Source organism: Oncorhynchus clarkii, chromosome 16, assembly GCF_045791955.1.
Source record: "Oncorhynchus clarkii lewisi isolate Uvic-CL-2024 chromosome 16, UVic_Ocla_1.0, whole genome shotgun sequence".
In the NCBI taxonomy this organism is placed as follows: Eukaryota; Metazoa; Chordata; class Actinopteri; order Salmoniformes; family Salmonidae; genus Oncorhynchus; species Oncorhynchus clarkii.
Window position 1 is genome coordinate 12,593,000 of NC_092162.1, and position 144,179 is coordinate 12,737,178.

At 43.0% G+C, this 144,179-nt stretch overlaps 6 protein-coding genes across 9 annotated transcripts; 2 read left to right on the top strand and 4 right to left on the bottom strand.

Annotated features, from left to right (window-relative positions):
- Window positions 1-24,577: 24,577 nt before the first annotated feature.
- Window positions 24,578-64,934, bottom strand: LOC139367976 (renalase, FAD-dependent amine oxidase). 2 transcript variants are annotated; one of them, XM_071106424.1, is made up of 7 exons: window positions 64,692-64,934; window positions 62,424-62,529; window positions 61,998-62,143; window positions 60,488-60,646; window positions 37,961-38,134; window positions 29,962-30,137; window positions 24,578-26,505 (listed from the first exon to the last, which is right to left on the bottom strand). In XM_071106424.1, the coding sequence occupies exons 1-7, from the start codon at window positions 64,804-64,806 to the stop codon at window positions 26,353-26,355; spliced, it is 1,029 nt and encodes a 342-aa protein (XP_070962525.1). In that variant the 5' UTR covers window positions 64,807-64,934; the 3' UTR covers window positions 24,578-26,352. The 2 variants fall into 2 exon arrangements, with proteins under 2 accessions (XP_070962525.1, XP_070962524.1); XM_071106423.1 differs by having other exon boundaries at window positions 60,488-60,649.
- Window positions 64,935-65,281: 347 nt separating this feature from the next.
- On the top strand, window positions 65,282-82,974 carry LOC139367977 (lipase, gastric). Its single transcript, XM_071106425.1, has 10 exons — window positions 65,282-65,391; window positions 66,554-66,671; window positions 73,319-73,430; window positions 75,937-76,135; window positions 76,853-76,962; window positions 77,112-77,248; window positions 77,429-77,575; window positions 77,745-77,816; window positions 81,492-81,560; window positions 81,757-82,974. Exons 2-10 carry the CDS (start codon window positions 66,561-66,563, stop codon window positions 81,994-81,996), a joined length of 1,197 nt encoding a protein of 398 aa, XP_070962526.1. The 5' UTR covers window positions 65,282-65,391; window positions 66,554-66,560; the 3' UTR covers window positions 81,997-82,974.
- On the bottom strand, window positions 82,969-89,794 carry LOC139367978 (ankyrin repeat domain 22). The gene is made up of 6 exons (XM_071106426.1): window positions 89,603-89,794; window positions 84,525-84,716; window positions 84,078-84,185; window positions 83,841-83,918; window positions 83,642-83,740; window positions 82,969-83,488 (listed from the first exon to the last, which is right to left on the bottom strand). Exons 1-6 carry the CDS (start codon window positions 89,621-89,623, stop codon window positions 83,411-83,413), a joined length of 576 nt encoding a protein of 191 aa, XP_070962527.1. The 5' UTR covers window positions 89,624-89,794; the 3' UTR covers window positions 82,969-83,410.
- A 2,954-nt stretch (window positions 89,795-92,748) lies between these two features.
- On the top strand, window positions 92,749-103,973 carry LOC139367979 (AMSH-like protease). Of its 3 annotated transcripts, XM_071106428.1 has the most exons (12): window positions 92,749-92,842; window positions 92,981-93,041; window positions 96,523-96,630; window positions 98,601-98,818; window positions 99,358-99,433; window positions 100,881-100,976; window positions 101,220-101,529; window positions 101,812-101,936; window positions 102,404-102,541; window positions 103,237-103,349; window positions 103,624-103,723; window positions 103,868-103,973. In XM_071106428.1, the coding sequence occupies exons 3-12, from the start codon at window positions 96,601-96,603 to the stop codon at window positions 103,922-103,924; spliced, it is 1,263 nt and encodes a 420-aa protein (XP_070962529.1). In that variant the 5' UTR covers window positions 92,749-92,842; window positions 92,981-93,041; window positions 96,523-96,600; the 3' UTR covers window positions 103,925-103,973. The 3 variants fall into 3 exon arrangements, with proteins under 3 accessions (XP_070962529.1, XP_070962528.1, XP_070962531.1); XM_071106427.1 differs by lacking the exon at window positions 92,749-92,842 and having other exon boundaries at window positions 92,850-93,041; XM_071106430.1 differs by lacking the exons at window positions 92,749-92,842; window positions 100,881-100,976 and having other exon boundaries at window positions 92,850-93,041.
- A 3,028-nt stretch (window positions 103,974-107,001) lies between these two features.
- On the bottom strand, window positions 107,002-115,034 carry LOC139367980 (actin, aortic smooth muscle-like). The gene is made up of 9 exons (XM_071106431.1): window positions 114,772-115,034; window positions 112,391-112,565; window positions 111,998-112,126; window positions 111,283-111,393; window positions 109,352-109,436; window positions 109,021-109,182; window positions 108,669-108,860; window positions 108,357-108,538; window positions 107,002-107,641 (listed from the first exon to the last, which is right to left on the bottom strand). Exons 2-9 carry the CDS (start codon window positions 112,517-112,519, stop codon window positions 107,498-107,500), a joined length of 1,134 nt encoding a protein of 377 aa, XP_070962532.1. The 5' UTR covers window positions 112,520-112,565; window positions 114,772-115,034; the 3' UTR covers window positions 107,002-107,497.
- A 26,317-nt stretch (window positions 115,035-141,351) lies between these two features.
- Window positions 141,352-142,680, bottom strand: LOC139367451 (cholesterol 25-hydroxylase). The gene has a single exon (XM_071105664.1). The coding sequence runs from the start codon at window positions 142,644-142,646 to the stop codon at window positions 141,888-141,890; it is 759 nt and encodes a 252-aa protein (XP_070961765.1). The 5' UTR covers window positions 142,647-142,680; the 3' UTR covers window positions 141,352-141,887.
- Window positions 142,681-144,179: the final 1,499 nt, after the last annotated feature.

Consider the following 144,179-nt stretch of genomic DNA (forward strand, 5'->3'; position numbering starts at 1 on the left):
CTAGAGGCTGTGAACGAGTGATTTGGTGGCATTCTCTCTGAGCCTCTACTATGTCACCACCATGCTTGATGTGAGGTACAAGGACCGCTACTTCGATGCAGACAAGAAACGGTTTACGTGAAATGTTACAGACACAGCTGGGCAAGATGGAAATGGACACAGTGACATTGCGCACAGAGGAAGAGAGGCCACAGATAGACTGAGCTGAAACTTCACTGCTTGACATGTATGATGAAATTCTGGTTGAGACTAGAGGTCGACCGATTAATCGGAATGGCCGATTAATTACGGCTGATTTCAAGTTTTCATAACAATCTGAAATCGGTATTTTTGGACACCCATTTTGCCACATTTTTTTAAATATATATTTTTAAAACTTTTATTTAATCTTTATTTAACTAGGCAAGTCAGTTAAGGACACATTCTTATTTTCAATGACGGCCTAGGAACGGTGGGTTAACTGCCTCGTTCAGGGGCAGAATGACAGATTTTCACCTTGTCAGCTCGGGGGATCCAATCTTGCAACCTTACAGTTAACTTGTCCTTGTGCACTCCACAAGGAGACTGCCTGTTACGCGAATGCAGTAAGCCGCGAATGCAGTAAGCCAAGGTAAGTTGTTAGCTAGCATTAAACTTATCTTATAAAAACAATCAATCAATCATAATCACTAGTTAACTACACATGGTTGATGATATTACTAGATATTATCTAGCGTGTCCTGCGTTGCATATAATCTGACTGAGCATACAAGCATACAAGTATCTAAGTATCTGACTGAGCGGTGGTAGGCAGAAGCAGGTGCATAAACATTCATTAAAACAGCACTTTCGTGCGTTTTGCCAGCAGCTCTTCGTTGTGCGTTAAGCATTGCACTGTTTATGACTTCAAGCCTATCAACTCCCGGGATGAGGCTGGTGTAACCGAAGTGGCTAGCTAGTTAGCGCGCGCTAATTGCGTTTCAAACATCACTCGCTCTGAGCCTGTGGTTGTTTCCCTTGCTCTGCATTGGTAACGCGGCTTCGAGGGTGGCTGTTGTTGTTGTGTTCCTGGTTCGAGCCCAGGGAGGAGCGAGGAGAGGGATGGAAGCTATACTTTTACACTGGCAGTACTAAAGTGCCTATAAGAACATCCAATAGTCAAAGGTTAATGAAATACAAACGGTATAGAGAGAAATAGTCCTATAATTCCTATAATAACTACAACCTAAAACTTCTTACCTGGGAATATTGAAGACTCATGTTAAAAGGAACCACCAGCTTTCATATGTTGTCATGTTCTGAGCAAGGAACTGAAAAGTTATCTTTCTTACATGGCACTTTTACTTTCTTCTCCAACACTGTGTTTTTGCATTATTTAAACCAAATTGAACATGTTTCATTATTTATTTGAGGCTAAATTGATTTTATTGATGTAATATATTAAGTTAAAATAAGTGTTCATTCAGTATTGTTGTAATTGTCATTATTACAAATAAATAAATAAAATCGGCCGATTAATCGCTATCGGCTTTTTTGGTCCTCCAATAATAAGTATCGGTATCGGCGCTGAAAAATCATAATCGGTCGACCTCTAGTTGAGACTGAACAAATGAAAAACGAAACAGCTCAGCAAGTAACTTACCTGCTACGACCTGAAGATCAATGATTCAACTTTCTTTTTTTTTTTTTTTAGTTCCCAGTTATTTTGAAATCACCATGAATCCAGAGAATGCCAGACTTGGATTACAAAATTTGAAGGAACGCCGCGCCACCTTCCTGTTCAAGTGAGCACAGCACAACAACGTCCAAAAATGTATTGTATGCTGCTGCATAAATTATGTAATATGCCAGGGAGATACAGTATGTATGCTGTAGCTAAGAAAATAATGTTAAGTGTATGTTGTGTAATAAGATGTTAGTAGCCCATGCGCCTCACCCTAATAATTTGGTATATTTAGCCCTCTTAATTTTGCCTACTGTTCTGACTTGGTGGTGCACATGTAGCCTATAACCTGTTTTCGAGAAATGTAATCATCTAATATTGTAAGAGCTTTCATTGTCTGCTCATATGCCCACTTTATTTATCCTATGGTTCTGACTTGGTGTACAGGGAGAACACTAAGAACGGCCCATGTTCTGAATTCTGTTGCTTTACATTTCAAAAGGGCTTAACAAATAGTTATATTGACTAAGTACGTCCTAGCTCGCTCATTGTCTTAATCAAAATTACGGATTGCCTCTTATCCACTTGTCGTCCCCTTATGCCATAGTTTGTACATCTCAATTGTTATTACAAACCACATTTATTTAAGCAAGTCAGCCATATCAGCTATATGTTTTTTTTAAAGGCAGTAAATTAGGCTGAATGAACTGTTTCACTGCCAGACAAGGCTCCGTTGATAGCCAGGTATAGTAGTGGTAAGATGTTGGAACTGCTGTTTGGACAGCTTTATATAGGCCCTAACAGTTTGTGGGCACCGTTTGTCACCGTTACATGATGACAACAAAATAAATGTAAACATACATGTTATTCAATTATTGCACGCACACTGCTCGCGCGCGTTGCCAAGCGCTAAAATAGAAGTCAGTTCTATTTGTGACGCTGAACGACGTGCAAGTCCTGCCTCTCCCATCTCCTCTTTGGTTATACCCACGTGGGTGATTGAAAGATGAACTGAGGTCGGTCAGTCATCGTGGTAACTATGAAAGTTAGTTGCCAATCACCTTATAAAGTCCAAAGAAGAAAAATGAGCCTGGAAGGAGGAGAGATGAGTAGAAACAATTCGGTTGACCATTTTTTGTGTGGATTAATTGTCAGAGTAGAGGACCTTCTGCATTTCAGGTCAATGTCTATGTTCCAGGACAAATTAGCTACCAATAGCAAGCTACCTAGCTAAATAGGACATATTAGCTAGCAACTACAAGCTAGCTAGCTAAATTGCCATAAATGCTTAATGCTTTTTGACCTGTCCCCAAATTAATATAATTAGTTCAGAGTTTGTTTCAATATTTCAACCTGCATGTCGTGATTGCGTTTGGTGTAGGGGGACAAAATCAATTGGGCATGGTGTTAGACTGCTTTGCCACTCGGGAGCCCACAATACCATATGTTGTCTCAGAAGAAGATGGGCCCTTTATACAATGAACATATGTCTGTGTGTGAGGCCAAGCAAGAATCATCGCTATCTGCCTAGTGTCTAGGACAAAGTAAAGACTCCCTTCTCACCGATTCACCCCTCCTCTCCCCCCTATTCCTTAAGTCCCCCATTCCATCAATACTGGCTGTCTGGCTGGCTGACCTCCCCTCATTATTCTGGAGCCATTATCTCGTCACAAGGTCACAGCCATGCTACAGGGTCTGCTATATTTCGGCCCCGATTCTCTTTTGACAGACCCATATATGTTACAGCGGGGCCAGCGCTTTCATTCTGCCACCGAATCCCCTTTCACTCTGTCCTGATTGGCTGTCTGACATACCACAACTGAATGCATGGTATTACATATCTGGCCTGATCACTCTCGACCCTGGCCATGACCACGGGGGGTTAGTGCAAAAAACACATTTCCATTTCACATATTCATTTAATACACACTTGCGCATGTGTGAAATAGGACAAATATAAGCACCCACCAAATCATTATTATTATTATTATTATTATATAAATATGTACAGTATGTCCTGGGTTATATTAATTCCAGTAATATGTAAAGAAGATAACATAAATACTGTAAACATTCAAAAAATGTATCTTGTGTACATGTGCGATACAAACACATGCAATCGCACACATGCAGCCACACACACACACACACACACACACACACACACACACACACACACACACACACACACACACACACACACACACACACACACACACACACACTAATAAATAAAATCACACGGATGCTGGAATTCCAGCCCTTATGGGAAAAATCCACTCAACCTATCTTTTGGTATTTTTTTCAGTAGTCCACTGTTGATACAGTCCCAAAATGTCTTGCATGTCAGTAGTCAAGTTTTCAAGATATTGGACTTCCAAGAAGCAAAGTGTCACTTGCCACATCATCATAAAAAATATACCACAAGATAGTTAGTGGGTGGATTATTCCTTTAAATCACATTAGAAAGTCTGGATGGTAAATGAGAGAGCTGGTCGGGCCTCAGTGAGAACAAAAAGAGTTAAAAGGCTTTCATCAGACAAGCCAAACCCGGCTTAACTGCCTTTAGTACAATAAACCGGATTGACATCAGATAACCCACATTAACAGCGGCGGAGATAGAGAGTTTTAGTCCAACAACAGAGTAATAAGTATCTTTACAACCAGCCTATTATTAAATGCCATCTGGTCTTCCTGCGTGAGTTGACCACGGTTGCCTGCCCTGGCTGAAGGGACCATGTCGTTTCAGACTGGCCTGTTTTTCCTATGTGTTCCAGTTCCACACTGGTCAGCTGTTCCATAAAACAACGACGCACAGCGCTCTGGGCATGTGTTCAGAGGATATGTTAAAGTATACCACTGATAATGGAGTCACTGGGGGAAAAGGATGTCTTTATATGGTCACAAAGAGGAGTCCCAGTCACTAGTCCATTACTACAGGTCTGAGAACAGACGGCTCTCTCAGGCCGGGGACAAGAGGGGAACAATGTATGCATTTAGCCCTCTGCCCCCTCATGTGTCCTCTCTCTCCTCTCTGCTGTTGAGTGGATAGAGGAGGCTACACACTGCTAGTAGTACCAGTGATGTTTTGGGGACAACACAGACACTAACCCTCCCTCTACAGGAGAAAGGGTAAGGGAAAGAGGGAGCATGGGGGCTGGGATGCGTGGAGTCACGTGACCTGTGCTCCAAATCCAGGAGTCCTGAGGGAAGGACTCCTCCCTACTGTTCAGGGACAGAGAGTCTTAAAAAAGAGTCACAATCGCCTCTTTCTACTGTCATCTCGTACAAACACCAAGTAAGTGGAGCTGATTATTATCATTTTTAAAAATCATTGTAATTGTCTAAATGACAACAAAAAAATCACTGTATAAGGGTTTCAGAGTAAGCAAAGAAATGTTGGTGTGTGTGTGTCCCTGTGTGGCATGCACATGTGTGTATGTGTGTATGTATCTGTGTGTATGCGCGCCCATGTGTGTGTGTGTGTGTGTGTGTACTTATGCGTAGGGGGATGGAGTCTCCTCGTGCTGCCTGGCTGGCTGCAGCTGGGGGTTAACCCAATTTTCCAGGCACCCCATGGCTACCTCTTCTCTCTTTACACCCCCCCCCCCTTCCCCCATCACACTCCACCCCCCACACTGGCAGTTTAGCATCCATAATCCCTGTCTGCATCACTCCAACTGCAGCCGCCGACCCCCTCCTCCACCCGTCCCCAAAAAACAACTCTCGCCTTCAGGTAGCTCTCACTCCTCCATCAGACGTTGTGGATACTATGAGGATTCTGTGTTATGCACTATAGCCCGTTACCATATATATGATTGAATATTATCAACTCTAACAATATCGGAGAGGAAACTTGGACGAACTGCTGGGGGTGGAGGGGAGGGATAGCATTTGGTTGCAGTGAGGATGAATATCTGTGGAACATCTGTGGAACAGCTAAAGGAGATGCTTTGCTCGTTTTCTCATGAGCCCTGGGCAGAACAAGGCTAAGCACAGTTCCTCTCCCCATCTCAGCTCTCTCTCCTAAATGGCTGGTGTTTGTCTAAATTCTTAAGGGTCTTCGGACCAGCCCTGACACACAGGACAAGAGCAGGAAGTCAGCCCGGAGGTTTCATGTGTGATCAAAGCAAGCCCTGATAAGCCTCATATTTGTACCAAACCCCAGCTATTTTCAAATGGCTTTCATTCCAGCTAGGTAAATAATGTCTCAGTGTTCCGCCAGAACTCCCAACCCGTCCATCCCCCCTCACACTTTCCCCTATTACATCAATAGAGGGAAAGGGAAAGTTGAGAATCTAGATTTCTCCACAGGATAATTAATTTGCTGGGTATTAATGCTGATTTCAAAGGAGTGTGTGTTATAATATTAATGCTCTCAGGGGGCCTTACATCAAAACCTCAAATACTTCATTCATGATGACAAGAAAGTCAGCCACATGGAGGGAGTGAGGGAGCTTCGCTCTTTGATTCTCCCTCTTTCCATGTTACAGTCCAGTAACAACATTGTTATTCTGGACTTGTCTCATTGTAAATGAGATTTCCAGTCTACTAAAAGCCATGTTCTTCTTGTCATGTCTTATGAAACACCTTTTCCCTTTTCCATAAGAAGGCTGTGAGATTAAGTGGCCAAGAGTCCCTCTTTATCCCAAGTGGCGCAGCAGCCAAAAGCACTGCATCTCAGTGCAAGAGGCGTCACTACAGTCCCTGGTTCGAATCCAGGCTGCATCACCTCTGGCCGAGATTGGCAGTCCCATAGGGCGTCGCACAATTGGCCCAGCATTGCCGGGGAAGGCCGTCATTGTAAATACACATTTGTTCTTAACTGACTTGACTAGTTAAATACAGGTTAAATAAAATAAATAAAAATCCCATTATTACGACATGCCCACACTATGAGAAGGAAACCGTACAGGCTTTTCTCATATAAAATATACTGAACAAAAATATAAGCGCAAAATGTAAAGTGTTGATCCCATGTTTCATGAGCTGAAATAAAAGATACCAGAAATGTTCCATACGCACAAAAAGCTTATTTCTGTCAAATATTGTGCACAAATGTGTTTACATCCCTGTTAGTTGAATTTCTCCTTTGCTAAGATAATCCATCCACCTGACAGGTTTGGCAAATCAAGAAGCTGATTAAACAGCATGATCATTGCACAGGTGTGCCACTCTAAAATGTACAGTTTTGTCACACAACACAATGCCACAGATGTCTCAAGTTTTGAGGGAGCGTGCAATTGGCATACTGACTGCAGGAATGTCCAGATCCTTTTATGTTAATTTGTCTACCATAAGCCACCTACAAAGTCATTTTAGAGAATTTAGCAGTAAATCCAACCGGTCTCACAACCGCAGGCCACGTGTAACCACGCCAGTCCAGGACCTCCAGATCAGGCTATTTTACCTGCAGGATTGTCTGAAACAAGCCACCCGGAATGCTGATGAAACTGAGGAGTATTTCTTTCTGTAATAAAGCCCTTTTGTGGGGGCAGACTCATTCTGATTGGCTGGGCCTGGCTCCCCAATGGGTGTCCTCTGGTCTGATTAAACAAAAATAGAACTCTTTGGCCATAATGACCATTGTTATGTTTGGAGGAAAAAGGGGGAGGCTTGCAAGCCGAAGAACACCATCCCAACTGTGACGCATGGCAGCATGGCAGCATCATGTTGTGGGGGTGATTTGCTGCAGAAGGAACTGGTGCACTTCCCAAAATAGATAGCATCGTGAGGAAGGGAAATTATGTGGATATATTGAAGCAACATCTCAAGATATCAAGTCAGGAAGTTAAAGCTTGGTCGCAAATGGGTCTTCCAAATGGACAATGACCCCAAGCATACTTCCAAAGTTGTGACAAAATGGCTTAAGGACAACAAAGTCAAGGTATTGGAGTTGCCATCAAAAAGTCCTGACCTCAATCCTATAGAACATTTGTGGAGAGAACTGAAAAAGCGTGTGAGAGCAAGGAGGCCTACAAACCTGACTCAGTTACACCAGCTCTGTCAGGAGGAATGGGCCAAAATTCACCCAACTTATTGTGGGAAGCTTGTGGAAGGCTACCTGAAACATTTGACCCAAGTTAACAATTTAAAGGCAATGCTACCAAATACTAATTGAGTGTATGTAAACTTCTGACCCACTGGGAATATGATGAAAGAAATATAAGCTGAAATAAATCCTTCGCTCTACTATTATTCTAACATTTCACATTCTTAAAATAAAGTGTTGATCCTAACTGATCTATGACAGGGGATATTTACCCCGGATTAAATGTCAGGAATTGTGAAAAACTGAGTTTAAGAGTACTTGGCTAAGGTGTATGTAAACTTCTGACTTCAACTGTAAGTCTACACACATCCAGCTCTCCTCCAGTTCTGACAGAAATGTTTGGGAGATAATGGAGATTGCATATTCTCCCCGGACCGCCGAGGACCTACACAGTGGGAGGACGATAACAGTAAACAAGGCGAGGCTGAAAAAATAATATGCTGAAATCTGTTAGAGAAAAACTGGTCGGTCTGACGCAATTCGGTGACCTCTGTGCCTTTCCCACAGCCGTAAAACCCCCAGAGTCTAAAGGCCGGAGAAGGCCACTGTGGTGGGCAGACAGAATGCTCTCGCGCTCTCTCTCCATCACTAGTTTATACTTTCACTCTCTGTCTCTGTCTATATCTTTGTCTCTCGCTCTTTCTCTCTCTCTCTCTATCTCTGTGTCACTTCCTCAATCTCTTTCCCTCTGTATCTCTGTCTTGCTCTCTCCATCAATTGATTGTTCTGTTTTGTTCTCTCTTTCTATCACTCTTTCTTCCTTTAGCTAGTTCCACAACTGCAAAACCAAAACTGACACTTCACGGCAAGGAATATGACCCAACAAACCCTGAAGCATAACTGATGCCTTTACGCATGGTGACCAATCAATCTCATTCAGGCTTCGATAGTAATGTACCAAAGTGTCTGATTGGTCTAGTGAGTAATAATGATTAATAATAATAATAATAATGTATTACATTTGTAAAGCATTACCATTATACAGAATAATCTCAAAGTGCCTAAAATAAAAAACAAGGGACAAGGACACCAAGAATCCCAGCTATCAACAGAAAGTCTTCCTAAAGAGAAAGATCTTTAGGCCTATTTTAAAAGAGCCCAGAGTCTGTAGTGCCTTCAGAGGGTCCGGGAGGGTATTCTAGAGGCTGTTGGCAGACGAGCTGAAAGCTGAAAGTTTAGTCCTGGGTGCGTAGAGGAGCAGGCTATCGCTTGACTTGAGGGTGCGGGTGGGTGGGTGTCGAGATGAGATGTGTCTCTCACCAGGTGCTGGGAGCACCAGGGGGGGGGGGGGGGGAGGGGGGTAATTCATATAGTTTGCATGCTAGACTGAGCGTTTCGGATGGTTTCAGACAGTTTCAGACATCATATCGAGCTAGACCAGCCCACGCCGTACTGCAGCTTACCACAAAACACTCGTGATCAGCAAGGGATAGGCCTACTACAGAGAGCAAAAAGAGAAGATCTTGTTCTGACATTTGTAGCGAAGAGAAATGGAAAGAAACAGACAAGAGGCAGAAGGGAGGCAGGAACTAAGGGAGAGAAGAGAGAGAGAGTTTATTGTATCAACAGCAGTGTATCAAACTATTTGCATTAGCAAAGCTCTTGAAATGTTATTTTCCGTTTGTGACTCGCTAGCTTGTCTACGCAAACATTCTACCTATAAAGTAGTTTTACACCCTAAGTGCATGTATACTTTATGTCCCAGATATGGACCAAAAATATAGCAATTAATGTGTATATATGAAATGTGTATATATATATAGATATATATATATTGTTATAGATGAGAATTCTTCAGTGATCTTTACGATATCCCAAGCTGTTTCACATGCTTCCTTTAAGGGTTAACCTCGTCACAGGTTTGACCTTTCACTTTCTCACCTCAGAATAGAGATTGTGGCCGAACATGAACACATGCCAGATGACACAGAAAGAGTTTCCTGTCTTTGTGGGAAGATGACAAGTGAGTGTGTTTGTATGTGCACGTCTTAATGTGGGTGTGTGCAAAAGAGAAGGAGAGGGGAAAACTGTGAAGTCAGTGGACTAAATCATTCTTCATAGCTGTGAAACATGCTTATTCTCATGGACTCACAAACATGCTTGTTAGAGTTGCTGTAAAATCAGTTTGAAACAGTCTGGCACTCAAACCACATTTGAACGATCACATATCCCCATTTTTCATTGGAGTCACAAACCATGTGATAAAATGGAAGGTTGAGAATTTCCTGTCAGCTTTATAGGAAGTATAGCTTGCATTGTCTGTGTTGAGATGAACTAGTGAACAAAATGTTCCCGTACACATTCAGTTTGTGTATCAACAACTATAATTATTTGCAAAGATTAGATTCAGAGTCCTTGACCCATCGTTGTCACTTTTCCACCACAAAGGCCAGATTGTAAATTGATGTGCTGATGCCAACTTGAGCAACCAGAGCTGCCAAAAGTGCATAATAACAAACTCAAAGAAACACGCTGAATTTACAAGTCTGTAAACTTCCTCTGATGGTGTTCTTCTCAATAGAATAGTAGCAAAGTACCTACAGTTGAAGTTGGAAGTTTACATACACTTAGGTTGGAGTCAATAAAATTTGTTTTCAACCACCACACAAATTTCTTGCTAACAAACTGTAGTTTTGGCAAGTCGGGTAGGACATCTACTTTGTGCATGACACAAGTCATTTTTCCAACAATTGTTAACAGACAGATTATTTAACTTAGAATTCACTTGATCACAATTCCAGTGGGTCAGAAGTTTACATACACGAAGTTGACTGTGCCTTTAAACAGCTTGGAAAATTCCAGAAAATGATGTCATGGCTTTAGAAGCTTCTGCTAGGCTAATTGACATCATTTGAGTCAATTGGAGGTGTACCTGTGGATGTATTTCAAGGCCTACCTTCAAACTCAGTGCCTCTTTGCTTGACATCATGGGAAAATCAAAAGAAATCAGCCAAGACCTCAGAATTTTTGTTGTAGACCTCCACAAGTCTGGTTCATCCTTGGGAGCAATTTCCAAATGCCTGAAGGTACCACGTTCATCTGTACAAACAAAAGTACGCAAGTATAAACACCATGGGACCACGCAGCCGTCATACCGCTCAGAAAGTCTCCTAGAGATGAACGTACTTTGGTGCAAAAGCGCAACTCAATCCCAGAACAACAGCAAAGGACCTTGTGAAGATGTTGGAGGAAACAGGTACAAAAGTATCTATATCCACAGTAAAACGAGTCCTATATCGACATAACCTGAAAGGCCGCTCAGCTAGGAAGAACCCACTGCTCCAAAACCACCATAAAAAAGCCAGACTATGGTTTACAACTGCACATGGGGACAAAGATCGTACTTTTTGGAGAAATGTCCTCCGGTCTGATGAAACGAAAATAGAACTGTTTGGCCATAATGACCATCGTTATGTTTGGAGGAAAAAGGGGGAGGCTTGCAAGCCGAAGAACACCATCCCAACCGTGAAGCACTGGGGTGGTAGCATCATGTTGTGGGGATCTTACTGGTGCGCCCAACATATGGAGTCTTAATGAGTTAAGATTAGATGAAACAGGGATAAATTATTAAGGTATTAAATATATTATTAATGAAGTAGGAATATTAATGCTGCAATTAAAAAAGTCACAATAATTCCAAAAAGTGTCGCAGTCAGAAGTAATGAGTGACTAGACTGGACTGAGTAGCTAGCAGCTCTATGTACTTTCCCCTCCCCCACTCCTCTGTAATCAAATGTCAATGCAGGACAGTTTTCACAGATTTTGTCCTCTTTCTCCCAAAGTCTGAAGTTCAAAGCTGTTACAGATGCATAACCGGGGAAGGCTGTTGTGGGTGTAGTATTTGCCGTGCAAGTTTAATCTGTGCTGAAAGGCTTAGCATCACAACAGACTACCCTGGCCTGCGAGCCCTGTCAGTGGCTGGGCCAGGCCAGTGTGTATGTGTGTGTGACTGTGTGTGTGTATAGGGCGCTGTCAGGTCAGGGGACGCTTTTATCAAGCCCCCTGATTAATTATCTGACCCACTCTATTGGCACAGCTGAGGGAGATCCAATAACAATGTAGGGCTAAGAGCATTTAATCTACAAGCAGCTAGGATGAGAGGGAATACTGATACAGTGCACTTTAATACTACAGTACACAATAATACTACAGTACATTATAATGCTAGAGTACACTATACTATTATACTACAGTACGCTATAATTTCTAAAATGCACTAATACTACCAGAGTACACTAAAATAATATTCTACAGTACACTATAATACAATTCTACAGTTCACAATAATACTACAGTACACTATAATACAAGAGTACACTATAATATTTTACTACAGTACAATATAATACTATGCCACAGTTAACCATAATACTACAGTACACTATAATACTACAGTACACTATGCTAGTATACTATGGTACACTATAATACCAGAGTACACTATACTACCAAAGTACACTATAATACTATACCACAGTATACTATAATACTAGAGTACACTTGAATACACAGTACACTAAATAATATACATTCATATTATAGTACACTAGAATACTACAGTACAATAGAACACTATCCTACAGAACACTATACTACTATAGCACACACACTATACTGCTAGAGTACACTATACAACTACAGTACACTATAATACTACAGTACACTGTACTACGATACTACAGTACACTATAATACTACAGCACAATATACTACAATATTACAGTACATTACAATACTACAGTACACTATAATAGCACAGTTTACTATAATACTACAGCACACTTTAAAACTACAGCCCATTATAATAATACAGTGCACTATAATACCAGAGTATTCTATACTACTACAGTACACTATAATAGTAGAGTATACTATAATACTACATTACACTATAATACCACAGTCCAATATAATACTACAGTGTACTATAATACTACAATATACTATAATACTACAGTCCAATGTACTACTACAGTACATTATACTAATACAGTGCACTATAATACTATGGTCCACTATAAAACTACTGTATACTACAACACTACAGTAAATCATATTACTGCAGTACACAATACTATTGTACTATGGTACGCTATACGCTATAATACTGGAGTATACTATACTACCAAAGTACACTATAATACCACAGTACACTGCAATGCCACAGTACAATTGAATACTTCAGTACACCAGTAATACTATTCTACAGTACACTATAATACTATAGTACACTACACTACTAGAGTTCACTATAATACCACAGTATATTATAATACTACAGTACACTATAATACTAAAGTATACTGTGTGTATCTGAGACTGGGCAAAAAGAAAACCGGCAGTCACAGAGATATGCCACAAAAAGACAAAATTATATAAAAGAGTGAAATACATCAGCCTCAACTATATTTTTTTAAATGATTTTTATTTGACCTTTATTTAACTAGCCAAGTCAGTTAAGACTGTAATAGTCAGTATAACTTTGTAATATCAACAGTGCAGTTCAAGAAGAGTTAAGAAAATAAACTAAAGTAAACATTAAATATTAAACATAATACATTAAAATAACAATAAAGAGGCTATATACAGGGGGTACCGGTACCGAGTCAGTGTGCGGGGGTACATGTAGGTAGGGGTGAAGTGACTATGCATAGATAATAAACAGAGAGTAGAAGCAGTGTACAAAACAAATGGGGGGGTATCAATGTAAATAGTCCGGTGGCCATTTGATTAATTGTTCAGCAGTCTTATGGCTTGGAGGTAGAAGCTGTTAGCGGAGCCTTTTGGTCCTAGACTTGGCGCTCTGGTACCGCTTGCGTGCGGAAGCAGAGAAAACAGTCTATGACTTAGGTGACTGAAGTCGCTGAACATTTTTGGGGCTTTCCTCTGACACCGCCTAGATGGCAGGAAGCTTGGCCCCAGTGATATACTGGGCCGTATGCACTACCCTCTGTAGCGCCTTACGGTCAGATGCCGAGCAGTTGCCATACCAGGTGGTGATGCAACTGGTCAGGATGCTCTCGAAGGTGCAACTGTAGAACTTTTTGAGAATTCGGGGACCCATTACAAATCTTTTCAGTCTCCGGTGGGGGAAAAGGTGTTGTCATGCTGTCTTCACGACTGTCTTGGTGTGTTTGCACCATGATAGTTTGAAACTTGAAACTCTTGACCCGCTCCACTACAGCCCCGTCGATGTTAATGGGGGCCTGTTCGGCCCAACGTTTCCTGTAGTCCACGATCAGCTCCTTTGTCTTGCACACATTGAGGGAGAGGTTGTTGTCCTGGCACCACACTGCCAGTTCTCTGACCTCATCCCTATACGCTGTCTCATCGTTGTCGGTGATCAGGCCTACCACTGTTGTGTTGTCAGCAACTTAATGATGGTGTTGGAGTCGTGTTTGGCAACGCTGTCGTGGATGAACAGGGAGTACAGGAGGGAACTAGTACACACCCCTGAGGGGCCCCAGTGTTGAGGATCAGCGTGGCAGACTTGTTGTCGCCTACCCTTACCACCTGGGGGCGGCCCGTCAGGAAGAGGGAGGTGTTTAGTCCCAGGGACCTTAGCTTAGTGATGAGCTTCGTGGGCACTATGGTGTTGAACGCTGAGCTGTAGTCAATGAACAGCATTCCCACATAGGTGTTTCTTTTGTCCAGGTGGGAAAGGGCAGTGTGGAGTGCGACTGAGATTGCATCATCTGTGGATCTGTTGGGGCATTATGCGAATTAGAGTGGGTCTAAGGTATCCGGGAGGATGCAAAGTATAACTTTGTAATAATTAAGGACTATTGGTTTGTGTGTGTGTGTGTTGTGTTAATGGAGGTCTGTAAGTACAATATGGCTATAAATGGGAGTAGGTAGAGGTGGTCCCTAACCACTGATCTAGGATCAAATAGGTTTCACCCCTTTAATGGATAACCACGATCTGCCTCTAGTTAACTTCTAAAAGGAAAGTGTTACAACAGTACATTCAACATTTCCTTCTGGTTTGGGAACCTCTTACTCAAGAGCAGATATGTTTTGGTGATATTCTACTCTCGTGTGTTTCGTGTCTTGTGTTTTGTGTTTTTATAAACAATAATGAACAACTTAGGTTATAGTGAAGGACAATCTGATAGATATAATGCATTTTATTTTCAATAACAAGCACATGTAAAGAAATAAATGCAACAGCATGCAATGGAAGGTAGTTGAAATCAGTAGTTTTGCAGTTGAGCTGATGCTGATCAGGCCCTCTGTCTCTTCTGATCGGTTCCCTGAGGCTCTGAACTTCGTGGGCAAAGGGCTGATTCCCGTGTCGTCTTCTGGGTGACCCTGGTCACACTTGAGGCAAGGACACAGTCACTGTCCTTGTCTGACCAAATCTTTTATTTTATTTTATTTTATTTATTTATTACCTTTATTTAAAAATATAAATAATGCACTTAATTTCAAGCACTTTATTAAAGTCACCCAAGTACACTTGTACATAGGAGAGAGTACACAAAAGCAAGAAAATGACAACTTAAAAAATAGAGCAAAACAGAATATATACAGAATAGTTTCTTCCAGAATGTGCTTGAAGGTGGCACTGCCTCGTTCTCTTCCAGGGGACCTATGGTGGCACCATAGGGATGAGAAAACTGATTCTGTGGTTCTCTGCTGAGAGAACCTTGGAACAATAGAGGTGTTCTCTGGTGAGTCTTCTGGCTGGGGACTGCATGGTCAGAATACTGCTGTGGCTGACTCCCCGTTCATTGGCACCACCACAGGGACAATAAGGACACAGTCAGGCCCTCTGGTCAGACACAAAGGCACATTTGTAGTCAGACTCGTAAATCAGACTAATTTTCAAAGTGATAGTAGCCACCTCTCGGGACTCTTTTGGCTGGTCTTCTGACTCAGAGGTGGACACGTAGCCATAGTTATAGTGACGATCCAAATTTGTTCAAGGTGTCTCAAAACAATGTGTCTTCTCAGAAGGTGTGGTTATTTTTGAGGAGAATATTGAACCTCTGGAATGTTGGGACGTAGAATCCTATTGATGGTTTCCATGGCAAACCAAGTTGATTTATTTGTGATCAACTAGATACATGCAGGTGATGGCATAATTAGTGGTTACGTTACGCTCAAATTCAAACAACTATGGTATTTGTTCCCGTGAGGGAACTTCATAAAGAAGTACAGGGAACAGAGGACATTTTTTTTTAAAGCAGTCAGTGTGTGTGTGTGTGTATGTGTGTGTGTACGTTTACAGTATATGCTGCTCTTTCTCTTTCTCCTGAGAGCTTGACTGTGCACACTTCCCTCAGAGTGGCTGTGATACGGCCGTAATAACCTATGGTCAGTTAGGGAGTATTAAATATCCTCTTCATAAAATCCCATTCTTTCAGGTTGGATTTCTTTAACCGTCATGTCTTTGGCATCGCTACTAAACCGATCAGTTTAGCCCCTCCCTCCCTCCCCTTGTCCTGGCCCCGGATTTAATCTCCCCCTGTCCTGGCCCCGGATTTAATCTCCCCCTGTCCTGGCCCCGGATTTAATCTCCCCCTGTCCTGGCCCCGGATTTAATCTCCCCTGTCCTGGCCCCGGATTTAATCTCCCCTGTCCTGGCCCCGGATTTAATCTCCCCCTGTCCTGGCCCCGGATTTAATCTCCCCCTGTCCTGGCCCCGGATTTAACAGCAATGATTGTAGGAGGCCCCTCCTCTCCTCTTGTCTGAAGCTGAACCACTCTCTTATCAGTTCCTGAGGGCCCCGGGGCCTCTAATCACAATCCTCACATCACTGACCACTTGCACACAGCTCAATGACAACCCTTCTCCCCCCCTCACATTGCAGCGGAGTTTGGGTGTCTACACACACACGTAACCAATTCAACTGAATGAGAACTGATCTACGATGTTGCAATCAAAAGCTGCATGTTATGCAAAAAAACACATTCTTCAGTATTATTCATGTGCAGCACGACACGTTTTAGGAGGATTGTTGTCTTTCGGCCAATTGGGGGAGAGAGAGAGAGAGCAGTAAGAAGACAGGAAGTGCTGTGTGACTCGGTGTCGGGCCTGACAGGAAGCAGTGTGTAGTTTGTGGCGTGGCGTCAGTTCACCATTCCCGCTGCGGATGGCATGGCCCAGAGCCTGATAACGTCACACACGGCAGGAGACAGACAGGGCTGTCCTTCACTGTCTGTCTACTCTCAAAAAACAATTCCTGCAAAGCGGGAGGCCCACACTGGTCAGACGAGTTAGGCTTGACTCACCTTGGCAGCCCTGCAGATTCCAGGTATTGAGTAGCTTGCTCGGCTGGCTGTGGCGCAGCACAGTAATGACAGCCAGCAGTAGCTCTACAATCACTGGAACTGGCTGAGGAATCGACACACCATTAGGCCATGTAATTTTCTTGCTGCTGTAGACAGTACACCACCTCCTGGGCTTTACTGCAGTGTTAAAACCTCTGGGCTTTACTGCAGTGTTAATACCTCTGGGCTTTACTGCAGTGTTAATACCTCTGGGCTTTACTGTAGTGTTAATACCTCTGGGCTTTACTGCAGTGTTAATACCTCTGGGCTTTACTGTAGTGTTAATACCTCTGGGCTTTACTGCAGTGTTAATACCTCTGGGCTTTACTGCAGTGTTAATACCTCTGGGCTTTACTGTAGTGTTAATACCTCTGGGCTTTACTGTAGTGTTAATACCTCTGGGCTTTACTGCAGTGTTAATACCTCTGGGCTTTACTGTAGTGTTAATACCTCTGGGCTTTACTGTAGTGTTAATACCTCTGGGCTTTACTGCAGTGTTAATACCTCTGGACTTTACTGCAGTGTTAATACCTCTGGGCTTTACTGCAGTGTTAATACCTCTGGGCTTTACTGTAGTGTCAATACCTCTGGGCTTTACTGTAGTGTTAATACCTCTGGGCTTTACTGCAGTGTTAATACCTCTGGACTTTACTGTAGTGTTAATACCTCTGGGCTTTACTGCAGTGTTAATACCTCTGGGCTTTACTGTAGTGTTAATACCTCTGGGCTTTACTGCAGTGTTAATACCTCTGGACTTCACTGCAGTGTTAATACCTCTGGGCTTTACTGTAGTGTTAATACCTCTGGGCTTTACTGTAGTGTTAATACCTCTGGGCTTTACTGTAGTGTTAATACCTCTGGACTTTACTGCAGTGTTAATACCTCTGGGCTTTACTGCAGTGTTAATACCTCTGGGCTTTACTGTAGTGTTAATACCTCTGGGCTTTACTGTAGTGTTAATACCTCTGGGCTTTACTGTAGTGTTAATACCTCTGGGCTTTACTGTAGTGTTAATACCTCTGGGCTTTACTGTAGTGTTAATACCCCTGGGCTTTACTGTAGTGTTAATACCTCTGGGCTTTACTGCAGTGTTAATACCTCTGGGCTTTACTGCAGTGTTAATACCTCTGGGCTTTACTGTAGTGTTAATACCTCTGGGCTTTACTGTAGTGTAATACCCCTGGGCTTTACTGTAGTGTTAATACCTCTGGGCTTTACTGCAGTGTTAAAACCTCTGGGCTTTACTGCAGTGTTAATACCTCTGGGCTTTACTGTAGTGTTAATACCTCTGGGCTTTACTGTAGTGTTAATACCTCTGGGCTTTACTGCAGTGTTAATACCTCTGGGCTTTACTGTAGTGTTAATACCTCTGGGCTTTACTGTAGTGTTAATACCTCTGGGCTTTACTGTAGTGTTAATACCTCTGGACTTTACTGCAGTGTTAATACCTCTGGGCTTTACTGTAGTGTTAATACCTCTGGGCTTTACTGTAGTGTTAATACCTCTGTGCTTTACTGTAGTGTTAATACCTCTGGGATTTAGTTTTAGTACCTCTGGGATTTAGTGTTAATACCTCTGGGATTTAGTGTTAATACCTCTGGGATGTAGTGTTAATACCTCTGGGATTTAGTGTTAATACCTCTGGGATTTAGTGTTAATACCTCTGGGATGTAGTGTTAATACCTCTGGGATGTAGTGTTAATACCTCTGGGATTTAGTGTTAATACCTCTGGGATGTAGTGTTAATACCTCTGGGATGTAGTGTTAATACCTCTGGGATTTAGTGTTAATACCTCTGGGATTTAGTGTTAATACCTCTGGGATGTAGTGTTAATACCTCTGGGATGTAGTGTTAATACCTCTGGGATTTAGTGTTAATACCTCTGGGATGTAGTGTTAATACCTCTGGGATTTAGTGTTAATACCTCTGGGATTTAGTGTTAATACCTCTGGGATTTAGTGTTAATACCTCTGGGATTTAGTGTTAATACCTCTGGGATTTAGTGTTAATACCTCTGGGATTTAGTGTTAATACCTCTGGGATTTAGTGTTAATAGCTCTGGGATTTAGTGTTAATAGCTCTGGGATTTAGTGTTAATACCTCTGGGATTTAGTGTTAATAGCTCTGTGTGTTGTCAATTTGCAGTGGCATGATGCATTATATTATAGCAGTGATGTAATAGTCACTGCTTACTCTTGCGACACAGGATTTGAACGGCACCCCCAGAAAGCAGTAATGATGAAGGGTTGGGCATGGGAATAGTAACCCCAATCGTAAAATCCTTGTGCTCATGAAACATCAACAAATAGAGGTGATGCTACTGATGTGGCTGTATAGTGGGGGTGCTGAGGTAATGTGTTGGAGCTCTTTAGTAGAACAAGTCTGTCTGTATGTTTCTGACTGACTGTCCCTCCCTCCCGGATCAATAGTGAGCTCTTAGGCGATCCACTGACTGTGCTCAGAGGGCTGTGCCTGCCTGCCTGTTTCTCAGCTCTGCCACAGAGAGAGAGAGAGAGAGAAAGAAAGAGAGAGACGGCTGCTATGGTGACGTCACCTCCCACTGGGAAGCGCACCGCCTCTCTCCTTATCCAAGCCTGGGCGCTCTGGCGTGTTGAGGAGGAGTCTTAACATCCTAATCTACTGTCTGGCACACACACACGATTGTATACGCGTGCACATGCACACATATCCATGCATGCACACACATACATTGTCGTATGCCTGTGCACATGCACGTATGCACACACAAACTTTTATGAATGTGCACTCACACAAGGGGCCACAGAGTGGACTCACTTTTCCTAAAAACCCAAACCCATTTTCCCTCATGTCCTCCCTGAAGACATATTTTCCCCTGGGCAGATAGCCTTCCACCAGCAGAGTAATCTTATTAAGAAATGCTCTTGGATCCGAACAACCCCTCCCCCTCCATCCCCAGTGGGAACAGAGTAGAGTGATCGCTCTGAGACTTTTCATCCCAAACCGGGGGAGTCACATGACAAGCCATGACCTGAATCCTGCCCTTGTTGCCCCAGACGGAGGGCTAGGGGGGTGGAGGTAGAGGAGGGTGGAGCTCAGGAAGTTGGTGGCATCTTAATTGGGGAGGACGGGCTCGTGGTAACATGGGGGGGTGGAGGTAGAGTGGGGAGTGTCTGTAGGGGGGATGGAGGTGGGGAGGGGGGTGGAGGTAGAGGGGGTGGAGGTAGGGGGGTAGCTACTACCTCCTCTACCTCTGGTGCCATCTGCCAGTGACTTTGCAAAAATGCAAATCGGCTACCCACAGTGCACAGCAGACGCGCAGCACGCTCCATCGGAATAGCCTACAAAAATAGGTCAGATCCACCATGAGCCTAGTGTCTTGGGCAGCATGCTTTAATGCTTTGTGTAACGGGGGGGGGGGGGGGGGGGGAACTCTTCACAGAGAGAGACAGAGACAGAGACGGACAGAGAGAAAGACAGAGAGAGAGAGAGAGAAAGAGAGAAGGGGTGGATAAAAGTGAAAAGGAGTCGGGGGAACATTTTAAATGAGTGCTGGCAGTGAAACAAAGGCTTCGCTTGACTTTGTCATTTACCAAGCACTCTGCCAGCCAGCCAGTGAGAGTGGCACAGTGCCTGCAGCTCTTCTCACTGCTCCAAACGCAACGCTGCTCTGTTCTGTCTCTCGTCCTGCCGAACAATCACACAGCAGTAACCATCCAACCAGCCACACACAAGCCCACCGGCAGACCCAGGTTTACTCTAACAACACCGTCCTCCACAACCCAAATCCCCAGCATTCTTCTCCCCTCCGCCGCCTAACTCTTCATCCATAACCAATTCTTTATCGGATGCTAAAAAAAGATCAAAGACCCCCAGCTGGGGATGGGTGTGTTAATGAGAGTCGGACAGGCAAGCAGGAAGAGAGGCTGGCAGGCAGAGCAGAGGCAGGCAGGCAGAGAGGCAGGCAGGCAGAGAGGCATGCAGAGGCAGGCAGACAGAACCGAGGCAGGCAGAGCAGAGGCAGGCAGAGAGGCAGGCAGCTGATGCAACGTTGTGGCAAGGCTAGTGCAATCCAGGCAGCTGACTTATTTTTCTTGCAGGATGACTCTGATGAATTATGCATCCCTTTGGAGCAAAAAGCTTCCCTCTCGCCCCCCCCCCACCCCCTCTTGACTGCTGCAGTTCTGCTCTGTTCCACCCAGTCTCTGGACGAGCATTAGCATGTCATCTGAGCAGCTTCCATCTCTCTCCTCCTGCCCCTCACGTGAAGCTTGATGTGGCACGAGGGGTACAGTGACTGATGTACTCTGTGTGCTTAGTCAATGTCTTGCGTTGTGCGACTTGCTGAGTAAAAATGTTACAGGAGATCACACACACACACACATGCAGTTGAAGTCGGAAGTTTACATACACTTAGGTTGGAGTCATTAAAACTCGTTTTTCAACCACTCCACAACTTTCTTGTTAATTTTTTAGTTTTGGCAAGTCAGTTAGGACATCTACTTTGTGCATGACACAAGTCATTTTTCAACAATTGTTTACAGACAGATGATTTCACTTAATTCACAGTATCACAATTCCAGTGGGTCAGAAGTTTACATACATTAAGTTGACTGTGCCTTTAAACAGCTTGGAAAATTCCAGAAAATTATGTCATGGCTTTAGAAGCTTCTCATAGGCTAATTGACATCATTTGAGTCAATTGGAGGTACACCTGTGGATGTATTTCAAGGCCTACCTTCAAACTCAGTGCCTCTTTGCTTGGCATCATGGGGGAAAAAAAGAAAAAAAATTGTAGACCTCCACAAGTCTGGTTCATCCTTGGGAGCAATTTGCAAACGCCTGAAGGTACCACGTTCATCTGCACAAACAATACTATGCAAGTATAAACACCATGGGACAACACAGCCATCATACCGCTCAGGGAGGAGACGCTTTCGGTCTCCTAGAGATTAACGTACTTTGGTGCGAAAAGTGCAAATCAATCCCAGAATAACAGCAAAGGACCTTGTGAAGATGCTGGAGGAAACAGGTACAAAAGTATCTATATCCACAGTAAAACGAGTCAAATATCGACATAACCTGAAAGGCCGCTCCGCAAGGAAGAAGCCACTGCTCCAAAAAAAAGCCAGACGACGGTTTGCAACTGCACATGGGGACAAAGATCGTACTTTTTGGAGACATGTCCTCTGGTCTGATGAAACAAAAATAGAACTGTTTGGCCATAATGACCATCGTTATGTTTGGAGGAAAAAGGGGGAGGCTTGCAAGCCAAAGAACAACATCCCAATCAAGAAGCACGGGGTGACATCATCATGTTATGGGGGTGCTTTGCTGCAGGAGGGACTGGTGCACTTCACAAAATAGATGGCATCATGAGGAAGGGAAATTATGTGGATATATTGAAGCAACATCTCAAGACCTCAGTCAGGAAGTTAAAGCTTGGTCGCAAATGGGTCTTCCAAATGGACAATGACCCAAAGCATACTTCCAAAGTTGTGGCAAAATGGCTTAAGGACAACAAAGTCAAGGTATTGGAGTGGCCATCACAAAGCCCTGACCTCAAATCTATAGAACATGTGTGGGCAGAACTGAAAAAGCGTGTGTGAGCAAGGAGGCCTACAAACCTGACTCAGTTACACCAGCTCTGTCAGGAGGAATGGGCCAAAATTCACTCAATTTATTGTGGGAAGGAAGCTTGATGAAGGCTACCCGAAACATTTGAACCAAGTTAAACAATTTAAAAGCAATGCTACCAATTAATAATTGAGTGTATGTAAACTTCTGAACCACTGGGAATGTGATGAAAGAAATAAAAGCTGAAATAAATTATTCTCTCTACTATTATTCTGACATTTCACATTCTTAAAATAAAGTGTTGATCCTAACTGTGGTGATCCTAATTTTTACGAGGATTAAATGTCAGGAATTGTGAAAAACTGAGTTTAAATGTATTTGGCTAAGGTGTATGTAAACTTCCGACTTCAACTGTAAATAGTATGCATGCACACACACCTTAGGGCCTTACAATTACACACTGGTGCCAGTTGTGGTAAGTTGGCTTCATATCACACTCCTATTAGAAAGCAGACCGTCCACACCGCAGTAAAACTGCAGTTACTGGAAAGGAAGTGCTTCCATTTTATTCTACCACTCTGTTTTTATATAGTCACATATCAGTTAAAACCCTGAGAGAAATGTGCTTGTATCTGACCCTGAATCCCATTATCTGGTTTTAATGTCCATCCAGAACTCCCTTCCAGCCAATCAGAACTGAGTATTCAACAATGCTGTGGTATAATTATGCAATAAGGCCAGAGGGGGTGTAGTATATGGCCAATTTACCACGGCAAAGGGCTGTTCTTACGCATGATGCAACGCAGAGTGCCTGGACACAACCCTTAGCTGTGGTATATCGGCAATATACCACAAACCCTGAGGTGCCTTATTGCTATTATAAACTGGTTACCAACGTAATTAGAGCAGTAAAAATAAATGTGTCAGAACCATGGTATACAGCTGTCTGCCAATCAGCATTCAGGGCTTGAACAACTTTAACGTATTGTTCAGTGACAAGTGTTAGATCAAGAAAAACCCTACAAAAACAGGGCAAACCCTTTGATAATAGCGAACCTCCCAAGCATGAAGAAAACTACCCAAACTCCACAAATACAGCGCATGGTGCTGCATCAGTATCCGAACCCCCCTCCCACCACTCTCAACCCCCTTTCCCGTCTCTCATTTCTTTGGATAGTTCTGGCCTCTTCAAGCCAGTGTGTGAAATCTGTTCAGTGGGCTGCTCATAATGTTTTATAATAATTATTTAAAAAAATAATACCACAAAATCAGTCAACTAGACCTTTATTACTCCTGTACGAGGGGAGAAACATACTCATCAGCACCCTAACCCAAAACATCTTCCTGCGGCCATGCGCTGGGTGTGTACACACACACTGTAAAAACACTAAGCACATATGTGTGTGCATGTGTATGTAGGCACGTGTGTGTGTTTTAACCCCGATCTGGGTGCTGCTTGGTGCTGCAGACTAAGTAGAGTGGAGAGGAGAGTGGAGAGTGCCTACTACTACCCCAGCTGCAGCAGCCCGGGGCCCCGGCCCAAAATGCTGTAATTATGTTGGATTGGGGGGGGGGGGGGGGTGGCTCTCCCTCTCTAGACCGGCTGCCAAACATTTTGTCCCAGATTACTGCCCTGCCACTAAGCAGCTGAACTCGGCCAGCGGCGGACGGCTGCCCCGGGTGGAATTACACTGCCACGGACGGGGGGTGGCAGGGTCACAGGGCCCTTACCCCAGATCTGCCCTGTGCCCATGGAGGCTAAGTCATATCAGGCAGTCATACCCAGAGTCCTCCCGCTGTACTAATGCCAGGGGTCACACAATGGTGGGTGAGATCTGGTATTACTCAAGCACTACATAGTGTGCCTACTTTGCCTAATGCATTTAGAAGTCATTAAGGGATCTTGATTGCTTTCTAATTGCTTTTTGACTGCCACATCCATTTTGTACGACTTTTCTCTGAGCTCTGCGCGGATTGGTTTCCATACCACCTGCCATCTTCCCTTGTATCAGTGCGAAACGCAAGTGGAGTTAAAGACACAAAGTGGGAGAAAGTTTGAAAACATTTTTATTCAAGCTGAACCAAAATAAGGTGTTTAGAGAGAAATCCTGAGTAACAACACAATTACTTGCAAGTACAGTTTTTCATTTTGCCTGAACAAGGCAATAGAACAGAATCATTGTACACCTTTTTAAATTAGCAGGTCAAGGGGTGTGTTAAAGACCCCTGTTTTACATCAAACTACACATGAACACAGCATATACTCCTGTTCATCCTCCAGCATATGAACACCAAATGTATTTGGACAGTGAAACATTTAAAACAACATTTATACTCATTTTGGATTTGAGATTAAATGTTTCATATGAGGTGATAAAAGTACAGTACATTTTGTACTGAGGGTAATTTCATAAATATCCATGTAACTATTTAGAAATGAAGGCACTATATGTATCGAGTCCCCCCATATGAAGAAGTCATAAGGGAAAGGGGAGAATACCTCATCAGTTGTACAACTTAATGCATTCAACTGAAATGTGTCTTCCGCATTTAACCCAACCCCTCTGAATCAGAGAGGTGCGGGTGGCTGCCATAATCAACATCCACGTCTTCGGCCGCTGGGGGAACAGTGGGTTAACTGCCTTGCTCAGGGGCAGAACAACAGATTTTGACCTTGTCAGCTCGGGGATTCGATCCAGCATCCTTACGGTTACTGGGTTACTGGCCCAACGCTCTAACCACTAGGCTACCTGCTTCCCCTTTAATTCACTTAGTGTATTAAAGTAGTATTTGGTCCCATATTCCTTGCACACATCAAGCTTGTAACGACAAACTCTGTGGTTGTATTTGCAGTTTGTTATGTTTTGCCCAATAGTAACTGAACGGTGAATGGTGACTGGAGTAATTTTCTAAGTGAGTAGATCACATGTTTCTGAACAGTTCTAAATGAATCCTGATAATGCAATGATTATTCATCATTCATTCAGGATTTTTAATAATGATGAGTGAGAAAGTTACAAAGGCTACAACAAAACATGCTAACATCTCACTATTACCAATAACAGGTGTTTTTTTTTGGGGGGGGGGGGGGGGGGGGGGGGGGGTGACCTTTGTGCCTCTAACTTTCTCACTCATCATTATTCACAATTAATTCACGATTATCCATTCATTATGGCATTCACGATTATCCATTCATTATGGCATTCACGATTATCCATTAATTATGGCATTCATCTACATTTATAATAAAAGTGACACGACACATTATTCACCATTCAGTTCCTGTTGGGCAAAACATTATCTGAAACAACCAAAACAAACTGCAAATGCATCCAACACGTTTGTAGTCACAAGCTTGATGTGGTCACTGTGTGCTAGGAATATGGGACCAAATACTAAACTTTTGACTACTTTAATAGACTGTTAGTGAATTTGTCCGAATACTTATGCCTTCTTCAAATGGGGGTACTAGATACATAAACCGTAAAAACAGATATATATGAACATTTCCTCAAAAAAAAGGTGACATTTTGTACTGTTGCTCAAATCCAAAAATACTGGAGTACATTTTAAATTGTAGCTTCACTGTCCAAATAATATGGTGTTGACTGTAGTATCACACAACATATCAAGTACCCCAGTGGATGAAACAAATCTGTTTTAACAGATTCCATCCATTCACAGAGATGGATCATTACTTCCCCCCCCATCTCTGTGAATGGATGGAATCTGTAAAACAGATCAGTTTCATGCCCCCCTCTCTGGGCTAACATGCTGAACACATAGAACCCCACCACACTATACTCCCAACTTCAGAAGGCGGCATCAGAGAGAGTGCTTCAGAACGTCAAACACCTTCAGGGCAGACTCGATACAGCCGTCGAAATTGGAATGCGTGAAGCCGTCGCCCCCACACACCAACAGAGGCTGGGACAGCAGTGTCATCTGCCCAGGGCAGTCGGCCACCGAGCTCCTCACCTAATTAGTCGAGAAGGGGGGGGGGGGGGGGGGGGGGGGGGGGGTGTAGAGAGTTAGGGGGGGTGGGGGAATTATTACCGATATTGAAATTCTCAGGAAAATATGAATCTCTACACTATTTGCCACATATCTATTCACATAGATATAGTAGAATGAGAATTGAGAGAATTATTTGTTTGTACTACAATTATCCTATTACCCTTTTACAGGGGCTGAGTCACTGTCTTACTGGTGCTCTTCCATGCTGTCCCTAGGAGGGGTGCGTCACTTGAGTGGGTTGAGTCACTGACGTGATCTTCCTGTCTGGGTTGGCGCCCCCCCTTGGGTTGTGCCGTGGGGGAGATCTTTGTGGGCTATACTCGGCCTGGTCTCAGGATGGTAAGTTGGTGGTTGAAGATATCCCTCTAGTGGTGTGGGGGCTGTGCTTTGGCAAAATGGGTGGGGTTATATCCTGCCTGTTTGGCCCTGTCCGGGGGGGTCTCATCAGATGAGGCCACAGTGTCTCCTGACCCTCCTGTCTCAGCATCCAGTATTTATGCTTCAGTAGTTTATGTGTCGGGGGGGTAGGGTCAGTCTGTTATATCTGGAGTACTTCTCCTGTCTTATCTGGTGTCCTGTGTGAATTTAAGTATGCTCTCTCTAATTCTCTCTTTCTCTCTCTCTCGGAGGACCTGAGCCCCAGGACCATGCCTCAGGACTACCTGGCATGATGACTCCTTGCTGTCCCCAGTTCACTTGGCCGTGCTGCTGCTCCAGTTTCAACTGTTCTGCCTGCGGCTATGGAACCCTGACCTGTACACCGGACGTGCTACCTGTCCCAGAACTGCTGTTTTCAACTCTCTAGAGACAACAGGAGCGGTATAGATACTGAATGATCGGCTATGAAAAGCCAACTGACATTTACTCCTGAGGTGCTGACTTGTTGCACCCTCAACAACTACTGTGATTATTGTTATTTGACCATGCTGGTCATTTATGAACATTTGAACATCTTGGCCATGTTCTGTTATAATCTCCACCCGGCACAGCCAGAAGAGGACTGGCCACCCCTCAGACTGGTTCCTCTCTAGGTTTCGGCAATTCTAGGGAGTTTTTTCTAGCCACCGTGCTTCTACACCTGTATTGCTTGCTGTTTGGGGCTTTTAGGCTGGGTTTCTGTACAGCACTGAGATATCAGCTGATGTAAGAAGGGCTATATAAATAAATCTGATTTGATCCTGAAATCCCCAGTCTTTTCTAATAGTCTGTTCAGGGTAGGTCTATACATGGTGGGATACAATGGAGACTGCTGGAGGGGAGGACAATTCATAATAAATGTTTGGAACGGAGCAAATGGCACCAAATGCATGGAAAACATGTGGTTGATTTATTTGATACCATTACACTAATTCCCCTCCAGTCATTACCATGAGCCCATCCTCCCCAATTAAGGTACCACCAACCACCTGTGGTGGGATAGTACAGCTCAAGCCAGAAAAATGCACTGTCTTTGGCTAGACGAGCAGATATGAAATCAGCCTCGCAGCCAACTGTCTTCCTCATGTTTCAAGCCTGAATGCCGAGAGTTCAGTGTGTTAATGATTTGGGAGTGTAAACACACAAGTCTGTGTACGTGTCATAGCAAGGGCCATTTTTAGAGGCTTCTGCTGGCCTGCACTGAGGTACACTGCCCCTCACCGCTAAGGGTAAGGAAATAGTATCCATTTCCTGCTGGGGCTTTTAATAGCCTACTACTGTGCGCTGATATCAACCCCCACTCTCCACCTCCCTCCCACCATCCCCACTCCTCTCCAAAAATTTAATATTGTGTTTGCCCATGCATTTCTGAATGGTAATCACCATGTAAATCAATTGATAAGCATTCTTGTTGAAATCTAGCAATGGACAAATTGTTTGGTTTACTCTAGTGGTAAGTTGATACAGCGGGCCTGAGCTCTGCTGTCTCCATATACAGTGTGAGGCTGATTTTCCAGAGCAAAGAGCACGGAGTGAAGGAGGAGGGAGGTTTTGGACATTAAGATAAAATGCCCCAATATAAACACGTTTTATAGCAAGGAAAGCATGAGATTCTAGCAGCTGAGAATATGTTTCATGGCCAGGTCGCAGTTGTAAATGAGAACTTGTCCTCAACTGGCCTACCTGGTTAAATAAAGGTGAAATAAATAACTTAAGTATCTAAAGAGAAAGCAACCTATAACCTACATCTAAGAAACAGTTAACTACTATGTGTGTTAGGATAAATCATTTCCTCAAGTTAATAAATATATATATTTTACACTTCTCATTTAGAAGTCGCTCTTATCCATTTTCGTACTGGTCCCCCGTGGGAATCGAACCCACAACCCTGGTGTTGCAAGCGCCATGCTCTACCAACTGAGTCACACATGTTCCTCGCTCTCACAATGGCCTTTGCTAGAATGTCTGCTTGTGTATTTGACAGGGAGCTGATGTGTGTATGGTATGAGTGTGTGTGTATGAGTGCGTGTGTATTTCAGTACAAATGTGCATGTGTTCTACCATGGCCCGTCCAGTTCCAGTGGGCCTTGGCCCATGCTCTGGCACTCCCAGTGATGTGCCTCCCACACAGATGTTCTGTGGCCTCTGACCCCCAGCCCAGTCCAGCCTCGCAGAGTGTGTGTGAGTGTGTTGGAGAGGGAGAGAGAAAGAGAGTGATAGAAAGAGCGAGATAAAAAGCATGAGAGAGAGAGCGAGCGAGAGAAAGCAAGCGAGAGAAAGAAAGAGCGAGAAAGAGAGCAAGACAAAGAGCAAGTGAGAGAAAGAGCAAGCGAGAATGATAGATCATGATAGAGTGAGAGAGAGAATGAAACCAAGAGAGAGGGAGAGAGAATGAGAGAAAGAGCAAGCGAAAGAGAGAAAGAGAGCACGAGAGAGACAAAGAAAGAGCGAGAGAGAGAGCGAGAGAAAGAGCGAGAGAAAGAGCGAGAGAAAGAGCGAGAGAGAAAAAGAAAGCGAGAGAAGAGTGAAAAAGAGCACGACAGAGAGAATGAAACCGAGAAAGAAAGTAGGAGAGAGAGAATGAGAGAGAAAGAGGGAGGGAGAGAGACATGTTCTTGTTCGACTTCAGTAATTAAAGCTATAGTGTCTGGTCCAAGAAGCTCAGAAATTCAGGGAAACATCACAGTAAGTAAACAGGACATTGGAGCTACTTGAAAAATTAACACCGTGTCCAACCAGTCTCCATTCACTATACTCATGTAGTTTATACACAAGCAGGGAAATGTAATGAATGCACTGAAGTTTAATAGGGTTTGATCGTGATAGATACAGCATGTCAATCCTCTACGTTGACTTTCTTTCCATGCATCGTGACAGGACTGAAGTAGAAACAGTTATTTTCTCTCAAAGGAGTAATGAAGACAAACCTCTTGACAGTCTACTTTCTCTTCTCTCAAAGAAGGAATGCGGTAAAACTCCTGACCGAGTAACCCCGCTCACCTGCGAGTATCTCCACTTCTGGCATTTGATGCTGTCGGGCTGTGGCAGGCCGGGCAGCAGCTTGTTCAGCTCCTCCAGGATGAGAGGCGCCACCTGCTCCTTTGCCTCCTCCAGGTGTTTGATACCAAAGGGAACACTGGTGTGAACCACCATGGAGGTACCGCACTCAGGGGATTCTGCACAGAAAGAAAGCACAGTTCAGAACCATACCACCATGGATGGACTAACTCTGCTGACTTTGAACAGCACCACACAGGTATAGCTAAGAACACAGTGCAGTTACGTTTACAATGCAGGACAGTAGAAGTATCAATAATTTAAAAATATATATTTTAAGACATGTTTTGGCCACACTGATCATCAGAAACAACTTCTAAGACAGTGAACTCTTAAATCTCACAGCTGAACAGTAAAAGAAATATGAAATATAAATCCAAAACCCCTACTGAATGTGTCCTCAATAGTGGGTCATGAGAAGATTCATTTTCATAAAGAACTAAGTACTCAGATTTAAACAGCTGTATATGGAAATAGCTAAGATGTTGAATAGAACCGAAAATCATCGTTGGCATCAAGATCGTTCCCCTAATCTGACAGCGGAATTCTTTGATAGGATTCTGACTCCAGGAAAAAGGAAAAAAAGCACTTCCTTATCTCTGTCCTGATGTTTAATTAAGAGTTGCATGCCAATACCAAACGGGGGTCAAAACTGTGCACGCCGCCGACAACATTTTTAATGAAACAGACTCCTGTACCCAGAATCCCCTGTTTCTGCTTAACTAATATGACCAGCTTGATTTGTAATGCAAATGTCTCCCTCAGACAGAGGTTGATGTGTGTTGCATGTACAGGTACTGCCAAAAAGGTAACGCCAATGTAAAGTGTCTTGAAGCTGTTCTGGCCACCACGAGCCAGAATAGCTTCAATGCGTCTTTGCATAGATTCTACAAGTGCCTGGAACTCTACTGGAGGGATGCGACGCCATAATTTGGTGTTTTGTTGGTGGCGGAAAACGCAGTCTCAGGCACCGCTCCAGAATCTCCCATAAGTGTTCAATTGAGTTGAGATCTGGTGACTGAGGTTGGCGTATGGTTTACATCGTTTTCATGCTGATCAACCACTCGTACCCTGTGGATGGGGGCTTTGTCATCCTACCATAGCCATGGTATCCAAAATAATGGCCTGCCCAGTATTTTTATACATGACCCTAAGAATCATGGGATGTTAATTGCTTAATTACCTCAAGAACCACACCTTCGTAGAAGCACCTGGTTTCAATAGACTTTGTAACCCTCATTTCCTCAAGTGTTTCCTTTATTTTGGCAGTTACCAAAAACACAACATGCAGGTAACTGTACACACAACCGAAAGGCTTGTCGTCTGCTGTGGATCCAGCTGTGTGATGGTGACATCATGCAGGGAATGGACACAGTAAGGTCCTGTTTCTAATGACAGACAGACAACAAGCACAGACAGGCAGGGCTCTGACTCATAAAGGACACTTTGCGTTGATTTATCACGGCTGTACGTCGTGAAGTCATCTCTCTGATGAAATTGTCTTAAAACCATATTTAAAACTGATTGTGGAGAACAATAGTTTACCACAGCAAATAAACACGTCCCACGATTGACTTGCCGGAGCGGGACACAGAGTTACCAGAAGGTCAATCATCTCCTCCTGCTCGGTTAATTTTTAAAAAAAGCGGCAGACGAGACCATGTCGTGTGACTGAGCGTACACACAAACACAGCCAGCTGTTTTGTTTGGAGCTAAACTGGAGATGCTAAACTGACTTGTGGGAAACTAGGGAGCTGGGGATGCTAACTGTGGGGTCACAGAGACTCTACAGCACACATTCACTGGGGTCTAACTTTTGTCCAGTGGGCCATTCTGGGTTGGCTCATGGGTAAGAGAGACACTCTAACCAGTGTTTGGCATCACTGTGCCCAGGCAAAGGGCCAGCTAGAGAGAGAAAATGAGAGCGGGAGAGAAAGAGGAAGACAAAGAGAAAGAGGTGCGAAACCCAAACAGCGTATCCTGTGTGGAGGATATTTGTTGTCATGGTGACTGAACCCACAGATGACTGTTTCACCCTGATCACTTGAGATGTGTCATTCCTGGAAGTGAGCTTTTGCATCTGCTGTTCTCCTCCAACAAAAAAATTCAGTTCAGATGGAGAGGGCAGAAATGGAGACAGAGACCATGTTAATATGACAGGGTTCTCCAACCCTGTTCCTGGAAAGCTACCCTCCTGTAGGTTTTCAATCCAACCCCAGTTGTAACTATCAAATACATTTTTATGGTCACAAACATATGTAGCAGATGTTATTGCGGGTCTAGCAAAATGCTTGTGTTCTTAGCTCCAACAGTGCAGTAGTATCTAACAATACACACATCTAAAAAGTAAAAGAATGGATTTAAGAAATATTAGGACGGGCAATGTCGGAGTCCGGAATGTAATGGGATGTATAGACAATATGGACAGTATATAGAGTAAAAAATGTAGTATATCTGACGAATAGTATATGTACAGCGATTGTTAAATAGGATAGGCCTCGACAAGAATACAGTATAGAAGAATGATGTGGGTGAAACAGTACTGTATGTAAATATTATTAAAGTGACCAGTGTTCCATGACTATGTACATAGGGCAGCAGCCTCTAAGGTGCAGGGTAGAATAACTGGGTGGTAGCCGCCTAGTAACAGTGTCTAAGTTCAGGGCAGGGTACCGGGCTGAGCCTGGCTAGTGGTGACTATTTAAAACAGTCAGATGGCCTGGAGACAGAAGCTGTTTTTCAGTCTCTCGGTCCCAGCTTTTATGCATCTGTACTGACCTTGCCTTCTGGATGGTAGAGGGGTTAACAGGCCATGGCTCGGGTGGCTGAGGTCTTTGATCTTCTTGGCCTTCCTGTGACACCGGGTGCTGTAGACGTCCTGTAGGGCAGGCAGTGTGCTCCCGGTGAGGCGTTGGGCAGACTGCACCACCCTCTGGAGAGCCCTACAGTTGCGGACGTTACAGTTGCCGTACCAGGCGGTGGTACAGCCCGACAAGATGCTCTCAATGGTGCATCTGTAGAAGTTTGTGAAGGTCTTAGGGGCCAAGCCAAATTTCTTCAGCCTCCTGAGGTTGGAGGCTGTTGCGCCTTCTTCACCACACTGTCTGTGTGGGTGGACCGTTTCAGAATGTCAGTGATGTGTACGTAGAGGAACTTGAAGCTTTACCTTCTCCACTGTGGCCCCGTCGATGTGAATGGGGGAGTGCTCCCTCTTGCGGTCTCCTGAAGTCCACGATCAGCTCCGTCCTACAGGACGGTATCTCTGCAGGAACCTACAGGACGGTATCTCTGCAGGAACCTACAGGACGGTATCTCTGCAGGAACCTACAGGACGGTATCTCTGCAGGAACCTACAGGACGGTATCTCTGCAGGAACCTACAGGACGGTATCTCTGCAGGAACCTACAGGACGGTATCTCTGTAGGAACCTACAGGACGGTATCTCTGTAGGAACCTACAGGACGGTATCTCTGTAGGAACCTACAGGACGGTATCTCTGTAGGAACCTACAGGACGGTATCTCTGTAGGAACCTACAGGACGGTATCTCTGTAGGAACCTACAGGACGGTATCTCTGTAGGAATGGTGTTAGGCGAGCCCTGTTATAATATGTAGGATATGACACAGAGGAGATGGACAGAGGGCTCTTTTGAAATTCATATCTGACTGTGCAAGGTAGTATATGGCATATGGCACCACTAAAAGGTGTTTGAGTAGCTGGTATTAAGAGCTCACAATCAGTTATTGGTTGTTTTATACGTAAGTAGGTAGAGGCTGGCACCAATTCTGCTTCCGAGGTAGAAGCAAGAGACTACAACGTTCACCAGGTAGAAAAACAAAGACAGGCTCCACTCAGAGCAATTTGGCAACTAAGTTATGCAGTGTGCAATTTGCATTGATTAACTTACCTTTATATGACACAGGGGGCCCATTGTCCTGTCCTGTGACCTGACACCTGTTCCCCTGGTCACAGCAAGCGCCCCGTTTTAGACCACTGCAGAGAGTTGGAGAGACACTCCACAGCTATTCCTTAAAGCGCCTCTCCTGCTCTCTGCATTCACAAGCTTTCAAAGGGCCATTCAGAAATAATCTGAGAGAAGTTTGCTTGCACACTACTACCCTGCTTAATCAGGCGGGAAGTGAGCTGGGAACTGGCGGGTTGATGGTATCAAACCCATTGCCTACAGTAGTGACCTTGAGCAAGCTCCCCGGACACCCAGTGTGGCAGCCCCCCACAACTCTACAAAAACCTGGATACAGTGAGTTCGGAAAGTATTCAGACCCCATTACTTTTTCCACATTGTTACGTTACAACCTTATTCTAAAATGGATTAAATCGTTTTTTCCCTGATCAATCTACACACAATGCCCTATAATGACAAAGCAAAATTCTGAAATTTTTGCTAATTTATAAAATAAAAAAAACCTGAAATATCACATCTACATAAGTATTCAGAACCTTTACTTAGTACTTGAAGCACCTTTGGCAGTGATTACAGCTTCGAGTCTCTTGGGTATGACACCACAAACTTGGCACAGCTGTATTTGGAGAGTTTCTCCCCTTCTTCTCTGCAAATCCTCAAGCTCTGTCAGGTTGGTTAGGGAATGTCGCTGCACAGCTATTTTCTGGTCTCTCCAGAGATGTTCCATTGGGTTCAAGTCCGGGCTCTGGCTGGGCCACTCAGACATTTGGAGACTTGTCCCGAAGCCACTCCTACGTTGTCTTGGCTGTGTGCTATGGGTTGTTGTCCTGATGGAAGGTGAACCTTTGCCCCAGTTTTTTAAGTTCCTGAGCGCTCTAGAGTAGGTTTAAATCAAGGATCTCTCTGTTCTTTGCTCTGTTCATCTATCCCTCAATCCTGACTAGTCTCCCAGTCCCTGCTGCTGAAAGACATCCCCACAGCATGATGCTGCCACTACCACGCTTCATGGTAGGGATGGTGCCAGGTTTCCTCCAGACGTGAGAGCTTAGCATTCAGGCCAAAGAGTTGAATCTTGGTTTCATCAGACCAGATAATCTTGTTTCTCATAGTCAGTCCTTTAGGTGACTTTTGGAAAACGCCAAGCTGGTTGTCTTGTGCCTTTTAGTGGCTTCCATCTGACCATGCTACAGTACCATAAAAGCCTGTTTGGTGGAGGGCTGCAGAGACAATTGTCCTTGTGGAAGGTTCTCCCATCTCCACAGAGAAACTTTGGAGCTCTGCCAGAGTGACCATTGGGTTCTTGGTCACCTTCTTGACCAAGGCCCTTTTTCTCCGATTGCTCAGTTTGTCTGGTCGGCCAGCTCTAGGAAGAGTCTTGGTGGTTCCAAACTTCCATTTAAGAATGATGGAGGCCTTGGGGACCTCCAATGCTGCAGAAATGTTTTTGTACACTTCCCCAGATCTGTGCCTCGACACAATCCTGTCTCGGAGCTCTAAGGACAGTTCCTTCGACCTCATGGCTTGGTGTTTGCTCTGACATGGATTGTCAACTGTGGGAGCTTATATAGACAGGTGTGTGCCTTCCGAAATCATGCCCAATCAACTGAATTTAGCACAGGTGGACTCCAATCAAGTTGTAGAAACATCTCAAGGATGATCAATGGAAACAGGACCTGAGCACCTGAGTGCAATTTTAAGTCTCATAGCAAAGGCTCTGAATAGTTATGTAAATGTATTTTTTTTCATAATTTTTAAAAACACATTTCTTAAAAATGCAAAAACCTGTTTTCGTTTTGTTATTATGTGGTATTGTGATGTCATTATAGGGTATTGTGTATAGATTGATTAAATACATTGACGAGGACCATTTTAGAATAAGGCTGTAACGTAACAAAAATGTGGAAAAAGTCAAGTATGTGTATGTTTGTGTGTCTTTAGGAGGGGTTGGGATAAAAATCTAAAAGGTACATTTCGGTTGGACCTTGTGTGGAATTGACCAATGAAGTGATCTTTATCTTAATAACCCCCCCCGTACCGTGAGACATCCATGTCTTCATCACTGGAAAAGACAAAAAGGTTGAGTTTGATATCATTTAAAAGCTTCAAAACATGGCTGTGAAACAAGGTAAACAATGTAACAAAACAACATTAACATTGAACATCAGTTAACTAAAAACACGTTAAAAAAAAAATCGATACATTTTTACATCATCTGAGGTGTTTGTGTCGTGCCCACCATTGTTTGAGACACAGCATTCCTCTTGAATATAGGGTGGGTGTCATGTTTTGGCTGATAAAAGTACTCAAATAGGGAATTTATAGTTTCAAAATGGTAGCACAAAGATGGTTGGAGGTCCACACATCAGAGAATGTTGGCTTGAATGGAAATATCAGTTTAAAAAAAATTATACTGTGAATCTTCCATAGGAAACCTATTGAAATCAAAAGACACAGATAACGAAATATACATTCCTATTTAAGTTGGCATTCGCCAGTGGCTAGACCAGAAATCCACCTTTGCGGTAGTAATTGTGAGATAAAACTTCAATTCAAATAACATTTCAATGATGTACCAACTAAATGATACTGGTCTGAAAGTAGATTTCAATTCTATGAATTCTATTTCTATGATTGAAATGACACCCACCCTTTATTCAAGAGTATGCTGTATCTTAACCGATGGCGGGCACCACAAACACCTCAGATTATGTCAAATAGGGTATAAACTACATATGTATAACAAAAAATAAATAAATATATATAGAAAAGGGCATTTAAAATGATTTATTTTTAATTGATAAGGATTTTAGAAAATACACATTTTATACAAACTTTTTTTCAAGGAATTACAAAATACTTTGACAACACTGTAAGAATTGAAATGATATAAAACTCAACCGTTTCTATTTTCCAGTGAGGAAGACATGGATGTCTCATGGTATGGTAGGGTATGCAACATGGGTCAACTTTAAGCACCTTTATGTCCTGAATGTTTTGGCATTCAGGTCCAAAAAGTCACTTCATCAACACTTCTATAAATGGGCAAATATGTACGGAAAATGTTTTTTTTTTGTCTACTATTCTTGTGGGGACTTCTGGTCCCCACAAGTATAGTTAAACATGTCCACACACACACACAAATACATATATTTCTCTCTCTGAAACACACACACAAACCCCTCCAGGTGTGATATAAGAGGATGTTGTTCCTTCTTATAGCAGCCGAGAGGCAGTGGTTTTGTAGCAGAAATCAGAGCTGTTAATGAAGGCTGGTACATGTGTGTTCGCAGAAGCCTGACCTCAGGGTCTGTGCTCCCCTGCTCAGCGTCTAATGCATCTCCCTCCTGTGTTCAATCAGTAATGAAGCCTGACTACCAATGGACTGACTGGGCAAGCCCAGCACTCAGGGAGCCAATCAAATAATTAGGACTATGGAGGGTCTCCCCCCAGCATCATCAAAAAAGGTTGAGTTTGAATGAAACCGTCACAACTTGTATATTGGGATTTTGAATACACACAAAATGCAGCTTCATAAAGTCCAGGAAGAATCCAGTGGACTGAAGGCATAAGCTGGCATGGAAAGTTACATGCCTGCTGAACAGTGGTACTCAATTAGAGAGACATTCTGACGCATGCCTTCCAGAGAGGGAGAAAGAGAAGCAGAAAAGCAAACAGAAAGAGAGAGAGTCCGACAGAGAGAAAAAGAGAATGAGTCAGACAGACAGACAGACAGACAGAGAGTGGTAGCACTGACCTAAATTGGCTTTTTATCGCCAATGGCGATGAAGCAAATATATATATTTTAATTGATTAGGTATTAAAAAAAAAATCTGATTAATGCATAGCGGGGTAGGGTGAGAGGAGGCGGCAGAGAGAGAGACAGAGAGATAGAGAGAGAGGCAGAGAGAGAGAGGCAGAGAGAGAGAGGCAGAGAGAGAGAGAGAGACATGGCAGAGAGAGAGAGGGAGAGACATGGCAGAGAGACAGAGACATGGCAGCAATAACATGGTAGCACTGACCTAAATTGCGCTTTTTATCGTCAATGGCGATGAAACGAATGCAGGGATTATTGGAGATGTACTTGGCGGCCCAGGGGACGTCGATGTGAGCCTGGGCTTTGTAGAAGAGGCCCAGCGCATAGCGCGACGAATAGCTCACCGCCTCAAGCTGCTGCCGCTGACTCTTCTTTAGCACTGCAGCATAGAGAAACAGAGGGACAATGTCAGGGTCTATACGCCTGGTAACATGCCAGTATCAGGTAGCCTAACCTGGACACACACACAACCTACACTTACAATGAATACCACTGAGGTGATGGGACTGTGTACCAAAGTCTAGGTTCCAGTCAAGCTAACATTTCCCAGTATCAGGCTTCACTCATTCATCCCCACTGAGCCCTTAACAGGACATTAATGGCTCTACACAGTAGTCTACGAAACAGATCCGACAGAGGTTCGTTTGCATGGCTCTCTACATAGTCAGATTGCGTAGACTGTGAAACCACTGTGGAGAGCCCTTCAGATGACATAGATTACATTTTCTTAAACGGATTTGATCCAAGCAGGTTTACAGCAGCGACATTAATGCAATCTTGAAAAAATAATTAAAATACTCTGCACGTTAGGCTCCAGTTATGATATGAATTATATTGTAACTTGACCCATATAAAAGCATGTCTAATGAGGTGCTCAGAGTATGATCATTGAGCAAGCATTCAGTCTACTGAGGCAAGATAGCTACCGCCTATCAGACCACATGCATAAGATTGGGTGCAACTAAACTAACATCCATTATTGCAAAGACTGAGTGGAGGGCGAAAAGAGGTTCTCTCCTTAGTTTATTTATAAGGGTTTGGATTTTTTATTTTTTTTAATGCTGTTTCGTCTGGAACATCTGTTGTTTATTGGCCTCTGAAGCGTCAGCTTGGCTGTGCTTTAGTTATTTAGGGCCCCAGAGTGTAGAGCATATACAGGTCAAAGGTCAACGCTGTGGATTCTAATGCATTTTTCTACTAGACATGTTGGAAAGAAAGTCTTCTCATTGAGGCCAACAGTGGGTCCTAAGAAACAGCAGCAAGTTAACTAACCCTATGGTTAGTCTCTGGACGGTCTCTGAGGCGATTCCAGGAGAGCAGAGTCAATATGGTGGGTAGAACGATGTCTCACTAAAGTTTACGTATGACCGCTTGTGCGACATAACCGTTTCTGAATCCGGACGACTTACAACAGGTCAATAGAAAATATATTTTTTTAACTGCAAACAAGATTTACCATGAAAGTAAAACAGGGACAAAAGAGATAAAACATGAGTGAGGCTTACAAAGCCCATGAGCACAAGTCATGTTAACATATTGCATAGTGCAAATTACAAGCACCACATCTGTACGCTTAACATCCCAGTGACAAAAGCTATTAAATCAACAGAAAGAAAAATGATCTGCCCAGTAGTCCCAATGCTGTAGTTTCACTACTGCACGGAACACTTGTAAATGGTCATCTAATTATCGCCACACCGAGCTGACGATGGGGGAATATGACAGTGCCAGTCACAAGGTCACATGACTTTCCCAGGATATGGAGCCTTTTCTCATTATCTGTGTCATCCAGGAACATCTGGCCCAGATTAGGCCCATGTAAATGTGGCTCTTGGTACGACCGGGCAATCTGCTGCAGCATCGCACAAACGCCCGGCCGGCGCACACGCACAAAAAGGGGATAATGCAAAACCACTATCTGATATATATATATATATATATATATATATATATATATATATATATATATATATATATATATATATATATATATATCTATGAGGCTTTCTGTTTCTCATGGATATTAAGCAAGCCCATTGGTAGCTGCTGTTTAAAGATTTCAGACACAGGCAGGGTGGAAACCAATCTAGTCAAAATATACCATGTAAGACAGAGTAAAGTCCCACACCAACTGTGGATTCAGTACTCTATTCACAAACGCATTACGCTTAACTACAGTCAGACCCTGAGGTAACATTTGGTCATGGAAAATACTTGAATGACCTGAAGAGACAAACCTTTTGAAAGGCTTGTTCTACTGAGCGGTCAGCATTGGGGTCCACCTAAACCTCACTCACGGAGCTGTTTAAGATATAGCACTAGTAGATCGGAGGGGAAAGAGAATTTTGGCTCAAAATGATCCTGAACAATGCTGCTTGTTCCAATGAGCTCTTCATGGAATCCTCAGACAGTCCTCCAGCCACGTGAAGGCTGCTCCATTCCATCTCATTAACCTTTTTCTATTAAGTCTGACCTGATGAAGGCTCATTGAAGGTTCACTCATCCTGCTTTCTTCAGTGGTGTGGACTCGTGTTTTGTTGTGGGTGGCTGTGAGAGATGCCGTCCAATGTGACGATCATCTGGGGGGAGTTATTGTGTCCAGCGTACCAATTCTAGCACAGACGTCCAACAGGTTGTGGTAGGAACACATTTTGGTATGAACAAATATGGAACGGGTATGTGTGTCAAATACCTTGTGTTCAGGCCTGTAAATATACAGTGCATTACAACATTCTGTAAAGATCTCAGTTAAATTAATCAAAACACTAGGAACCATTCCTTTCAATATCTATTCCTTTACTGACTAGGACACTCAATATTCATTCCGCACAACAAGACGACGACAGATAAATGTGCAAAAGGCTGGGGCCTCTTTGGTTCTCCAAGCAGAAGGGAGGGCCTCTCCAACCCCCTTCATTCACCACGAGACAGCACTACAACACACTCACACGTGCACATGCGCTCACACACACACATGCTTGCACACACACGCCATCCTCACACACACTTGTCACCACGGATCCCTCAGGGGTGGGGGTGCCTGCACTCTGTTTGTTCATACATTCCCTCAGGCCCTCTCTGCAGAGACCTGGCCAGCTGCTGTGGCAGGCCTGAGAGAGTGGCTCCCTCCAACCCTGGCAGCTTTGAACAAATGCTTTACAGCTCCTATAAAAACACATTCAGAGCATACGGTTCATCACCAAAATAATCCATATGAGCCAGCGGCTTTTCTATATGATCACCTGGATGTGTAGCAGCGTGTGTGTGTGTGTGAGATGAAGAAAGAACATGTATGTGTGAATGTGCACGCGCCCGCACAGGTGTATGTGTGCAGATGAGAAGGTTCACATTTTCCAGCGTGGCTGTGGTGCAGTCAGTGTGGCTGCCGCCGCTGTGTGTGCGCGCACGCCAGTGGCGGCCCTGATCTTTGATATAGGAGTGGGCTTGCGTGCACTGCACACACACACACCGCTGAGACACGTGTTGACAGGAGAACCCTGGAGGCCCATACATAGTCCTCTGAGATACAGATATGACACGGACACCTGGCAGAGCAACAGCCCCTTCCCTCCTAACGGAGGTCCTGGTGTCAGTGACGGTTGGGCAGAGCTACAGCCCCTTCCCTCCTAACGGAGGTCCTGGTGCCAGTGACGGTTGGGCAGAGCAACAGCCCCTTCCCTCCTAACGGAGGTCCTGGTGCCAGTGTGGGTTGGGCAGAGCTACAGCCCCTTCCCTCCTAACGGAGGTCCTGATGTCAGCGACGGTTGGGCAGAGCTCTCAGCAGGAGCAGGGTCTCATCCAACCAGAGTCTCTCTGGGGCAACAGGCCCAAAGCTGTAGAGATGCATCTACTATAACACTGCCTTCTGTTCTATTTTCCTAAATGTGCAGATAGTGGATACTCATTGGCTGAATGCACAGCACATATAGCATAGTAGCAAAGGTCAAACGAACAATTCCTTTTAAAAATGCCCCTCAGGTATGCTTGACAGAGGTCTTTAAATCACAATTGGGACTATGGTCTATCCCTCCCTACTTTAAGGATTCATGCCACCAGTCAATTACAATGGACCCTCAGGCTTATTGTCTGATGTGCTAGAAATTTAACTGGCTATCAATGCCTTAATTGCAATGCATTTCTTTATGAAAGAGGAAAAGGGAGGAGCTTTGTATAGTGAAGTGAAAGGTGGATGTGGAAGTTACAGTATCTATTGTCATCACCACAGTAAGGGAGGGAGGGGAGGCATACTGAAAAGCTTGAAAGAAAAAAAAAAAGCTTCCACTCGAACGCGTGCTCAATGTTAAGGTCATGGTCCATGGCAAACAAATAGCACACAGAGCTTCCTTATCTGGGTCTGTGTGTTATGATACCTACCAATGTCATCCATGGTTGACCACAGAAAGCCTTCAACCCCATTCAAATACATTTGAAAAAATTCTAACCTAATTTCAACATGAGGTGCTCAGAAGACACGCAGCGGTTACAATTAGGAAGAAATACATTGCACATAAGTACATTGATGTATTGTCAACTGGGACATGCAGTGAATGCACATCCCAACATTTCACTCGTGAAGGACATCCTATGAAGGATACAACGCAGCCTTGGGAAAATGTCAAATTGCATTTCTTCCTTTCCTCACGTCCTCTCTCCTCGCCTCGTCCTCCAAACCCATTGGATGAGAAGGTCAGAGGGGAGGGATCTCTAACCTTCTCATCCAATGGGTTTTGAGGAGGCGAGAAGACGTGAGCAATCTGGGAAATGCAATTCAGATTCTCCCCTGCTCCCTTCTCCTGTGTCCACCTGTCCTCTAGTCAGATAGGAGACATGCTCCCCTCACGTCGCCATCCCCAGAGGAAACCGCTTCGTCCCTCCACGCCGCAATCTCTTTTCACCTAATTGCATTTTTTGTCAAACCTTGTAAAGGATCTGTGCGGGCAGCGGAGCGGCAGCCATGAGGAGTCACGTGTCACATGCAAGGCCCGGTTACACATCATAAACAGCAATGCCTCTTCCCCATCTGGCAGGGGCAAGGCTGTAAAAGAGAAAGTTATTGTGAAACTCGCTCAACGGCTCACATCCAATCAATGGGGAGTAAAAGGGAGAGAAAGAGAGCGGAGGAAGAGAAATGTGCAGGCCAGGAAATGTTCATATAAAATCCCAAAGTTCAATAGTTAGAGGCATAAATATCATACCCCCCCAAAAACGCTAACCACTCCGGTCATTGGTAATGGTGGTATGCTCTTTCTCTTTCATCATTATTCATGATTCATTCATGATTATCTGTAATTATGGTAGCATCCACATTGTGTTTAAAAACATATTCTATTCTTATTTACAATAAAAGTGACTCCAAAATGACAATACATTATTTACCATTAAATGATATTGGGCGCAGCATGATCTGAAACTACCTCAATAAACTGCAAATACATCCATCATGTCTGTAGAGTCACAAGCTTGATGTAGTCATTGCGTGCTAGGAACATGGGACCAAATACTAAACTGTAGACTACTTTAATACACAAGTGAATTTGTCCAAATACTTGACACCTTCAAATGGGGGGGACTAGATACATAACATGCTTTCATTTCTAAATGGTAAAACAGGTAAGAATGGGGGAAAAAAAAAAAAAAAAAAAAAAAGTGTGACATTCTGTACTTTCGCCTCATACGAAACATTCTCACATCCAAAATGCTGGAGAATAGAGACAAATTAAAATATTTACCTTCACTGTCCAAATAAATACATAGGGGAGTGTATACAGCATTTTTAACTCACTGCGTCAGGGTGCTAGCCAGCCATGCTACATAAAGTCTGCTCTGGGCCAGATTTATAGGCCCTGCAGCCTGGGCCAAGGAACCAGAGAGAACTGCAGCCCTGCATTGCTGTTGCTGGACTCCAAATGAATGTGTAGTATGAGCAGGGTGTGTGTACAGGTGGGAACTGTTAATCACTACAGGTATACTGAGGAGTCAGGAGTCTAGTTCCCTAAACGTACTACTGCCACACTCAAGGTGGGTGTTTGCCCCCTAAAACCACAGGTTTAGGATCAGATGACCCTAAATAGTCCTAACTTTACCAATTAAGGGAATGAAACACAGACCTGGCTTGACTAGTGATTTGGGGGGAATCTCCTCCCTCTCAATATGGTGCTGCAGACTGAGCTACCGTCACGGTGCTCTCTGAGGATCCAAGCTATGTCCATTACTAAGGAGGAGAACCTGACATCCAGTCTAGGTGGTGACAGTCACCATGAACATCATATTTGACCAGGTTAGACACCTGCTGCTGGCTAATGGGCTGAGATGTGTCACTACACAGGGGGATAGAGAAAGAAGAGGGGACAGGGAAACGGAGTGTCATTCATCTATGAGGAACATATAGAGGAGAATCTGAGAAGATCCTTGTAAGTCCCTCTCACTATAACAAGGATGTTCTGTCCACCAACAACTCTATAATAAAGGGCTGGCAAGAACAAAAGGAAGGCTAACCCATACAGGTGTAGGATCTTACATTTCAGACAGTTCGCTAAAGCAGGAAAATAATCCTGCAGCAAAAGGAAATGTGAATTATTATGTGGATTATAATTATTGGAAATGTATACATTTTTTTGTATGGGGAAAATCAAGTCTGCAATTTCAATTTCGAAATTACAAACTTCAGAAGCCTTTTTAAACCTCAAATACACTACAAGTTTTACATGTCCTGCATTGCAGGAAAGTTCTGCAACAGGGTGATCAAATTAAGATGCTACATCGGTAGAACAGCATAGTGAGATGACAACACTACAAATACACTGACCACATCCACAGGCCTGTTAACACATACTTAGGTGTCAAACCATGCAGACTCTTTCCTTCAGAGTGTATTATAAAGTGTGACAACGGTTCAGTAATAAAAGGTTTGATAGGATGTAAAAACGACGCGCATCATCTCTGTGGTGTCCACACACTGTGCCATGCTTAATTTAAAAAGCAAGATGTAATACGCAAAGAATGAGCTGAGCCACAAAAACCAAGTACTCAATGAAAAGAGCTACATTAAGTACTGACACACTCTCACCTGCAAGAGTGTTTATTCACCAAAGCAAAGCAGGGGTGGTGGGAGATTTTTTTTCTTCACCTTAGTATTGTTTAAAAATTGACATTGTTGCGAGCGAACACAAACGTTTGAATGGGTCGCAACACTACTCCCATCCATTCTCCATTGTTCCCAGCCAGGACCTGGTCTTTAGCCATTTCCCTAGGGGGGCTCGGGTCCGGTACCATGGCAACGCATTGAAAAGTTATTCAGCTCTAGCTGCACCGTTCCCCCAAGTTATGATCTCTCAGCCCTTTAAAGGTTGATTTAATATTTGCCTGAGAGGTTTTGGACGGCATCCCGTTAGTTAGAAGGAAAGAAAAGGGAGGTTGTTTTGCTAACCTTTAATGCACTTGTACATGAACTGTGTCCGACAATAAGTACAATATTTATTGGGTAGGGTGAGTCATTGGCGTGCATAGGGAGGGGGGAGGAGACGGGGCGGTCAGCGGTTCAACACTGAGTGTCTGTCAGTGGTCAGAAAGCCGCCACACAGGAGCGACCAAGCTCAGTCATTAGCCCCGTTTCCTAATGGATCCCATTTGAGCCCTAATTTGTTGGAATAACAATGTCGTAGAGGATATCATTTTAGGAAGGGGGCCAAATTACGTTTCCAACTGCAGCACGCATCTAGACGCGGGTCAGATTAGAGAAGTTCTACAGAGAGAATGAGGTAGTGTGTTGGCCAGACAGAGGAGACATGTCTGTGCTGAATGAAGTAGCCCATTAGAATAGGTCAGAATCTCTCATTCAATCATTATTTATCATCTCGGGACTGTTTGGCTTGCTTCTGTTTGTGTGTCTTTTTCATTATTAAAAAGACAATTCCCAGACAAAGGTCTCTGAGAGCCAAGCCAGTAATTGACTCTGCTGCTACTCATCACAACAAAGATCCACGTTCAGCGACCACCTTCCTTTCCCGAGCCACAGAGTCAGACCAGAGACCTGAGCGGCCAACATATCGACCGCTCTGGACATTCATACATCCGCTCTCTCTCGGCAGTGTGCATCTTGCTTCAGCAAATCTGTAAATTAAAACTTCAGGCCTCTTTACCTCTGGGGTGATGCATGGAGGACGGTGAGGAAAAGTAGATCAGATTTTCACGGACTACTCCACAGCTGCAGTCTACTTTTAAAGCACACGTTTTCAGGGATGTTTTTTAATGAATTTTCTTGTCTCTTGCTGCAAACAAACAAGCCCCTATGTGAAGCCAGGCAAATGAAGATAGCTTGCTCTGATGTGTGATTGTGATTTTTAGAATTTAGAATTTTGAACAGAACAGCGCAGGGCAACAGCGTTTGGATTCATTTCAGAGATAGCGTGTGTGTAATTCTGTCCCAAACAGAAACATTTAGAGCGACAACCTGCAGGCTCCAGGACTGACGTCAAGCCAGAGTGGTTATTTTAAGCAGGGAGGGAGTAAAAATGTGCCAGTTCCACTGTATTTTTATAGGGGAGCGTCATTTGTCCTGACCAGCCAAACCTATACATACTGCCCAAGCTACTCATATGGTTATTGCATCATTCAAACTGAAACAGAAAGGTAGCTTTATTTTTTACTTTGAACTGGGCTGATGGATTGCTACCAAGTACATTCATAATGGTTGCAGTAGTTCCTATAGATGACTCATATTTAGTAGGCTATCTGTGGAACTCCCTCTCCTCTCTGTAGAAGCCACTGCTGCAGAGTCAGAGTGCTGCAGAACAGAATAAAAACAGAACAGGAAATCAATATGCCCCATTTCAAAATACACAAGTTCCTCTACGAATGAAAGCCGTTGGCACAACTGGGGGAGTAAAAAATAATCTACTTAGTCAAATTCAGCCAGTGAGTTGGGAAATGGAGAATTGCATACCACCCATTTAGTACAGAGCCTTGGCTGACATCTATACAACCCCTAAAATGGATGCGTTTGGTGCTGTTCTATCGATGACATCTGTGCACACTGGCAGGCTTGTGAAACCATTAGCTGCCATATAACCAAGGCACCATGCTCTGCACAGCAGAGTCCTGTGAGATATGTGGCCATAGCTTCTATTTTGAATAAAAGCGCTGGTAGGTAGAAGTCAGTGGAGGCTGCTGATGGGACAACGGCTCTTAATAACGGCCGGAACAGAGCAAATGAAATGGCAACAAAACGCATGAAAATCATGCATTTGATACCAGTCCACTAATTCCACTCGTCATTACCACGAGCCCGTTCTCCCCAATTAAGGTGCCACCAACCTCCTGTGGTAGAAGGCTGTGGCCATACTTTGTGGGACTTACGGGTGAGCTACAGTATGTATGCAAGTTGGGTTGACACGTTGAGTGGGTGTGAAATGTTGCAACCCAGGTGATAAGAGACGTGCATCATCACAGGTTTCCACCTCCGCTACACCTGTAAAACGTCTTCATCAGTGAGAAACCACTAAACCATTCAATTCTACTCATTTCATTACCCTTAATAAGCAACAGCAAGTCCATTCTATATTTTCACATGCACTTGCAATGCAAAACAGCAAGGCAAAGCTGTGAAAATAGAGTTGCTACTGGAAACAGGAAACAATCTGTGAGTGTGGTTTAAAATGATGTGCATGCATGCACAAAAGTTTGGGGTCACTTAGAAATGTCCTTGTTTTTCAAAGAAAAACATTTGTTGTCCATTAAAAAACATCAATTTGATCAGAAATACAGTGCAGACATTGCTAATGTTGTAAATGACTATTGGAATAGCCTTAATTTCTCAGAACAAGAACAGACTGACGAGTTTCAGAAGAAAGTTTTGTTTCTAGCCATTTTGAGCCTGTAATCGAACCCACAAATGCTGATGCTCCAGATACTTAACTAGTCTAAAGAATGCCAGTTTTATTGCTTTAATCAGCATAACAGTTTTCAGCTGTGCTAACAATTGCAAAAGGTTTTTTTAATGATCAATTAGCCTTCTAAAATGATAAACTTGGATTAGCTATCACAACACAGGAGTGATGGTTGCTGATAATGGGCCTCTCTGTATGCCTATGTAGATATTCCATTAAAAAATACAAATTTGCAATTTCCAGCTACAATAGTCATTTATAACATTAACAATGTCTACACTGTATTTCTGATCAATTTGCTGTTATTTTAATGGACAAAAAAAAGAAGTAATTTTCTTTAAAAAACAAGGACATTTCTAAGTGACCCCAAACTTTTGAACGGTAGTGTACATGCATACAGAAAATATACTGTAGCCTACACCCTAGAACCATCAAGTCCTCAACATATATTCTGACACATACTGCACATCTCTGTCCCCTCTATGGTGTGCATTTGTAAGATGACATAGAGCAGGCAGGAAATAAGCAATGCGTCTCTGACAGTAATCTGAGAGAACGATTGCATCATTTCGTACACGCCAGACTGACGCGCTGCTGTAGCTGCCCAGGGCAGACCGACCTACACTCGGGCTGTATTTTAAACTCAAAGTAGACAACCATCGGCCCTAAACCCTCAGCCCTTGAATGACGTTTTACACCGTCACATCCGAGTGTACCTTAAATGTCCCTTGCCCAAGCGAGGTAGTGTGATGGTCAGAGAGGCAACATCCTTGGAGGAAGTCTTGAAGTTGATCTTAAAAACAACCAACCTAAAGCTACGAATGTAAAGCTAACAAATCTAGCTAGCATTCCTGTCAGGTAGCTAGCTACCAGTTACCTATAGCTGGCTAGCTAGTTTTATAGTTTGGTCATTTATTCCAATATATTAGCAAGCTAGCTTCAAACTTTTTTTCTGACATGCCGAAAATACAACATTGTTGATTAAATTTGACACTTCGCGGCCACCAGAGTTTGACATGTGACTACAGTTCATTGAATTGTGTGTCATGTCAACCCCGCAAGTGACCATGGTTGTTCACTCGGTCCGTTGAGCTAAATCGAGGGCCGAGGGGGCAACGTTACTAAATTGGACCTCCACTTAAGATGGCAATCAAACTGCATTCAGTTTCGACAGGGATTCCCCTGAGGGAAAGTGGCTGGCGCAATGGCTGAGGCGGCAATTATAATAATGTGTTTGGACTTCAACATCAGCCTTAGGTCTACACAAGAGTACAGTCAAACTATAAAGATGTACCTGTTCAATGGATACAACTGCATAAATAACTAAGGGTATGATCGTTTCAACTTTGAATAAACCAAAAATGTGCAATATGGCCTTGCAAATACTATTAATCTCAAACTATCAAAAGCCACAAATCAAACCCAGCTGCCAAAAAGATACATTGCCACACAAACAAGGCAAGCCTGCCAAGAAGAGTTTGTAATTTCATAAGATCTTAACGAGAATGATGTTTGTCAATATCAGCCTGGTGTGGGAGCCAAATAAGAGAATTGGACATGAGGGTTAAAATAATGGGAAGTGAGTGACTGCCTGCCCTGCTTTCTCCATAATGCTCCCCCCTCTGCTCTATGCTGCAGTCCTAGTTATATTCTGCTGTAATTATCTGTGGCTATCTGCAGCTCAGGGAAATCAAAGCAGTGGCCTAATGCCTCTCAGCACAGTGCTGTGCAACAGGAGTGACCAGACAGGACGGATGATGTCATCGGAGAAAGGAGAGGAGACTGCTGGGATCCATAGGAAGTGTAGTCCAGCCAGAGGGACAGATGATGGAGGGATGAATAGAGGGAGGGAGATCAGTTCAAGCCCCAATGACACAGCCTATGGGTAATAATAGCCACCAGTCTGTTGAGGAAATCTGACGCGGTAGTTTAGGGAGAGCGGAGGTGAAAATGCTGTGAACCTGCAAGGATGTCATAAAGTACAGTCGAGTGGCTTATGATTCACAGCTTGGTGGAGGCATGCTATAATTTCTCTGCAAAAATAGTTGGGCCTTGGCTTAGAGGGAGCTGGAGAGGACCAAGTGCACTTTGATCTCGTGGATCTGTGGCTAATTGGTTTGACCGACGATAACACCAGTGCAAAGGGGAAGGGAGTGGCTACACACTGAAACTTTGATAAAAGTTCTGTAGAAGCAATGAGCGGTTCTACAGATGCATCATTGAGAGCATCCTTTCGGGCCGCATCACCCCCTGGTACGGCAATTGCACCATCCGCTACAGCAGGGCTCTCCAAAGGGCGGTGCGATCAGCCCAACAAAATCCCTGGGGCACACTGACTGCCCTCCAGGACATCTACAGCACCCAGTGTCACAGGAAGGCCAACAAAATCAAGGACTTCAGACGTCCAAAACTGCACCTTTATCTCTGTTCTTTGATAAGGTCAGAAAATAAACTACCAGTTAGTCTCCCGCCAACTCACTACATGGCCAAAAGTATGTTGACACATCTTCAAATTAGTGGACTCGGCTATTTGACGCACAGCCGTTGCTTTATACGCCGACAGGTTTATAAAATCGAGCACTCCATAGACCAACATTGGCAATCTCTATAGACAAACATTGGCAGAATAAAGGGCCCGTCATAGGATGCCACCTTTCTAACAAGTCAGTTCATCAAGTTTTCGCCCTGCTAGAGCTGCCCCGGTCAAATGTACGTGCTGTTATTGTGAAGTGGAAATGTATAGGAGCAATAACGGCTCGGCCGTGAAGTGGTAGACAACACAAGCTCACAGAACTGGACCGCCGAGTGTGGAAGCACAAAAAGTGTCCGTCCTCGGTCGCAACACTCACTAGCGAGTTCCAAACTTCCTCTGGAAGCAACATCAGCACAAGAACTGTTCGTTGGGAGCTTCATGAAATGGGTTTTCATAGCCAAGTAGCTGCACACAAACCTAAGATCACCATGCGCAATGCCAAGCGTCGGCTGGAGTGGTGTAAAGCTTGCTGCTATTAACTCTGGATTAGTGGAAACATGTTCTCTGCAGTGATGAATCACACTTCACTATCTGGCAGTCCGATGGACTAATCTGGGTTTGGCGGATGCCAGGAAAACGCTACCTGCCACAATGCATAGTGCCAACTGTAAAGCTTGGTTGAGGAGGAATAATGGTCTGGGGCTGGTTTTCATGGTTCGGCCTAGTTCCAGTGAAGAGAAATCTTAACACTACAGCATACAATGACATTCTAGACGATTCTGTGCTTCCAACTTTGTAGCAACAGTTTGGGGAAGGCCCTTTTCTGTTTCAGCATGACAATGCTCCCGTGTACAAAGCGAGGTCCATACAGTTTGTCGAGATCGTTGTGGAAGAACTTGACTGGCCTGCACAGAGTCCTGACCTCAACCCCATCACACACCTTTGGGATGAATTGGAATGTCGACTGCGAGCCAGGCCTATTCGCCCAACATCAGTGGCAGACCTCCCTAATGCTCTTGTGGCTGAATGGAAGCAAGTCCCAGCAGCAAAGGGGGGGCCAACTTCATATTAATGCCCATGATTTTGGAATGAGGTGTTCGATGAGATGTTGTCCATATACTTTTGGCCATGTAGTGTACTTTTAACGCTTCCTAAAATCAGAATGGATCATAGTGAAAAGTGTTTTAGTTCCGTGGTCAAGGAATTCTCTCCAGACCAGCTTGAAACACCAGGATCTTGTTTCCTTGGAGGAGTTTAAAAGTTTGGTTGACTCACATTACTGAGGAATGTGATCGTCATTAGGACTTGATGCGATGGTACATATGATTGATTTTCTATATATGACGCTTGTATGGTTCTGCGTTACAGCCTTATTCTAAAATGGATTAAAAAATAATAAAAGAATCCTCAATCTACACACAATACCCCATAATGACAAAGTGAAAAACAGGTTAAGGAATTCTCGCAAATGTATAAAATAAACAGAAATACCTTAAGTATTCAGAACCTATGCTATAAGACTCGAAATTGAGCTCAGGTTCATCCTGTTTCCATTGATCAGCCTTGATGTTTCTACAACTTGATTTGTCATCTATGCATAGTCACTTTTATTAACTCTACCTCAACTAACAGGTGCCCCTCCACATTGACTCTGTACCGGCAACATATACACACACACACGTTATTTTTTACTGCTGCTTTAATTACTCATTATTTTTCTCTTATTCTTATCCTTATTTTTGAAACTGCACTGTCGGTTAGGGGCTTGTAAGTAAGCATTTCACTGTAAGGTCTACGTCTGTTGTATTCAGCACATGCAACTAATAAAATTTGATTTGAGTCCACCTGTGGTAAATTCAACTGACTGGACATGATTTGGAAAGGCACACACACCTGTCTATACAAGGTCCCACAGTTGACAGTGAATGTCAGAGCAAAAACCAAGCCATGAGGTCGAAGGAATTGTCCGTAGAGCTCCGTAACAGGATTGTGTCGAGGCACAGATCTGTGGAAGGGTACCAAAAAATTTCTGCAGCATTGAAGGTCCCGAACACCACAGTGGCCTGCATCATTCTTAAATGAAGTTTGGAACCACCAAGACTCTTCCTAGAGCTGGGTGCCCGGCCAAATTGAGCAATCGGAGAAGGGCCTTGGCCAGGGAGGTGACCAAGAATCCGATGATCACTCTGACAGAGCTTCAGAGTTCCTCTGTGGAGATGGGAGAACCTTCCAGAAAGACAACCATCTCTGCAGCACTCCAACAATCAGGCCATTATTTACATAAAAAAACACTACTTTTCAATGGGTAAGTCTAATGTTTTTATAAGCAGAAAGTGAACAAACTTCCGCTTTTGTCCCATTCTTCCTTTACCCACAAGAACAGAAACAGTTCCCCTGATGCTATAACAGTATGTGCCAAAGTGGAAGTGAGTTTATATGACATTCTAATTTTAAAATGGCCTTACTCAGCCCTTCTGCATTGTTCCAGAACTGGGTTAACCACCTGTTAGCAATTACAACCTCTGATGTAAAATATACCAATAGTGCTCCACTTCTGGCCTAGATTCAGATGAATTCGAGGAAAGTGTGGGCAAGAGAAGGGTTGTATAATGTTTCATGGACGGTTTCCAATGTGAGTACTGGGCGTGTGTGTGGGCTGCGGCTGGCTGTAGGGAACACACCGCACCAACAGGTGTCCCTGTGAATACTGGAGCAGACACACTGGCCCTCAGAAACCATTAAAAAATCTTATGTCATTCAGAGAACTCTGCCAGTTCTTGCAAAACCAAACATTCCTGCCTCTGTTGTTAATTTCTGGCAGTTGGCTTACGTTGTCAATGAAATCAGATATATTGCCAGAGTAAAAGGGGAAAAGAGGAGACATTCTGCAAAAGCTCCCAACATTAAGACAGGGAATTCACTTCCCTGAAAAAAAAAAAGTCTGTAAGGCAATTGGCTGGGGTAGAATGCATTAGGGCTCTGGCACAGAGGTTGGCAAGCCACCCTGGATGAAAGGACACCTCTGCCCCTAAAACTAGTGCTCCAGGAACCCTGTCAAACCGCTGACCCAAAATCCTCTGCGATATATTATGGGAAACAAATAAGCCAGGAGACCGCAGAGATTTATATCAGGCGTGCCATGGCCCGCCAGTGCTCCCGGAGTTCATTCATCTTTTGCAAATGTTACATGGTCCTATTTCCCTGCGCTGTGAGGGCCAAGACATGCCCCGCAACGCCTCAGAAGCTGAGCCCGAGTATTCTGCTGGATACCAACCATAAAATCCAAACATTTCGGACGAGACAACATGAACTATATGTTGAGTACTTGCCCACTGTACATTTGACAGCATGGGTATGTGGTTGTTTGAAACCAAGGGTTTGATTTATTTTGGTTGCAGTTCTAAATTGTAGCTCTAAAGTAACTAAGGCAATAAGAGCCAGAGAATCGGAATAACGTGCACATAAACAGTCCAATCATCTTCAATCTAATAAAACAACTATGCATATGTACTCGTGTGCACACTAAATCTATATAGCCTGTCAGTAAACAGTTCGAGGAACGGGTGCAGACAGGTCTTCACAATATTCCTAACTTCAGTTTGTTCAAAGCAAGTAATACTAGGGATACAGTACCACTTTTTTCAAATAGAGCCATGCCATATTGAAACCTTAAGAATAGGCCTCTATCTCAACTATCATTTGTATGTTAACCAAACTTAACAAAAAAAAAAAAAGACTCAACTGCATTACAAAGAGCTAGAACTTTCAGATGCTTAAAAAAACCCATTGATCACTGCGGAGGCTCAGACAAGGTGGTTCTGGGGGGGGGGGGAGGGTTGCCAAAAACCTTGTTAATTTCTAAAAGGGTCTGCAGAGAACAGATAAATACACATTGTTTGGTGAGATCAAAAGACAAAGATGATTAGATGAAATAACCCACTATTCTGTGAACGGTTAGACCGTGTGTGTGTGATATATATACATATATATACACACACACACACACACACACACAGACAATTTGTATATTTTTTTATACATTATTTGCTTTACAAAACTCAATTTATGTGAATTATGAATTTATAGTAGGGACAGATCAACATTTACTGGGGAGGATGGGTTCGCCAGCAGCAAATACAAAAAGACTGCTGAACAATTAATCAACTGGCCACCCAGACTATTTACATTGACCCCCCCCCCCCCCTTGTTTTTACACTGCTGCTACTCGCTGTTCATTATCAATGCATGGTCACTTTACCCCTACCTACCTAAATTACCTCGACTTACCTGTACACCCACACACTGACTCGGTACCCCCTGTATATAACCTCGTTATTGTTATTTTATTGTGTTACTTCATTTTTTTTACTTTAGTTTATTTTGTAAATATTTTCTTAACTATTTCTAGAACTGCATTGTTGGTTAAGGGCTTGTAAGTAAGCATTTCACAGTAAGTTCACCCGTTGTACACCCGTTGTATTCGGCGCATGTGACAAACACAATTTGATTTGAAACATCTAAAGAATAAGCTACTAGCAAAACAAGCGAGTAAGAATTGTACTTAAACTCCCCCCTCATACTCATCTGGAGGTTGAGCATTTTTTCATCTCTATGTAACTGTATATGTAAAAAATAATAATAATAAAAATCGGGAGCACAATGGAAATAAGTCCGACTTTATTGTGAAATACCGGTTACTTAAATTTTTTATTATTTGTGTGTATGTATTTTTTTTAACTAACAAATCAATAAATCCAAACTGTGCAGCGGCCAATTGATGAACTGAAAGAGACATCTGTTCCAAAACACCAAAAAGTTTAGTGACACTCAGAGACTTTCAAGCCAAGCCTTCGATACTGGGTAGGCCTACAAGGTAGGGAGGAATGTATTTTCTGTTTGTCGCAAACTATGATATTGAACTGTCCTAAGTCAGTAGGCTTTGTTTATTGGTTGTGTGGTGCATTGGCACAGAAACCTTGGTGGAAAATGTGTTGCATATATTTTATATAATTCTAAATATGGCACCAAAATGTTAAAACTCAGATTGCCCTCTAGTTGATGATTGTCTGCAGCTGGCTCTGATTGTAGTGTAATGAAACAGGCAGGGAGAGGGAGCTCATTCGTGGTCGTCGGTGAACCGTTTATAAAACACAGGGTCACTACAGTTATTGTTATTTGTGGTCGTAAACATTATTTAGAGTTAATTCTACAGTACAAGGCGAGGGTCATGGGAAAATATTTGTAACGTTGGGGAAGAGGGTGCATTTTTTTTTTTATGACACCTTGAGTTGGATTCCCCCCGTTGATTACTGCAAATTATCTGTGGGCTTTTTCTATTCTCCATTTCTCTTTTCAACATAACGACAACACATTTCTCTGCGTCTCATATTTTCTGAATTTTGAGCAATCAGGACCGAGGAGGAAGTGTGAAGCAAGGGTTATTTTGGAGCTTGATTCTGTTTAAAATTACTTCCAGATTGCATCCTCATGGGGCAGGGACTGGACCCAGCTCACCTGTTTACTGCCCCCCTCTGTCCAGTTCCTCACACTACATCACTATCAATGACGTCTTCAAATGATTCAGGACCTTTTCACACAATATGCCTCATAATGAATGAATCTGACAATAAAGCCAGTTCTACCACCCACATTTAGGAAGTGTATCTTCTGTATATTATATAATCTTTATCTAATATATAAAGACAAACCAATGTGTGGTGGTCTTCGATGAAAATGTTATATCTATATACTGTATATTGAGCTTTGGCTTGTATGAGCCTGAAGGCCGTAATAGTACACCCCCTGGACAGGACGCTGTCTATTGCAAGGCCTGAGTATATTCGTACAGTGCCAAACAAAGTTTTCCTTTCCAAGATGTTGAGTGTTGGATCTAGAATGATCTACACATTCTAGAACATTTGCGGTTACTTAAAAACACACCCCATGAATACGTACTTACAATCAATCTATGATGAGTTAGACACACTCAATATGGAGATAGATGGTTCGGTTGGGCCAGATTTAATTTGACCGAAATACTATAACGAGAACAAAAATATCCAAGTGTCAGAAGTTGTGTGTATAAATTAAACAACAAAGGAGACGGGCCTCTGAAGAATGCTCCCAAATGACTCCAGTCTGTTTCTGTAAAGCAGAGCCATTTGTATGGCTAGAGTTTCTCCAAAAGGCACAGAGCACATTTCTCAAACGAATCCACAAATCCATTTCTAAGTCAAGGGGGCTTTGAAGTAATTTTCTATGGCTTTGAATGAAAGCAGTCAAACTGGGCTGACTTACATGCTTCTATTAAGTGAACTCTAGCAGCTCATCATGCCCATCCCCAACTGAGAGAAAGAGTCAAACATTTTCTCCAGACAACTCTGTGAATATTTTAGGGACAGGTAATTCAGTGTGCAATACTTTCAGAGGCTGTCTGTCTTAATTGAAAGAAAACTATTCCCCACTGCTCTTGAGATTTCAGTGAATCTTGAGATGGACTGACATTTCCTGTATGCACCGGTCCCAGTCATACGGTGTATAGTAACTTAGGGGACACCACTACTTCAGTCAGACTATGGTTCCTTTCACATGTACCTCTCAGCTGTCACTCACAGTGCAGCACACTTCCAGAAGATAATGCTTCACCAACTCCTGCTCTAATGCCATACTTCGACCATCCTCAACCTTCTGTGTGTGATGCCACACGAGTCATTCAGAATTCAGAATTCAGCATCTCAGACCATCTCTTCAACCTAATAGCAAAAGGCACCGATTCCTCCACCCTTTTCACTCGTCTGGTTCCCTTGTTCCGTCCAGCGGCTAATTTGGAATGCAACCATTTTTTTGAAAGCAGCGACTTCTGCTCGCGCTCTGCATTATTCAGCATTTCCATGGAACTCTAGGCACCCTGGAGGACTATGCCTTCCTCTCTCATTTCCATATTTGTCCTGTAGGACTCTACACTACGCCGCGTTAGGGTTTAGAAATCTTACTCGGAGAATACCAATTTCTGGATGAATGTGAGCCCTTTGCAGCCAGAGAGACACCTGGAGACCAATTTAACAAGCAACTGGAGGGACCCGGTCAGCGGTTGGCAGCTAAGGACAGGCTCTGTGTCTGTCTGTCTGTCTGTCTACTGGTGTGGCCGTGACCCCACTCTCCGACTGTGTCTCAGGGGGAGGTGGGATATGCAAAAAAAACAACTCACACATGCATATAATACACACTTTTACATGTGTGGAATAGTACAAATACGAGTACCCACCAAATTATTATTATTAATATTATTATAGTCACCCACCGACCAGCCAGTCAGCTGTGTCTATAATGAGTGGCCAGAGTGATACCGTCATAAATATATGCATTGGAGTGAGGAGCACCCAATTTGTCCAAGTCAGAGGAACGATTCATGAAAACAAATGAAGTAGAAGCAGCTTGTTACATACAGGTAACTTCCCAAATAGTGTCTTAATAGGGCGTTGGGTCACTATGAGCCGCCAGAACAGATTCAATGCGCAGTGCTTTCCCTAAGCTACGCCCGTCGACTAAACAGCCGGTAAGACTTATTGTCAGCCGGCTACTTTTTCCACTTCATAAAGGTAACTAGGATTATTTTCATTGAAAAGTTTCAATTCGCTAGTCAGAAATGTTTGTATAGCCTTCTCGCTCTAGAATGAACAACATGCATCTTCTAGAGACCAATTGATAGGAAAGGTGCATGTCAGTCACAAAGCAAGCAATGACAGAGAAACACTGCTGGTTTGTCAGTCTGCTGTCTATCCAGCCTCTCGGCACCAGTTATTTTTGTGCGATGTGGTTGGCTGCAGTTGAATTTCTTTTCACGGAGGAGGGAAAACATGATGCTTCTTCATCGTCTCCTGTGAGTGAATTTAATGAGAAGTTGAAATGCACTTAATTATTGTTCTGTGGCACATTAATTTATTTTCTTCCGCGTGTTTCATATGAACAATATGCATCTAGCCAGACACGGAGTCGGGCGCATGGGCTATTTATTGACGACAGAACAGCAAGTGTTGACTAGTTCATAAAAGGTGTCGAACTGACTGAATAAAGTAGATCTCCTATATCCCTTTGCTATTCATAAATCATACAATGTAATTACACTGAGTGTACGAAAAATTAGAAACACCTTCCCAAAATTGAGTTGCACCCCATTTTGCCCTCAGAACAGCCTCAATTCGTAGGGGCGTGGACTCTACAAGGTATTGAAAGTGTTTCACAGGGATGCTGGCCTCTGTTGACTCCAATGCCTCCGACAGTTGTGTCAAGTTGGCTGGATGTCCTTAGGGTGGTGGTCATTATTGATACACATGGGAAACCTTTGAGCGTGAAAAACCCAGCAGCTTTGCAGTTCTTGACACCAACTGGTGCACCTGGTACCTACTACCATACCCAGTTCAAACGCACTTAAATGTTTTGTCTTGCCCATTCACCATCTGAATGGTACACATACACAATCCATGTCTCAATGCTTAAAAAGCTTTCTTTAACTTGTCTACTCCCCTTAATTTACACTGATTGAAGTGGATTTGACAAGTGACATCAATAAGGGATAATAGCTTTACCTGAATAGTCTATTTCGTGGAAAGAGCAGGTGTTCCTAAAGCTTTGTATATCGCATCGGGACAATGGTATTTTATTAGGATCCCCATTAGCTGTGGTAAAACATGAAATATTACATAATACAGAACATTAATAGACAAGAACATATGAAGGACAGAACTACATCAATTTAAAAAAGGCACACGTAGCCTACATATCAATACATGTATACAAACTATCTAGGTGAAATAGGGGAGAGGCGTTGCGCCGCGAGGTGTTGCTATATCGTTTTTTTAAAGACCAGGTTTGCTGTTCATCTGAGCAATATGAGATGGAACGGAGTTCCATGCAATAATGGCTCTATATAATATTGTACACTTTCTTGAGTTTGTTCTGGATTTGGGGACTATGAAAAGACCCCTGGTGGCATGTCTGGTGGGTTAAGTGTGTATTTTCCTAGGATTCGAAGCCCATGTCGAGACTTGCCAGTGACAGCTAAAGTGATTTGTTAGTGTAGCCTAGTGATGGGTTCATTCGGCTCCCTAATTTGCACACAGGTAGGCTCCTACTACTTTTTGGCAGTTATCTGCAGATAAATGATGAAAACATTTGATAAAGATGTTGAATCCTCACTGTAGGAACAATAGGGAGTCTCAATCTGGTCCAAAATATGATAAAAGAAAACATTTTGAAGGTTATAAAAGGACAGTAGGGGAGAGGGTAGAAAGTTTTAAGTTCCTCTGCATACACATCACAGACAAACTGAAATGGTCCACCCACACAGACAGCGTGGTGAAGAAGGCGTAGCAGCGCCTCTTCAAGCTCAGGAGGCTGAAGAAATTCGGCTTGTCACCAAAAACACACAAACTTTTACAGATGCACAATCGAGAGCATCCTGTCGGGCTGTATCACCGCCTGGTAGGTACAGCAACTGCTCCGCCCATAACCGTAAGGCTCTCCAGAGGGTAGTGAGGTCTGCACAACACATCACCAGGGGCAAACTACCTGCCCTCCAGGACACCTACACCACCCAATGTCACAGAAAGGCCAAAAAGATCATCAAGGACAACAACCACCCGAGCCACTGCCTGTTCACCCCGCTATCATCCAGAAGGCGAGGTGAGTACAGGTGCTTCAAAGCAAGGACCGAGAGACTGAAAAACAGCCATCACTAACATTGAGTGGCTGCTGCCAACATACTGACTCAACTCCAGTCAATGAGAAATTGGATGTAATATGTAATAAATGTATCACTATGTATCACTAGCCACTTTAAACAATGCCACTTCATATAATGTTTACATACCCTACATTACTCATCTCATATGTATATACTGTACTCTATACCATCTACTGCATCTTGCCATCTTGATGTAATGTATCACTAGCCACTTTAAACAATGCCACTTTTATATGTTTACATACCCTACATTACTCATTTCATATGTATATACTGTACTCTATACAATCCACTGCATCTTGCCTATGCTGTTCTATACCATCACACATTCATATATTTTTTATGTACATATTCTTATTCATTCCTTTACACTTGTGTGTATAAGGTAGTTGTTGTGAAATTGTTAGGTTAGATTACTCGTTGAAAATTACTGCATTGTCGGAACTAGAAGCATAATCATTTCTCTACACTCGCATTAACATCTGCCAAACATGTGTATGTGACAATTTTTTTTAAATTTGACCTCAGATGTTTTTTTACACCCCCCCCAGCATACATTGGCCCTCAAATCTGAAGCTGTGTAGCTCTGGTAGAAGTATCATAACAAACCATGAATACAATATCAGTACTCACAGGAGCCCACGTCTCCTTGCAGCTGTAGGATCTGCGGTACTGGCATAGTGAGGACCACGGAGTCAAACTGCTCCGGGGCCCCGCCCTTCCGACACACCTCCCAGATGGCACCCTTCTGGTAGATGTGGGTAACGTGGTGGTCAAAGAACACCTCTGCCCCTGCTTGGGTGCAGAGACACAGAGTTGGCATTGTTGCAGTGAAAGACAGGGACAGGTGGAGGAAGAAAAGGAAAGAGAGTCAGTGAGGAAGAAATGTCAAATATTGAGAAGACTGTTTGATTGTGCCCCACTGGGGAAATGATTCAAACTTTGTGGTTAATAATACATACATCTTGGATATGGTTACATACACTCTCTGGCACACATGGTGATGCCAAGAGAGTTCTAGAAAGGCATGCTACCTCACTTCATTCCATTCCCAAATTACAGATAATGAGGAGAAAAATGCAGGAAGAGATTGTAAATTAGAGAAAAGATGCACAACTCCCTGAGGACGCAGAGTTGTACATTCCAGAATTAGACTACAGTATAAAGAAACAATTTTTCTCTTTAAAGATCAAGGTTAGGAGCGTCATAAAAGGTCCAGAAAAAATATATAGATAGAACCCTCAACCTTTTTTTTGGGGAGACTGGAGATAAAATAACAGTTGTTGCCAAAGGGTTGTTATTTGATCTGCTAATAGTGTACCATTAGGTTTTGTCCTATTAGTTGATTACTCTACTGATTAATCAGATGTGGAGGTAGTATTTCAGGCCTCTATTCATCATTCATAACTCATTCTAAAAGGCCTGGAGTGGGTAATACTGTAGATAGCCCTACTTTGTTGGCCTGCTAACAACTTGCGACCCACGACCTCTTATAACATTCCATGGCTTTGACCTAGCGTGACACTCTGCTGTCTTTGAATTTCAATGACATTATTTTTTATCACTTTTTTTTTTTATCTTGTATGACATTCACCTTGATTTACTGAAATAGACACTTCAGTAGGGGTGAATCCGGGTTAATGACCTAATCATTACTGACCAAGTTAAAGGCAATATTTGGATTAACTGATTCATCTTTTTTCAGAACTTGTTGTCAACTAAAAGCATTAGCTAATCAATCAGTTTGATTAATGGATTCGTCTTTACAGCCCTAGTTTCGAAGTCAAAGCAACATCCTGCAATGTCCCTGCTTGATATCTAGTTGGGCTAGGCCTTCATTAACTCGACTCAGTGAGGTTTAGACACAATATAAATCACCCTGTGAAATCTGGCCGGACTCCCTCCTCGCCCTCTAGGAACTTGGACAAATAAATGAAAGCTGAATGAGTGGGAGGACATGAACCTCAGGACATGAGCTTCTTGCAAAATATTTGTTTCATTAAGAAGAGAAGGAAAACATCTGTGAAATACTCAACAGAAAACGACGCAAGTAAATCATTTCTCCAACAAGGTCCTTGTCGAAGATATTTGAGACTGACATAACGTGTGCTCTTCAAATACAAGGTAAAAGGGTAGGAGCTACCTGACTGCTTAAGGAAATGTTTGACGATGGCGGACACTCCTGTTGGACTGACATAGTTTTTATGGCCTCCGTCCTTCATCACCTCCCCTTCCACAGAGGAAACCAGAGGCTTCAGAACACCATGGGCCAGCAGCTCTTCATAGAAGCTGAAAAACACAATGGGATGAAGATGAGAACCATCTTGGAACACAAAGGATAACTTGCTCAAAGTTAACAAAACAAACAGACACCAATGGATGGACACATTTGTTGCATCCCCTAACAAGTATCATTGGTCAAATGTAAAAAATATATTTAAAAAAAAAACTGATTATGCTAGTAACATACTGCCATAATCGTTATGGTGCTGTTGGTAATAGGTAGACCCTAAAACAACAGATTTGAGAAGTTTGGGACATGATATGCATTGATTGTGGAATACAGTACTTTTGATGCATTTTGGCGTAGTATGTCGTGGCAGTAATGTACTGTGCACCAAGATCAACTATACAGGAGGCATCAGACGGACTTCTGCTGGTGGACATCCTTCCTCCTGCAACACAGAAACTATGTATAAACAAAAACATTTAAATGATATTTACTCAAATTACATCTCAATAGACTGACTGGAAAATTAGACCAATTATAATAGTTTACTGATGAGATTTCATGAGTTTTGTTGACAACATTCACATCAACTCAAACAAAACATCTGTATGTGGGCCTATGACTGTCACACGAAGGTCAACAGCAGCAAATGTATAGATAGATAACTTTATTGGTCAATTGTACACAAGGTCCAACTGAAATTTGACTTCTGCTTTTAACCCAAAGCCTCTGACACACACACACACACACCTGGTGCGGGGGGCTGCCACACTGGATGCCCAGGGAGCTGTTGTTGTGGGGGGTTAAGTGCCTTGCTCAAGGGAAACAACGACAGGCAATGGCAACCCCCCGGTTGCTGACTAGCCTCTCTAATCGCTACGCTACCTGCCGTTTAGGGTTATATAACCTATACACTAGGGTCAAATATTATATCTTTCTAAAAACCAACATTCTCGGGTACAGCTTCTAGCCCCAAGCCATCAGATTGCTAAATAATAAGTTAATGGTTTTATTTGTATTTTATTTAACTAGTGCATATCAGTTAAGAACAAATTCTTATTTACAATGATGGCCTACAATAGTACCCAAACTATCTGCACTCACTAGACTGTATATACAAACCATATACACACACACTCACTAGACTGCATATACAAACCATATACACACACACTCACTAGACTGCATATACAAACCATATACACACACACTCACTAGACTGCATATAGAAACCATATACACACACACTCACTAGACTGCATATACAAACCATATACACACACACTCACTAGACTGCATATACAAACCATATACACACACACTCACTAGACTGCATATACAAACACACACGCAAAACACTACATTGACAATCCCACACACATTTACTACATACGCACACACCAACACAAACATGCATTTCGCTACACTACAAGCATTTCGCTACACTCGCATTAACATCTGCTAACCATGTGTATGTGACAAATAAAATTTGATTTGATTTGACATGCACACACATAATTTGCTGCTGCTACTCTGTTCTTTATTTTACTTTTATTATCTATCCTGATGCCTAGGCACTTTACCCTGCCTTCATGTACATATCTACCCCAAATACCTCATACCTCTGCACATGGTTGATTTTGACAAAAAAAAAATGTAGACAAAAATAGGTTTTAAACTCCATCAGTGGCTTGACAACTCCGTCACTGATGGCTAACCCTTAAGATCGTTTTTTTGTCAATATTCTGAAGAAATATTTTAATCACTGTTCTGCAACAGATCTGTGGTGGAAAAAGTACCCAATTGTCATACTTGAGAAAAAGTAAAAATACCTTAATAGAAAGTGATTCAAGTAAAAGTCACCCAGTAAAATATTACTTGAGTAAAAGTCTAAAAGTCTTTGGTTTTAAATATACTTAAGTTTCAGAAGTAAATGTAATTGCTAAAATATACTTAAGTATCAAAAGTAAGTGTGTAAATAATTTGAAATTGCATTTATTCAAACAAACCAGAAGGCACAATTCTCTTGTTTGTTCATTTACGGATAGCCAATGGCACACTTCAACATAATTTACAAACGAAGCATGTGTGTTTACTGAGTCTGCCAGATGAGACAGTAGGGATGACCAGGGATATTCTCATGATAAGTGCGTGAATTTGACCATTTTCCTGTTCTGCTAAGCATTCACAATGTAATGTAATGAGTACTGTTGGGTGTAAGGAAAAATCAGTGGTGTAAAGTTCATAAGTACTACTTGTGGTCATTTTTTTTGTATCTGTACATTACTTTACTATTTTGATTTTGAACTTTTACTTCACTACATTCCTAAATAAAATAATGTACTTTTTGCATTACGCCACTGAATTTGACCCTCTCATTTGTATTGTTCTCTATAGAATAAGCACGCAGCCGGCATTGTAATTATATAATTTTGTATGGCAACTTGCATCTGGCCAACGCACTGTACATTCTGTGCATTGCAACATTGTGACACTCATTATTGCCTCGTGTAGCTAGATAGCTGTATGCTACGCTTCTGCTTCGTATACATTGTATCTAAATAAGTCAAAATGTAAGAACTTTGTCGGCAACTGACACAAACTTACCTGCTCCTCGCGATTTATCCCAGACAACAATAACTTTGTTTGGCATTTCTCTTCGCAGAAGACAAGCGCATAAACTGCCTGTCAAACCTGCACCAACTATAAGAACTCGAGACATTATCACCTAAAATATAAACTATTTTCTTTGACAATGTTTGACCGCACCAAGCTTATTTGGGCGTGTTTGGTAACGCTGCAGATTTCACCTCTATCCTATAATTGTAAACATGAATGGCTGTTGGCCGACCAAAATGTTCCCTTGGTTGTATGCAAGGAGAAACAGTTTATTGAAGGAAAATAAACAAACCACTTCGTTTCCATTTCAAAATCGCACTGCAAACGTTATTGTTACATCTATATGACTGACTAATTAGGCTACTAATCACCCATTGTGGTTGATACAAGCCTTTCAACAAATCGGCAATAAACCCAGCAGGATGTGTAATCATTACACCGGACACATGCAAAACGCAATGAAAACTAGCGTTTATATTGGACAGGTTCGGGAAATAGGGTGGGACCTAACCGAAACTGTCCAATAGAAACGCTTATTTTCGTTGCAAAACAGAACGTTTTGTAACTTGAGTAATGATTACGTTCCACTGGTGCCTCTGACGTTTTATCACGCTGCTGTGACTTATTCCTCTTTCGTCGGCCAACCAAGAATAATACAGTATTCTAATTCTACACAGAAGTTGTCCGGGTAAGTGTTTGGACACATTGTAGCTATCGTAAATTATATTTTTGGGGATATAGGCTATTTGATAGCTGATAAAAATGTTTGCGTTTTCCATATATCACCAACGTGATATGTGGCAATAGTTTAGAAGTTGTCAGTGTCCGTGTGGAATGAATGTCAACAATGGCCTACTGAATGAAGCCTTTGTCTGACTACTCATCCTGAATTTCATTCCGCTGCTTTATAATCGCTCCATACATTCATCATGGAGAAGAAACGCTAGTTTGGCCGGAGCGATCCGGAAGCCTGTAGGTTAGGTCAAAGCATGCTGTAGGTTAGGTCTAATTAACCTTTTTTCTTTGTAAAGGCTAGAGATTTAAACTTTCACTCACTCATGAAAATCCTGGTGTTATATCAAACGTATCTTAAACTCTTCACAACAACTCATTAAAATGCATTTTTTGCTCTATTGACTGCAAAGGCAACCTTATAATCCAATTTGTTGTTCTCTAACTAATCGGCTATGAGACTCAATCATTTTTATTTATTATTTTACCATTATTTAACTAGGCAAGTCCGTTAAGAACAAATCATTATTTTCAATGACTGTCTAGGAACTGCCTTGTTCAGGGGCAGAACAACAGATTTTTACCTTGTCAGCTCGGGGATTCGATCTTGCAACCTTTCGGTTACGAGTCCACTAAACTACCTGCCGCACCAAATAGCTCAATGTCAAAATCTGGACCCACTCAATAGCAGTATTTATAGCATTGATCTATTTAGTGATAATTCTTGCCAAAATCCCAAAATCCTTTGATATTACACAAACATATGGCTAACTTTGAACTTGTATCAAATGCTAAAAACACTATCAAGCCATATCTCATGGCGAAGAGAAGTAAAGGCAGCTGACTAGCATCTGTGAAATCCAAAGAGTAGCAATGTTTGGGATTGAGTAGCAACATTTGGATTGCAATAATCTCGCTTAACCCAGAACTAAAATCTTGCGTTATTATTATGGTCGATGAGAGATTAGGATTGCAATGATACGTTTAATGCATTAAGTACCCTTTGACCATATTTATATTTCCAGGTGTGTGCTGCTGTATAGGTCTTGACATAATGTGGTCAGAAAAGGTATTTTTAATTTTTTAGAGGTTTATAACACATGTATTATGTTTTTCAGAGTGAACATGGTGTGGGTTCTACTTTTAGTGGCTTTCCTGAACACTGGAGCGGTCCAGTGTCAGAGATCCTCGCTGAAAGACAGTAAAAGACTGGACCCAGAGGTCAACATGAACATTGTGAGTTAGATCAAATCAATAACAGAAGCGGTGTTCTCGTAAACAAAGTGGCCAGATACTGACAAATTGTATTTATCCAAACTTCAAAAACACTACCGGACCTCTTGGTTCATAGAGCTCATTAACAATTCATAGAACTAGGCAATCTTCTGGGCCACACAAACAAATAGTAATGGTGGTTACCTCATGTGGGGAGTACTGTTTTAGCCCACATTCTGCCCTTTGTACCCCATATATCCCATGAGTTATTTCAAGGAATGTCATAACATGTGATAGTGGGGCTGTTGCCATGACTGTTTTACCGGCAATCAGTAGTCATTACCGCAGTCAAATTAGTAACTAGGCTTCTCCAAAACTGCACTCTGATGGTCTTTAGTAGCCCACCAGACTTGCTAACGGACAGTTGCTAATGACCTGGTACTCAGCGCTCTATTTAAGCAATAAAGCATGAGGGGGTGTGGTATATGGCGTCGTGCCTTGACACAGCCCTTAGCTGTGGTATATTGGCCATATACCACAAACCCCGAGGTGCCTTATTGCTATTATAAACTGGTTACCAACGTAATTAGAGCAGTAAAAATAAATGTTTCGTCAAACCCTTGGTATACGGTCTGATATACTGTGGCTGTCAGGCAATCAGCTGTCAGGGCTCGAACAACCCAGTTCGTAATGCCCATCTAATCACTCTGACATCAATGCAAATGCCATTGAAAATCGAACCAAACACTTCTTGAGAGCTCTGGCATTCAGAGTTTGAATAGAATAGGCTCACCTGTTGCAGAGTGAGAGCCAGCTCCTCACAGCTGGTTGATGCATGGAATGAAATAAGTGTTCGTATAAGCCCATGTTGCATTTCTATAGGCTATGCAATTGTTTGAGAAAACAACAGAGTTTTGATGGCTTCTATTAAAAAGTAGAGGATCCCATCAGCGTTCTATAGGCTAGGCCTACTATATTTATTCCTCAACTTTCCTAATATTAAGCACATTTCTTCGCTTTGCAGCTGGAGTAGCCTACCTGGTTGGCATGTAAGTGAACCGCAGGAAAAGCGGCCTCCTTTCTCTATTCAAGTACCTATGGATGACTTGTTCATTATTATTTATATTTTTTTCTGTTCCGACAGATGCATGATAATGGCCCATTCAAAACTAATTTCACAAATATAGTATGATATGTAAAGACAATATTAAATTGAGAATAGTCTTAGGGGTGAGAATATTATCATGTGAATGATGCCCAGTGTGTGCAGTCTAAGGCAAGAAACAGCAACTTTTTTCCCCCCTGACTTTTTCGAATCATAGTGGCATGCATCATGTAGCCTAGCCCATTGGCCTATATGTTTTGATAAGGTTTGTATCACAACTAAAGTGATGCCCATAGGGCTAGAACCCCTGGAACAGGGTTGGAGAGCCCAAAGCTTACAGAGCCAAGTGAAACGTGTTCTTGTAAACTCAGTCATTACACAATTGCGTGTGAAAATAGAATTTTGACTGGGCAATATTTAATAGAGGATCCCAGCTTTCTCATGCTGCTATAGCCTATTTATTGCTCAATTCTTAAAAATAGGCACATAAATTCACTTTACAACTGGTGTAGCCTACCTGCACTAAAATACTGCTGGATTACAGTCCTTTGGTCACTTAGTTCGGTTGTTTTCTTTATAAACTGCCGGGTTATTGATGCTGGGTTATTGATGCTGGGTTATTGAGCTATGACCCAGCGGATCAGAAGACTAGAGGTGTTTAGTAGGGGCGTGGGTTTCAGTTCATTTTAGCCACCCATGGGAGTAAATGCCATTCCTGTTCATCTGTTTTGTAGACGGGTTGGGTCTATGAGAACTTGTCTCTCAAATACATTGTTACAGTTGTTGATAAGCTAGCTAGTGAATTTTAGCCATATTAGCATTGACATGAAATCAGTCAAAACACCTCAAAGCAAGACATGGTATCAATCGAGCTGAAATGAGCCACTTACGATTCCCCAAATGACAGTTTCTTGTCATTCTTGCCAGCAATCTGGCCATCCAGAATCACAACAACACTCCCCATGGAAGCGCGCACATTGTTTTCATGACATTGTCAGCTAACCCATCTATAGTTATCACATGTTGAGGTTTAACATTTACATTGTTGTAGCTTCAATGAGGCTTACAGCAGAGTGTAAATTCCCTAAAAAACTATTTGAATCCCATTGTTGGATACAATAAGGTGGTATACCTTATTATAAGAAATAATCTTCATGTTATAGAAGAATGTGTAAAATGCAGTAAATTAAAATGTTCAGTATGTTCAATTAACATGATGAACAGGAATGACATTTATGCTCACGGGTGGCCAATTAGATCTGCCTTAAAGCCACACTCCTAACAAGCCACGCCTCCTGAAAACAACTTAAGGATTTCATTCAAAATGACCCAGCTGCTAGGTCAACCAAGCATGAGAGTAAAAAATATCCAATTGATGGTTAAATTAACCCATGTTTGGGTAATCACAACCACCCAACATGTTGGGTTATTCACGCAACCCAACTGACTGGGTCAAAATAACCCAACATGTGTTCTGTTCACTATTTAACCGGCGCTAGGTTACCATATAACCCAAATGTGGTTGTTTTTAGCCCATAATTTTTTAGAGTGTGGCATATTTAAAACACAACCGCTGGAAGCACTTCCTCCATTCGCTTATTTGAGTGCAAGCTACGGATGACATGTTTTTTATTATTTTATTTCACCTTTTATTTAACCAGGTAGGCTAGTTGAGAACACCTTTATTTAACCAGGTAGGCTAGTTGAGAACACCTTTATTTAACCAGGTAGGCTAGTTGAGAACACCTTTATTTAACCAGGTAGGCTAGTTGAGAACACCTTTATTTAACCAGGTAGGCTAGTTGAGAACACCTTTATTTAACCAGGTAGGCTAGTTGAGAACACCTTTATTTAACCAGGTAGGCTAGTTGAGAACACCTTTATTTAACCAGGTAGGCTAGTTGAGAACACCTTTATTTAACCAGGTAGGCTAGTTGAGAACACCTTTATTTAACCAGGTAGGCTAGTTGAGAACACCTTTATTTAACCAGGTAGGCTAGTTGAGAACACCTTTATTTAACCAGGTAGGCTAGTTGAGAACAAGTTCTCATTTACAACTGTGACCTGGCCAAGATAAAGCAAAGCAGTGCGACACAAACAACACAGAGTTACACATGAAATAAACAAACATGCAGTCAATAATACAATAGAAAAAGTCTATATACAGTGTGTGGAAATGAGGTAGGATAAGGGAGGTAAAGGCAATAAATAGGCCAATGGTGGCGAGATAATTACAGTATAGCAATTAAACCCTGGAGTGATAGATGTGCAGAAGATGAGTGTGCAAGTAGCGGTACTGGGGTGCAAAGGAGCAAAATAAAATAACAGTGTGGGGAATGAGGTAGTTGGGTGGGCTATTTACAGATGGGCTATGTACAAGTGCAGTGATCTGTGGGCTGCTCTGACAGCTGGTGCTTAAGGTTAGTGAGGGAGATATGAGTCTCCAGCTTTAGTGATTTTTGCAGTTCGTTACAGTCATTGGCAGCAGAGAACTGGAAGGAAAGGCGGCCAAAAGAGGAATTGGCTTTGGGGGTGACCAGTGAGATATACCTGCTGCGTGCTACGGGTGGGTGATGCTATGGTGACCAGTGAGCTGAGATAAGGCGTGGCTTTACCTAGCAAAGACATATAGATGACCTGGAGCCAGTGGGTTTGGTGACGAATATGAAGCGAGGGCCAGCCAACGAGAGCATATAGGTCGCAGTGGTGGGTATTATATGGGGCTTTGGTGACGAAACAGATGGCAGTGTGATAGACTGCTTCCAATTTGCTGAGTATTGGAGGCTATTTTGCAAATGACATCGCCGAAGTCAAGGATTGGTAGGATAGTCAGTTTTACGAGAGTATGTTTGGCAGCATGAGTGAAGGATGCTTTGTTGCGAAATAGGTAGCAGATTCTAGATTTAATTTTGGATTGTAAATGCTTAATGTGAGTCTGGAAGGAGAGTTTACAGCCTAACCAGACACCTAGGTATTTGTATTTGTCCACATATTCTAAGTCAGAACCGTCCAGAGTAGTGATGCTGGACGGGCGGGCAGGTGTGGGCAGCGATCGGTTGAAGAGCATGCATTTAGTTTTACTTGTATTTAAGAGCAGTTGGAGGCCACGGAAGAGAGTTGTATGGCATTGAAGCTCATCTGGAGGTTTGTTAACAGTGTCCAAAGAAGGGCCAGAAGTATACAAAATGGTGTCGTCTGCGTAGAGGTGGATCAGAGAATCACCAGCAGCAAGAGCGACATCATTGATGTATACAGAGAAAAGAGTTGGCCCGAGAATTGAACCCTGTGGCACCCCCATAGAGACTGCAAGAGGTCCAGACAACAGGCCCTCCGATTTGACATACTGAACTCTGTCTTAGAAGTAGTTGGTGAACCAGGCGAGGCAATCATTTGAGAAACCAAGGCTGTTGAGTCTGCCGATAAGAATGTGGTGATTCACAGAGTCGAAAGCCCTGGCCAGGTCGATGAATACAGCTGCACAGTAATGTCTCTTATCGATGGCGGTTATGATATCGTTTAGGACCTTGAGCGTGACTGAGGTGCACCCATGACCAGCTCGGAAACCAGATTGCATAGTGGAGAAGGTACGGTGGGATTCGAAATGGTCGGTGATCTGTTTGTTAACTTGGCTTTCGAAGACCTTAGAAAGGCAGGGTAGGATAGATATAGGTCTGTAGCAATTTGGGTCTAGAGTGTCTCCCCCTTTGAAGAGGGGGATGACAGCGGCAGGTTTCCAATCTTTGGGGATCTCAGACGATACGAAAGAGAGGTTGAACAGGCTAGTAATAGGGGTTGCAACAATTTTGGCGGATCATTTTAGAAAGAGAGGGTCCAGATTGTCTAGCTCGGCTAGGGGTCCAGATATGGGGGGGTGCATTCTAAACCAAATATAATTCCACACATATATTAGTAGGCTCTATTTAAAGACTATATTAAATTGAGAATAGTCTGATGGGTGAGATTATTATAATGTGCTTGACAAATTGTGAATGAGGGAATGTGTGCATGCAGCCTGTGTAAACAATCTGAGCAGAGCACATGCCTTTCATGCAATCTTTTTTTTTCTTCAAATCAACATTTAGCCTAAGGTTTGTATCGCAACTAAAGTTTCATAAAAGCCCAGAGATGCTGAACTTGTTTACGTTAATTAACCGCCAATTACTGTGAGACCGGCAGTTATTTGCATGGGAGTTACTGGCTGACAAAATGTCATGGGAAGTCCCTCTGTCATGTGTTGAACTTCAGCATAGATGTATCTCTAGATAGGACAATATCACAACCATATGATATACCTAAAACCTTCAGTCTAAGATCTGTCCTAATAAAACAGAAAAAGCGATATAAAAATGTGTAAATTGCAGTAAAATGTATTTGTCTGTATCCTCTTGCTCCAGTATTTCTATATAATAATGCTAATTATTATTATAATTTAATATAATAATAATAATTATTATTATTATTATTATTATTAAGGTGTAATAACCCTTGAACTGATCTTGGGTTGTTTGTTGTAAGCTAAAGGAGTTTTGATAGGCATTCATTCACTTTTCAAGAATGGATTTTAAGGGACAAATTGTGATTCTGTGTGCTTAGTGATATCAGTATCATTTGTGCTCCAGGAGCACGTACAGGCATACAGTAGTTGAAATATTTGACATGGTAAACAATCAAATGCATTCACCAAAATTTGTCAGAAAATATACAATGTATGTTTATTCATATATAAGGTGTGCCACTGGTAAAATAAACGTGTGGATTTGGGCCTGGTGCATGTCAGTGGTTATCCTTAAATATTTTATGAGCACAGTAACATAATATCATGATCCTGAATCTAGTGTCTAGTTAGTATACAGTATTTGTCATTGGAAACTACACCGTCTCAGTGATATAATCCTAATACAATTCCCAGTAGTAATGGTTCTCGCATGCTAATGTTTCTTTCTCCCATTGTAGGCCTGAAAGCACATACCCTCTCAATAGCTCTCCTTCCCACACGCAGGTCATGTGACATGAAATTATTTTCAATACTCCCATTTCCCTATGTAAAACCAGACCCAAATGAGACAGTGCAGAACACCGATTCTCCCCTCCACCCCTGGGCCTCTGTATACTCCCCTCCATACCTCCTCAGTGTGTGTTGAGCCAGCAGAAGTTTTATCACAGTCCCACAGTCAGTAGAATGTGTAGACTTGCAGCATAGAGGGAGACAGGAAATGGTGGTGGGTATTAATTATGCATGGCTAGATTGCATGGCAGGCCTGGCCGGAACCAACAGGCTCACACGTTTTCTTTTGAAGGTCCAGATTAGCGTATATAATATCTGGGAATGGGCGTGTGGGAGGGAATGCAACAGGGGAAGAATGGATTTTTTTTGTGACATGCTGACTAGTAGAGGCAGCGGAAATAATGTTGTCTGCTTGAATTTTACTGTAATTTCACAGTGAGTAAAGTATGGTAATAGGGCTGTAAAATAAAGTGTTACCATAGAAACCCTTTCTGTCAGAATTCCGAAAATATTTGACTGTTTGTTTGTTTTTGTCTTCTCTCTCTCTCTCCCACACAGAGTGAGATCATCAGGCATTGGGGCTACCCGACAGAGGAGCACGACGTCGTCACAGAGGACGGCTACATCCTGAGTGTCAACCGGATTCCGCGCGGTCTGAAGAACGGTGACGGTGGGCATCAACAGATTCATGGCCATAGCATGGGGTTAATTCAAATGGTCGGCGGCCTTAATTCTTTTAAAAACGGAGTAGAGGTCTGCATTGACGTGCACTTTGGAAAGCCAGGGCCTCTAGCCCTGTAGTCAGATCCACATATCAAAGACCAACGCACACACACAAACACCGTCACTAACATCTGAAGTGCTGATATTTCCCACATTGTCAAACATTAGTACTGAGTCAAGATCCAAAATTGAAGTGGTCTTCAGCATTAGTCACTCTTGACAAGAGCGGAGGAGGAGGACTATATTTTGCGATTGCACCGCCCAGCCTACGCCTGACCTTTTGTTGTCAGAAGGTGGCTTGTCCTGTCATCACCAGCTATAATATCACATGCATCCAGTAAGGCTGTCGAGCTGCAAGTAGTTCACCTCTATGCTTCAATCATTTTGAGCCCAGACTATGATTGAATTGAATTTCTGTGGCGTTTTTACTTGTTTGGTATTCCTCATAATCCGTCCCTAGCATGAGCTGTTTCAAATGTAGCTCGGATCATTTTCAACCACCACCATATTAGGCTGTTGTTCTAATGTATTTACAGTGTATTTTCAATATGTGATGGGAAAAGTAATAGTTACAGTAATAAGGAAGACATTATTTGATTTAGTGTGTTAGGAATGCATAATGGCATTAAAAGTTTTATATTTCTTCTTAACTTCTTCAACTTCTTAAGTTGTTGTCTTACAAGTTTAGGCGAAAATACCGTGATCCACCGCTTCTGTCAGGCGGAGCTACTCTCGCTCTCCGGTTCCTACGAATCAGTATTCAGTTTCTCTTGCCTGTGTTGTCGCTGTATTTCATTAATAAGCAAAGTGATTGCTAAACCTCACACTAATCTCATTGGGGGAGACCATTCGAGTGCAAAACAAATTCAGATGCTATAAACTATGCTTTTTTCCCCTGAACACAGTGTCTCATATCATTCTGAACAAGAACTCGTGTTCTCGACAGAGATCTCTCTGTAGGTGAATTTAAGTGCCTTGAGTATTAAACACTGGCCTTGGCTCTGGTCTTGTTTTCACTCCATTGGATTACTTTCCAAAACATGAATTAGTAAATGAACTACTTCAGTTGACCCTCTCCAATGATTTAAAATGCAAATTCAGTTTAGTGTTAATATTGACATTGGTTTGTCATTAGAAATGCTTCATAAACTAGCCAGGGGTTCCACTTGAAAGATACCCCCCAATACGATGTGATATGCCAGGGTTGAGCTTGTCTGGGGAGTTAAAAATCTCAATAATATATTGTGATATCCTCTAAATAAGTAAGGAGCCATCATGTTGTTCGTATCTCTTGATGCTTCTCGCTCCCTGCTCTGTAGAATGTGGCAGCAGCAGCACATCCAGTCAGGGAGGTAGCAGGGCTCTGTGATAGGCTGGAGATGCATCTCATTTCCTGTTGTCCCACTTCCCTTGCTCACACGGGAGAGCGTCTGGATCACTCCAAAGGAACACAGCAGAGCTGGAATGATTTCAGCCCCCAGATGGGGTTTTGTTCTGAAAACCGTGCTAGTTAGAAGAGCTAATGTTGGAAATCTTTGATGTTCAATCTAGGAGAGATACTGTAGATTTGGTCTTCTTGCACACAGCTACATTGTGGCGAAGTGGTTGAGACATATCATTCATAATGTATAACATTTGAACAGATAACACTGTGTTTATGTCTTTGACTATACATTAGACTATTGTTAAAACAAAATCCCTCTTTGTCCCTTTAACTCCTTAGCTATTGTAACAGTGAATGACAGTGTTTTAATACTAAAATAAAACATAGATACTTAATAAACACACACACACACATTTCACTGTAAGACAACAGTCAGGACTTCCCATCAGCACCCACTACAAAGCATTATGTGTGCCTCTTGGAATCACCTGGGAGTTATGTTAAATCTAAAAAATTCTCCAGCAGCGTGCTGGAAATTCAAGTAAAGGCAGTCTCGGCAACAGGGTAGGCTAGGGGTCCATTCCCTATATCAAAGTTCATTGATCACGGACACAGATTTGTGTTCTAGCAGGTGCAGTCAAATGCTCCGACAGTGCAATAGAGGGATAGTACCCAATCCTATCATCTAATGGTCTGTTTATGCAACAGATCCTGTTTCTGACAGATTTCTGGGATTTTTAAAGCTCCCAAAAATGAACTGGGAGAGTGTTGAGCCACAAGGAGAAAGGCTGCCCTGCAGCTGGGATGTACCATAGCTTGGACAGACACGCCCTCTGGTGGTGACAGTCAACACAACACTTGAATTATGAATTGACCAGTTAGTTAAATCCACTTTCAGTTGATGTATTTTTGGTAATGTTGGAATGTGAATGGATTCTTCAGCCATGTTTGAGAAGAATGGATAAATATTACATAACCACTATGTTATGCCTATGATCCTTGCTTTACTTTGCTACAATATTCACCCTATAGCAATATGCTCAATTAAGTCAATTTCTCATCCTCCTAGATCCCAAGCCTGCAGTGTTCCTCCAGCACGGTCTCCTGGCTGCGGGGAGTAACTGGGTGACCAACCTGCCCAACACCAGCCTGGCTTACCTGCTAGCCGACGCTGGCTACGACGTCTGGATCGGCAACAGCAGGGGAAACACCTGGTCCAGGAGACACCTCACACTCAGCCCTGACCACGACGAGTTCTGGCAGTTCAGGTAGCTTCAAAGCACTTCACTTGCACTTCACGTCATGGCTATGCACCTAGGCCTGGATATTCACTCAGTGGCCAGTGTTCCAGTGAGGTACACGAAAATGGTTAGCTCCTACAGAGAGTCACGAGGCTGTGGGGCAGTACAACAGCGGTGTGCAGAACGGCATCTCGGAACGCACAACTTGTCTGTCCTTGTCACAGATGGGCTATTGCAGCCCACAACCACACCGAGTTCCACTCCTATCAGCTAAAAACAAGAAGAAGTGGCTCCAACAGATCACCAACACTGGTCAATTGAGTGGAAAAACATTGCCTGATCTGACAACTCCTGCTTCCTGTTGCGTCTTGCTGATGGCAGATTCAGAATTTGGTGTAAGCAGCACAAGTCCATGGCCCCATCCTGCCTGGTGTCAACAGTACAGGATGGTGGCGGTGGTGTAATGGTTTAGGGAATGTTTCCCCGGCACACGTTTGGTCCCTCGAAACCAACTGAACAACGTTTCCACGCCCCGAAGCATTCAGGCTATTCTGGAGGCAAAGTTAGGTCCGACCCGGTACTAGACCTAATAAATTGACCTATACGAGTGTATATCCCCTGTGCTCACCAACAGAATCACAAGAGGTTCTAGTAGAAACACATGATATTTGATATTACATGAAATGTCTATTTAAATAGTCTTGTTATGGCATTTACTGAGTTTCTTCTGTTCTTATTCTTCAGTTATGATGAGATGGCAAAGAAGGACCTGCCAGCGGTGGTCAACCACATTCTGAAGACCACAGGCCAGGAGCAGATCTACTATATCGGCCACTCTCAGGGAACCACTATTGGTGAGATGGCTTGATTGTTGGTTATGTGTCATATTACATGAAGCAGAATATTTTTCACCTGTAGTTTGGCACTGCTATCTATTCTACACTATGGTTTACCGTTTTAAACCATGAAATGTTTTTCTGACTGCTTGTCTCTGTCCCCGTAGCTTTTATTGCATTCTCTTCCATGCCTGAGCTGGCAAGCAAAATCAAGATGTTCTTCGGCCTGGCTCCAGTGGCCACTGTGGCTTTCACTGCCAGCCCCATGAGCAAGCTCTCCATCTTCCCCGATTTCCTCATTTGGGTGAGTAGAAAATAACATTTTCTTACACTGTATTATGTCACAATTTATTCATACAGTACGTCTAACCTGTTGCTTACCTAACTTTGGCGGAAGTTTTTTTTATTTGAACAATCGGTCAGAATCTTTGATTATTTCAATACTGACAAAATGCTAATCCATTGTTTGGTTTCTGTATGCTAGGATGTGTTTGGGAAGAAGGACTTCATGCCTCAGAGTGCTCTCATTAAGTGGTTCGCCACCAACGTCTGCAGTAAGAAACCTCTTAGTGAGCTGTGTGGAAACCTCTTCTTCATCCTCTGTGGCTTCGATGAGCTGAACCTCAACATGGTGCGTCTCCACAGCTCTCACATTTTGGTTATCGCTTTAAAAAAAAAAAGAATATTGTACAGTATTACTGTTGTAGACTTCCTTAAATCTACATTCCTCAAGCCAATTCTATAGGTATGAATGAAGATGGGGAAGATGTTGATTTTTATATTCATTTGTTTTTGTCTAGACTCGCACACCTGTGTACACCTCCCACTGCCCAGCAGGGACCTCAGTGCAGAACATGATTCACTGGTCTCAGGTAAGAACATACCTGATGAGAGCCTATCAAAACACCCTGGATCCAATATGATTCACCTCACTTCTTCAAACCTATACATCCCGCCCCAGCCCCTGTTTGTTAAAATTGTCATGTAGGCCTACCCTAGATGCAACCTATATATCCAGGAAGGCTGGAGTGCAGGCAGCACAGTCTGACTCGAGAATGAGTTTGCTCTTCTTAAACCACGCTGTTCTAATAGCTGCAATACTGTACGAGCCTCCATTTCCTGAGCCGTGGAAGTAAGACGTCCAATCAAAGTCCAGAGGGATCAGAGCAGACACAGCTTTGGATTAAGTTCACATCTGCAGTCAGATGTACTCCCCGACTGACTGAGTCTCCCGGGCAGACTTTACTCACAACACCCTGCTCTGATCCCCCTGTCTGGGTGCCTTTGATGTTCCTTTCCCTTTTACACATCTCATATCCTCCCTTACCAATCCCTCTATTCCCCCCCATCCTCTCCCTTCCAAGCCTGCACTCCGTCCACACTAGGGTTGCTTGGCTACAGGTAATTTACCAAAGTTACTTGAATCTATGGTATCTTTGGTCATTTATACTTGAATAACTTATTTTTGAAATGTTATATATATAGTCTTCATTTTCATATATACTCGTTTTCATATATATGTGTCCATATTGTCCATGAGTTTCTAGTGGATAGACTTTGGTTCCAGAGAAAATAGCCTAAATCATTTAAAAAAGCATCTTATCAACAATAGCATCATTTTTTTATTAACTATGCAAATATTCAAACTTCAGTTTGGCTCCAAAACATTTACAACAAAGACATATTGACATAGTAAAATAAATACAATTATATAGAAATGTTCCACTTTGTCATTCTTTTTCATTTTAAAATCATCTTATTTGATTATTTTATATATTAGGTCAAACGGAGCGCCTGAGATAATTACAGACATATGAGATAATCGGAAGTACCCAAAAATACCTTGAAAGTTACAAGCATTCTGGTTGTTTACTGGTTTCCAGTTATATACAGTGCATCTGGGAAAGTAATTCAGACCCCTTGACTTTTTCCCCATTTTGTTATGTTAGACTTATTCGAAAATTGAATAAATTGTTTTTTTCCATCATCAAACGACACAAATGACAAAGCAAGTACAGGATTTTATTTTGTTTTTGTTGCTGTTGCTAATTCATAAAAAATAAAAAAAACGGATCACATTTACATAAGCATTCAGACCCTTTACTCAGTACTTTGTTGAAGCACCTTTGGCAGCGATTACAGCCTCGAGTCTTCTTGGGTATGACGCTACAAGTTTGGCACACCTGTATTTGGGGAGTTTCTCCCATTCTTCTCTGAGGATCCTCTCAAGCTCTGCCAGGTTGAATGGGGAGCGTCGCTGCACAGCTATTTTCAGGTCTCTCCAGAGATGTTTGATCGGGTTCAAGTCCGGGCTCTGGCTGGGTCACTCAAGGACATTCAGAGACTTATCCCTAAGCCGCTCCTGAGTGGTGTTGGCTGTGTGCTTAGCATTGTTGTCCTGTTGGAAGGTGTACCTTCACCCCAGTCTGAGAACCTGCTCCAGAGCGCTCAGGACTTCATCAAGGATCTCTGTACTTTGCTCCATTCATCCTTCCCTCAATCCTGACTAGTCTCCCAGTCCCTGCTGCTGAAAAACATCCCCACAGCATGATGCTGCCACCACCATGTATCACCGTAGGGATGGTGCCAGGTTTTCCTTCCAGATGTGGCATTCAGGCCAAAGAGTTTAATCTTTGTTTCATCAGACCAGAGAATCTTGTTTCTCATGGTCTGAGAGTCTTTAGGTGCCTTTTGGCAAACTTCAAGCAGCCTGTCATGTGCCTTTTACAGAGGAGTGGCTTCCATCTATCATAAAGGCCTGATTGGTGGAATGCTGCAGAGATGGTTGTGTACCTTCAATGCTGCAGAAATGTTTTGGTCCCCTTCCCAAGATCTGTGCCTCGACACAATACTGTCTCAGAGCTCTATGGACAATTCCTTCGACCTCATGGCTTGGTTTTTCCTCTGACATACACTGTCAACTGTGGGACCTTTTATATAGACGTTTTATTTATTTGATTTAACCTTTATTTAAGTCCCTTTGAGAACAAATTCTTATTTACAATGACGGCCTACCCCGGCCACACCCTAACCCAGACGACGCTGGGCCAATGACGGCCTACCCCGGCCACACCCTAACCCAGACGACGCTGGGCCAATGACGGCCTACCCCGGCCACACCCTAACCCAGACGACGCTGGGCCAATGACGGCCTACCCCGGCCACACCCTAACCCAGACGACGCTGGGCCAATTGTGCGCCGCCCTATGGTACTCCTAATCATGGCCGGTTGTGATACAGCCTGGAATCACGCCTCTAGCACTGAGATGCAGTGCCTTAGATCGCTGCGCCACTCGGTAGCCCAGGTGTGTGCCTTTCCAAATCATGTCCAGTCAATTGAATTTATCACAGGTGGACTCCAATCAAGTTGTAGAAACATCAAGGACGATCAATGGAAACAGGATGCAACTGAGCTCAATTTCAAGCCTGACAGCAAAGGGTCTGAATACTTATGTGAATAAGGTATTTTTATTTTTTATTTGCAAACATGTCTAAAAACATGTTTTCGCTTTGTCATGATGGGGTATTGTGTGCACATTGATGAGGGAAAAAATAATTTATTACATTTTAGAATAAGGCTGTAACATAACAAAATGTGGAAAAAGGGAAGGGGTCTGAATACTTTCCAAAGGCACTGTACCTTCCCTTCACAACCCTAGTCCTCCCCAATTCAGGATGCACGGCTCGTCTGTTCATTGCTTACAACAGAGGCTTTCATGGTAACCGTTACATTATGAAGGGGGATATGTCAGGAGATTTTCTCTTTTATTTTCATGTTTGCAAATTTAATTTCCCAGATACTTTTTTGATGCAGGGGAGTTATTATTTATGTCAAACCGACACTGATTTCACAAGCAACTGAGCAAAAACAGACGCTCGGGACATAAATAGATGATCTCAAAGACGTTGATAAATTATTCCTCAATGTTTCTGTGTCATAAATTATTCCTTCACCCTGTTTATGACACAGTTTCACACCCAAGTCAACTATCATCGACATTCCGCTGTGTGAAAAGGAGTGGCACAGACATTCCTGCTGCACACAGACTTATTGACTTAAACACGCCCATTTCCCCCACTCAACGATTCAGTGGTGTTGAAATGAATGAACCTTGAGTAAAAGTCAATCCCAGATTTACCAAAGACAACTTTAACCTCACTGAAGGTTACCTACTGTTGGACTTGGTGCACATAGTACTCTCCCAGGGGCAGATTCTGCTTGTCGACTGAAGGATCTGCCGGGACTGAATAGGATCCGTGAGATGATGAGCAGCATTGGTTACATTTGAGTTTTTTTTTGTCACTGGTTATTTGGACGTATCAGGATTGGGTGAAGGTGGTGCTTGAACTGCTTTGCACATGTGTCTTTTGCGAGGGTGGAGATTTTGTCAATTTCTAACATGTATGAACACAGAAGTTGATCACGCAGCTGACCAAATTCCGTAAGATTTTACTTCTGGGTTAAGAGATTCTACCTTTACATCCAGGACCACCACGTGTTCAGCTACCTAGAGTCCAAGTATTTGTGATGTGTATTCTTTTTACAGGCAGTGCATGGTGGAAAGCTGATGGCCTATGACTATGGGAGAGCAGGGAACATGGCTCACTATAACCAGGTAAGGCCAGCTCAGAGCTCATTAGTCAATCAAAACACACACACACACACACACACCACCTCACACTGAAGTTGTTTTCCAATGCTTTCAGAAGCTCCCACCTCTTTACTGGTCCATATGAACTGTTCCCTGTTGGTCAATCGATGCCTTTAGCTGACATCTAGTCCATTCTTGTCTGCCCCCCCCCCCCCTCCAGTCGACCCCCCCGCTGTACAACATCCAGAACATGAAGGTGCCTACGGCCCTATGGTCCGGGGGTCACGACACCCTGGCTGACCCTAAGGACGTTGCCGTGCTGCTCAACCAGGTCCCCAACCTGGTGTACCACCGCCACATCGAGCACTGGGAACACCTGGACTTCATCTGGGGTCTGGACGCCCCCCAGGAGATGTACAGTGAGATAATCAAACTGATGAGTCAGCAGGACTTGGTGTGAACAGTGGATTGTCAGGGAGAAATATGGCCAGTTTTAACCTCCACTCTCAGCACACTAGCAGAAGCGATTTTAATACTGTATCTGAAACATATTGGGAGACATATCGCAGTGCCTGGGTGCGAGTGAGTACACACGTTTGTGCACTTTGTGTGTTTGTGACTATAAGTATGTGTAAAAGCGAGTCTTCGCGTGTGTTTGAGTAAGCCATGCTCTCAAGGAGCAATAATCATGTACCTCTAAATTGGGATGGTGAGGAAAACAAGCTGTGAGTTTAGGATTCAGTGTTGTGAGGATTCCTCTATTTTGTGATTTTACTACCACCGTCCTCTCTTTCAGAACACTTGAATGGATATTAGATGTCTTTAAAACAAAATAATTTAACCTTTTAACTAGGCAAGTCAGTTAAGAACTAATTCTTATTTACAATGACGGCCTACTGGGGAACAGTGGGTTAACTGCCTTGGGCAGAACGACAGATTTTTACCTTGTCAGCTCGGGGATTAGATCCAGCAACCTGTCGCTGACTGGCCCAACTGACTGGCCCACTAGGCTACCTGCCGGCATTTAAGAATGTCCCAGGTAAGTGAAAATATACTAGTAACAAACATTACAGGTTATAATCCTCCATGAGATGCAGGTTGTGAATGTAGCTTAAGTTATTGGTACATTATCATACAGAAATTGCACTTTTCAAACTGTCATCACTAGGACTTTATTGTGTTGTTGTGTTGGTTAATGTTGCTGTGCCTTTTTTAATCAAACACATTCAATTTGGGTTTACCTATCCCTACTGATACTTGTCATTTTGTTACATAGATTAAGTATTTTTATTGGATCTTAGGTAAGGAAGGGTGCCGACCAAAGAATGACTGACATGTTTGTTCATTCATTTTCTACTTCCGTTGTGTTAGAACACTTATGTATGCTGCTTTTTAATTAATGTATCCAACTACTCAATAAAAATGTATTAAATCTGTTGTACAATTCAATTTATTGATAAGTGCTTAAGAAACCGAGTATCTACACATAGAATGCTTTAATCTGTAACAATGTTTAAATTCACTTACTCCTATGTACAATATCAAAACCAGGAACTCATCCGTTTCTAATTTACATATATTATACAATATACAAATATTGAGACGCATAGTATAAATTCAATTAATGTCATATTTAAAGGAGGTTCAACCACGAGACTAAAAATTATCTAAAAACAATTTCTTGGCCATTTTATATTGGTATGAACCTTAACGAATGGTTGCTAGACAGCTGAGGCCAAAGTGTCGAATACGAACCATAGATCGTATACATATGAACAGAGATCCTTCCTCCGTCAGACAAAAGACGCCTGACGAGAAGGTGATGTTGCCATGGTGAAAAATTCTCCATCGTCTGCAAGCCCCCCCCCCCCCCTTCAGTCAGGCTTTTTCAGCATTGTAACAATCTTCTTGAACTGCAGTCTCCTTGCTATATCCAGTGGGGTCTCATCATCCTAAAGGACAGGATAATACATTGTTACCACCAAAGCTTAGTGAAATAGTAACGTAAAATGTTCTCTTATGCTTTATCAGAGGCGTCGAGGAGGTTAGAGAATAGATTAGTAAGCTTAACATAATGCACTTTGCAAAAGTGACCTCACACCTACTTTGTTTTTAATAGAAACATCTGCCTTTTTCTCCAGTAACAGTGGAACGAGTCTGTGACTCTTCCTCTGACAGACATAGTGAAGACCAGTGTTTCCCTGCTGAAATACACAGTGAACACAAAGGTCAAATAAGTCACACACAATGATCAGTAGCTCATCATTCTAATATTACAACTATATACTTCATCTCAGTACTCACGTAGTCCACAGCGTCAACCTCCACTTTAGTGCTCAGAACCAGATTCATTAGTTTCACATTCTTCCTTTGCTTGTCTTCCTGTTGAAAGGAGGAAGGTTTATACCACAGTGACCAACAACACTTTCCTATTGCTCTTACAGTGTAGTTGGTGTGGCTGGTCTGGGAGCCATGACTGATGAGAGACTTAAGACTTTGCCCCACTGTATTCTAAGGTCAGCGGTTCAAAGTATATCCTACCAGAATGAGGTATCCAATCAACAGAATTGGCATGAGGATAGTGATCATCAGGTAATCCAAGAAGGAAAAGGTCCTCTTTGCAGCATAGTGCAAACATGTCCTCTGTTTCTACAGGCAGACAGGGAGAGAGAGCATGGATCAGTGCCACACATTTCACAAGACGCACAGTTTTGGCAGGCTCCTCCTTGATAACACTAACATATTTCTGTATTGTTTATTCAATTGCATGACCTAGTTGAGGAACATTCTCATTTCCATTGTAGATTCCTACAAACATTGAAGTAAAGGTCACACTTGGTCTGATAGTATCCTTTTTATCTAATATTTACATAAAAAATGTCATAGTAAATAATAACTACTGTTTGTGTATTTGGTAGTCATAGAAACAAGCATAAATAAAAGTTACACAACTACTGTCCAAATGTCTCAGAACTGCATTTCCACTACCTTGTTCCTTATAGCTACATCTGCCTTCAGGTCCAAAAGGTACTTGACCATTCTGATGTTTCCACGTCTGCAGGCAGCTATGATTGGTGTATCGCCAGATTCCTCATCTTGAACATTTAAAGTCTTGGCATCCTCTTTTAGAATGTGGTACACCTTTTGAAGGTCGTTATCGTAGGCAGCTTGGCAAATGGGCTGCGGAAATAAGCAAATGGTAGCATGTAAAGTAACTTCATAAACCAGTTCATGCATTTGTAGTCTACGTATGGTAAATCAATGCATGTTGATTAGTCTTGATTTCACACCTGGGTCAAGGGTTTATTGAAGGATAAACAAACCAACAATGAAACAATGCCAACATCAGATACGGTAAGTGAGCCTACTGCCGTACTGAGAAGGAACCCTTCTGTAGCCAGTGGCAGATAAGATGAGCAGCAAAACAGGTAATTCCTGTCTCACTTCAGTTATAACTGTGAGACAACTGGCCAGCCCCTCCTTAGGTCATATTCTTTAAAAAACACAGATGACACCTGAGAGCGGTCAAATACAGGTCACCTCCGGTTTCTGTCAGATGGCTAGTGAAATATCATAGCTTATATGGGTATGGCCAACACTGCCCTTTAACAAGACAATACATCTGTAGGAGACCCCGTCGCAGAGGTGCAACTTTCACATGACCCTCCCAAATAGTGAAATTGCATTTTTGTCCCCCCCCCAGTTTTATCATTGCACTGTGATACAAAAAGCGGCATCAGTGTGCTTTAGGACCATGCGGATGCCTCAGAGCGGTCGGCTAGGCTGTTTGGTGGTTTCAGCCAACTAGATTTAGGGCCGCGTGGACACCACAGAGCGTGCGAACAGAGGCAGATGTTGTCTATGTGTGTTATGTTTTTATCCTCAATCACAGTCAGTATAGAAATGTAACGTAATTGGTCTGTCAGTTTTCCTACATAATTCCCTACTTTTCACACTGACACGGTGTTAACAGCTCTACAGGCTTCAGTGTCATGGAGGACACTCAGTAGAAAACACTATGCTCATCATGTCTTAGCACGATTAAATGGTGACAGCAGGGTCAGACAGCCAGGGAAGACCAGTCTACGGAGCTCAGGTGTATTTTTACAGATGCAACACTTTATTCTCTCGGTGCAGCAAACACTGGACAAGCCAGAAGCTTCAAAGATTATAATTATTTTAAGGCCGTCTGACAAACCTTAAATTGATTTACAAACTGTACCAAGGGTTGATAAGAGGCTTTTCCTAATGACACTAAACATGTAAAACAAAAATATGAGGAAGACCTGGGAGACACTATGGATAATGATGAATGGATACAGATATGTTTGAATGCCCAGTCATGTTCATATAATCTCAGACATAAATTACTGCAGTTTAAGGCCATCCATAGAACATACTATATGTCAAACTGAATATCACGCATTCAGAAATGCAATACCTCTGCTGGAGGTGTAAAACACAAAAGGGGACATATTTCAATGTGTTGTGAAGGCTGGCTGAATTCTGGCAAAGAGTATGTTCTTTATCTCAGCATGTCTACAAACTCTCCCTTCTCCCTGTTTTTCTTTGCTAGGAAATGTTGAGACGGTAGACTTATCAGAAGAAACTGTGTAACCTACCATTTATAGCGGCCTTGCCATTAATTCGAAGGTTGGTTATCCTCCCACAATGTCACAATGGTTGACAGTAATGTCAAGTTATGTATCAATATATTTGATTTATTTCCAGATTAAGGGTTATTATTTATTTCCAAACCTCGGCGTTACTCTGGACCCTGATCTCTCTTTTGAAGAACATATCAAGACCATTTCAAGGACAGCTTTTTTCCATCTACTTAACATTGCAAAAATCAGAAACTTTCTGTCCAAAAATGATGCAGAAAAATGAATCCATGCTTTTGTCACTTCTAGGTTAGACTACTGCAATGCTCTACTTTCCGGCTACCCGGATGAAGCACTAAATAAACTTCAGTTAGTGCTAAATACGGCTGCTAGAATCCTGACTAGAACCAAAAAATGTGATCATATTACTCCAGTGCTAGCCTCCCTACACTGGCTTCCTGTCAAAGCAAGGGCTGATTTCAAGGTTTTACTGCTAACCTACAAAGCATTACATGGGCTTGCTCCTACCTATCTCTCTGATTGGTCCTGCCGTACATACCTACACGTACGCTACGGTCACAAGACGCAGGCCTCCTAATTGTCCCTAGAATTTATAAGCAAACAGCTGGAGGCAGGGCTTTCTCCTTTAGAGCTCTATTTTTATGGAACAGTCTGCCTACCCATGTCAGAGACGCAAACTCGGTCTCAACCTTTAAGTCTCTACTGAAGACTCATCTCTTCAGTGGGTCATATGATTGAGTGTAGTCTGGCCCAGGAGTGGGAAGGTGAACGGAAAGGCTCTGGAGCAACGAACCGCCCTTGCTGTCTCTGCCTGGCCGGTTCCCCTCTTTCCACTGGGATTCTCTGCCTCTAACCCTATTGCAGGGGCTGAGTCACTGGTTTACTGGGGCTCTCTCATACCGTCCCTGGGAGGGGTGTGTCACCTGAGTGGGTTGAGTCACTGATGTGATCATCCTGTCTGGGTTGGCGCCCCCCCCTTGGGTTGTGCCGTGGCGGAGATCTTTGTGGGCTATACTCAGCCTTGTCTCAGGATGGTAAGTTGGTGGTTGAAGATATCCCTCTAGTGGTGTGGGGGCTGTGCTTTGGCAAAGTGGGTGGGGTTATATCCTTCCTGTTTGGCCCTGTCCAGGGGTGTCCTCGGATGGGGCCACAGTGTCTCCTGACCCCTCCTGTCTCAGCCTCCAGTATTTATGCTGCAGTAGTTTATGTGTCGGGGGGCTAAGGTCAGTTTGTTATATCTGGAGTACTTCTCCTGTCCTATTCGGTGTTCTGTGTGAATTTAAGTGTGCTCTCTCTAATTCTCTCTTTCTTTCTCTCTCTCGGAGGACCTGAGCCCTAGGACCATGCCTCAGGACTACCTGACATGATGACTCCTTGCTGTCCCCAGTCCACCTGGCCGTGCTGCTGCTCCAGTTTCAACTGTTCTGCCTTATTATTATTGGACCATGCTGGTCATTTATGAACATTTTAACATCTTGGCCATGTTCTGTTATAATCTCCACCCGGCACAGCCAGAAGAGGACTGGCCACCCCACATAGCCTGGTTCCTCTCTAGGTTTCTTCCTAGGTTTTGGCCTTTCTAGGGAGTTTTTCCTAGCCACCGTGCTTCTACACCTGCACCTGCATTGCTTGCTGTTTGGGGTTTTAGGCTGGGTTTCTGTACAGCACTTTGAGATATCAGCTGATGTACGAAGGGCTATATAAATACATTTGATTTGATTTGATGGGAGATACCTATTTAGGCAATCCCTGCTGGGCTGCTCAGTCCTGGCAATGGTTGGTTGTCACTCTGGCCTTGGCCTTGGCCTAACACACCTGGAACCAATAATGAAAGTTTCACTAAGATCCTAAAGCTGAGTGGGGTGTGTTGGGTTGGGGCGCTGTAGGGCGGTAGACCCATAGGGGCAGGATGGAGCTTGCTGTCTCCTACAGTACCATTAGGCCTATGATATGAATTACAGTGATATGAATTACAGTGCCCTCCGTAATTATTGAGACAGTGAAGCATTTTTTCTTCTTATAGCTCTATACTCCAAAAGTTTGGATTTTAAATCAATCAATGACTATGAAGTTACAGTGCAGACTGTCAGCTTCCATTTGAGTGTAATTTCATCCATATTGGGTGAACCGTTTAGAAATTACAGAACTTTTTGTACATAGTCCCCCATTTTAGGGGCGCAAAAGTATTGGGACAAATTCACTTGTATGTGTATTAAAGTAGTACAATTTAAGTATTTGGTCTCACATTCATAGCATGCAATGCCTACATCAAGGTTGTGAATCTACAAATTTGTTGGAAGCGTTTGCTGTTTGTTTTGGTTGTGTTTCAGATTATTTTGTGCCCAATTGAAATGAATGGTAAATAATGTATTGTGTCATTTTGGAGTAACATTTATTGTAAATAAGAATATAATATGTTTCTAAATACTTCTACATTAATGTGTATGCTAACATGATTACAGCTAATCCTAAATGAACTGTGAAAAATTAGGAGTGAGAAAGTTACAGATGCACAAATATCATAACCCCAAAACATGCTAACAATCGCACCATTACACTAATAAAATAGCTTAGCATTTTTCAAGGGGTATGACATTTGTGTGTCTATAATTTTCTCACTCATCATTATTCACCATTCCTTCAGGATTATCCATGATAATGGCAGCATCCACATTCATGTAGAAGTGTTTAGAAATAGATATTCTTATTTACAATAAAAGTGAATGTAGGAAAGTCTTTCTGGTATTATGAAAAGTGTTTGACTTATTTCCTTTTCCTTCCTCTCCAAAAGTTTTGTAAGTGTAGGCTGCTATCTATCATGTTCTACATACAATTCATTATGTAAGTACATGATGTGTTATGTTTATTAATTATAATTTAGCAGTGAATTTATTAAGTAAACCAGGTTATGTATATGACGCAACGACTGCACCCATCTGCGATTCCCGACGTCTGCTTTTCACTGGAATGTGGTTTGCACGAAATTAACTGTTTTTGTGATTTTCTTTCACCCTTTTTACTCGAGACACCGATAAAGTTGCCCGAATAGTGCTTTAAATATCGTAAAGGCTAGGATGATGGCTCTCCAACCCTGTTCCTGGAGCGCTACCATCATGTAGGTTTTCATTCAAAACCCAATCTAGCGCACCCGATTCTAATAATTAGCAGGTTTACAAAATGAATCAGGTTAGTGACAACTGGGGTTGGAGTGAAAACCTACAGGAGGGTAGAGCTCCAGGAACAGGGTTGGAGAACCCTGGGCTACAGGTAGTGTTACTCAGCTGCGAGAAATTGCATCTACCTGGCTACACCTAGCAATCCACATGCTGCTTTGCTGAGGGACTGTATTGAGAGGCATCCTACTAAAACTTTCTCAGAGACTAAACAACTACACACAGACTAAAAAACGTTCCCATTAAACGTGTTTAAATGACAGCTCACCTCTGAATACACTATCCCCATGTCGCCTCTTCTTCAGTGACAAAATACTTTCCCCGCTAAAATAAAACACTTGACTTTTATTTTTAGAAGCCAGTCAAGTTAAAATTTCTTCAGAGGTAGGCTAATATTTCCACAGCCGATTTATTCATTTTTCAGTTACGCACCGCACACAGATTAATCATCTGGTTCCCCGCTAGTAACGCATCTACTGTAGGGTGTGGCTTGTTTGAGTCATTACCATAGAACGTCACCTTTTTTTTGTAGGTGTGTCTAAGGACCTTTTCAGGAAGATACGTTTGCCTACACAAACCGTATTAGGCTACAGTTGAAAGCTTTTGCGATGCCAATTTTAACAAGACCAGGCAACAATTGTGGGTAAGCACTTTGTGTTAAGGCCTAACTGCAGTCTACTGTGGTATTTTGAACCCAGTAATTATAGAATAACTTGTGTAGGCCTACTACTGCTGTTGAATTGCAGTTATACTGCACTGTAACTCCAATTACACGGCAAAATTACTGCAGTAAAAACAACTTATTTTGGAAGTAGTATTTGCAGCATACTGCCCTCTGCAATCTCTTTTCATTTGTAGCATTATGTGGTGATTTCCATCTATCCACGTTTCAGAGATCAGCACCGCAGGGCAGCAGGAGAACGTGTGCCAAGCTGGAATTTGCCCCCAGCACCTTTGTTTCAGTTGAAGAAAAAATATTGACACAAAAGTGTTGAAAATGAGGGACAAAGTACGGTTGTTTAGACTGCTTTGCCTCAAGCTTTGTCAACTCGTGCACAATTAATCTGTTCAGCTATAGCCTGCCGATAACAACCACAGCTGCAGGTAGCCTAGAGAAACCCTCTGCGCTCTGACCCACTCTGGCCAGTGGAAACGAAGCGGTAACATCATGTATTCATAGCCTAAGCTATGTACTGCATTTATAGCCTAAAATAGGCTTATTTATTTGTGTTAAGAGATCATGTGAATGTGATCAAATTTAGTTTATGTTCAAAATTTAGGGTGGCTAGGCTGTCTAGACCTTATCAATCCAAAATGATTGACTGGAATGAATAAATCAACACAATAGTGATGACATACTGTATGAGTAACTTTTTAATTACAGATGCAAAGGCCTACACAGATGATATACATACGTCTATATACATCATATATCTAGCTAGTTTTTCTATGCGTCAAACCTCTCATCGGGGAACCCTAGATGTTTTACAATTTTGTTTTAGCCCTGAACTTGTTCACCTGATTTGGTCAGTGGCGCCCACATTTTTTTCAAAAATTAAAATGCATGTTATTTTGGCATTGTGTCACATATCAGTTTGCAAACAATGTAAAAAAAATAATAATATAGAATTGAGTTAATAAAGCCGCATACAAACATTGTCTCTTTTTTGTTTTCTTGAGTAAGGCAGCTCCAAAAAAAATGTTTCAGCCTAGCTCAGTGCTTTCTGTGGTGGCGGGGCAAGCCATCAGAAAATACGGAGCGGTGCGCCGTGATTGGCTCAGTGTTCTGTCACTCATGGGGACACTACGTCACCGCCAAGTCTAAGGGTAGAGCTCGAAAAATTCAAGCTCCTTGGGTACTGCCATAAAGTTACATTAGAAGTACCCATACAAGAAGGCTCAAGGTCATTGGCCACAGATAAAACAACTTCAAATCACGTTATATCTACAGCACATTTGATTGAGCTGATCATGTTAACATCATACTTTCAAAATCTTAGCTAGCAGTCATCATGAATCAAATCGAAAATCTACTAACAAATCCTTTTTATCCTTGTCATGTGAAGAGAAAGTGTAGATAAAACATATTGGTGCTCATCGGCTAATGGACATAAACATTACACAACAACTCGGACATCACATTCAACAATGAGTGGTTTGGAAGGAATCAGTGGCTAACTGCAAGCATTGCAAAGCAATCAACCTGGTATTCAGTGGAGTGACTGTGTGGTTCCAAGTCTATGATTAAGGGTCTCTTTTCCTAGTTTAAAATTATAAACATTCAACATTGGCCATGCTGTCAATGAAGCTCAAAACAACGGTTAACTCGGAACTGTAAAATCAGACTTTAGTGAGTTCAAGACAACTGGGACCTCGGGGGAAAAAACGAGCTATGACTTGGAAAATGCATTTTGGACTTTCATCCAACTCAGAATTTTAAATCCGGAACTCGGGCCTCTTTCTAGAGCTACGGCCTGAATATCACTGACGTTCTACCTTGTCAGCTTGGGGATTCAAACTTGCAACCTTTCAGTTACTAGTCCAACGCTCTAACCACTAGGCTAAGCAGCCGCCCCAATGTATACTGTACTGGATACTGAAAATAATACTAAGTGTACGTTGTGTAGTAAGCTGTTAGTAGCCCATGTGAAACACCCTAATAATTTGGTCTATTTTCACCTCTTAATTTTGCCTACTGTTCTGACTTGGTGGTGCACATGTAGCCTATAACCTGTTTTTTAGAAATGTAATGATCGAATATTGTAAGAGCTTTCATTGTCTGCTTTATATGCCCCCTTTATTTATCCTAGGTTCTGACTTGGTGTACAGGGAGAACACTAAGAACGGCCCATATTATGAATTCTGTCGCTGTACATTTCAAAAGTTTGTCCTAGCTCGCTCATTGTCTCAATCGAAATTACGGATTGCCTCTTATCCGCATGTCGTCTCCTCATGCCATAGTTTGTACATCTCAATTGTCATTAGAAATCACATTTGTTTAAGCAAGGAAGCCAGTGAAATGTTTCGCTGCCAGACAAGGCTTAGTATCACGAAATGTTAAGAGTGCATCTCGAACATTTTTAAATAGCTTCCACATTCAAATAAATGTGGGTAGCTGAATGGGCTTCCATCGAAATATCTTCTTGTTGGGCAGCCTTTAGATTATTTTATTTCTAATTTTCCCCACTTTAATATGCAATGTGTCAAGCTAAACGCTTCTGTGGTGTGCACCATGAACAATATTTTTAAAAATTACAGGATGCATGAATATTCTTGTAAATTACAGGATGCAAATGATGCCGCATGTGTCGCAACTGTAGGGCATTTTCTCTTTTGTCCACCAGTGGACTGGATTCCCCTCTCCACACATCACTTCATAGAGACCGCCGCTGCTGCCACCACCACCAACACCACATCGCCGATGCTATAGTAGGTGGACTAGATAACAATCTCTCTCGCCTTATTGGACATTGGATTTGAAAGACAGCTTTCAGCCATTTTATCGCTGGTAAACTGTCGCTCTTTCTATCCTTTTTCATTTTGAACAATGACTTCATGAAGTAGGTTACTGTATAAAAGCTAAATCGGCGAGGTTTGGATAAGAGAACAGTGATTTATTGACGCCTGTTTTCGCACTCAATTCTAGCATGTGCCACGTGACGACAGAGACACACGAGTATGGGCATTAGACGCGGGTAAATACACTGGTAAGCGTTTTCACCTATTTACATGGTTGATAAGTTTACTGCACGTTAAGCTGTTTAAATCAAATAGCTTTTATTATTTTCCTGAATTTACACGCAGTAGTTTGATTAAGTTAGTCTCATTCATAAGCCCCCCCTCTTAAATCTCCTGATGTTGCAAAGCTGTGAAATGTCCAGGAATTTATTTTAAATCACAAACATGAGGTTGCAACATGGAATCTGAAATTACAAGCTCACTGTAGCTCAAGGGATGATCGACGTCATTGTACAGATACAATGTTATTGACGAGACACGTTCCTAGCGTTGACATATAGGGTGTGATTTAAAAATATATATTTATGTTGATACACATGGCTATCAAAAGAGGACGTTGTACTACTGTAACGGCTAGTGACAGGTGCATCAGTTTACCAAAGAATACAGGAAACACAGTCAAGCCTGTATGAGAGAGCGGAAGTTACAATATACATTCAACTGTTTTATTTAGTTTTAGAGGATACTTACATACGTTCTATGTCTATATATTCATTGACGTTTTTTATTAAAATAATTTAAGATAATGTTATAATGGATATTAGGGTTCTGAATCTGCACTGTTTGCAAGTCATATCTTAACTCATGATTGCGAAGTCCCTTAGTAGGGCAATGTTAATAGGGAATTTCAATCAAATGTGTTCACTAGTTCCCTGGAATATTGACTTGTCATTTTTTGTTGGTTTGTTGTCCTGACTGTACCGTACCACAGAAAACAGTACTGAAATTACTGTTAACAATAGCTCTAAGAGTAGTACACCTTAGTTTCCTGATTGGGTTTGTAGTTAGAAAGCCAAATCAATATCATGCTGTATTCATAATCTGCTAGTAGGGTTGAATGGCATGAACATGGTTACCGGGATTTACCACCTAAAACCACTCCCTTTTCCCGGGATAAATAACTGTGAGAAACCGGTAAATTCGAATAAATTATTTATATAAACAGCATGGAGTGAAATGGAACTGTTTAAATTATATGCAATGTCTAAATCTGGCTTCTCTATGGCCTCTGCATGATGAATCATCAACACTCAGGGTGGGGACAGACCATATCAGATTGGAGCGTAGTTCACAATGTATGTAGATCTATCTCATCATGGTAACTTTTTTTCTTGTGACAGGTAGGCCTACATTTGTTGCAGCATAGTCTATAATATAAAGAACAAATGCACGTCGAATTTACCCATCTAACTTTCAGGGGTCACGTTGTTTTTTTTGAAAGATAAAGATATATTTTTGTAAAGATATATATATTTTTTTGCAGCTGCAGAGTTTTAAAACATTTCTCGAATATTGTTGCTTTAAATCAGTGCACGCCGAGCAGTCTCTCAGTCTTTCTCTCTCTTCGTCAATTCCATTGAAATTTCATCCAAAACAGATAAGCCTGTTCTAGATTGATATATAGTTGTTCTAGCCTACCTTTTTTCAGGGAATGCGTTCAATGCAGTATTAGCCTTATATTTAGCTAATTAATGATGGGAATGCAGTAGCGGTGTGTGGGTAAAGCACTGGGGAAGCCAAAAGAAAAGCCATATTACAACCTTTGTGTTGTGATAGTTACGTTGTTTGCTCAATAACCTTTTAAATGATATCCCTTGCGACCATGATTTAAAGGCCTAAAGGCAGAGACAATAAGACACAGTGGCAGAATAAAGTCAACCACACCTTTTTGGTTTTATCACAAAACTAGATAGCAACCTCTGTCTAGTGAAGTCCACAAAGCATATTGCATGTACAGTTACATGACCTACAGCATGGTCAAGCAAGTTAATGTTACCAACATTTTTGGACCACTAAACACCTATTGATTTAGAACCACAAAGAGTTACCGAAAGTCACAAAAATATATAGAACTGTCATCAAGGCAAAGGGTGGCTACTTTGAAGAGTCTCAAATATATTTTTTGATTTGTTTAACACTTTTTGTTTACAATATGATTCCACATGTGATATTTCATAGTTTTGATGTCTTCACTATTATTCTACAATGTAGAAAATAGTAAAAATAAAGAAACCCTTGAATGAGTTGGTGTGTCCAAAATGTTGACTGGTACTGTATGTGTATTGGATAACGACGCAATCATTTGGCCTTTTTTGGGCTCATTACATGTCTTTAATGTAGGGCTCATAAAATGTATGTAATGTATGGCTCATTAGGCGTAGGTAGCATCAGACTTGACTTTTCAATCAAAGCTCTAATCAAATCCAGACAAGGGCCTATTCACAGTATGCTTTTGAATGACTCTTCCAGTTTTACCGGTTTACCTGGGAGAAAAGTGATTTATTCTAGGGATGGAACATTTGTAAAATACTGGGAAAATATTCAACCCTGTCTGCTAGTGACTGAAGCCTGTCAAGTCTCCTGTAATTCTATTTGGTAAAAAAAATCAGTGAATGTTGTTCCCATCTGCTTGAGCATTCATTACGGCTTCTTGAAGAGAAAGTAGGAATCCAAAGCTTGGCGAACACTCCACACATGAATGATGAGTGCTCAAGTGCTTATGACAGGATAGACAAAAGGATACAAGAGATTTTGATCAGACTCTCTGGAGTCTGGACTTCAACTAAACTATTTATTTTCAGTACAGAGGTCAATGTTTCTATTTGGGGCACACTTTGGATTATAAAATACTCGTTTGCCATTTATTTTCACGTTTCTTTGTTGGCGTGAAAATGAATTAGGGGAATAATTCAGAATTCAAATCAAATGTTTGTATTAAATACACGTGTTAACTGCAGAAATATACACATTTTACAGGAACTGACTTGAAGTCTCTTTTTCACATTGCAGTCAGCCTTGGGCAGTGTTAATTACACCTAGATTTCACACCATGCTGCTATTGTGTACTGTACATGATGGGTTTCCATGGCAGCATCAACCAGAATGTCACTGACAAATGGAAAGGGTTTGGATGTATTGCAACATCTTGCTTTCAATTCGGTTGCAGTATCAAATAGTAGTTTTGGGATTGAAGAGTAGAGGGACCCTGTAGGATTAAAGACACTGTTCAAATCTGCTCATTGACCAAGCTTAGTGATAGATAAAGGATTTCATCTCAGCAGAATATGTCCATGAATCTCCCTATTTTGCTCCCTGGTTACAAGCTGTCATAGCAACAGTATGCCAACTTTTCTTGGAGGCCATTAAAGTATGTTACTCTATTTTGAAGAACCTGTAAGAATTTGATTGAGCGGCTGCTTTTGGAGACTCGTGCTATGAAACAACAGAAATCCTTGTTAGCTGAAAATACTACATACTGTAATGCAAGTCGTGTTCTAAGTCAAGAGCTTGATCAATTTATCAACTCCTACCGAGGGTAAGCTGTCTCTGTGGACAACATTAATGTCTCGATCTCTCAGTGAGAGGGAACCTGATCGACCACACGGCCATCATTACACAACAGAGTCATGGCCATTAGCCGAGCTAAGATTTCTCTCCTCTCCTCTCCAGTGGGCTTTCATCTTAGGAGATGACAGGTGGACACATTTGGGAAGATTGGAGCCTGTGATCCTGCAGTCTAAAGACACCATGGAGCAAGGCTTCAGCTTCAGCACACTGGTGAGTCTTGTTAGTCGGGGGTAAAGGCGTTTGTTTGCTTCCCATCCTAAACAGTTCGTGCATATATTATGACATTTTGTGACGTTTTTGTTCCCTTTGGTCTTCGGAAAGTTTTTTTTTTCGGCTGTTCATGTTCAAATTTTTTTCTTTGTTTGTTGAGGCAATCTGAAGTGGGGTGATTGGTCAACAGTAGGGATTCTTCAAATAAGTGTTTGTTGTCATTCAATGAGAGACGACTCTCTTTCATGCACATTTTTTCCATTGTGAAATACTGCAACAAAAATCTTAGCTGTAAAATGACTAAAACCTCTTCGGAACGAACGTCAATTAATTACAGATTTTTTGAGTATATTTTTGAGGAAGTGTTAACTGGCTACGGCGTCTCAAGAGGGACAAACGGTACTATTGCCGCGCTTTTCTAATTTTTCAAGCGACTGTCTTTTAAGGGAGTATGCGAGGCACATACGTTCACTTCACCTAGCCGAGTTCTGCTAGGCGCAAACTGAACCTAGTGTGCCAGCCTTAAGGGGTTAGAGGTAAAGTGGGGAGAGATGGGCGTGTGGGATAGGTGGGAGGTGACGGGGCTGGTGATGGGCTGTGTGTGGAGTGGGAGAGGTGACGGGGGGAGTGATGGGCTGTGTGTGGAGTGGGAGAGGTGACTGGGGGAGTGATGGGCTGTGTGTGGAGTGGGAGAGGTGACGGGGGGAGTGATGGGCTGTGTGTGGGAGAGGTGACGGGGGGAGTGATGGGCTGTGTGTGGAGTGGGAGAGGTGGGAGGTGACGGGGGGAGTGATGGGCTGTGTGTGAGGTGGGAGGTGATGATGGAGTGATTGGCTGTGTGTGGAGTGGGGTGGGTGGGAGGTGAGTAAGGTTGATGGGCTTGAGTTCACTTGTCTTTAGGAAATGTAGGAATCAAGTTGAGTATATGAAGGTGGGTGGAAAGCTGGAGTGAATGGGCGTCCTCTGTGTAGAAGGGGGTGATAAGGGTGTGGGTGGGCTGCATTGATTTATTCTGTAGAGTGGGAATGGGTTAGTGGGCTGGGGATCCACACCAACGGTTTCCCCTGACTCACTCCCATTAGTATTCATGCTGCTCTGTCAGACTCATCTCTCCATTCAGGGCCATCCCTCCATCCTGGGGTGGGAGAAAGGGATGAAGCGGATGTTTGCCTCTTTACACTTCCTCTGCTCATGAATAGATGATTAGACAAAGGAGATGCTATCATCGAGCCCTCCAAAGAGAGAGAACTCCTGCCTGCTTCAACTGTCGCTGCCAAGAACCATGTTCAACCGTCAATAGTAACCTCAAAGAACTCAGCAGCAGTGTCCAGTGTGTACTGTAATGTTTTCATTAGTGTGGGGGAGGGCTGATCAGGGTAGTGTGTACTGTAATGTTTTCATTAGTGTGGTGGTGGGCTGATCAGGGTAGTGTGTACTAGCATAGCGCCGTCCGTTCTACCTATGAATGCTTCCGATCAGCCCCCCCCCTCCATCCACCGCCTGTTTTGGCTGACCTGACCTAGTGAGGGATGACAGTGCTGATGTTGCCTGGTCACGTGACCGCTTGGGGAGGGCTGGGAGGTTGCTGAGGGAGACGGCTCATGCTGATCCTAGCCGTTGGTATTTCAGTTGATGACAGTAGTACTGCTGCTAGGGGTGATAGTGTTGCTGTGTCAGGCTGTTAGCCTTAGGGGTTTTCTGCCCATGTAGACACTGTTCTGATGCAATGTTAGTGATAAATGTGTTGTTTTGGGCCCTGAGCTGTAGAAAGAGGTGTGCTAGTGCTGACAGGGCTGTCCTCTCCATGCTTAGTCAAATCATAACCTTATCCATTGGAAGGAAAATGCTAAACTACCACAAGGACATATATTATGTTCTTCTATACTCTGACGCTTGTGGTTACATTGACTGCTAAGTTGACCTGTGTTACACTTTGAACTCTGACCCTGGTGACCTTTGACCCCCAACAGAAGAAGCTGGCGGCCGAGCCGGACCACACCGACGTGAGCTTGACGGCGGCGGAGCGCGTGCTGGCCCTCAGCAAGATGGGCTGCAGCGTGGAGATCAACGAGGAGATCACGCCACGCCGCTACTTCCGCTCCGGCGTGGAGATGGAGCGCATGGCCGCCGTGTACCTGGAGGAGGGCAGCTTGGAGAACGCCTACGTCCTCTACAACAAGTTCATCACGTGAGGAGAGAGAGTGCCCGCTGGGCACACATTGGTTGAATCAACGTTGTTTCCACGTCATTTCAATTAAATGACATTGAACCAACGTGGAATAGATGTTGAATTGACAATTGTTGCAGACTAGTTTAGGGTCTGTGATAGTGGAATACAAACATACCTATGTCCAATGTACTAATGGCAGTTCAAGTACTTGATTAATAATACAAATAAAAATGTATTGGTCAAATGCACTGAATACAACCGGTGTAGACTTTACTGTGAAATGCTTACTTACGAGCCCTTTCCCAACCATGCAATAATAATAATATTAATAATAATGGTAACACAAGGAATAAAATACACAAGAATGATGCTATATACAGACAGTAGCAGTACCATATCAATGCGTGGGGGTACGAGGTAATTGAGGTCGATATATACCTAGTAGGGTAAAGTGACTAGGGTACAGGATTAACAATAGTAGCAGCAGTAGTAGTAGTAGCAGTAAAAATAAGTCTTCATAAACTATAATCTGTCTAACCATCTCTCTGTTGTGTCAGTCTGTTTGTAGAGAAACTCCCCAGCCATCGAGACTACCGGGAGTGCAGCGTGCCAGAGAAGCAGGTGATAATGAAGGTAAACCCTTGGCCTGCTGTGTTGGGGGGACACCTGTGGTGCTTAACCCTTGGCCTGCTGTGTTGGGGGGGACCCCCGTGGTGCTAAACCCTTGGCCTGCTGTGTTGGGGGATCCCCGTGGTGCTAAACCCTTGGCCTGCTGTGTTGGGGGATCCCCGTGGTGCTAAACCCTTGGCCTGCTGTGTTGGGGGATCCCTGTGGTGCTAAACCCTTGGCCTGCTGTGTTGGGGGGGACCCCCATGGTGCTAAACCCTTGGCCTGCTGTGTTGGGGGGGACCCCCATGGTGCTAAACCCTTGGCCTGCTGTGTTGGGGGAGACCCCCGTAGTGCTAAACCCATGGCCTGCTGTGTTGGGGGGACCCCCGTGGTGCTAAACCCTTGGCCTGCTGTGTTGGGGGGGGGGGGGGGGGGGGGGCGTGGTGCTAAACCCTTGGCCTGCTGTGTTGGGGGGACCCCCGTGGTGCTAAACCCTTGGCCTGCTGTGTTGGGGGGGACCCCCATGGTGCTAAACCCTTGGCCTGCTGTGTTGGGGGAGACCCCCGTAGTGCTAAACCCATGGCCTGCTGTGTTGGGGGGACCCCCGTGGTGCTAAACCCTTGGCCTGCTGTGTTGGGGGGGGGGGGGGGGGGGCGTGGTGCTAAACCCTTGGCCTGCTGTGTTGGGGGGACCCCCGTGGTGCTAAACCCTTGGCCTGCTGTGTTGGGGAGGACCCCCGTGGTGCGAAACCATGGCCTGCTGTGTTGGAGGATCCTCGTGGTGCTAAACCCTTGGCCTGCTGTGTTGGGGGGGACCCCCGTGGTGCTAAACCCTTGGCCTGCTGTGTTGGGGGGGGGACCCCCGTGGTGCTAAACCCTTGGCCTGCTGTGTTGGGGGGGACCCCCGTGGTGCGAAACCCTTGGCCTGCTGTGTTGGGGGGGGGACCCCCGTGGTGCTAAACCCTTGGCCTGCTGTGTTGGGGGGGACCCCCTTGGTGCTAAACCCTTGGCCTGCTGTGACAGACCTGCAGAGAGCTCGTTAACCTAGCTGGAGGAATGGAGAGAGGGGTGGAGGGATGGATGGAGGGAGGGAGGGAGGGATAGAGAGAGGGATGGGATGGATGGAGAGAGGGCCCTGTCTGACTGAGTGGTAGGCTACTTAGTGGTCTGCTTTGATTTAAGTGAGGTATGTTTATGGTAAGTGAACCAAGGTCAGCTCAGGGACAGCACCAGTCTAGAAGGCTGTAGATGACCTTCTGGTGACTAACAGTAGAAGCGACACTATAATCTATTAAGAGCTTTGAAATGGTAGGGTAATGGCTAGTCATTTTTATTTTCTCAAAGTAGTGATTCAGCCCACTTGGACTGACCGTTTAAGCTGCAAATTCCCACTGCTAATGGAAGAAAGTGTTTCCCAGCCTGCACTCACACAGATGACCTTGTACCGTTTATCTGGTTGATGTTATTCTCAGAAATTGCAAGATGTCGCATTTCCACGCAAAGATCAATTGAGGAAGCTCCTCCATGAGAAGTTCAAGAAGGAACACGCAGCATATCTAATGAGTCAGGTAAGGTTTAGCACCCAAACCCTTCATTACACTCAGACAGATTGTTTTGGAGGCTGGCTGGATACCCTGTTTGTGCTAGTGTGCAACACCTGTTCATATTATTTGGGCCACTTTTTGACGAATGGGAATACTTCAATGCAGCAAGTTTATAGTTGTAGTGATGAGAAGTGTTTTGGAGTAATATCACCTATATCAACAAATGGTACGAACATTGAAATGGCAAATATATGTGTGTGTGTGCAGAGCCAGGCTGTGGTGGTGGATGGCTGCGGCCAGCAGCTGCAGAGGACGTCTCTGGTAGAGCAGGAGAGACTGAGGGTGGCTCAGCTGCGCAGGATGCAGATGGAGGCGGAGCAGTTCCGCTACTTCGAGGACCAACTGCGCAGGCAGGAGCTGGCCAATCGCAGAGACGAGGCGGTCGCTAAAGTGCCTGAACAAACGGACGGGTCCTGCCTGTCCCACTCCTCCAAGAACCATGTTCGCCTCGACCCAAACCGCAATCAACCTTCTCTCCCCAGCAGCAAGCCAGCAGCTACACTGGATGGCGTACATAGTGAGTGCCCTGCTTCCATTACGATTGAACATCTAGGCTCTATATTTTAGATCGAATGATTGTTACTCAAACAATCCATTAGTTAGGAAATATGGGGAAGTCAACAATGAGTTACATTAATAGCTACTGTGTATATTTTAGCTGGCTAATATAATAACTGTTGATGTATTTGTAGTCTGTATATGTGCTGCATGAGTCACATGGTTGGACATCCTGTTATTGTAGTTCAACATTGTGTGTGTGTGTGTGTGTGTGTGTGTGTGTGTCCGCGCGTCTGTACAGCTCAACTGGTTGAGGGCCTGAGGCGGGTCGTCATTCCGAGAGACCTGACCTACAAGTTCTTGCTGCTAGCCGACAGCAACACAGCCAGGGGCATAGAGACATGTGGGGTCCTCTGTGGAAAACTGGTAAGACATGCTCTTACATCAAATATACTGTCCGCAAACATTTATCCCTTTTTATCTTGTAGACAAACTGCCAGTTTATTGGGGAAATTCAAACATCCCAGTTTACTATGTCTAAGCGTACAACAGGAGTCACCATTTGTAATCATGTCTTCTGCAAACAATAGTTCTGTGAACGAGGAGGGAGGTTGTCAATGTAAGGTGTTCTAAGTTCAAGAATAGTATTTGAAGTCGCTTGTACTTCGAACATGATTTGCTATCTTATGATGTAAGTGCCTGCTCCAGATTGCTGTGTGTTGGTGGGTGTGCCCAATCCTGCAAAATAGCAATAACAGTAGTTCAGTGCCACCAGACTTATGAACCGTTATTAGCAACTGTTGTGCATTTGTAATGAATTAGCTCATAAGATGTTATAAATGCACTTCTAATGCAGTATGAGGGTATTCATGGGAAGTGTTTGTCTCTTCCAGACTCAAAATGAGTTTCTGCTGACCCATGTGGTGGTTCCCAAGCAGTCAGCTGGCCCAGACTACTGTGATATGGAGAACGTAGAGGAGCTCTTCAGTTTCCAGGACCACCACAGTCTGCTGACTCTGGGCTGGATCCATGTAAGTGGACATCACCCCTCCCCAATCATATATTCATAGAGCCATCTTTACAACAGCAGTTGTCATAAAGTGCCTATATAGAAACCCAGCCTTAAACCCCAAAGAGAAAGCAATGTAGAGGCATGTTGGCTAGGAAAAACTCCTTAGAAAGGCAGGAACCTAGGAAGAAACCTAGAGAGGAACCAGGCTCTGAGGGGTGGCCAGTCTTCTTCTGGCTGTGCTGGGGAGAGATTAGCAGAGGCTGAGCTTTTATTTGCATAATATCACCATAGAAACCAGGCCCTCTGGTTCAGATGTCACAGTTATTCATAGCCCTGCCAGTCACCTTCAGAGAATGCACTGTAGATTCTGTACCCCTTCAATATAAACCTTGGATTTGTGGTTTACATCCCCTAACATGGGAGTTGTTCAGGGGTGGGACACAGTGAAATGTACAGATGTAGGATCTTAATTTGAGCCAGTTTGCTACAGCAGGAAAATGGTTGCATTTAGCATGTTTCGTTATGGCAAATCAGGTGTAAATTACAGTAACAAAAGAGTGATCAAATTAAGATCCTACATCTGGAGTTCCATCGATTTTTGGGGAATAAACCTATTCTGTAAATATCAAATGTAATTCACCTAACAGAAAATGACCTTTTTAACGCAGTTCCATTATCTCTTCTGCTGGTTGCTCTCTTCTCCTCTGCCCTTAGACCCACCCCACCCAGACGGCCTTCCTGTCCAGTGTAGACCTGCATACACACGGCTCCTACCAGCTCATGCTGCCTGAAGCCATCGCCATCGTCTGCTCGCCCAAACACAACGAGTGAGTCTCTGTCCCTGTCCGCTAGTATGAGTAGGCCTGCTGATGCTAACGCTAAAGAAAACCAATCCACTAAGACATGCAATGTGGACGGTATTCAAATAGTTTACTCAGTAACGAGAAATGTTCCAGGAAGTTAGAAATGCGTGATGTAGAACCGACATGATGATTCTCTGTGACGTGGAACAATGAGTCGTGTCAGTTCTATACTCAACATCTCTATCTGGTTCTCTAAGTCGTGTAGACGAGGCCTGTGTCTGTGATTTGTGTTTTGCAGTACGGGGGTGTTCAGACTCACCAGCTCTGGCATGGGGGAGGTAGCCCGCTGCAGACTGAAGGGCTTTCACCCACACTCCAAGGACCCGCCTCTCTTCAGCGTAAGTCATACACACAGACATCCTCCCAGCACTCAGCACTGTCACGAATAAAGCTTGAATGTGTTCACATTTCCTTCTATTGTTAGTTGTGCTTTTCCATGGTGAGTTGACCTGAACAGTTAAACGTGGCTTTTCTAATTTCAGATCTGTAGGCATGTTGTTATAAAGGACTTGAAAACAACTGTGCTGGACCTCAGGTGACAGAGAGTGGAAGGGAAGACACTCACCCCCCCCCCCCCCCCCCCCCCCCTCCTCCTCACCATCACAAACTGGATCTCCTATTTATATCTTTGTTTACAATGAAGGCTTTTGTATTTTATTTTTATTTTTAAAGGACGTACTGTTAATTGAAACTTCTTTGCAACACATGGTGATGAATTGTTCTAATGGTGTCGTTTTATCAACCCTTTATCCTAAAGTATGTTGTTTTTTTTGATAGCTTAACATGTCAATTTGGCAGAGTGGATTTTTTTGGGGGCCAGTTCTGCTTGTCAGATTTGATGTGGAATTCTCCAGAGAGAACTACTTTAGCATGCAGGCCTGCTGTAAATGGCCTGAGGTGTTTTCAGTTTGAAAACTGGCTGAAGTGTGTGCAGTTATGTGAATGATACTCTCCCATGAAGGTATCCTTACCATTTAACTTTCCTGGAACTGGACACTATGGAAAAGACTTGTAAAACACAATTATACAGCATTTGCACAATTGATTACATGCAGAGATTTGACGAACAAATAAAAATAAATGTATTTCTTAAATATAAAATGGACTGGATTTAATTGTGATGGCTCTGTGGCTTAGGAAGTTGTTTTTGTTCTCTTTTTAGTCTTAGTTATAATTAATGACTTTTGGCCAGTTGGATGTTAGCCTTGACATTTTTGCGTTATTTGTCTTGAGTCTTGATTTATTTTGAGGTGTTGACCAGAAAAGAGAACCATAACTTAAATATTCCTAAAAGTAGCCTGTCGAGGTGGCATGTATTGTGTGGGGAGGAACAAACCAAAGTGCTCAGAGAATTTGTAAGCAAAAAAACCTTAGGCGCCTTAAAGTAACAGTAGCTTTTTGCCATTCAAGGGCCTTGACTACACAGAGCTCAGGTATCGGCTCACTTTCCACGCCCATGAAGCATTTAAGTAGCCTGGTTCCAGACCTGTTTGTGCTCTCATCATTGTTTGGCTTGCCAATAACCATTTGAAGTTAGCGAAACACCACAGACACATCTGGGACCAGGCTAGCCTTTAAGCACCCCTCCCTGTAGAAAATTGAGCTCTCCTTCTTTCACCTTTGGCAGAAGTGGGCGTGAGGGGAAAATAACTTGTCACACCCCCTCACAGCGGTCCTGATAATGGCTTTGTCTTTCATTTGACTTTATATCAGTACTACAGTGTGTTGTTGGACTGTTGCTACAGTGTGATTATCTGTCACAGTGGCGCTGTAGGAACATGATCTGTTGTAGTGGCTTTGTGCTTAGAAATGGGAAAGACAACCAGTCAATGCAGTGACTCTACCACAATTTTCCACTGTCATTTTGGTAATAAAACACATACTGCTTTATCTTCTTGTCCGAGTTGTTGTTTAACTGCGCGGCGTGTCTTTCCAAATGTAGTTGTTCTGCTTTCCCCTTTCCCCAAATGAACAGAACCATGTCGTCAATGGAAAAGAATGGAGTGAAACGGGTTATCAAGACAGGGCCAGAGATCCAGTTCTCTGCAGTCCAGGGCAAGACGTATCCTGCTGGGCACAGATGTCAATTCCACGTTAGTTTAATTTCATTGAAATGACGTGGAAACAACGTTGATTCATTCAGTGTGTGCCCAGCGGGATGTTCGTGTAATTACGTTGTTAGAGATTACACAAGCCAGTCTCCGTAAAGGAAATTTGTACACCATGATGTCCTTTTGGTGTAGTTCGTTTTCCCAGAATGTGGGGTAGTGACGCATAGAATCTTTTATCAGAAAAGAATGACGTAAAATGTGCAGGTTGATGTTTATTTAAGCAATAAGCCCCGAGGAGGTGTGGTTAATGGCCAATACACCACTGCTAAGGGCTGTTATTATGCATGACGCAACACGGAGTGCCCTTAGCCGTGGTATATTGGCTATATATCACAAACCCCCGAGGAGCCTTATTGTTATTATAAACTGGTTACCAATGTAATTTGGCTCTTCTGGTCTTGTCCCCAGAAGGTCTTGTTGCTACGTTGCTGGTGGAAGACTCATATTGGTACACAGGTTGACGTTTACTGATTATGAGCCTTGTCCTGGAGGAAGAACAGTGATGTTCCCCTTAGACAAGCGAGCTGCAAAGTCAAAATTGGCTATATTGTAAAAGTTCATGAAAATAAAAATGTGCTTTATGGTCTTCATTTAAGGTTAGGCATTAGGGTTAGCAGTGTGCTTAAGGTTAGGCATTAGGGTTAGCAGTGTGCTTAAGGTTAGGCATTAGGGTTAGCAGTGTGCTTAAGGTTAGGCATTAGGGTTAGCAGTGTGCTTAAGGTTAGGCATTAGGGTTAGCAGTGTGCTTAAGGTTAGGCATTAGGGTTAGCAGTGTGCTTAAGGTTAGGCATTAGGGTTAGCAGTGTGCTTAAGGTTAGGCATTAGGGTTAGCAGTGTGCTTAAGGTTAGGCATTAGGGTTAGCAGTGTGCTTAAGGTTAGGCATTAGGGTTAGCAGTGTGCTTAAGGTTAGGCATTAGGGTTAGCAGTGTGCTTAAGGTTAGGCATTAGGGTTAGCAGTGTGCTTAAGGTTAGGCATTAGGGTTAGCAGTGTGCTTAAGGTTAGGCATTAGGGTTAGCAGTGTGCTTAAGGTTAGGCATTAGGGTTAGCAGTGTGCTTAAGGTTAGGCATTAGGGTTAGCAGTGTGCTTAAGGTTAGGCATTAGGGTTAGCAGTGTGCTTAAGGTTAGGCATTAGGGTTAGCAGTGTGCTTAAGGTTAGGCATTAGGGTTAGCAGTGTGCTTAAGGTTAGGCATTAGGGTTAGCAGTGTGCTTAAGGTTAGGCATTAGGGTTAGCAGTGTGCTTAAGGTTAGGCATTAGGGTTAGCAGTGTGCTTAAGGTTAGGCATTAGGGTTAGCAGTGTGCTTAAGGTTAGGCATTAGGGTTAGCAGTGTGCTTAAGGTTAGGTTGAAAATCAGATTTTTATGACTGGCTGTGCCAGCTTGTGACCACTCTGAAGATTCATGTCATTAAACGCTAACCTGCTGAAAATGTGGCTAAATGCTACAGTAGTCATAGTAATTATTTTCTCAACACTTGTAATATAAATGTATGAGCCAGACAGAGTTCCTTGTATGAGAGCTTTATTCCTTCCTTGGGTGTTCATTCATGTTCACATGGATCTTCACAAACAGTCAGATGGTGAAAGCTTTCAGCAGTGATCTGAGCCATGCGAGAGACTTGGCCACATCCAGGGATGATGCACTGAACAAAGTGAACACAAGAGGGAGAATGCGAGCTCTGTGGAACAGATTCAGCTTCTTCTCCTTTGCTTCTATAGCCATCGCTGGAATCTACATACATACATACATACATACATACATACATACATTGCCCTAGGAATGTCCCCAAAGTTTTACACCAGCTGCACGTTCAAGCTTTATTCTTTGAAAGGTACACGACCAACCACATAACATTCACGCAGGGGTGGGCAGTGCAAAGACAGAAACACACAAGGTTAAATGGGGTACACATTCACAGTTTACAGGCAATAGAACGAGAGCAGAGTTTGGGTCAGGAGGGACGGAGTGGGCTGGGGTGGGTGGGTGGTTCTGGGCCTTGTTTAGAAGCACTTGCGATGCACAATGGAAGGGCCGGCCTCGTCGTACTCCTGCTTGCTGATCCACATCTGCTGGAAGGTGGAGAGGGAGGCCAGGATGGAGCCGCCGATCCAGACCGAGTACTTCCTCTCAGGTGGGGCGATAATCTGGTAACACAAGATATCATTTAATATACTGAATGAGGAAATCCCATATGTGTAGTAAATAGATACAGTACACCAAAGCTTCGTGAGACAATATCAGTGACATTCAGCTACAGATTGGGCCTCAACAACTTGCATGGAATTTTGAAACACTTATGAAGACAATGATTTCTATTCATAGAAACCAGGTCAAAACTGGAAAGGATAATTGCGTCAACGTTGAAATGGGCCAATATCATTACTGGCTGTGAATGAAAAAAATATACCATTACAGTTATGAGGACTACCATACTGAACAAATTCAAATCACTGTATAGCATCTCACTATGATATGCAAGTTATCTCTATGTTAGTAGCATCTCACTATGACATGCAAGTTAACTCTATGTTAGTAGCATCTCACTATAATATGCAAGTTAACTCTATGTTAGTAGCATCTCACTATGACATGCAAGTTAACTCTATGTTAGTAGCATCTCACTATGATATGCAAGTTAACTCTATGTTAGTAGCATCTCACTATGACATGCAAGTTAACTCTATGTTAGTAGCATCTCACTATGATATGCAAGTTAACTCTATGTTAGTAGCATCTCACTATGACATGCAAGTTAACTCTATGTTAGTAGCATCTCACTATGATATGCAAGTTAACTCTATGTTAGTAGCATCTCACTATGATATGCAAGTTAACTCTATGTTAGTAGCATCAGCACACCTTGATCTTCATGGTACTAGGGGCCAGGGCTGTGATCTCCTTCTGCATTCTGTCTGCGATGCCAGGGTACATGGTGGTACCTCCTGACAGGACGTTGTTGGCGTACAGGTCCTTACGAATGTCAATGTCACACTTCATGATGCTGTTGTAAGTGGTTTCATGTATACCGGCAGACTCCATACCTGGAGAGAAATCAGAAGAAATCACGCTGAGTCACAAGGGACAGTGGGGAGAATAGATATTTGTTTCAAACTGTTGAGAGAAAGGCAAATGGAGAGAGTGAAAAGAGATAAAGAAGGAGCGAGGGATTACCGATGAAGGAGGGCTGGAAGAGGGTTTCCGGGCAGCGGAATCTCTCGTTGCCGATGGTGATGACCTGACCGTCGGGCAGCTCATAGCTCTTCTCCAGAGAGGAGGAGGTGGCAGCAGTGGCCATCTCATTCTCAAAGTCCAGGGCGACGTAGCACAACTTCTCTTTGATGTCACGAACAATTTCTCTCTCAGCTAGAGAGAGGAGAATAAGGGCGAGGTCAGAACAAGAACTTAGATTAATTTGTAGTTTGGCAGAACAACACTTCTGTGTCTGCATAGGCCTCTGCTTACAAGTCATGCACTGTACGGTATGTGTCATCAGAGTTTAAAGCGTCCCAGAGTTTCTACTGACCTGTGGTGACGAATGAGTAGCCTCTTTCGGTCAGGATCTTCATGAGGTAGTCAGTGAGATCACGGCCAGCCAGGTCCAGGCGCATGATGGCGTGAGGCAGGGCATAACCCTCATATATGGGGACATTGTGGGTGACACCATCACCAGAGTCAAGGACAATACCTGTGGAGGTTTAGGAGGACACCATTTTGGGAAGACACAGGTTAGGGAGGACAGGCTTGGGAGAACAAAGTCTAGGGAGGACAGTTTTGAGAGTTAACAAGTTTGGGCTCAGTGGGACTGAATGGTCAGTGTAAAATGAGGCTGGTTTTGACCAGTGTCCTATACTGACCTGTTGTGCGGCCAGAGGCATAAAGTGACAGCACGGCCTGGATAGCTACGTACATGGCCGGAACGTTGAAGGTCTCGAACATAATCTAGAGCAGGAGCATTTGTTTAGGTTACAGTGTTATTTTCCACACTAACATTTTGACAGTGAGCATATCATTCTAATTGCACCAATCATACACTCAGCATCATGAAACAAATTCCTATTGTTTATATTAGGTGTATTACACAGTCTTGAAAGGCTGGGTTGAAGATATACATTGGAACAAGTCCTAGTTGTAATGTATGTAGTCATTACTTTCTTGATGTCTACAGTAGAATAGTTCTTGATGTCTATACTATTCACTCTATGCAATCTGGTTTCCGCTCAGGTTATGGATGTGTCACTGCAACCTTAAAGGTCCTCAATGATGTCACCATTGCCCTTGATTCAATGTTGTGCTGCTATTTTTATTGACTTAGCCAAAGATTTTGATACGGTAGACCATTCCATTCTTGTGGGCTGGCTAAGGAGTATTGGTCTCTGAGGGGTCTTTGGCCTGGTTTGCTAACTACCTCTCTCAAAGAGTGCAGTGTATAAAGTCCGAAAATCTGCTGTCTCAGTCACTGCCTGTCACCAAGGGAGTATCCCAAGGCTCGATCCTAGGCCCCACGCTCTTCTCAATTTACATCAACAACATAGCTCAGGCAGTAGGAAGCTCTCTCATCCATTTAAATGCAGATGATACAGTCTTATACTCAGCTGGCCCCTCCCTGGATTTTGTGTTAAATGCTCTACAACAAAGCTTTCTTAGTGTCCAACAAGCTTTCTCTACACTTAACCTTGTTCTGAACACCTCCAAAACAAAGGTCATGTGGTTTGGTAAGAAGAATGCCCCTCGCCCCACAGGTGTGATTACTACCTCTGGGTTTAGAGCTTGAGGTAGTCACCTCATACAACTACTTGGGAGTATGGCTAGACGGTACACTGTTCTTCTCTCAGGACATATCAAAGTTGCAGGCTAAAGTTAAATCTAGACTTGGTTTCCTCTATCGTAATCACTCCTCTTTCACCCCAGCTGCCAAACTAACCCTGATTCAGATGTGATCTTCCCACCCATGCTAAATTATGGAGACATCATTTATAGAACGGTAGGTAAGGGTGCTCTCGAGCAGATACATGTTCTTTACCATTCGGCCATCAGATTTGCCACCAATGCTCCTTATAGGACACATCACTGCACTCTATACTCCTCTGTCAACTGGTCATCTCTGTATACCCGTCACAAGACCCACTGGTTGATGCTTATTTATAAAACCCTCTTATGCCTCACTCCCCCCTATCTGAGATATCTACTGGAGCCCTCATCCTCCACATACAACACCCATTCTGCCAGTCACATTCTGTTAAAGGTCCACAAAGCACACACATCCCTGGGTCGCTCCTGTTTTCAGTTCGCTGCAGCTAGAGACTGGAACGAGCTGCAAACAAACACTCAAACTGGACAGTTTTATCTCAATCTCTTAACTTAAAGACTCAATCATGGACACTTACTGACAGTTGTGGCTGCTTTGCGTGATGTACTGTTGTCTCTACCTTCTTGGCCTTTGTGCTGTTGTCCGTGCCCAATAATGTTTGTACCATGTTTTGTGCCGCTACCATGTTGTGTTGCTACCATGTTGTTGTCATGTTGTGTTGCTACCATGCTGTGTTGTCATGTGTTTCTGCCTTACTGTGTTGTTGTCTTATAGGTCTCTCTTTATGTAGTGTTGTATTGTCTGTCTTGTCATGATGTGTGTTTTGTCCTATATTTATATGTTATTTATTTATTAATCCCAGCCCCCTTTTCTGCAGGAGGCCTTTTGCCTTTTGGTGGGTCGTCAATGTAAATAAGAATTTGTTCTTAACTGACTTGCCTAGTAAAATAAAGGTTAAATAAAAAATGTCAAAATCACCTGCGTCATCTTCTCCCTGTTGGCTTTGGGATTGAGGGGGGCCTCTGTCAGCAGGGTGGGGTGTTCCTCAGGAGCTACACGGAGCTCGTTGTAGAAGGAGTGATGCCAGATCTGCCAATCATCGCCAATAATTAGCATAACATCTCTGAACATGTCTGGGGTCTCTTTAGCTAACTCCTCCATCTGTTATCATGTAACAGTTCTGAGAATAGATCCTGGATCTAAATGCCTCTGGATAAATCCCAAAGTGCCACCGGGGGAGTTTTGTTGGCTAAGGCTACTTTTGAGTGCCATGATGGAAAATCACAAAGTACATCAAATTCTATGTTAGAGTGTGTCACTGTTTTCCAATTATATTGTTTTAAAATCATCTGAATCCTGAGTCTGTGTCATTGTTGTCTCAGGTGGGGTTCGGTAGGGTAGGGTATGGTGTGGTAGGATGGGGTAGGGTAGGGTGTGGTAGGGTAGTGTGGTAGTGTGGGGTAGGGTAGTGTGTGGTGGGGTAGGGTAGTGTGGTAGGGTGGGGTGGTGTAGCGTGTGGCAGGGTAGGGTGAAGTAGGGTAGGGTGGGGTGAGGTAGGGTCTGGTGTGGTTGGATAGGGTGGGGTGGGATGAGGTAAGGTGTGGTAGGGTAGGGTGGGGTGGGGTACGGTGTGGTAGGGTGTGGTAGGGTAGGATGGGGCGGGGTGAGGTGAGGTAGGGTGTGGTAGGCTTACTTTTTCCATGTCATCCCAGTTTGTGATGATGCCGTGTTCGATGGGGTACTTCAGGGTCAGAATACCTCTTTTGCTCTGTGCCTCGTCACCCACATAACTGTCTTTCTGTCCCATGCCCACCATCACACCCTGGGGAGAGAAACCGGCTGCTCAGAAGCACACTCACCACACTGTAAAGTGGATGCCATTGCTAGCACTGAAATTCAACAAATAGGCCTTGCTGTGTTGAGTCTTAAACCATGATGGGTAAATACATTTAAAAAATGATGCTTTAAATTAAGAATATACCAAGGACCATGAAAGACTACTGACAAAAAAGTGGATGCATTCTTATCACCCAATCAGAAGTAGTTTACATCCAGCCTGTCTTTTAATGGACGAATGGTGGCTCACCTGATGTCTGGGACGGCCCACGATGGAGGGGAATACTGCTCTCGGGGCGTCGTCCCCGGCGAAGCCTGCCTTGCACAGACCGGACCCATTGTCACACACAAGGGCGGTGCTCTCTTCATCGTCACACATGGTCAATTCTTTGCTTTACGTTCCTTACTCCGACTGGAGACAATCACTGCAGGGGCAACAGAGAGAGGAGTGTGTTAACATCTTCAGAGTGATAGGTGTGTGTGTGTGTGTGTGTGTGTGTGTGTGTGTGTGTGTGTGTGTGTGTGTGTGTGTGTGTGTGTGTGTGTGTGTGTGTGTGTGTGTGAGAGAGAGAGAGAGAGAGAGAGAGTAGGTCTATCCCTCTAAAGTAGTGTGTGAATTCATAAAAAACGTAAACCATATAATGTTTAATCTGGTGTGGCAATTATTTACGTTAATTCATTCAGGAATCCAACGGACTACCAAATTGTGAAGAAAGGATGAGGCTATTCCTATTGAAAGTGAAAAAGTCCATTTGGAAAGTTGACCTGTGCTTAGAGTATAATATAAATACAGTCCACCAAAAGCCTATGAAGCACATTGTTATATAATGTTATAATACTGTAAACATTTAACATTAATAGCAAAGCATATATGCTTAAGACCAAAACTCCCCATAGGAGTTATCCTACAAAACTCTTTAGTTAGGGTTAGGGTTGAACTCCAGTCTCTAATGAATGGATGCAGCACCCTGGGAAAACTTCCTAATTAGGAAATGATGCGGAGTCATGTCTGTCTTTGGACTGGACTGTGCAAACCTCACTCCCTCTCTCTCTGGCCCTGCCTATCTACAATCGTTTACAAAAAAGGATAGAAAAAAAGACGGGAATGGGAGGGAGAGAGGGAGAGAGAGAGAGAGAGAGAGAGGGAGAGAGAGAGAGAGAGAGAGAGAGAGGGAGAGAGAGAGAGGGAGAGAGAGAGGGAGAGAGAGAGAGAGAGAGAGAGAGAGAGAGAGAGAGAGAGAGAGCAGTAGATTCCAGCAGAACCATATTTAGTCATAAACCTTCAGAATAAAGGATTTCCTAAGCTTTCCGGCAGAGGGTACCATGAGCAGCTATGATGGAGTTCAGTGCTGAAAGTTGACCAGTGCTGAACTCTCCAATAACATGACAGAGGCATCCAGCCATTATCCCCTTTGTAGATTTCCAAACTTTTACTCATTTCAAAACTGTACAATGTTTTCAAAAACTTCCAAACTTTCCAAACTGACTGAGTTCCCAAGAGACTATACAACCTATCAACCTGACTTTCCCCAAGAGACTTTACAACCTATCAACCTGACTTTCCCCAAGAGACCTTACAAGAATTTGAGACTATGTTTCTATTGCATTATGGGACTGATGGCAACAGATGTCTAAAATCATAATCAACCAGCTGAAAAAATGATGCATAATAGGTAATATAGGTAGCTTAGCATATCCCAGAATATCAACAAGACAGTTCTAGCATTTACTACTGTGACATTCTACCACACTGTTTCAAGCAAGTTACAACATTAACTTCTTCAACCACAAGTTCTTAATAAACCACAACACCACGAGGCTTAGGATCTCATCTACTGTGACACTTAATACCCACAACAGACCACAGTGACTTAGCTGTGAGATGTCTAAACACCTGTCTTTCATTAACATGCGCCTGTGAGATCAGCCAAAGCTCATCAAGCCTAATGAGCCTGGTTTAAATTGATTGAGAAGCAGTCTGCACTGTAAGGTGCTGACCCCTGCGGTTGACTCAGACTAGCAGATTAGCAGCTGACAATTTAGCAGTGGTTGACTTGAGGCAGTCGGGCAGACAGGAAGGCAGGAGCAGAGGATAGCAGAGGAGAGCGGAGGAGAGAAGTGGAGAGCAAAGGAGAGCAGAGGAGAGGAAAACAGAGCGGAGAAGAGGAGAACAGAGCGGAGGAGAGGAGAACAGAACGGAGGAGAGGAGAGCAGAGGAGAATAGTGCAGAGGAGAGGAGAGGAGAGGAGAGGAGAGGAGAGGAGAGGAGAGCAGAGGATAATAGTGCAGAGGAGAGGAGAGGAAAAAGGAGGGTACACTTAAGAAAAAGGGTTATATCTAGAACCTGAAAGGGTTCTTCAGCTGTCCCCATAGGATAGCCCTTTGAAGAACCCTTTTTGGTTCCAGATATAACCCTTTTGGCTCAAGGTAGAACCCTTTTGAATTCCATGTAGAACCCTTTACCAAAATAATTACTTCTGGAACCAAAAAGGGTTCTCCTATGGGGACCTTTTGGAACCTTTTTCTAAGCATGTAGGAAAGGAGTAGGCAGGAGAGAGGACAACGAGGGGATGAGAGGAGGAACAGGGAAGAGAGAGGAGGACAGGAGAGGTGAGGTGGTGGTCCACTTACCCTGACAGTGCTTGGCCGGGGTTTGCCGCTCAGGGATGGTGTGCCCTCTCACTGGCCTGGGGAGACTTTATGTAGCTCCCAGCCCCCATCCTGCGCTTCCCCCTCCCACATCCCAAACATGGAGCCGGGGCCGCACTCTCCCTGTCTGCCTCACTCAGCCAGAGCCTTATAGGGATGGCCGGGGGAAAAACAGTCCAATCCGATTGCTTCTTCTTCGGAGGGCCCAGTCACATCATTCAGGGCATTCCAGGGGCCTTTTTTTTCTGTGAAAGGCAGGAGATCTCTCCATGCGGGAACATAAACACACAACACAGAGCTTGCAGGACTGCCCCCTGTGACAAACAAGCCCTCACACACACAGACAGTGGCATTCCCGTGTAGCAAGACCTCACATACAGACAGTGGCATTCCCGTGTAGCAAGCCCTCACACACAGACAGTGGCATTCCCAGGTAGCAAGCCCTCACACACAGACAGTGGCATTCCGGTGTAGCAAGCCCTCACACACAGACAGTGGCATTCCCGGGTAGCAAGCCCTTACACACAGACAGTGGCATTCCCGGGTAGCAAGCCCTCACACACAGACAGTGGCATTCCCGTGTAGCAATCCCTCACACACACAGACAGTGGCATTCCTGTGTAGCAAGCCCTCACACACACAGACAGTGGCATTCCCGTGTAGCAAGCCCTCACACACAGACAGTGGCATTCCCGTGTAGCAAGAATACAGCATCTAGGTGCTGCTTGAATTGGCATCAGTTAGATGTTGAAACATTCAAACAGTGTGAGGGTATATTCTTACTTGTCAGTTGGCGTTGAGGAAGAGGTCAGTTGAATTCTCTAACTATGGAATATCCTAACCTTTCAAAATGCCAGATTGTCATGCTACACAAATTGTCTCAGTGCGTCCTTGAAATGACCTTGCAACCCAACTTGTAAAAGTCTGTGACAACCCACTATGGAACAAAAATGCTACCGTTTGTGAGCGGCTGCCCAGTGGATGGGCCTCGAGACCACAGCAAGAAACAGTGAAGTTGAGGCTTTACAGAACTAAAGAAAGGTGCCAAAAGAACCTGTCACCAACTGCACATTGTCACAGCACTGAGACTCACAGTGAACGGCCTGTTAAGTCGCTGGCTCTTAGTATGGCAAAGCCCACATCACCCTCCTCTAACAGTCAGGGGTCAGTGTCTTCCAGCAGCGTTTATATGAAAGGAGCAATTCACCACTTTTTGACATGTTCATTGTCTCCAACACCAAACCACTGTCCAGCCTACATACGTGAAAACAGACATGTTTCATTCTACAGTCAAAAGCTAAAGTGGCCCTTTAAATTTAAACTCGGTGTAGTTATTATTGAACTGTAAGAGGTGCAGCTAGTCTGTGGGACCACATACTGTAAACATCAGACGGATTGGCCGGGTGTTGCCTCATGTCCCAGACTCCCTGCACTCGCTCTCTATCTGTCTGATGAGGTATGCTACTCTACGACAACGCACGGACAATGGCCAGCACAAAGCCATATCAGGATGGAGAGAGTAGGGGAGAGAGGGAGATGAGGGGGGTGGAGGAGAGAAGGGGAGGGGGGGAGAAAGGGGGGTAGTGGGCGAGGCAAGATAGAGAGAGAGAGAATAAGGAAGTAAGAGAGAAAGAATATTATCAACATGACTGTTGGACTATTGGGTTTGTGATTGAACTAACTGAACATACTGTAATTGTAGCAGGCTATTGTCAGTGAATATGTATTGTCATGCAAATGGGATAGCATTCCCTCTGAAACAGTTCTAATTGTCAGGAATCGCCACCAAATGACAGTAGTTGTCACCCAATAATCAACAGCTTTCAAGTTACAGCAAATTGAGATGTTCATTTTTTTTTCTCTCACAGAATTGGTCTTTCTCTGGCATAAATCTTGTTATAAGACACTTCTATCATGATAATGTTCTGCTGTCATGACGATTACAGTTTACTGAGCTTGCTTCTTACTTTGTGGGTCTGAGGGGATTCTCAGTCCTGTTGTATTAAAGGATTGGTCATGTCCAATAGTACAGGGCCGAAACTGTTTCATGGAAACAATGCTTGGAATGTAAGATCTGCTATCAAAAAGAAACGTGTCTTGTTGTTGTCTAGACTCCATTCTAGACTCCATTCTAGACTCCATTATAGACTGATTGTGCTCTTAATTTTGTTCATACTTCTAATACTTGAAATTAATAACAAGATGCCGTACAGCTGGATGGCCAAATGTAACATGGTATCACACTTTTCATTCATTGTCAAACAAAGCCTAAATTATTCAACAGTACACCGTTCCCCTCATATTGTCTAGCTAGTCAGACACTTGTCTATCAAAGCACAGGGAGCCCCAGTAAAGATACATGATATTTGCAACAGTAGCATGACTAGTGTTTATCACTGTCCTTCAGAGTGAAATCACTCAAATTGGAGGTCAGCTTTACACATTGAAGGAAAGCTACTGGTCTGAATCCCACTCAGCTACAGTAACAGCGTACAGCAGAGTTTGATGCAGCACCATAAAAGGAGCTGTTCAGTAAATGAGGAGAGACTTGGCAGACCACGCTCCCCGCAAGGCATGTAAGGGAAGAAATCATCCCACTGTAGGTGTGGTCTGGTAAAAGAAAAACATTATACACTCAATCTATCGCTTGTGTGAGTGTCTGCGTCTACGTAATACTGCAGGTGAAAAGATAACCTTTGAACCCCGTCAGTCAGTGTGCGCTCCCTTATTTCCATGTTTAGCTGCACTATATACTTCCTGTCCGCTCCTGCAGGGACTTTTATTCTTTATTATGAGACCTCCTCTCATTATTTCCCTCATTGAAGACATATGTGTGCCTAAATTATAGTAACTACAGTAACTAATTCAGTAAGCCTGTTTTGAAAGGCCTTTCAGAAGACCATGGGTACAGTATGCGGCATTACGTAACTATACCAAGTACAGACGACAAGCTATTGTCTATTTGAAAGGTTCTAACAGGAAGATGTGAGTCATCTCTCTCTCACTATCTTCCACCCATGCCTCGTTCATTGAATTGAGTCTGCAGCATTTATGGGGAATGTGAGTCTAGACCAGAGGTGTCAAACTCATTCCATGGAGAGGGCCTTATGTCTCCAGGTTTTTCTTTTTTCTTTCAATTAACACCTAGACAACCAGGTGTGGGGAGTTCTTTACCAGTTACTGACCTTAATTTATCAATCAAGGACAAGGGAGAAGCGAAAACCCGCAGGCACTCGGCCCTCCGTGGAATGAGCTGGACACGTGTTCTAGACCATTACATCTCCCTCAACACAGCTACTGTTGCTATGGTTCCAACTACCAACACTGATAATACCCCTCTCCACATTAAACCCCATCTGACATCAGTCCATAACAGCAGACATCAACAGGGCAGTGCGTGCAGAAGGGCCCTGCTCCATTGGCATGTGCTTTGACCCAAAATGGCAAAGCAGCTGTGCTCTTAAAGGATGTTCCAGGCATCTGCTCACAACCAGCTCTGGAATGTCTTATGGCGACTCCTCGCAAGCAAGTCCTTCGCCCGAGCCCATTTTCTTCCTGTTTTGCGTGTGTGTGTGTGTATGTGTGTGTGTATGTGTCAGAGAGAGAGAGAGAGAGAGAGAGAGAGAGAGAGAGAGGCTACTGTATGCTGCGTTCTTGTAGGCCACTGTATTCTAAAATCCCTAGTGTCAATATGTCTGGGACAAATTGTGTTAGTTAACTTGTGTATAGATGCAGTACCTCAGTACTAGACAAATTCAGTTCCTGATTTATATTATCTGGTGTTGTCTGTAGGGTAAACCTATGGATATTATCTGGTGTTGTCTATAGGGTTAACCTATGGATATTATATGGTGTTGTCTGTAGGGTAAACCTATGGATATTATCTGGTGTTATCTATAGGGTTAACCTATGGATATTATATGGTGTTATCTATAGGGTAAACCTATGGATATTATCTGATGTTATCTATAGGGTTAACCTATGGATATTATCTGATGTTATCTATAGGGTTAACCTATGGATATTATATGGTGTTGTCTATAGGGTAAATCTATGGATATTATCTGGTGTTATCTATAGGGTAAACCTATGGATATTATCTGGTGTTATCTATAGGGTAAACCTATGGATATTATCTGGTGTTATCTATAGGGTAAACCTATGGATATTATCTGGTGTTATCTATAGGGTAAACCTATGGATATTATCTGGTGTTGTCTGTGGGGTAAACCAATAGATATTATCTGCTGTTATCTGTCTTTTGATTTATTTATTTATTTATTATTTCACCTTTATTTAACCAGGTAGGCCAGTTGAGAACACCTTTATTTAACCAGGTAGGCCAGTTGAGAACACCTTTATTTAACCAGGTAGGCCAGTTGAGAACACCTTGATTTAACCCGGTAGGCCAGTTGAGAACACCTTTATTTAACCAGGGAGGCCAGTTGAGAACACCTTTATTTAACCAGGTAGGCTAGTTGAGAACAAGTTCTCATTTACCACTGCAACCTGGCCAAGATAAAGCAAAGCAGTGCGAAAAAAACAACAACACAGAGTTACACATAAACAAACGTACAGTCAATGTCTCTGTTGGTTTGCTCCTCTTTTACTGTTGTATTCAGCCTCACCTGACCTCTGCCCTCTGGCCAACTGCCCTCTCTTGTCTGCGGTCTGAGAGCACTGGAACTCTCTGGAACTCTCTGTACTCGATGTGCCTTTTCCTCTCTCTCCCCCTAGTGGCATAACAAGAACCTTGTTGTTTCTCAGAAAAACAGCATTTGGGTAGGAGTTAATATATAGAGATAGCAAATTTAACCCAACTGCTTAAATAGAGTGTTCTATGAAGTACATAGACTACCGTTCAAATGTTTGTGGTCACTTAGAAATGTCCTTGTTTTTCAAAGAAAATTACATTTTTTGGTCCATTAAAATAACAAATTGATCAGAAATACAGTGTAGACATTGTTAATGTTGTAAATGACTATTGTAGCTGGATATGGCTGATTTATTAATGGAATATCTATATAGGCTTACAGAGGCCCATTATCAGCAACCATCACTCCTGTGTTCCAAATGGCACGTTGTGTTAGTTAATCCAAGTTTATCATTTTAAAAGGCTAATCATTAGAAAACAGACGCCTCACAAGTCCTCAACAGGCTGTTTCATTAAATAGTACCCGCAAAACACCAGTCTCACGCCCAGTCATTTCCAGCTACAACAGTCATTTACAAAATTAACTAAGTCTACACTGTTTTTCTGATCTATTTGATGTTATTTTAATGGACAAGAAATGTGCGTTCTCTTTCAAAAACAAGGAAATGTCTAGGTGACCGAAAACCTTTGAATGGTAGTGTGTGTATAACGCTTCATGAGGTTCTTTATAATCCTTTATACCACTAACATAAGCGTCCATAATAATTCACAAGCGGTTATAAAATTCTGTGTTATGTTTTATAGATAATGAACTATTCTGACTTAATAGACCATAGAGCATAATGTATTATAGCAATACTGGTTTGAAAACACAGACAAGATATACATCCACAATAAAAATACGTAACACTGAGTTAGCAACCCTGGTAACATGAACATTTTATTTGACACAGTGTCCGCATGATATGGCCATTTGTAAGCGAAGCTGTTCGTTATTTCAATACGTTAAAAAAACATAACATTTAGTTGTTTTGTTGCAAACTTAGCGCATAGAAAGTGTCTAATTGGCACGGTAGTTGCATGCATCACATTCCCTTCCACTTCCCCATCCTCATGTTTGTAGCTTTCTACTGCTGCCAGGTAGCTCAGTTCTAACTGTTAGAAAGTCGTGTCACTAGCTAGCTACCTAGCCATTCACACCCGTAGTTTTCTGTGTTTTCAAACCAGTGTTGCTATAATACATTATGTTCTATAGTCTTATAATTCATTATAGTTCATTATCTCTAAAACATAATACAGAACTGTATAACTGTTTATGATTATTATAGTCGGTGTTATACCGCATTATAAAGGACGTTATAAATGTTATACGTATGTTCTTCATAGATAGGGATACCGAGTGATACCGAGGATACCGAGCATCAATCAATGAAACGAGTTTCCTCACTGTTGTCGATCAGAGCGATAATAATGCATACATCAACATACTTCTGAACACCATGTTTACCCCTACTTAAATGTTCCTAACATCAAGGTTTCACTGTATTGCATCATGCTATCAACGGGAGGAGGAGGACAAGGAGGGCCTCGACAAGGAGGGCCTGCGCATTGATGTTTTGCCAGGAGCAAACAATGTGGTGAGTGCTGCTGGAGGTCTAATCTACTGACTGATAGAGACTTTAACACTGTTACCACATAGCTGTGACCATCTGATGACTCAACTTGTCTGGTGGAATTACTGAGAGCTGAGAGCTATGCATGGTGCCTATGCAACCGGCAGGTGGTGCTGTTGATTGCTTTCTATGTCAATTCTACTTGGTTGCTTTCTACTCACATTCCAATGTGTGACGAAATGAACTTTCCGTTCCTCGGAACTCGTAAATCTCTGACTCCCGACTTCAATGCTTTCAAGACAACTGGGAACTGGAAAAAACATCAGTTTTTGACCTCTGACACTCTGCCTTACAGGATGTGAGGTAGTACATTAAGGGAGATCGTCCTATGCCGCATTCAAAACAACTGGGAACTCGGAACTCGTAAATCTCTGACTTCCGACTTCAGTGCTTTCAACACAACTGGGAACTCAAATATGAGGTCAAATCATGTCAGTGACCTTCAGGTCAGAAAGTCAGAGCTCTAGAAATATGCCCGAGGTTCTGACTTGGAATTCCAAATTTTTCCCAGTCGGAGCTAGTTTTTTCCAGTTCCCAGTTGTCTTGAAAGCACTGAGTTCCGAGTTCCCAGTTGTTTTGAATGCGGCATAGGACGATCTCCCTTAATGTACTACCTCACATCCTGTAAGGCAGAGTGTCAGAAGTCAAACAGAAAAAGAAAACTCCCATTCCTAATTCCCATTCCAGATGTTCAGCTGTCTACTGCCTTGTAATTTAGAGAGAGTAGCTGCACAGCAAATTATCCAGTGTCCTGTCATGTGTGTGAACATTAACTATGCTGTTGATATGACGAGTTTCTGTGGAACACGCTTGTATTTGCATTATAATGTGATTCATAAGTTAGATTGTAGGTTAGATTGATAGAATTTTAAGTGCAGATGAGGATGGACTTTAGCCCCTAACTAACCCCTTGTTAGTTATACAACATGCAGTTTACAGAAAGTACTCTTTTGGCATTCCTCATAGTGCAAACAAAATGCTGTAATTACTGTAGTTTTGGTAACAGATGTTTATCAAAAGTAGGGCTTGTTAGGACATCTGTTAGTCATCATGGTCTGTTATCCACACAGCAAATTCTCCAGTGTCAAAAACAAAACAAATGAAAACTGAGAGTGTTAAATCAACACTGAAAGTGTGGAGTCTTTGGACCCATATACACCCCGGAAAAGTGTTCAATTAACACTGCTTAGTGTAAAGCCTTATTCAAATATCTCCCAGAGTACCTTTAAAGTAAATTGAATTGTCGCGTTACCATTAATCAATGTATTTATTAGTGACAGAGACATGGTTGTTGCATTCATCCATTTTCGGTCCTACAGACTTCACCAAGTGAGATCCTAAATTAATATGTTATTATTAAAATACACTGAACAAAAATATAAACACAACATGTAATGTGTTTGTCACATGTTTCATGAGCTGAAATATGAAATATCCCAGAGATGTTCCGTATGCACAAAAAGCTTATTTCTCTCAAATGTTGTGCACAAATTTGTTTACAACCCTGTTAGTGAGCATTTATCCATTGCCAAGATAATCCATCCACCTGACAGGTGTGACATATCAAGAAGCTCATTACACAGGTGCATCTTGTGCTGGGGGAAATAAAAGGCCACTCTAAAATATGCAGTTTTGTCACACAACACAATGAAACAAATTTCTCAACTTTTGAGGGAGTATGCAAATGGTATGCTGACGGCGGGAATGTCCAGCAGAGTTGTTGCCAGAGAATTGAATGTTCATTTCTCTACCAAAAGCCGCCTCCAACGCCATTTTAGAAAATGTGGCTTCACAACCGCAGACCCTGTTCATGGCGTTGTGTGGGCGAGGGGTTTGCTGATGTCAACGCTGTAAACAGAGTGCCCCATGGTAGCGGTGGGGTTATGGTATGAGCTATGGACAATGAACACTATTTTATTTTATCAATGGCAATTTGAATGCACAAAAATGCTCTAATGAGATCCTGAGGCCCATTGTGAGGCCCATTTGTTTAAGGTATCTGTGACTAACTATCTGTATTCCCAGTAATGTGAAATCCATAGATTAGGGCCTAACAAATGTATTATAATTGACTGATTTCCTCATATGAACTGTAACTCAGTAAAATCTTAGAAATTGTTGCATGTTGGGTTTTCTATTTTTGTTCAGTATATTCAGTGCATTGCAAAAGTATTCAGACCCCTTCCGTTTTCCATATTTGTTACCTTACAGCCTTATTCTAAAATGCATTAAATAAAACAATTCTCATAAATCTACACACAGTACCCCATAATGACAAAGCGAAAAAAGGTTTTTAGAAAAAAATAAAAACTGAAATCCCTTATTTACATAAGTATTCAGACCCTTTGCTATGAGACTCGAAATTGAGTTCAGGTGCATCCTGTTGCCATTGATCATTCTTAAGATGCTTCTACAACTTGATTGGAGTCCACCTGTGGTAAATTCAATTGATTGGACATTATTTGGAAAAGCACACACCTGTCTATGTAAGGTCTCACAGTCGACAGTGCATGTCAGAGCAAAAACCAAGCCGATGAGGTCGAAGAAATTATCCGTAGAGCTCCGAGACAGGATTGTGTCGAGGCATAGATCTGAGGAAGGGTACCAAAACATGTCTGCAGCATTAAAGTTTCCCAAGAACACAGTGGCCTCCATCATTCTTAAATGGAAGACATTTGGAGCACCAAGACTCTTCCTAGAACTGGCCGCCCGGCCAAACTGAGCAATTGGGGGACAAGGGCCTTGGTCACTGAGATGGGAGAATTCCAGAAGGACAATCATCTCTGCAGCACTCCACCAATCAGGCCTTTATGGTAGGGTGGCCAGACGGAATCCACTCCTCAGTAAAATGCACATGACAGCCTGCTTAGAGTTTGTCAAAAAGCACCTAAAGGACTCTCAGACCATGAGAAACAAGATTTTCTGGTCTGATGAAACCAAGATTGAACTCTTTAGCCTGAATGCAAAGCATCACATCTGTAGTAAACCTGGCACCATCTCTACGGTGAAACACTGTGGTGGCAGCATCATGATGTGGGGTTGTTTTTCAGCGGCATCGGCCCGGAGACTAGTCAGGATCGAGGGAAAGATGAACAGAGCAACGAACAGAGAGATCATTGATGCAAACCTGCCCCAGAGCACTCAGGACCTCAGACAGGGGCGAAGTTTCTCCTTCCAACAGGACAATGACCCTAAGCATACAGCCTAGACAACACAGGAGTGGCTTCGGGACAAGTCTCTGAATGTCTTTGAGTGACCCAGCCAGAGCCCGGACATTGAACCCGATCGAACATCTCAGAGAGACCTGAAAATAACTATGCATCAACGCTCCCTATCAAACCTGACAGAGCTTGAGAAGATCTGCAGAGAAGAATGGGAGAAACTCCCCAAATACAGGTGTGCCAAGCTTGTAGCGTCACACCCAAGAAGACTCAATGCTGTAATCGCTGCCAAAGGTGCTTCAACAAAGTACTGAGTAAAGGATCTGAATACTTATGTAAATGTAATACTTTTTTAAAAAATATATACAGTATATATTAGCAAACATTTCTAAAAACCTGTTTTTGCTTTGTCATTATTGGGTATTGTGTGCAGTTTGACGAGGGAAAACTAAATGTAATACATTTTAGAATAAGGCTTAACCTAACAAAATTAGGAAAACGTCAAGGGGTCTGAATAATTTCGACGGCACTGTAGGACTGAAAATGGATGACTGCAACGACCATGTCTCTGTCACTAACAAATACGGTCATGGCTGGTAACGCTACAATTAATTTAACACTGTTCTAGTGTCTATATGGGTCCACTGACTCAACACTTTCAGTGTCGTGTAAAACAAATTATAATAACACTGGAGAATTTGCTGTGTGGATAACAGACCATGATGACTAATAGATGTCCTAACAAGCCCTACTTTTGATAAACATCTGTTACCAAAACTACAGTAATTACAGCATTTTATTTGCACTATGAGGAATGCCAATAGAGTACTTTCTGTAAACTGCATGTTGTGTAACTAACAAGGGGTTAGTTAGGGGCTAAAGTCCATCCTTATCTGCGCTTAAAATTCAATCAATCTAACCTACAATCTAATTTATGAATAACATTATAATACAAATACAAGCGTGTTCCACAGAAACTCGTCATATCGAAAGCCTAGTTAATGTTCACACACATGACAGCACAGAGGAGAGCGTGGAAGTGAGTCAGGTGTTGAATCTTCCTTTTGGATGTAACATAGAGAGACTTGTCTGGGGCGGTCCTTTGGAGTCAGGTTACAAACTGAGACCCTCCCATTCCCGTAAAATCCTAGGAGGTACTTTCCGAGCTTAGTTGCATTGCCAAACCCCAGTTCTGCTACCATCTGTAGCAGTGCTAACTGGATCAGTTGGATTATTTGAGCTCCACACTCTGGCCTACTATCTGTCCACACTCTGTCCTACTATCTGTCCACACACAGATGACTGTTGTAGCTGGAAACGGCAGATTTTTTATGGAATATCTACATAAGTGTACAGAGGCCCATTATCAGCAACCATCAATGGCACGTTGTGTTAGCTAATCCAAGTTAATCATTTTAAAAGGCTAATTGATCATTAGAAAACCCTTTTGCAATTATGTTAGTACAACTGAAACTGTTATCCTGATTAAAGAAGCAATAAAACGGTCCTTCTTTAGACTAGTTGAGTATTAGGAGCATCAGCATTTGTGGGTTCGATTACAGGCTCAAAATTACCAGAAACAAAGCGCTTTCTTCTGAAACTCGTCAGTCTATTCTTGTTCTGAGAAATGAAAGCTATTTCATACAAGAAATTGCCAAGAAACTGAAGATCTCGTACAACGCTGTGTACTACTCCTTTCACAGAACAGCGCAAACTGGCTCTAACCAGAATAGAAAGGGGATTGGGAGGACCTGGTGCACAACTGAGCAAGAGGACAAGTACATTAAAGTGTCTAGTTTGAGAAACAGACGCCTCACAAGTCCTCAACTGGCAGTATCATTAAATAGTACCCGCACAACACCAGTTTCAACATCAACAGTGAAGAGGCGATTCCGGGATGCTGGTGAGGGTAGGTAGCAACACATCTGCCACGCTGCTCCTCAACACTGGAGCTCTACAGGGGTGCGTGCTCAGTCCCCTCCTGTACTCTCTGTTCACCCACAACTGCATGGCCAGGCACGACTCCAACACCATCATTAAGTTTGCAGACGACACAACAGTGGTAGGCCTGATCACAGACAACGACGAGACAGCCTGTAGGGAGGAGGTCAGAGACCTGGCCGGTTGGTGCCAGAATAACAACCTATTCCTCAACATAACCAAGACTAAGGAGATGATTGTGGACTACAGGAATAGGAGGACCGAGCACGACCCCATTCTCATCGACGGTGCTGTAGTGGAGCAGGTTGAGAGCTTCAAGTTCCTTGGTGTCCACATCAACAACAAACTAGAATGGTCAAAGCCTATTCCTCCTCAGGAAACTAAAAAGATTTGGCATGGGTCCTGAGATCCTCAAAAGGTTCTACAGCTGCAACATCGAGAGCATGTTGCATCACTGCCTGGTACGGCAATTGCTCAGCCTCTGACCGCAAGGCACTACAGAGGGTAGTTCATACGGCCCAGTACATCATTGGGGCTAAGCTGCCTGCCATCCAGGAGACCCTAAAAATTGTCAAAGACCCCAGCCACCTCAGTCATAGACTGTTCTCTCTACTATCGCATGGCAAGCGGTACCGGAGTGCCAAGTCTAGGACAAAAAGGCTTCTCAACAGTTTTAACCCCCAAGCCATAAAACTCCTGAACAGGTAATCAAATGGCTACCTGGACTATTTACATTGTGTTCCCCCCCAACCCATCTTTTTACGCTGCTGCTACTCTCTGTTTATCATATATGCATAGTCACTTTAACTATACATTCATGTACATACTACCTCAATTGAGCCGACCAACCAGTGCTCCCGCACATTGGCTAACCGGGCTATCTGCATTGTGTCCCACCCACCACCTGCCAACCCCTCTTTTACTCTACTGCTACTCTCTGTTCGTCATATATGCATGGTCACTTTAACCATATCTACATGTACATACTACCTCAATCAGCCTGACTAACCGGTGTCTGTATGTAGCCTCACTACTTTTATAGCCTTGCTACTGTATATAGTCTCTTTTTACTGTTGTTTTATTTATTTACCTACCTATTATTCAGCTAATACATTTGTTGCACTATTGGTTAGAGCCTAAGTAAGCATTTCACTGTACGTTTCAAATAAACTTTGATTTGATATTCCATGAAAAAATCTGCAATTTCCGGCTACAATAGTTATTTACATCATTAACCACGTCTACACTGTATTTCTGATCAATTTTATGCTATCCTTTTAATGGACAAAAAATGTGCTTTTCTTTAAAAAACAAGGACATTTCTAAGTGACCCCAAACTTTTGAACTGTAGTGTATGTACAATAATATATCACTAGAGAAGACAAACCACACAGTGCTCAAACTTTTCTTGTCGAATTTAAGAATTCAAAAGGCAAGCGTCTGGCTTATGGGTCTTTTCTCTTTTCCCAATGTCTGCAGGAAGATAACTCAGAACACTTGAACTGGAGATTACAACTATAAATAGCCATCCTTGCATCTCACAGTCTTGAGAATATATTGCAAGAAACACTAATAGAAGAGGTATCAATGTTTAGGGCATAAATTCACTTTTGTTTGCGTGTGAAACAATATTTTCTAGGAATGTGTTTAATAGTCGACACCTCTTTCTCTTCTTTTAAAGGTTTCTTGAGGAGTACTTATTGGTCTCTGGTTACCCCAGGATGGATGAACCGCACACATACAGATTTACTATAAATACTGGAACATTAACAGGACATTGTTTTGTTTTGTATAGTATCAATGTAACGACGTTCGTCTGTAGGAGGAGAAGCGGACCAAAAAGCAGCGTGGTGGTTATTCATGTTCTTTAATGGAAAACTGAACGATACATGAAATAACTCAAATCTACAAAACAACAAACGGAACGTGAAAACCTATACAGCCTATCCTGTGACAACAAACAGTGACAGGAACATTCACCCACAAACACAGTGAAACCCAGGCTACCTAAGTATGATTCTCAGAGACAACTAATGACACCTGCCTCTGATTGAGAACCATACTAGGCCGAAAACATAGAAATGCCCTAAACATAGAAAAACCAACATAGACTGCCCACCCAACTCACGCCCTGACCATACTAAATAAATACAAAACAACGGAAATAGAGGTCAGAACGTGACAGTACCCCCCCCCCCCAAAGGTGCGGACTCCGGCCGCAAAACCTTGACCTATAGGGGAGGGTCTGGGTGGGCGTCTGTCCGCGGTGGCGGCTCTGGCGCGGGACGCGGACCCCACTTCACCATTGTCTTAGTCCGCCTTATTGTCCGCCTCCGTGGCTTTCTCACCATGACCACCCCTCTCAATGACCCCACTGGACAGAGGGGCTGCTTGGGACAGAGGGGCAGCTCGAGACAGAGGTGAAGCAGCTGCTCGGGACAGAGGGACAACTGCTCGGGACAGAGGGACGATAGCAGCTCGGGGCAGAGGGGCAGCTGCTCGGGACAGAGGGGCGGCAGCTGCTCGGGACAGAGGGGCGGCAGCTGCTCGGGACAGAGGGGCGGCAGCTGCTCGGGACAGAGGGGCGGCAGCTGCTCGGGACAGAGGGGCAGCTGCTCGGGCGGCCCCTGGCTGACTGGCGGCACTGGCGGCCCCTGGCTTACTGGCGGCCCCTGGCTGACTGGCGGCACTGGCGGCCCATGGCTGACTGGCGGCACTGGCGGCCCCTGGCTGACTGGCGGCACTGGCGGCCCCTGGCTGACTGGCGGCACTGGCGGCCCCTGGCTGACGGGCGGCACTGGCTGACTGGCGGCACTGGCGGCCCCTGGCTGACTGGCGGCCCCTGGCTGACTGGCGGCACTGGCGGCCCCTGGCTGACTGGCGGCACTGGCGGCCCCTGGCTGACTGGCGGCACTGGCGGCCCCTGGCTGACTGGCGGCACTGGCGGCCCCTGGCTGACGGGCGGCACTGGCGGCCGCTGGGCAGACGGGCGGCGCTGGCGGCGCTGGGCAGACGGGCGGCGCTGACGGCGCTGGGCAGACGGGCGGCGCTGGGCAGACGGGCGGCGCTGGGCAGACGGGCGGCGCTGGGCAGACGGGCGGCGCTGGCGGCGCTGGGCAGACGGGCGGCGCTGGCGGCGCTGGGCAGACGGGCGGCGCTGGCGGCCCCGGGCAGACGGGCGGCGCTGGCGGCCCCGGGCAGACGGGAGGCTCAGATGGCGCTGGGCAGACGGGAGGCTCAGATGGCGCTGGGCAGACGGGAAGCTCAGATGGCGCTGGGCAGACGGGAAGCTCCGGCGGCGCTGGAGAAGAGGAAGGCCCTGGTAGCGCGGGAGACTCCGGCAGCGGCGCCGGACAGGCGGGAGGCTCCGGCAGCGGCGCCGGACAGGCGGGAGGCTCCGGCAGCGGCGCCGGACAGGCGGGAGGCTCCGGCAGCGGCGCCGGACAGGCGGGAGGCTCCGGCAGCGCTGGAGAGGAGGAAGCCCCTGTAAGGATGGGCCGGAGAGACAGCCTGGTACGGGGGGCTGCCACCGGAGGGCTGGTGCGTGGAGGTGGTGACGGATAGACCGGACCGTGAAGGCGTACTGGAGATCTTGAGAGCAGGGCTGGCACCAACCGCCCTGGCTGGATCTTCACCCTAGCCCGGCAGATGTGGGGAGCTGGGATGTAGCGCACCGGGCTAAGCACGCGTACTGGGGACACCGTGCGAACAACTGCATAACACGGTGCCTGACCAGCACCACGCCCGCCACTGTTAGCACTGCTAGGAGCACTGTAGTGCTGAGATGGCACAGGACGTGCAAGGCTAGGGAGATGCACAGGAGGCCTGGTGCGTGAGGCTGGCACAGTCTTCACCAGACCCCTCGCACGCACCTCAGGATGAGTATGGAGAGCTGACCCCGGTGCCATTAAATCCCTGACACGCTCCGTCGGGCGAATGTCGTGCCTCATGCACCAAACCAGCAACTCCCTCATATCTCTCTCCTCCAATTTCCCCATTAACTCCTTCACAGTCTCTGCTTCGCTCACCTCCAACACCAGCTCTGGTTCTGAGCTCCTCCTTGGCTCCTCACGATAAACGGGGGGAGTTGGCTCAGGTCTGACTCCTGACTCTGCCACACTCCCCCTGTGCCCCCCCCCAAGAAATTTTTGGGGCTGACTCTCGGGCTTCCGTCCGCGCCGCCGTGCTTGCTTCGCCAACCTCATTCTCCTGTAACCTTCCGCGCACTGTTCCATCGAATCCCAGGCGGGCTCCGGCACTCTCCCTGGGTCGACCGCCCACCTGTCTATCTCCTCCAAAGTTGTGTAGTCCAGATTCTGCTCCCATGTCCCAAAATCCTGATCTCGCTGTTGCTGTTCCTGCTGCTGCTGCCTCTGTTCCTTCTCCTGCTGCTGCTGTTGCTGTTGCCCATTACCACGCCGCTTGGTCCTGTTGTGGTGGGTGATTCTGTAACGACGTTCGTCTGTAGGAGGAGAAGCGGACCAAAAAGCAGCGTGGTGGTTATTCATGTTCTTTAATGGAAAACTGAACGATACATGAAATAACTCAAATCTGCAAAACAACAAACGGACTGTGAAAACCTATACAGCCTATCCCGTGACAACAAACACAGTGACAGGAACATTCACCCACAAACACACAGTGAAACCCAGGCTACCTAAGTATGATTCTCAATCAGAGACAACTAATGACACCTGCCTCTGATTGAGAACCATACTAGGCCGAAAACATAGAAATGCCCCAAACATAGAAAAACCAACATAGACTGCCCACCCAACTCACGCCCTGACCATACTAAATAAATACAAAACAACGGAAATAGAGGTCAGAACGTGACAATCAACTACTTCCAGGTAATGTTAGTCTTCAAATTCAAACCTGAACCAATTCCTTTCTCTGGGTGAAATGTGAAATACAAAGAGCTCTTTCCATTGACGTAAGACACACCAACCCACACAAACTACAGTCCAAAAGGGTTCTTTGTAAGGCACATGTCAGACTTGCCCTACAGAGGGCCGATTGTCTGCGGGTTTTTGCTCCTCCCTTGTACTTGACTGATGAATTAAGATCATTAGTAAAGAACTCCCCTCGCCTGGCTGTCTAAGTCTTATTGGAAAGGAAAAAACAAAAACCAGCAGACACTGGGCCCCCCATGGAATGAGTTTGGCACCCCTATTGTAAGGCAAAGGGTTCTACCTAGAAACTCTAACATCCTAAGAACCGTTTATGGAAGAAATGGTTCATTGATGATTCTTTGGAAGGCAAGAAGTATTCTTTGGAAGACAAGAATGGTTCTACATAGAACCATATATAATATTTCCCAGCATGTACTATTGCAGGGAGATTTTCGGACTTGTCTGTTTTACTGTAATATCTGTGTTTTTGCATGTACATTGATTGGTTGATACATTTTATGCTACACAAAGATAAATAACACAGTTTTCTAAATGAATCCAATCTGTTATTAATTGGATTTGTTGCACCAGTTACTGAGATCATTGTTCCAGTTTAGATGATTGAGGTAGTCTCAATCTTTTATATCCTGACAGTCATGCTGAATGCAGGTTTGTGGATGAGTAACAAGTCGACTTGTTGGGTGTCCTAACTGGATTCCAATAGGAATTACACATCACGTTACAAATCAGTATAATATAACGCCACTGTGTTAAGGTATAACTAGACCCTCAAAGAAAGGCCTTGTGATATATGTACTGTATTGTCTTAAATAATTACATTTTAAAGGCTAATTAGACTGGTTGAACTGTTGATAGAGGGTTCTAGGAAGAACCTTCCAAATATAAAAGGGTTCTCGGTAGAACCCTTCATAGATGGTTCTAGGAAGAACCTTTAGATGATTAAATTGTTCTTGGTAGAACCCTTAATAGAGGGTTTAAACCTTTTGACCTTTTAAACCTTTTGACCCAGTACCCAACACATTATGCACATTCACCCACCGCTATTTGCATCTGTATGTAAAACGACTTGAAACACATTACTTACACTAGACACACGTTGTTTAATTGCATGCTTATATAACACTGCATTTTTCCTCTACTCAGGATGTTCTCTGTGTCTTTTGTCCATGAAGCCTTCCTTTAGAAATGAACGATTTTCATGTCAACGATTAAGGGAAGAGTTATTGCTCAATGGCAAGCTCGTCATGTAAAATGGAGTTTGTGCAAAGGCATGACGTCAGAGAAATAGGTTTGGGCACGATGATCAGTGCTATCCTTTTGAAGTGCCTCAGGGCAAAATAAAAAGAGAGGTTGATTGCAACACGACTTTGAAGTGAAATGATGCACCTACAATTTGTTCTGGGTCAATGGGCAAAGGAACATTGTGGTCTTGCATGAATTTGATACTATCTCTTTTAAAAAGTAAGATTTAGATGATTCATTTTCTAGAATATTGTCAGAACTAGTATTTAATGTGTGTTTTCATTGCTGAAGGGAAAATACAGGAGAAAATGTGCTACAAAAAAGGGAAGTCAAAATCAACCCACCATTTCTCTAACATGCTTCACAATCACCTGGCTTTACTTATGCAACATGGAACAAAATGTCATTCATCATTCAAAATGGCCATCAATTTCCTTTTTGTCAATGTATTACTGTACCATGATAACCTCTTGGCCATACAAGACAAGGGTTTTACTTATCAGCCCCCAGAGATGGCTTCATTACTATATGACAGTTACAGTATTCTGCTTTGTCACGTTTGTGGACCTTCACACTGACTTGCAATACAACATTATTTCCATTATGAGATGAATGGAAAACTAGAAATGCAACACAGGACCAGACCATGGGACGGCAGGGTAGCCTAGTGGTTAGAGCGTTGGACTAATAACCGAAAGGTTGCAAGTTCATATCCCAGAGCTGACAAAGTACAAATCTGTCATTCTGCCCCTGAACAGGCAGTTAACCCATTGTTCCTAGGCCATCATTGAAAATAAGAACTTGTTCTTAACTGACTTGCCTAAAGGAAAAATAAAATGTCAGAACAGAACACACAAAAAAAATGTGGTTGTGTGCGCAATTAGTCTACTGTCTGATAAAAAAATATGTTTCTCATCACTATCAGAGGAAATAGATTTTCTCTTTTTGTTTGGAAGGATCAGCGATAGTAGATGGAAGATGTTACATTTCACCACAGTGGAGATAATTAACTACACTTTCCTCCAACAAAAATGGTCTGCTAAAATGTGCGTTTGTGTTAATTGTTTGACTGCTACTATTGGCAACGTGTCTAATCTACAAACTTTTGTTGACATAAACGTTTCCCATTTAATGAGTTTCTGAGCTTTTCTCATGACACAGTGTTCCTGTAAATTCCAGGAGATTACACAGTGTTCCTGTAAATTCCAGGAGACTACACAGTGTTCCTGTAAATTCCAGGAGATTACACAGTGTTCCTGTAAATTCCAGGAGATTACACGGTGTTCCTGTACGTTCCAGGAGATTACACAGTGTTCCTGTAAATTCCAGGAGATTACACGGTGTTCCTGTACGTTCCAGGAGATTACACGGTGTTCCTGTAAATTCCAGGAGATTACAGTGTTCCTGTAAATTCCAGGAGATTACACAGTGTTCCTGTAAATTCCAGGAGATTACAGTGTTCCTGTAAATTCCAGGAGATTACACAGTGTTCCTGTAAATTCCAGGAGATTACAGTGTTCCTGTAAATTCCAGGAGATTACACAGTGTTCTTGTAAATTCCAGGAGATTACATTGCATCAGTTTTATTTTTTTAAGATGAAACAATACCAAAACAATGGCAAATGTCTATATCACCATCTGTGTCCAATCTAAGCGTTTGCTTGAAGATATCATTCCAAGATATACAATTCAGTATATTTGTGTTCAGAATTGAGGGGAAATGAGGGGAAAATCTTGAATTCCTTATTCAAACGTGTGTTGACGTTTGCGGTCTCATGGTAAAAGGGGACAAATGAGTCTGGGATTGGCCAGTGGCCACTTGTGTGTGGGAAGAGACTGAGTAAGACAATTGAAAACAGGAAAGCAGTCAACTTCAGACATTTTTTGACTTGTGGTCAATATTAACGCAATCAGGCTTTCCATTCTGCACTAAGTGTCATTTTTATTCAGACATTTGGAACAACACCAATAAATAATCATAACATTCAAAACTTTATAAATCTAAAAGCATATACAAAAACAAGAATCATCAAAAAGAAGTAAAAAAGACAAATAGAAACAAATTTGTGTTGATTTGGCACTCGAGCATCAACTCATTACCCATCCCCCAGCACTGTCACCCAAGAGTCAATACTACATTACCCATCCCCCAACACTGTCAACCAAGAGTCAAGACTACATTACCCATCCCCCAACACTGTCAACCAAGAGTCAAGACTACATTACCCATCCCCCAACACTGTCAACCAAGAGTCAAGACTAAACCAATTCACCTTGGTGGTGTGCAGACTGGTTTTATATTATTCTGAACCATTTCACACAAACCAGAAAAAAATGCAACAATACTGTCTGTGAAACTATATATTCACAGTATTATGAATTAATTGGTTTATTTGTTAGGATTACGTAGTGTGACTGATTTCACTAATTGCAGTAGTATTGTACAAAGCTAGAGGTGCGCTATTTTTATAGTTTCCCCTGCTCCCCCTACCTCGGGCTTCCAGTGGGGAGACCTGAGGTCAACCTACCCCCGCCCTCCTCCCCATCTCGTACTTCTGAGTGGGAGACATTCCCAGGCAGTAGCCTGCCTAGCTCACAAACTAGAATCAGGGCGCCCACTCCGACAAGGTTAATTTACCTAAGTCCCACACGGTGACATGATATCATTGACGTGCCGTGCAAATGAGCGATAGAAAACCAATTGTGTAAATGTCTACATTCCCCCCAAAATTGTGCGGGGACCCATTTTTATTTTACCTTAATTTAACTAGGCAAGCCAGTTAAGAAAACATTCTTATTTTCAATGAGGGACAAGGAACAGTGGGTTAACTGCCTTGTTCAGGGGTAGAACAACAGATTTTTACCTTGTCAGCTCAGGGATTCAATCTTCCAACCTTTAGAATACTAGTCCAACACGCTAACCATTAAGCTACCTGGCACCCCATGTCACCTATACCTAAATCTGCCACTGAGGCTTTCACAATATTCCGAAATAAACTTTGGCTTTCATGTTGTCCTCTTGCTCAGTTGTACACCAGGGCCTCCCAATCCTCTTTCTATTCTGGTTAGAGCCAGTTTGCGCTGTTCTGTGAAGGGAGTAGTACACAGCGTTGTACGAGATCTTCAGTTTCTTGGCAATTTCTCGCATGGAATAGCCAACAACAGTTTTCAGCTGTGTTAACATAATTGCAAAAGGCTTTCTAATAATCAATTAGCCTTTTAAAATGATAAACTTGTATTAGCTAACACAACGTGCCATTGGAACACAGGAGTGATGGTTGCTGATAATGGGCATCTGTACGCCTATGTAGATATTCCATAAAAAATCAGCCGTTTCCAGCTACAATAGTCATTTTCTGATCAATTTGATGTTATTTTAATAGACAAAAATATATATTTTCTTTCTAAAATTTCTAAGTGACCCCAAACTTTTGAACGGTAGTGTACATTTACAAATGACCCGGACTAACCTGTACCCCCACACATTGACTTGGTACTGGTACTCCCTGTATATAGCCTCGTTATTTACATTTTATTGTGTTACTTTTTATAATTTTTTATTTTAGTTTATTTGGTCAATGTTTTCTTAACTCTTTCTTGAACTGCACTGTTGGTTAAGGGCTTGTAAGTAAGCATCTGTTCGGTGCATCTGTTCGGTGCATGTGACAAATAAAGTTTGATTGATTTGATTTGATGTGTTAATTCAGAGGTTTCAGCCCTCTCATCACTCTGAATAATTATTTGTTTTAGATAGATAGATAGATAGATAGATAGATAGATAGATAGATAGATAGATAGATATCAGGACCATCTTAAAGTGAAGCGCTAAACTTTGACATGGTTGGTGGAACATCCATCAAAATAGGAGTCAAATAAACACCAGAACACCTCAAAGCTGAGGGGCCAGAGGTACACTGTCAGGTTTCAACTGCGAGATGTACAGTAGTAGAAGATCATTGATGAGAACAGGAAGTGACATTGAGCAACGCGGTTGGTAAAGTACTGTAGGATACGACTCACAGGAGTAGGTATTCACACATAGCCTGATGGAAAGAACCTCCATGAAAATATTGTTTTTGCCTGCACCCTCATAGCAGAGTCTAAACACCATCATCCCAGGGTAATATCCACATAGCAATTTGGTTCAAATTTGGTTTGGGAAGAGACAGAGGACCATGACACTTGTTTGTAAAAGTACATTATCTTATTGTCATTTAGCAGACATTCTTATCCAGAGCAATCAGGGTTAAGTGTGTTGTTCAAGGGGACATCAACAGATTTTTTACCTAGTTATTTCAGGGATTTGAACCAGCAAACTTTTGGTTACTGGCCTAACACTCTCAACCACTATTCCACCTGCCGCAACAGGGAATAGTAGACTTGGAAGATTACTATTCTCAGTATGGGTGATATCGCTCCAAATAGTGGTTCCCCGCCTTTAGTTCACCCTTGACTCAGCGGGCTTTGTTCAATCACTGAGTTCAAGGTCAAGTTTTAATTTATACTTGGTTGAGTTGTCAACCAACGTGAATTCAATGTAAAATCAACCAAAAATGTCACCATGTCATTGAATTTAGGTTAAACGTTTTTGCAAATCCAATCAGTTTTCCACGTTGATTCAACATCATCACATTGATTTTGTTGGTTGAAATGACGTGGAAACAACGTTAATTCAACCAGTTTTTGCCCAGTGGTCATTGCCTCCTATTAACACAATCCAGACTTGACCACATCACAGATTTGATCACAACCCATGGACCTGTGGTGACCCAGTATAGGCCGTAAACCACTATCTGGAAAACACTGCTCTAAAGGCTAAAATAACATTCACAGCGAATCTTACAGACGTAGGATCTTAATTTGAGGCAGTTTGCTACAGCAGGAAAATAATCCTGCAGCAACAGGAAATGTGAATTATTATGTGGATTATAATTCATGGACATTTTTTGTAGGGGTTAATAGATTTTTCATTAGGGCAAATCAAGTCTGAAATTGCAAATTTTAGAAGCCTCTTTAAACCTTGAATTCACTACAAGTTTGCATTTCCTGCTATGCAGGAAAATTCCCATCAACAAAAAATTGTGTTCAAATTAAGATCCTACATCTGTACATTCACAAAGATATAATCATACAATATTATAATGTGTTTGCATAGGCCAGCAAATCTTCAATTATTTATGGGAAATTCCCCATTGTCAATCTCAGTCCTTTCCCTTTTTAGATGAGACATCGGCGACTTCATACGTATTTTGATATTCGGAGGGTGAAAGGGTTGATTAAAGCTTCTTTGTAAGTAGTGGACTTCATTCTGTATTTCCCCTCATGAGGAGAGGTCAGGAAATGTCTGCATCCGTGTCAACAGGCGCTTTTGGCTCTTTCATCTGATTCCAGTAACATTGGAAAGGGCCTAATTAAAGTAAGAAAGTAAACTGTTTGTTAGAAACAATAAAATGAGTATGTGCTACTGTATACATTCCTGTTTCCTGGTCAGGTCACATGGCGGACGAACAACTCCTGGATGTAGCAATGTGTATCAACCTCTATCGCTCACAATGATATCACCTGATCATGATGGACAGAATAGCACATGGCTTGGGTCCCCAGAGAAAGGGACTTTCCAATGCATTGAGACATTGGTAAGAATAAACTTTCCACTTGGAGAACAGGATTCATGAGTCATCAGACTTATAAAAGCTCCAATGAACCACTAGTAGAATCTAAATTTGATTGCCAGAAAAAAAAGGTGCTAGGTAGAACCCTTTGCAGATGGTTCTACCTAGAACACGATGTAGGGTTCTTTAAAAAAAACACTGCATATGGTTCTACCTAGAACTCTCTATGTAGAGTTCTGCCCAAAACCATTTTATTATCTAAAGGTTCTTCCTAGAGCCCTCTATGAAGGGTTCTACCGAGAACCCTTTTATTTTTGGAGGGTTCTTCCTAGAAGCCTCAATGAACAGTTCCACCAGCTTTAATGTCATTTAAAATGCAATTAAGAAGTATATATCATAATGCCTTTCTTTCAGGGCCTAGTTATATCCTAACATAGTAGTGTTGGGAAACTTCTGGTTTACAAGTCACATTATGCTGGTTTGCAATGTGATCCAAAAAGTGGAAATTCTAATCACCTTCTTTCAGAATGACTGCTAGGGTAGGGAAGATTGAATTTTGAGACTACCTCAATCATCTAAGCTGTAACAACCATCTCAGTAACGTGTGCAATAAGTCAAAGTACTAACAGATTGGATGTATGCTATTTATCTTTGTGTAGCATATAATTAATCATCCAATCAATGTACATGCAAAACACAGATATGAAAACACACAACAATCTGAAAATCACCTTGCAATAGAGCATACTGGGAAATATCATATATAGTTTTATGTAGAACCCTTCTTGTCTTCCAAAGAACCCTTTTTACCTTCCAAAGAATCATCAAAGAACCCTTTCTTCCAAAAACAGTTCTTAGGATGTTAAAGGTTTCTAGGGAGAACCCTTTGCTTTACAAATAACCCTTGTCTTCCAAAAAAGATTCTTCAGATCAAAACGTTTTTTGGTAGACCCTTCTCCCTACGCAAAGAATCCTTTCCAAACATTTTTTTCTAAGAGAGTACAAATTATGTTTATGTACATTCAGAGTACTCATACATTTTAAGATCTGTAAAATACCTCTAAACTTATTCCACATTTTGTTGTGTTACAGCCTGATTTTTTTTTTATCTTACCAATCTTCATCATGACAAAGTGAAACATGTTTTTAGAAATGTTTGCAAATATATTGAAATAATATCTAATTTACATAAGTATTCTCACCCCTGTGTCTACTTTGTAGAAGCAACTTTTGCAGCAATTACAGCTGTGAGTCTTTCTGGGTAAGTCTCCAAGAGCTTTCCACACCTGGATTGCGCAACATTTGTCCATTATTATTTTCAACCATTTTCAGGTTTTGCCATATATTTTCAAGTATATTTAAGTCAAAACTGTAACTCGGCCACTCAGGAACATTCACTGTCTTCTTGGTAAGCAACTACAGTGTATATTTGGCCTTTGGTTTTAGGTTATTGTCCTGCTGAAAGGTGAATTAATCTCCCAGTGTCTGGTGGAAAACAGACTGAACCAGGTTTTCCTCCAGGGTTTTTCCTGTATTAGCTCCATTCTGTTTCTTTTTAATCTTTTTTAAAAGGCACGGGGACAAAGCCAAAAACAAACACGTATACAAACACACAGGGGCGTAACCCAAACAGAAGAGCGAGGTAAAACCTCTTATAAATACACGGGACGAGACCCGTAACAACAATACACGAGACGAGACCCGTAACAACAATACACAAGACGAGACCCGTAATAACAATACACAAGACGAGACCCGTAACAACAATACACAAGACGAGACCCGTAATAACAATACACAAGACGAGACCCGTAATAACAATACACAAGACGAGACCCGTAACAACAATACACAAGACGAGACCCGTAATAACAATACACGAGACGAGACCCGTAATAACAAGGGCACAACAATACACGGGACGAGACCCGTAATAACGAGTACACACAACATGCAGCACGAAAGCCGAAACAACAAAGCACAGGTACTCACAAGACCAACGGACATGGGAACAATAACCGACCAAGACAATGGTGAACAGACGGCTAATCAGGGGAAATGGGAAACAGGTGTGCGTAATGAGACAGTTCAGGGACGCCTAGAGGCCGGTGACGTAGACCTCCGGGACTGGTGCATGGGAATGAGCAGCAGTGGAAGGGGGGGGGGTCCATGACACATACTCATAACATGATGAAGCCACCACTATGCTTGAAAATATGGAGAGTGATACTAAATAGTGTGTTTTATTGGATTTATCCTAGACATAACACTTTGTATTCATGGCAAAATGTGAATTGCTTTTCCACATTTTCTTGTTCTGGAATATTTTGATTCTGTACAGGCTTCCTTCTTTTCACTCTGTCCTTTTAGGTTAGTATTGTGAAGTAACTATAATGTTGTGGATCAATCCTCAGTTTTCTCCAATCACAGCCATTAAACTCTGTAACTGTTTTAAAGTCACCATTGGCCACATGGTGAAATCCCAGAGCGGTTTCCTTCCTCTCCGGCAATTGAATTAGGAAGGATGACTGTATCTTTGTAGTGACTGGGTGTATTGATACACCATCCAAAGTGTAATTAATTACTTCACCATGCTCAAAGGGATATTCAACATTTTACCCATCTACCAATAGCTACTCTTCTTTACACGGCATTGGAAAACCTCCCTGGTCTCTGTGGTTGAATCTGTGGTTGAAATGCAATGCTCGACTGAGGGACCTTACAGATAATTGAATTGTATGTGTGGGGTACAGAGATGAGATAGTCATTCAAACATCATGGAAACACTAATATTGCACCCAGAGTCCATGCAACTTATTATGTGACTTGTTAAGCACATTTGTCCCCCTGAACTTTTTTAGGCTTGCTATAACAAAGGGGTTGAATACGTAATGACTCAAGACATTTCAGCTGTTCATGTTTTTATTAAAAAAAGAAATAGAAAAACACAAGTTCACTTTGACATTATGGGGTATTGTGTGTGACAAAAAAAAAAATCTAAATTGAATCCGTTTTAAATTCAAGCTGTAACACAACAAAATGTGAAAAAAGTCAAGGGGTGTGAATAGATAGGCGCTGTAGATAAAAAAAAAGGGGGGGGGGGTTCTATATAGAACATTTTGGTTAAGAAATGTTTTAACTGCCATTTCAATTAAAAAACTGCCATTCTAGCATGGCAATGCAAGAGAAGGTGCTTGAACTTGCAAATACGTATGTATCATATAAAACCGTCTGGTAGACTGTCTCCTGGTTGTTCTCACGCAGCTTTGTTCTAAATGAAATCTGAAACTGTCATCTCTATAAATCAAGGACAGAAACTAAAAGGCTTATGAATAATGTAGATTAATGACAGCGAGCCACAGAGACCATTTCTGATATTAGTTTTATTGCTTCTTGTTTTGTAACAAAAATGAGGGGTTCATCCCTTTTTAATAATGCATACAGCTTGAAACAGCTGAACATTTTGTTCAGTGATGCTCACCCAGTAGCACTGAGAAGTTAACACAAACATTTCAATGATCTTCAGTCATTCAATCCCAGTCAAATTCATTCCGATAGTTCAGTTAACTGGCATCAAAGGTCTAAACTGGTTAATGTTTTCAGTTTTGAAGTGTGACCTATAATTGATCCACATACAACAATATGTGTTTGTAAATCGTAGAATCCATAGCATGAATCTTTAGAGATAACCTTCATATACAAGAGTCATAGAAAATCAGCTATAATAAATAACACATTAGGTTAAATAAATACTTTGATTAAAACAGCTCTATCTTAACAATGATAAATAACATCAACATATGATACAATACATCACAAAGTGCCTGCACTCGGTATCCCATTCTTTTAATATAAAAGATATTCAACATATCCATTTGCACCTTCTTCTGTGCATAAATTCAGTCAGAGCTCTTGTGCAAGGTCCCAAAAAGCCTGTCCCAGTGTGTGAAGTACGGAGCGTAGTTGGATTTGAACTTCAGGTGGTGCATGTCATGGTGCGGAGCTCCACCGTAGAGCCCAAAGGGCACCAGTCTATGCGTGGACCAGGGCAGGTCATAGCCACAGTGGTCCTCCACAGAAAGCCAGATATTCAGTACATAGAAGAGCATCTCTGTCAGGGGGTGGCAGCCCAGCAGCAGAGGGTTAACCGACGAGAAGAAGCCCAGAGACAGGGTCTCCCAGGCCCCAGAGTACTCAGTGGTCAGGGCGAAGGTTGTTGTGTGCATGTGGTGCACCTTGTGGAATGTCCGGTACAGCCAGGGCACCTTGTGGTGCAGCATATGCCAGATGAAAGACTGAAAGTCGAAGAGCAGGAGGCAGGCGACCACGTCCCAGATGAGACGCAGCGTCCCCGGGGCTTCGGCTATGAAGCTGGCTGGTCTCCAGTACCAGTGCAGCACAGTGAGAGGGAAGAGGAACACCACATGGTTGTAGAGGGAGTGAGCCAGGCAGCTCCACATCATAGTCCAGGAGACATGGCTCTTCTGCTGGATCTTAAAGGTCCTGATCCAGGCCAGCCTGGGGGAGAGGAGGTCCAGCACCACAAAGGGCAGGCAGAAGGCGAGGTAGACACTGAGTGAGAAAAGCACAGGGAAGAAAGGCGACATAAGCCAAGCATTATACCCCAATATGAGATCCCATAGGCTCTGTAGAAGCATTGTGTCCAGGCTTGTGTGTGCATGAGCTGGAAAAGTGTTGTTCAAACAGGTTCCTGCCAAAGCTGTCTCTCCCCTTTTATGTGTTTGGTATGGAAAGTATCCACCCCCAGAGGTTCCTTATAAGGACTTCCTGAACATTCTGGGGCCTTTTAACTTAGCCCAGTTATCTGACTCTGAGTAAGATTGTTCTGAGGGCTTGTATTGGAAATCAAATTAATGTTTATTGGTTGCGTACACCGATTTGCAGATGTAATTGCAGATGCAGCGAAATGCTTGTGTTTCTAGCTCCAGCAGTGCAGTAATACCTAACAGTACAAAACAATACAGACAAATCCCCAAAATAAAAGGCAATTAAGAAATATTAGAATGAGCAATGACAGAGTCCGGAATATATATATATATATATATATATATATATATATATATATATATATATATATATATAAATAATGGTGTGTATGGACAGTATATGAATAGAAAAGATGTGTACAGCAGTAGTTATATAGGATGAGCCTTGACTAGAATACAGTACATACATATGAAGTGGGTAAAACAGTTGGTAAACATTATTAAAGTGACCAGTATTCATTGTAGGGCAGCAGTCAATAAGGTGCAGGGTAGAGTACTGGGTGGTAACCGGCTAGTAAATTGACAAAATATCAATATAATCATTAAAATAAATCCATTCATAAATAGAAATGTGTTTTATTCGATTATACAGTATGTAAATGAGCAATGAGGGCATTCAACTGTTTGTAGACAGTCACAAGTCTGACAAATGTTTTGGGGAAATACTGGCTGAAGAACTTCCCTACTTTGTGCATATGAAGCAATGCAACTTCTTTGAGAATTTCTCAAATGATGAATAATAAATGAATGTCTCTTGCATAACTCTGTAATTCGATAGAATAGTAGAATACTACTGTTTTCTCTGTTCTATTTTGGCTGGACATTTGCCTAAAGAGCCTCTGCTCTCTCCCTCATCTTACGCCTTTCCTTTTCCTCTTTATCTAGTACACTACACCGCCAAGTGGTCAAGTTGAATCATCTTATATTCTGCAACTCCATCCAGTTGTTGAGGGGACTGTTGTGTACTCACGTTATAAAATTGGTTGTAAAGTTTTTGGCAGAATGGAAACTTGAAGTTTCAGATTCTATGCCAAGGAGTGGGTAGGTTTCGGCTGTGCATCAATTGTCAGGCCAACACACTACTCGCTGCCTTCAACAGTAAAGATGAGGTAAGAAACATAAGAGACAGGATCTCATAGACAAAACAGCATCTTTGACATTCCTGCTTCCTGCTGAAATATGTGTAATTTCTGTTATACTAGTAATTTCTCGAATTGACATGGTATAACACAGTAACTCTAGACCCCCTTTACTCCACACACAGAAAAGTGTACAAAGCTCTCCCTCGCCCTCCATTTGGCAAATCTGACCATAATTCCGTCCTCCTGATTCCTGTGTACCGGTCAAAAACTAAAGCAGGAAGCACCAGTGACTCGGTCAATAAAGAAGTGGTCAGATGACGCA

Coding starts and splice junctions, on each gene's coding strand:
- LOC139367976 (XM_071106423.1), bottom strand. CDS start 64,806: ATGTCTCGAGTTCTTATAGTTGGTGCAGGTTTGACAGGCAGTTTATGC. Junction 62,144..62,423: donor TACGCCAAAATGCATCAAAA/GTACTGTATTCC, acceptor TGTGTTTTTCAG/CTTCTATGAAGAGCTGCTGG. Junction 60,650..61,997: donor ACATTTCCTTAAGCAGTCAG/GTAGCTCCTACC, acceptor TCTGCACCCAAG/CAGGGGCAGAGGTGTTCTTT.
- LOC139367977 (XM_071106425.1), top strand. CDS start 66,561: ATGGTGTGGGTTCTACTTTTAGTGGCTTTCCTGAACACTGGAGCGGTC. Junction 77,249..77,428: donor TCCCCGATTTCCTCATTTGG/GTGAGTAGAAAA, acceptor TCTGTATGCTAG/GATGTGTTTGGGAAGAAGGA. Junction 81,561..81,756: donor ACATGGCTCACTATAACCAG/GTAAGGCCAGCT, acceptor CCCCCCCTCCAG/TCGACCCCCCCGCTGTACAA.
- LOC139367978 (XM_071106426.1), bottom strand. CDS start 89,623: ATGGGGATAGTGTATTCAGAG. Junction 83,919..84,077: donor TGATTGGATACCTCATTCTG/GTAGGATATACT, acceptor TCCTTTCAACAG/GAAGACAAGCAAAGGAAGAA. Junction 83,489..83,641: donor ATGTTTCTATTAAAAACAAA/GTAGGTGTGAGG, acceptor CCTGTCCTTTAG/GATGATGAGACCCCACTGGA.
- LOC139367979 (XM_071106428.1), top strand. CDS start 96,601: ATGGAGCAAGGCTTCAGCTTCAGCACACTG. Junction 98,819..99,357: donor CTCTACAACAAGTTCATCAC/GTGAGGAGAGAG, acceptor CTGTTGTGTCAG/TCTGTTTGTAGAGAAACTCC. Junction 102,542..103,236: donor TGACTCTGGGCTGGATCCAT/GTAAGTGGACAT, acceptor CTCTGCCCTTAG/ACCCACCCCACCCAGACGGC.
- LOC139367980 (XM_071106431.1), bottom strand. CDS start 112,519: ATGTGTGACGATGAAGAGAGCACCGCCCTTGTGTGTGACAATGGGTCC. Junction 111,394..111,997: donor ACTGGGATGACATGGAAAAA/GTAAGCCTACCA, acceptor GATGATTGGCAG/ATCTGGCATCACTCCTTCTA. Junction 108,539..108,668: donor CTTCCAGCCCTCCTTCATCG/GTAATCCCTCGC, acceptor ATTTCTCTCCAG/GTATGGAGTCTGCCGGTATA.
- LOC139367451 (XM_071105664.1), bottom strand. CDS start 142,646: ATGCTTCTACAGAGCCTATGGGATCTCATATTGGGGTATAATGCTTGG.